Raw genomic sequence first — 108,564 nt, forward strand, 5'->3', positions numbered from 1 at the left:
TAACCAGGTTTTCAGCAAAAAACAGGTAATTAGAATGGGGATGTCGTGGCGGGCAGACAGGTGTACAACATTGGTTTCTGCCCAATAACTTACACTAGCGTTGATGGATAGTCAATATGCTGGTGTGTAGGTAGGTTATGTTAAGAGCTAGCTTGGAATTGCTTTAGAGGGCTTTGGGTCAAGGTCAAGTTCTCTGTTACTAAAAATAGAAAAATAGTTCCCGCCCAATAGATTAAGTAAGATTCGATGGATAGTGATGAAAGTTGGTGTGTAGGTAACTTATGTGAAGAGCTAGCTTGGGATGGCTTTTGAGGGGATGTCAAGGTCAAGGTCACTTATACAAAAAATATAAAATATGGTTCCCGCCCAATAACTTAGGGTAGAATTGATGGATAGTAATTATTTAGTTAATTAAATCAGATTTACACAAAAACGTTCCAGTGAACACGCCCGGTGTTTTTTAAGTCATATTGGAGTGACCATTAGATGGTGTAAGCTGTTCTGTAATGCACCATTCCCCATGTCCGGTGGTTTACCTGGGATAGCTGGGGAATGGGCCGTTTTTTACCTTCCAGGTGGCCCCGCAGTGCCGGGTGAATGCGGTGGTTTGGTCTTTGCGCCAAAAATACTTAGGGTACCTCGCGTGCGGGGGCATTTGGCGCGGAATTTACCAGCAGTTCATAGTTCATCCCCAGGCTTGGCTGGACCGAAAGTCAAAGTCCTCACTATTCCCCGGACCGGGGGGGGGGAAAGCACTGTGTTGCTGTTGAATATAATTTTAAACATTCTTTTTCAAATATTGCTCAACAATCATTGAATTTACATTGAAATTTGCTTTTTATAAAAGTAAGAGTAAATAATCTGCTTTGTAAAGAAATAAATATATTGGTATGCAGTGATGTGATGTCTGCTTGTATAAAGTTTAACCATTATGTGATACGCAAAAAATAAGGTGATAGATATTCACATGAGATTTAGTATGAATGTTGCAGTGAAACTACACACATGCGATACTAAACTATAGTCATTTTCAGTTACTTCTCTGTTTGATAAAAGTAAAGATAGATGCTGCTACTTTTTCATAACTCATACAAGAAATTCATTGGCTATATTTCTGACATTATTAAATAACCAGGTTTTGTTGCATTGCGACACTTCTAGTTTAAAAAGGCGTTGATTTTTTGTACCGGTTTCTTTTGGACAGGACCCTAGCCCTTTTTATTGCCATGTGAAATCTTTTTTTATCATTCAATAATATTTGGGGAGTTTCTGTTCAAAGTTAAAAATAAAGTGTTTTAAGCTTTTAACAATACCAATGATGCTGATAATGAGTGTATAAATGTTCATAAGCATATAGTTTATAGCTTTTCATTACAGAAACATCTTAACCCTTCGGCTGCTGATGGCGATTTTAAAGGCTTTGCAAACAGCTTGGAACCAGACCAGACACCGAGTAACTCGGCGTCTGGTTCGGTTCCAAGCTGTTTACCACTCAGTCAATATATCCCCAAAGTTTTAAGTAAATTAAAAGAAATTTAGAATAAACCAGACGACATTTTTGAGCAGACGACAATTTACCCAGCATGCAAAGGGTTAAAGTGACACTCTTATTGAAATTCAATTCAATACATACACATGTATAACAAACCTAAAATTTGAGTGATAAACCTTTAACTACTTACTAAATAATGCATTTATGGAAAATATAAATTGTAACCGTGTATTTAATAGCTGAAAACGCAAAATATTAAATGATTGGTGAATGCTAAAAGATTTACTATGATCTACTATAGTCTTATAAGGTAGAAAAAACTTGTTTTATGCACATTTCTTTCCAATTAAACTCGGTATCCTGCACAAGAACCACTGTTTTCGACATTTATTCATCCATTTTGGAATATTAAAACAATAGTACTAATTGTGGTAAATCTTATGAGGGAGTAAGAGAGCAAAAAAAACAATTTGCCTAATAAAACAAAATCTCAACCTACCTACTCGATTTCTTTTGAGCATAAAACCAGAAACAAACATTTTATTTTTCACACCTTTAAAATTTAAAATTTAAAAAATAACTCTTGTGATACTAAACATCTAGCCAAGTTGCACAACTTCCTATATATGACTAAATATCTATGATATTTTATGAACCTTTAAAGTCTCAAATACGTTTGCAGGTATGTGTGACACAATACTTTTCTGGTCTGGTCTTCATGTGTGTCTCCTAACCCTCCAAATGGGTCTTCATTTTTGTTTCCGAACCCTCCGAATTGGTCTTCATAAGTATTTCCAAACACTCAAAACGGGTCTGCATAAGTATCTCCGAACCCTCCAAATGGGACTTCATTTTTGTTTCCGAACCCTCTTAATTGGTCTCCATTTGTGTTTCCGAACCCTTCAAATGGCTTTTCATTTTTGTCTCTTAACCCTCCGAATCGGTCTTCATGTGTCTCCTAACCCTCCAAATGGGTCTTCATGTGTGTCTCCTAACCCTCCAAATGGGTCTTCATGTGTGTATCCTAACCCTCCAAATGGGTTTTCATTAGTTTTTCCGATCGCTCATAATGGGTCTGCAAAAGAATTTCCTACCATCCAAATGGGTTTTCATTTTTGTTTCCGAACCCTCCGAATTGGTCTCCATTTGTGTTTCCGAACCCTCCAAATGGCTTTTCATTTGTGTCTCCTAACCCTCGAAATGGGTCTTCATGTGTGTCTCCTAACCCTCCAAATGGGTCTTCATGTGTGTCTCCTAACCCTCGAAATGGGTCTTCGTGTGTGTCTCCTAACCTTCCAAATGGATCTTCATTTTTGTTTTCGAACCCTCCGAATGGGTCTTCATTTGTGTCTCCTTACCTTCTAAATGAGTGATTTCGAACCCTTTAAATATATATCCATTAGTGTTTCGGAATCCTCTAAATGACCCTCCAAATGGGTCTCCATTTGTTGTTCCAAAACCCTTCAAAAATTGTTTTCATAAATGTTTCCAAAACCCTTCAAATGATCCTCCATATGGGTCTTAATTTGTGTTTTTGAACCCTCCAAATGACCCTCAAGATGGGTATGCATAAGTGTTTCTGAACCCTTTAAATGGGTCTCCATTATTGTTTTCGAACCCTTTAAATGGGCATCCATTAGTGTTGCCTAATTCGCAAAATGGCCTCCAAATGGGTCTCCATTTGCTGTTCCGGAGTGTTTCAAAACCCTCCAAATGTCCCTCAAAATGAAGCTCTCCAACTGGGACTCCATTTGTGTTTCCTAACCCTCCCAATCGGTCTCCATTTGTGTTTCCAAAATCCTCCAAATGGGTGTCCATTACAATTTCCAAACTCTCCAAATAACCCTTCATAATTATGGCCCTCCAGATTGGTCTCCATAAGTGTTTCCGAACCCTCCAAATGTGTCTCCATTTGTGTGTCCGAACCCTCCAAATGGGTCTCCATTTGTGTGTCAGAACCCTTTTAACGGGTCTCCATTTGTGTGTCGGAACCTCAATATGGGTCTCCATTTGTGTTTCCGAACTCTCCAAATGGGTCTCCATTTGTGTGTCCAAACCCTCAATATGGGTCTCCATTTGTGTTTATGAACCTTCGAAATGGGTCTCCATTTGTGTGTCCAAACCCTCAATATGGGTCTCCATTTGTGTTTATGAACCTTCCAAATGCGTCTCCATTTGTGTGTCCAAACCCTCAATATGGGTCTCCATTTGTGTTTCCGAACCCTCCTAATGGGTCTCCATTTCTGTGTCCAAACACTCAATATGCGTCTCCATTTGTGTTTTTGAACTCACCAAATGGGTCTCCAATTGTTTTTTTTAACTCTCCAAAAGGCCCTCCATATGGGTCTCCCGTTGTGTTTTTGAACCCTCCAAAAGGCCCTCCAGATGGGTATCCATTTGTGTTTTTGAACCCTTTAAATGAGCCTCCAGATTTTTCTCCTAAACTGTTTCCAAACCCTCCAAATGGCCTTCCAGATAAGTCTCCATTTGTGTTTTTTATACAAATGGCCTTCCATATGAGTCTCCACTTGTGTTTTTGAACCCTCCGAATGACTCGCCAGATGGATTTCTATTTATGCTTTGAACCCGCCAAATGGCCATCCAGATAGGTCTCCATTTATGTTTTTGAACTCTCCGAATGACCCGCCAGATGAGTTTCCATTTATGTTTTGAACCCTCCAAATGGCAATCCAGATGGTCTCCATTTGTGCTTTTGAACTGTCCAAATGGCCCTCCAGGTGGGTCTTCATTTGTGTTTCTGAACCGTCCAAATGACCCTCCAGATTGGTCTCCATTTGTGCTTTTGAACCTTCCAAATGGCCCTCCAGATGGGTCTCTATTTGTGTCTTTGAACCCTCCAAATGACCCTCCAGTTGGGTCTCCATTTGTGTTTTTGAACCCTTTAAATGACCCCCCAGATGTGTCTCCTTAACTATTTCCAAACCCTCCAAATGGCCTTCCAGATAAATCTCCATTTGTGTTTTTGAACCCTCCAAATGACCCTCCATATGAGTCTCCATTTGTGCTTTTGAACCCTCCAAATGACGCGCCAGTGGGGTTTCCATTTATGTTTTGAACCATCCAAATGGCCATCCAGATAGGTCTCCATTTGTGCTTTTGAACCGTCCAAATGGCCCTCCAGGTGGGTCTCAATTTGTGTTTTTGAACCCTCCAAATGGCCTTCCAGATAAATCTCCATTTGTGTTTTTATAGCTTCCAAATGGCCCTCCAGATGGGTCTCTATTTGTGTTTTTGAATCCTCCAAATGTCACGCCAGATGGGTTTCCATTTATGTTTTGAACCGTCCAAATGGCAATCCAGATGGGTCTCCATGTGTGCTTTTGAACCTTCCAAATGGCCCTCCAGATGGGTCTCCATTTGTGCTTTTGAAGCGTCCAAATGGCCCTCCAGGAGGGTCTCAATTTGTGTTTTTGAACCCTTTAAATGACCCTCCAGATGTGTCTCCTTAACTATTTCCAAACCCTCCAAATGGCCTTCCAGAGAATTCAAAAGTTGTATGTCGTATGTCCACTGTGCAGATATGAGAACCTTTCTCATCCGTAACAACCATGTAGCCTGGTAGTAATATTGAATACATTGGATCCACACCTGCAACATAAATCGGCTTCACTCTTCATAGAAAACAATTTAAAGGATTTAGGATAAAGCGCTTTCGTTGAACTGTGTACAAATTCTGAACACTTATTAACAACTTATAACAGTTGGGCGATATAAAACCTATTGAATGCCCAATTAACAGCCCTACTGTATCGATTGTCTGGACTTTGTAAATCGCATAAAGGTATCGATATAAAGGCGATAACTATGATTTGTAACCGAAGAAGCCAACGGTGCATTTGAATAAGGTTAAATTCGGTTTCCTTCATTTTAATGACAAAATCAACGTTAAGTTGACATAACGTACAGAGACACTCATAGTCCATAGGCTGAAACTATGATATTGTTTGATAGATGCAATACCGCTAACGCTTCCTTTATTGCAATGATAAATCAACGCTGTAATGAATTATGAGCACTGCCAATCATATTTCATTAATTATTGAAACGATTTTAGGTGCAAGATACTTCGTTGTATTAATGTAAGGTGCAAAATTATTGGTTATAATGATATTAGGTTCAAGAATTAGATCCAATTTCTGTCTTTGTTTTCTTTAAATATACCTTATGAATAGCTCAGCCGCAGCAGGACAGCGATGCGCTGGTTTGCCCCCGGTACCGCAGACAGGAGCATTTCTCACACCTCTAAGGAAACATCTTCGGCTCCAACAAGTTTCAATGTGCTGTAGACTACAGCCAAAAACAATGGCTTTTCAAAGATATTGCAGTTGCTGGAAAAGAGAATTAACCAGAGCTTAAAAGCAAATTTGTAATAACAAGAAAAATCGTTACATTTATAATCATAAACTTATTTCTGAATTTGAGCAAACAATTGCATTTATTAGATTATGTTAAATGCCTTCATCAATCTTGTCATGGTAATTTTGCTAACCTTGTATTATTATGTTGATCGATGTGTAAAATTCTTTGAACAATTTATGTAAATAAACAACACTAGAATGTTAAACATTCTCGTACAACAGAGTGGTGATCAAACCTCTGATCAATGAGAATGATGTAAAATTGCCTTACTAATTAAGTGATTATAGTATTGTATTATGTTATTATCATATTTTTTTTATATTTAATAATAAGATTAAATTTTATGGCTATCTTGTAACTAAGAATAATGTTTTATGCTTTACGATGAATGTGAAATAATAAAAGGCCTAGTTTAATCCTTCTATAAGTAACCTCCCTAAAAAACACAAAAAAAAACACGAAACAACAACAAAAAAACACACACAAAAAACAACAACAACATTAAAAAAACACCCCGTGTATTGATCTTAATCTTATTGCCTAATTGTCTTATCAGGTGACCGATTTGAGTATCCTGCTGTGCAGTTGTAGAGATTTTATTATAGAAATGGACCCTAAATGGCCCTGAGCCAATAAACACATCAATAGGAAATTGGCCCCTACTGTGACATCAGTGCAATTAGCAGGAGATGCCAAACATTGTCATGCCAAACATTCCTTAAACTAGGCCTTTAAGATGCCAATTTTGAACGAACCACTGCATGATACTATGTACATCTCTGCACCGAGTCCACAAGATATAAAAGTAGATGGGAAAAAGCAATTTATGAAACTGATGATTAAAATAGTGTGATTGTTGTCACCCCATGTAAAATCGACACACAGAACGCAGTATTCTTGGTAATTAATCAGAAAACATAACACTTGGAGGGATATATTAAAATGATTTTTTAGGCAAAAGCTCAGAAGCCAAAATCTTTCGTCACGCCATTTAGTACACTCCGGCCATTTCCCATCGAAAACACCTTGGTTGTATGCCAGTGTATGGGTAGCAGTTGTTGTAATTTTTTAACCTGGTAATTGGTATTACGTAGTTTAATTTGATTGCCAGTTAAGTGTATTATTGCATAAATAATTAAGATGTTTATAATTGAGTTTACCTTCTAAATTGAAATAACTGCAAGCTCTACTTGCAGCCTAGTTAAATGTAAACATTTCTGACATTGTAAACCGTCCATAAACATCCGCGGTTGTTTTCGATGGAAAATGACCGAAGTGTTCCGAATGTCGATACGCCTAATTAGAAGCATAATGTTCAAGGTCTAACAGACACTTAACAACAGACACATAGTGTCACAATAAAACAAAGACAGATGACGGACACAAACATCTATATTTAAAGAAAACATATGTAAGGGTCACCGCCTTGGGACGGTCCGCGCAACAAGAGATCTCAACCTCACTTGTTTCAATAAGTACCTGTGAATATTAAGGAAAATATCCATAGCATGCAAAATTAACACACAGTAAACTGAAACTAACAACATTTTTAAGTGCAAAAGGCAACTGATAATTCAAAGCCATGCATTTAAAATTAACTTTCCTATGCTGAATCTAACATTCCTCCATTTGTAAATACACATGTAATGTTTAACCTTCATTATCTAGTAAACATTAAAATATTGAACCAGAAATTATCGAACAATGCATTTTGCAATGTTTTCCAATCTTTACAATAAAGAAAAAAACTCAAGAATCTCAGAAATTCTAAAATATTGCCAAATAAATGATAGCATTATTATTAAAGAGACCTTTGACTAACATCAATCCAGAGTTCAACTTTAACGCCTTAATACAAGTTATTACATGCTGTTATATTGATACACTCAATGTAATCGCGAGAACTTTAAGTATCTTCCATGGACGAGAGTGTAAAATAGGTTCATGCCAACCCGTGCGAAAGGTTGTTTTGCAGAAACGATGTTTACGGAGTTTCTGCAGAACACCCTGCGCGAGGTCTGGGATGGACCTATCTTACACTTTCGGCCATGGAAGATCTTACACGAGCGGCTATTGTAGATGTTTTTTCTCCCACCTTAGTTAAACAAAATAAAGATGATTTTTTTTGCTGTAACTCTTCTGTGCGTAGTGAAACTAATTTGCGTATAGATATGTGATAATTCGTTATTGTCATGGATATGCGCCCATTGATTCGGATAATGTGAATAGTCAATTCGTTCTTGAAATAGTTCAGAGAAGAGTGCAGCATTATCTCTTGAATGCAGCGTGAACACCGTTTTTGGTGCCATTTGAAGCGAGAAATAATTATTTTGGATTTTAAATATTGCCACAAGATAATGCTTCTATGATGCTGCGGACGATGGTCTTCAACAAGGGAGGTAATGGTGTAATGACAATAAAAAAGGAATTCCATACGGGTACTTTTTTATTTTTTAATCTTTTTTCGTGGGCAAGTTTATAAGTATCTTCCATGGCCGCTCGTGAAAGATAGGTTCATTCCGACCCGAGAGTAAGGTGTTTTGCGGAAACGAGGTTTAACGAGTTTCCGCAAATACCCTGCGCGAGGATCGGGGTGAACCTATCTTACACGAGCGGCTATGGTAGATGCTTTTTCTCCCACCTCAGTTAAACAAAATTAAGTAAAAATGTATTTTTTTGCTGGAACTCTTTTGTGCATAGTGAAAATAATTGCGTATGGATATGCAATAATTCGTGGTTGTCCTGGATATGCGCGCAGTGATTCATATTATGTTTATAGTCAAATCGGTATTCATATAGTTCTAAGGAGAGTGAAGCATTATTTCTTGAAAGGTGCGTGCAAACTGTTTTATGGTGACATTTGAAGCGAGAAATAATTAATTAGCATTCAAAATATTGCCACAAGACAATGATTCCATGATGCTACAGACGACATACTTCAACAAGGGAGATAAATACAATGTGGCGACCATTAAAAAGGAGTTCCATACGGATTTTTTTATCTCCGCCCGTGGGGAAGATAAGAATTTCTAGCATGGCCACATTGTTGGATCTACTTACCTGAGGTGGGAGAAAAACGTGTCCAAACCTGTGTGTATACACATTGCGTACGAAATAAATACTTCTAAAAATCTAAGCGCCTACCTTCAACTTGAACATTATATTAAAAAATGATTCAAAGTAGAAACATTGAAAAATAGTTAATCAATAAGAAATTATAAGCCTGAAAAAGATCAACAACTATGTAAGATTTAAGAACTCAAAATGCAAGACAAGCTTGTACAATAGATTTAGAAATTGTACCGTTTTTGAAGAATTTTATCCGTTAATTTACTCAATGTATAACAATATTTCCAAAAGGAAATATAATGCTGCGCAATTTTCGTAAAACCTTCTAGCTGATGGTCGCGCATGCGCAAAAATATAGATTGTTTAATAAGGCTACACTAAGTTACCTTTATGTTTAACTACCGCCACCTTAGGTATGAAACATTTCATTTGTGGTACCTGATTAAAGTGCAAAGCAGAATTTCATGAAGATTTAGTTCAAAGTCACTGCTTACATATTTAGGACACACAGGTTCAAATTAATTGTTAAACCAACCATACCTGGTTTGATGTATCGTACATTTCAAAAATACTTCACGGACATAAAATATACGAAAGAAAAACCCCACTCCAAATTTCGTAGCGAAAACTTATTTATTTTCTAACCTTATCCTGTGTTTCAAACAATATCAAACCATTTTGCAAATCTGTTAACCGAAACATGCCAAATGCGTACCGTAATCTTGAGTCCTTATTAGTCCTTATAATAAGCCCCTGTTTACCGCAAACCATAAGGGGAGTGATTCAGCCTTTTCTCATCACACTCCACAAGTATTCACCCCACATGATGATTTATAAAGTTTTCGCATTATGTTTTTTATGTTAAAGTAAAAATGACGATTTTTTAGTGAATGGCGATGCAAATAGTTCTGGCTTGGTAATTGTTCATTCCGTCATTTCGACTGCAACATATATGTATTTTACGTGTTTGTTCAGTAGGGTTTGTTTAAGGAGCTTCGTGCGACAGAATTTCAAAAAAGTTCCGTATTCTGGTTTAAATCATACACAATAGAAATGATACAAGAACTCTCTTTGTTGGAACTCCATAAGCCCTCTGTATACCACAGCAATATTCTTTACAATAAATTACAATTGTTAGTTTACTATAATTTTGTATTTCAGACCGAATAAGGATTCTGTTTCTGAATTAAATGCTACAATCCTTTCAGTTTAATGTAGATCAAGATTTGATAAATATGTTCGAATACCATTTTGAAAAAAATGGCAAATTAAGTATGGCGATTATTTAAAAGAAAGCTGATTTCTCAGAGAAACACCCACATACTGATATTGTATATACCAGGCATTACTTTATTTGACTTGGCCTTAACGGAAGCTGTTGGTGTTAACTTTGAATATATATGATGAAGTCAATAAGGACGATGCGCAGATTCATCGGCAATGAAACAGTCGAAGACAACTGCATTCACATATCTCAATTTCAGTATCCAAATCTCTCAGTAATCTTTTTGAGAAGATATGAAATCACAGTGATAGTTTGAGCATTGCATTATTACTAGTTATTGAATTATGCTTTTCATTTTAAGATTTTGCTTGGGGTTGCAGCTGGTTGCGCGGTCCACGGCAAGTATAAGGCACTATTTCATCGCTGCAGTGGAAGTGAACTGGGATTATGCTCCGTCAGGACGAAACCTTGTTGGACCTGATACTTTGTATGTAAATAACAAGTGCCGATCTTTATTGTTTGTTTGTTTGTTTGTTTGTTTACTGTTGTCTGTTTAATTCTTTTCAATTCGGTGATTTGTCCTAATATTGATTTCGTTTCGAAATGATGGATACACGATTTAGTAATTCTTTTTATGCATATTAGTATACATATTAAGCAAGTATTTGAAGAAGTCATTGAGTAAACATATTTCTAGACTTGTTCTTAAATTAAATTTATCATTTAGGTTATTGCAGACTATTAAGATTTTATGAAATAATTTCAATTTATAGTCACAGCTGTAAACAAATCAAAACCCATTTCGTATCTTGTTCCGCTTGTCGGAATAATCAAATGAAAATTATTGGATGAAGAGAAATAACAGAATAATGTTTGAGACAAGAAATGAAATCAACCCTTTGTTTTAAGTATATACGATTTAATATAACAGATAAATAGAGAATACTAGGTTAGTGCCGTGGATGGAGGAAGATTATCTGGCAAGGCGGAGGAATTTATCGGGTGAGCCGAAGGCGAACCCGATAAAATCCGCAGCCGAGCCAGATAAACTTTCTCCATCCACGGCACTAACCTAGTATTCTATTTATCCTGTTACTTTGTTTAATTAAACACTATAAAACCTTAAAATTAATAAGAATCTTTAAAAGTAAGGGGGACAACTGTTTTTCCCTGTTGACGTCATCACACTCGGTATCCATGTTTAAATCGCCCCCAAAATAGTTCGTAAAACTGTTCAACTTTTTTAGTACGTTTATATTCAAAGTCATTGCATTTTAATACGTCAATATCAATTCAAAACATAAAAATACTTTTAAACGTGCATAAGCATGGATCAGTCTCTGAACATTATCTGATGATGTAACAATTATTCCGCAAGTCAGAGTACAGTACACAGGTCAAAATTCAAGATCACGAGTGTTTACAAACAATCGCAACATATTAAATGGATTTAAATGATGTTGATAGTGTTGAATGATCATAACTGCACCGGCAAAGAGATCATTCATTTCTGTTGTAAGTGAGATTTTGTCATTCACCACAGAAATGGAATAAACTATCGACGAGTATCGTTGAATGCTGTTTCACAGTTTCCAGCATTTGCGGGTGGGGTAAGATTTTCACATCTCATGAAGATTTCAGGTCGATTGTTTTGCCAGTGTCATTATTTTGCATAATGATGGGACTTTATGGGCGAGTGATTGCTGAGGTCGGCTGTTAGTGGTCCATTGATAAGATACTGAAACGGCAGTTCTGCTTTTCTTCTGACATTGCAGAATATATAAAAGAAGTTCGTTTTCGCGGTCACATGACCACCTGACTGTAGATAAACATCACGTGGTCTACTATCCTAATAAACTAAAGTTTACACGGCACCTTGTTATTGGACCGATTTGTATGCAGGTGACAGGATAAATACGCTTTAGTCAGTTTAAGTGTCAATTCAATAGTTTGTCTCACTATAAGTTATTTGGTTAAATATAATTTTATGTTTTTATATAATAGCTTTGGTAAATAAATATTTAATAAGGCACAATTTCACAACAACACGTCGTCAAACGTGTTTTTTACTGATCTGTTGTTAAAGTTTCTGCTACGATAATCAAAGAGCTTATTTTGAATACGCACTGCTGTTACATGATAGTCGTTCAAATGGGATTGTCAGCTGTGGATTAACACGCCAGACATTTCATCAACTAGGACCTCACACAGTCCGCAACTGTCATTAGCACATACTTATTGCACAATGTTCAAACTTTCTTCAGTTTGTAATTTAAAATATATTTTTGATATAAAAGACCAGGTAAAAGCAGATTACTGTTTTCTAGAACCATGTGTGTCCTTATCACATTGGCAAAAACCGTCTATACTGCTTCATATTCAGAAGTTGATATGGATGTCAATTTTGTGGTATCTATAGTGTTCGATTTCGTGTCAATAATCTCAATTCAGGTGAATTTAATCCTAATACAAATTATATCAGTAAAGATAAAGAATAGATTATCGGTAACGCAATACTCTTAACTACCTAAATTTTAATATTCAAATGATAATAGTAAGAAATAGCAAATAGCTAATCGGATTGGTGAAATGTGATTTAATTGCTATGACTTGTGATTCGAAAATTGTATTGAGCGCAAGAAATACTTATTTTTATATCCATATAAAGTACTTGTTAATGCAATTTTAATGTGTTCGTTCATCAAATATATGTGTACGTAGTTTTGTTTTAAGTTCTTTATATTGTATAGCAGAATTAAAATTATAGAATGAATATGTATATCGCGGTCGGCCGAAGAGGGGGTCTTAACTTTAAGATATTTCTTAAATTCTTTGTAATTCATCTATTTTATCAAAATGATTTTTAGTTTAAGTGACTTCATTTTTTATAGATCATATTTGTTAGAAATATTGTAATAAGCTTGTATATCGCATTTTATAAGGTATGTTAGCAGTTTATAACATGTACATCATCATTTATTTATATTGTATCGTTACAGTTTATAGCATATATGCATCATCATTTTATATGATATCGTTACATGTTCTTCCAGCACATCCCGACGACTTATTGAGAACCGTGATGACCAAATAGGCAATGTCTACCACAAGGTGCTTTACCGCGAGTACACGGATGAGACCTTCACTCAGCAAGTGCATGTTCCAGACTGGATGGTATTTGTTGGACTTTTGTGAAAGCGGAGGAAGCTGATTCGGTCAAAATCTTGTTCAAGAACATGGCTTCCAAGGGAAACTTCTCCATTCATCCACACGGGGTTTTCTACGACAAACGAGGAGAAGGTAAAGCATTCATGTTTTTTCCATGAACTTATTCTCTTATGTCGTATCATTTACACACACATGCAAACATATGATGTGTGAGAATTTAAGCCGACTAAACACAGTACATTTCCTCTGACATCTTGGGTTTATCCTGTTATGCAATCAACCATCTTTGACAAAAACAATGAGTACGTATTAGCGCAGAGTTGCCATAAATAGTACAGTACACGTGAACTCGTGTATATGTTGGTAGTTTCATAGTTTTACCAGCTGTGTTAACACACATATATATATATATAACACTTGCTTTAATATTAAGATTGTAAATCAATATTTAGATAAAAAACTACAAGTCCAAATCAATGTTTTATCATACAAATGAACGCAATTTGTTAAAATGTAATCAAGAAACTGTTCGTGGAAAATAGAAATGAGTACGCATTATGTAAATATGTATTTTTAATGCGAAGCAGTGAAATAAATATTCAACTGTTACCGAATAGGTGGTCAGAATAAGATAAGTCGCTAAAATATAAAACATTCATATTACCTTATATCAAAATAGGGATTTGACTCGAATGCATTTCTGATGACAAACATGGCATAGTGGTAAAAACATCTAACATAAGTCGTCCATTGAAACAGGCCGAAAAGAGTAAGTTTTAGATAATACATCCATTTATTAGTATTTATTCATTCCATTCTACTTTATTCTTTACATTATCTGCTGTCCAAAACCAGGTGCCCGTTACGAAGATGGAACATCCGGAGCAGATAAGGCGGATGATGCAATCAGACCTGGCGGATCCTATCTCTATATCTGGAACGTAACAAAGAGACACGCCCCTACGGCCGACGACGACGCCTGTGTACCGTGGGGATACCATGGGCACACCAATCCAACTCGGGACATTGCTTCTGGATTGGCTGGGATCGGGCTTATCTGCAAGAAAGGTTTGTCGTTCATTTCCTCACAATACAAGAAATATGTATATTATTTGAATGAATACAAAATGCTAAGTTTCGAAAGAATCCAACCATTTTTTAATGCACGTGATTCCGTTCGCTGTTCATGGAAAACGTAAAGATGTCGACAAGGAGTTCGTTGTATACGCCGATATCGCCGACGAAAACAAGAGCTTTTTCTTTGAAGAAAGCATTCAAAAATGCGGACAACCAGATGTTTGTCAGGCAAGGGCTGTACATATAGGAATTGTCGTTCGTTTCTCGGTTATATACTATGTATATTTAAAATATTCAGATTATAATGAATGTGTTGCTAGCAGGGCTGTTTCTTAAAACCATAACGTGATCAGGTACTTTATTGTTGAAGTATTCATAACGCATCTGTTTTCACAACTTTGTAAACAAAGCCCATCTCACCTTAAAAAAGCTTTCGCTGTTAACATTCTGAGACCATTCAACATTTCATTGAACAACACCTCAAAAAGTGTTTGCTTTCTGTAAGGATGCTGGTGATGAAGATTTCGGAATATCAAACGAAATGCACCACATCAATGGCTATGTCTACGGCAACCAGCCCCCTTTCAAAATGAGTCATGGAGATCGAGCCGTGTTCTACGTTATATCACTGAATCTTGCGAGTCACATCATGAGAATAATTGGACATACCATGAGTATAAAGCACAAGCGGTCCGTTATATTTCTGAAAAAAACAACAACAACATTACTTGATACACAACTATTGGTTAACGACAAAAATGAATTCGGAATATTATTGAGTTAGTTAAATATATCGGTTATGATAAAACAGAGTCAGAAAATTGTTTTTTAGTATTTAAACTAAACTTTAACTTCGTTTATATGTGTTTGCAGAACAGAGAACGCATTGGTTAACTCCGCGAGTTTTCTAAGCGCGTACACTGTGGCCTGTCATCCTTGTCATTGGCTTCTTAACTGCCGAAACCTCGACCATGTAGTTGGTGGGTGATGTAATTGATGAAGCTATTTCTGTTTTTCTATGGTCTTTGTGCTGGCCATTTAGAGTGTAGATCTTTCAAAAGATTTGTACGTGTAACGACAGGCTAGTCTAAGGTAGTATTGCCGTGATTCAGAATCTTGTTTTCCATGGAAAACACACACTGTTTTGGAATTATTGTTTGTAATCTAAATAAAAGAGCTGTATTTTTTTAAATATAAAAGCAACTATGCTTTTCCTTTTCAGAGGATATGCTTGCTTTCGTGGACGTATCAAATAAACCAGTTCCTTCGGAAATCGCTGGTCCAGGTCGAAGACACGGAAGGATACGTAAATATTATCTTGCCATAGAAGAGATCATATGGGATTACGCGCCAGGACTCTCTCCTGACAAGTAAATTGGTCTAAGAAGTAGTTCGTTTTAATAATTTGTATTCCCTGGCGTTGTCTTTAAACGTTCGCCGCATAGGCCAGATTCATGTAAAAAAAGAAGCATCCGCCTCACGATATAAGACATATTCACGAAGAAAGAGTAACAGTATTATGCTTGTTAAGCGGTTAAATGATGTTAATGTTCTTCTAATATCATGTATCCATACCCTGTAAAATATACTTTCAAGTTAGGCTTTAGCTGCTGTACATGAGCACGGTGTCGGAAGAAATCAAATGGTTTTTACAGACGGAGAACAACTTGCAAACCGTGCATGAACTCAACCTCAGCAAATATACTTACATATAAATAGTGTTACATCTCGCAGTCTTGTTTTCTTTTGGGAAAATGCATAAGTATACACAAAGTTCTGGTAGGAAGTGACCATAAGCAAAACGTCATCGGTCAGTGCATTAAAACGACTTCAGAGAATGTTACTGTAACTTCAGATAGATGAATATGTGAGGTTATAAGAAAAACATGTACATAACAGTTACACTGCAAAAGCTAAAAGCAACGCAATAATTAACAATGGAAAAAGAGAGTTGATGAATGGAGTACATCATTTTAAATACATGATCTTGCAACTGTAGCATGACGCTAAGTTGCTATTTAAACATTTGCTGTGATAGTGAAGAAATAACTTATTCCTCCTATAACATATCAGCTTAATATTTTTTCTCTCTTCCTTTTCGATATTATGTTGAAAACTCTTTATAAAAACGCCACAAACATGAACAATTACACAATTATATTATAAAAGTTCCAGCTCCGTGTTTCTCCAACAAGGTTCAAATCGTATTGGTTCAAAGTACAAGAAAGCTGTTTACAAACTCTATACGGACACCGCATTTACCACGCCGGTAACAAGGGGAGATAAGGAAAATCACTCTAGTTTTACCGGTCCTCCTATTAAAGGCGAAGTTGGGGATACAATTTTGTACTTAATTATAAAGCGTCCTGAGAATACTCATTTTTGGCCGGAGGTGTGTCCATGTCAAAAGAAAACTAGAAGCGCCGCAATGCGACGAAACCAGATTTTTGTTATGGGCAATCAGAAATTATAGCCAATTAATTTGTTGTATGAGCAAGTTCAATCTGCAGCTTCATGTAAGCTATATTCACACTAAGATTCATCACTATCCATCAATTCTAACTAAGTTGTTGGGCAGAAAAACATTTTTCTATTTTTAGGAACAGTGACCTTGAACCCACCTCCCAAGCTAACTCTTTACATAAGCTACCTTCGCTCTAAGTTTCATCAATATCTATCAATGCTAACTAAAGTTATTGAGCAGAAACCATTTTTCAATTTTTAGTAACAGTGACTTTGACCCCACCCCCCTCAAAAGAAATTCCAAGCTTGCTCTTCACATAAGCTACTAGTACCTACACACAAAATTTCGTCAATATCTATCAATCCTAACTAAAGTTATTGGGCAGAAACCATTTTCCTATTTTTAGTAACAGTGACCTTGACCAGAGCTCCACCCCCCTCAAAAGCAATCCCAAGCTAGCTCTGTACATAAGATACCTACACACCAAGTTTTATCAATATCTATCAATGCTAACTAAAGTTATTGGGCGGACACCATTTTTAAATTGTTAGTAACCGTGACCTTGACCTTAGCCCCACCCCCTCAAAAGCAATCCCAAGCTAGCTCTTTACATAAGCTACCCACACACCGAGTTTCATCAATATCGGTCAATGCTAACTAAAGTTATTGGGCAGAAACCATTTTTCTATTTTTAGTAACAGTGACCTTGACCTTAGCCCCTCCCCCCCTCAAAAGCAATCCCAAGCTAGCTCTTCACATAGGCCACCTACACACCAACTTTCGTCAATATCTATCAATCCTAACTAAAGTTATTGGGCAGAAACCATTTTTCTATTTTTAGTAACAGGCGACCTTGACCTTAGCCCAACCCCCCTCAAAAGCAATCCCAAGCTAGCCTTCCACATAAGCTACCTACACACAAAGTTTCATCAATATCTGTCAATGCTAACAAAAGTTATTGGGCAGAAATCATTTTTCTATTTTAAGTAATAGTGACCTTGACCTTAGCCCCTCCCAACTCAAAAGCAATCCCAAGCTAGCTCTTCACATAAGCAACTTACACACCAAGTTTCGTCAATATCTATCAATGCTAACTTAAATTATTGGGCAGAAACCATTTTTTCTATTTTTAGTAACAGTGACCTTGACCTTAGCCCCACCCCCCTCAAAAGCAATTCCATGCTAGCTCTTACCATAAGCTACCTACACACCAAGTCTCATCAATATTTATCAATGCTAACTAAAGTTATTGAAGTTATTGAACAGAAATCAATGTTTGACGCCCGCCCGCCCGCCCGCCCGTCCAACGACAATCTAATAACCCGGTTTTCGTTGAAAACCTGGTTAATGAAGGGGCCGTTTACAAACAAAGTGTTGGAGGTGAGTCCATTACATGTATTTATTGTGTTTGTAAAAGAGATAGAACATGTACATTATCACAGAACAGTCATGTACATTTTTATGAATAAAACACAACTATCAATTAAAAATTACCTTGTATTAAACACCAAAATCACATACAACTGACATACACCTTGATTATGCTGCATTTTATAATATAGTAGATACATGCGTATATGTATATTGTTCACCTTTAAGCAACAACGTCAAGTGGAGCTAACGTTGCACCAGGAGCGACCTACAGGTATCAATTCTTTGTTTCTTCAATTGATGCTCCAACAAAGATCGACTCCAGCTGCATAACATACATCTATCGCTCCGCTGTAGACCTATAAAAAGATTTCTACAGTGGCCTTTTAGGCCCCATGCTTATATGTAAACGAGGAAAGCTGAACAGGGCTGGCAGACAGGTTCGTTCCTATATGCTCGCTTTAGAGCTTTAATTAATCTGTCTTTCATAACGCAGAAGTAGTTTTTCTCACAATAGTACATAAAACGTTTTGGCAAGTGTATATGCTCATCCCTTTGGATTTGATATTATATTATTAATCAAGTTAGTTTTTCAAATGATCTGTATACTTGTTTCCTCGAGGCTCCAGGTTACTTAAACATTAAGTTCTTTTAAACACTTATTTCTACCAATAGAACTGAAACTTAAGAGAATGGTGTCTTCAAATAGTCCTAGTTTATGTTAATCTAGCGTAATCGTCTCGCTGAAATAAAACTAAAACAAACGTGATTTAACTATTTGCTGTGTTCCATTGAATATAGAAGGCATATAAAGAGATATGTGCAATTTAATGTTTTTTTAACATTGATATTGACGTACTGAAGCCTCGCATCAGTTTCTGGAATAAATCTGAAGATACAGATAACTGGTATGTTTTCAGAGACGCGTTGACAGAGAGTTCTTCTTAAACTTTCTCGTAGTTAATGAAAACCTTTCTCATTATCTGACCGAGAGCATCAACATGTTTGCAACCTCCCCCGCAACTGTCGACCCTGAAGATGAAGGATTTCAACTTTCTAACAAAATTAGAGGTATTCTTACAATTTATATTTAACTTGTACGGATACAATACTTGTTCCTGTAGTTTTTATTATTGTACTAAAAACATACCTTTCGCAGGTGGATCAGCAATAAACAATGCGTTGCCTACAGATCCAGGAAAGGTAAGAATATATAGATATTCCATCCCATATCGCTCAGGACCGAAAAGAAAACAGCCAAAATGTATTGGAACTATATATACTCCACGGGTAGATCTTTAATATGTTGACTTGTATCCACAAGTAAAAGTTGAAATTATTAGTGTTATCTTATTGCAGAATGGTATTTAATGTACCTGATTCACAGTAACGAATTACAATGTACATGGCAAAATAGTTTTCGATAGAATATACGAATATATCATGTAAATGAATAGTAATGGAAATCTTTTAATATTTTGAAGACAAACATCCATCTTCCAATATTTGATCAGCAAAGTTTATAAATTTGACATTTTCATGAACTTGATAGAAAGAAGGTGGAATAACTCAACACCGGTGTCCAATTATCGTATTTATCGCTCCTTAAGTGCAATGTTCATCTGTATAATAAATACGATTGGTATTCAAACGCATTTGGCTGCGGCCCCCAAAACGCTGTCTCTTTTTATATATGGCATTTATTGATTTAAAGTTCAAAGTTTAATATTGTCTTTTTGTTCAGTTTTTTTTTACAAAATTGACACCTCACATTGTTTGGAAGTGGACCTATATTGACGTTTTTTCAATTATTACTCGTAAACAGAGCCAATGGCATCAGGCAAATGCTTAGTATGATAGTCATGATTTTATAGCACATTGATAAACAGATACGCATGAAACACGTGACAACTAAAACAAAGTACAAAACAAAAGATCATTTGATTTATTCGTTTTTAACTCGATAATGGAGACGGTTGTAACCAGATTTGAAACACTCTCGAGTCTTGGTTTCCTCGGAACTTTTCACTGGCGCTTTCAGTAGGAGGAGCGTACCCGGCGCTAAAAATAACCAAATTTACTTTTTATGTGAATATCGGAGGTAAAAAGTAAAACAGTACGCTAAAATTACACAATTTGGGACGAGGAATTGTTAAGATGTTCTTGGGGGAGTACCCACAACCTCGTGCCAATATTTAAACTATTTAAATTTCGGTTCTGAGGGGCGAATGTCAAAGGTTGTGCCCATAAGTTACGCACCCTCACACGTCAATTCGTGGATCCGCCCGCTAATATCAACTGTATAAGTAGCAATGATGGGACTCGACACTCTTTACTTTTTATAAGGAGGCGGACACATAAACTAATTAACCATTTTACCCTGTGTCATTCACGAACAAATATTGCCCCACTTAGATGAGTCGATGATCGCAGATGAAACCCTAATGAAAGTAAAGTGTAGGTTCCCTATCTGTCCTTTTAATAGAATATAACTCTGGGTTCATTATCAATGTAAGACAAAATAAAAATGGTCAGGTGACTTCGAAGTGTTCTTTATTATACAACAGAGGGGTCATTGTAATAAATAATTTAAAAAATGGCCAGAGGACTATTCGGCGAGCTTCAGAAAACTCTGTGTTCATTGTTAATATAATACATGAAACTGAAATGTCTGGTAAAATGATTATCCGAAGTGTTTTAGAGTGCATCTCAGTGGTCACTGTCAATGTTATACATAAAAACATTAAATGGCGAGGTAGCCTTTTGTCGTACTTTTTGATGCAGTTCTCTGGTCATTGTTAATGTATTGCATAATACCTCAATACGATATGGTGACAAATCCGCAATGCTTTAGAATGCATCTCAGTGATCAATGGCAATGACGATGGAATGTATTATATGATCAGGTGCGTATCTGGTGTGCTTTAGAATGAAACTCAGTGGTCATTGTAAAACATATACAAACTTTTGGGAAGATGACTATCCGACGTACTAAAGAATGCTACTGTGTGGTAATTGTGATTCGCAGAGATTTCGAATGCAACCCACTGGTCATTGCCAATGCTTTACATAATATGGTTAGGTGACTATCCGCACTGCTTTAAAATGCAACTCTGTGATCATTGATCATAAAGTACATGTACATTAAAAATGGTTTTGGTCCACTTTGTGGTATATATCAATGTAGAACTCAATAAAAAAGAAATAACGGTGACAAACCCGCAGTGCTTTATAATGAATTTTGCTGGCCATTAGCAATAGGATACAAATACGGGTAGGTGACTATACGCACTGCTTTAGATTTATATTTGGTCATTGTCTATTTAATACGTAATAGAAAATGGCCAGATGACAATCTGCAGTGTTTTAGTATGCAGCGCAGTGGTCGTTGTTAATGTAATAAGTCGGCGTCCAGGATATTTGATATCGTCCAGAATGTAGCTTTAACTAAGGGCCCTGTTCATAAATTGCAGAATAATGCTTTTTAAGTTTCAACGTTGCAAGGTAAAATATGAAGTAAAGTGTTTTAAAAAAATGTACACTTGAATTGATAAAAAACGAGGTCTTTAATTATAACGGCCCTGAATATTTTTGTTGTTTTTTGAAAAAAAAGATTGTTATACCAACTTTTCACCAGAAAAGTTGAAGGTTAGAAGGTACTATACCAATATACGATGTGTTTCTCAATCTCCTACGCATTAGTCTCCCTTGGCGAGCATAATTGTTTGTTTTGTAAATGTAATTCAAACGAATACATTTTAGATTATTCCCACATATTGTAAAGATTGATATTGTATATTCTTTTTATCCCTGTTCAATTCAATTTTAACAGTAAAGTGGGTTGAAACCAAATACAATTGTTACAGTATGCCGGGGCAATTTTACCCTACTTTGTCGTAACCAGTACACGCGGTGGAGCCTGATTTTCCCTAAATGAGCCTTTGAAATTCGCAATTTTCAGACAGAAGAAAACAATACATTATAAACAGACAAACAACAAAATCGAATAATTTCAATTCCGCTGCCTATATAAGTATCCTACGGTATTTAGTTTTATGTGAGTATTTCGTATATTTATACATAAAGGAAAAACCTTTGTTATAGTGCATAATTGGCATATGAATGTTATTGGGTGTATGGTAACATTATATTGTTCTGGTTTACCTAAAGTTAATTGAACTGATTACGTTTCAGTCCCAGTTTCATTTACGTGCGAAACGGATCTGACTTTGTTGGCACAATTTATACTAAGACCGTGTTTCGCGAATTTACTGACAACACATTCACACAGATGAAACCTCACCCCGAGAACCTCGGCGTAATCGGTCCATTCATACGTGGAAATGTCGGAGATACCATAGAAATACATCTGAAAAATATGGCAACTTTCCCATTGAATATAGTCCCTAAAAATCTACCTTTCGCAGATGGATCAGTAATAAACCGTGCGTTGCCTACAGATCCAGGCAAGGTAAGAATATATAGATATTCTATCCCATATCGCTCAGGTCCCAAAAGAAAACAGCAAAAATGTATTGGAACTATATATACTTCACGGGTAGATCCGCTTAAAGATGCACATAGCGGTCTGATTGGTCCAATGGTTATATGCAAGACAGGAACTCTTGATCAAGATGGTCAAACGACTGATAGCATTAAAGTAGAGTTTGCAACAGCTTTCTTCATTTTTGACGAAAATCTGAGCCACCACAGTACAGCCAATTTCGCAGCAAGGGCTCCGGCTAGAGTAGACGTTGCGGATCCTGATTTCATGCAAAGCAATCTGTATTATTCAATAAACGGATACATTTATGGAAACTTGAATGGCCTTGATATGGAGGTAGGACAGAGGAGCGCTTGGTATGTCTTGGAATGGGTATGGATGACGACATCCATACAGTGCATTTCCATGGACAGTTATACGGAGAACAAAAATAAAGATCCGCTGGGACGTCCTCGAGGTTTACGCGGGAACGTATGAGACGGTAGAAATGAAAGCGTACAATCCGGGCACTTGGTTTTTTCATTGTCACGTGAGCACACACGTGGAAGCTGGCATGGAAGGCGCATACAGAGTTATTCCTAGATTCACCAACCAGTGACTTGAATATTGTATATATGTATATAGGATTAGTTGATAGTGTTGTATTTTCGTTACTCTCAATAAACATTTCAATTAACCCCATATTTGTCGCTTTTAAATGGTGCTTCCATAGAATGTCAGTACCGGGATGGGTACATGGGATTTTTTTTTCAATAGAAGTACGAATATATCATATAATATCATATGAATGGTGATGGAAATATTTTAATATTTCGAAGACAAACATCAATCTTCCAATATTTGATCAACAAAGCTCATAAATTCAGCATGTTCATGAACTTGATAGAAAGAAGGTGGAATAACTCAACACCGGTGTCCAAGTATTTATCGCTCATTAAATGCTATGTACATCTGTATGATAAGTACGAATGGTATACAAACGCATTTGCCTGCGGCCCCTAAAACGCTGTCTCTTTTTATATATTGCATATATTGCTTTAAAGTTCAAATTTGAATATTGTCTTTTTGTACAGGTTTTTGTACAAAATTGACACATCACATTGTTTAAGAGGAGGCCCCATTCACGTAGTTTCAATTATGACTCGTAAACAGAGCCAATGACATCAGGCAAATGTTTAGTATGATAATCATTGTTTCATAGTACATTCATAAACAGACACGCATGAGACACACGTGACAACATAAACAAATTACAAATACATTGGAAGATCATTTTATTTATTCGTTTTTAACTCAATAATAAAGACGCTTGTAACAAGATTTGAATCACTCTCATGCCTTGGTTTTTAATGCGAATATCGAAGAGAGAAAAAGTAAAACAGAACGCTAAAAATACAATGATGTTTATTGTTAAGATGTTCTTGGCGGAGTACCAACAACCCCATCCAATATGTAAACTATTTAAAGTTCAGTTCCGAGGGGCGAATGTCAAGGTTGTGCCCATAAGTTACGCAACCTCACACCTCAATTCCTGGACCCACTCCTGCTAATATGAACTGCATAAGTAGCAATGATGGAACACTCTTTACCTTTTGCAAGTGGGCGGACACATAAACTATTTTACCATTTTACCCTGTGCCATTCACGAATAAATATCCCCCCCCCCCCCTTGAATGAGTTAGTGAACGCAGATCAAACCTTAATGAAAGTGAACAAAAGGTTGCTCATCCCTCTTTTAATAGAATGTAACTCTGTGGTCATTGTCAATGTAATATATAATAAGGAAAGGTAAGGTGACTACCAAGCGTTCTTTAAAATACAAAACAGGGGTCATTGAAATAAATAAATAAAAAATGGTCGGGGGATTATTCGGCGGGCTTTATATAATATACGAAACTGAACAGTCTGGTCAAATGATAATCCGAAATGATTGAGAATGCATCGAAGTGAACATTGCCAATGTTATACATACACAACAATACATGGCGAGGTGGATATTCATCGTGCGTTATGAAGCAGTTCTCTTATCATTGTTTATGTATTACGTAATACAACAGTATGATATGGTGACATATCCGCAATGCCGAATTCATCTCAGTGGTAAATGATAATAACAATGGAATGTAAATATGATCAGGTGGCTATCCTGCGTGATTAAAAATGCAACTTCTTGGTCATTGTGAATCTTGTTTATAATACAAGAAAGATAACTATGGCCACGTGATTATCCGCAGAGCTTTCGAATGCAACTCAATTGTCATGGTCAATGATTTACATATTATAGTCCGGTGACTATCCGCAATGCCTAAGAATGAAACTCTGTATATATATATTAAAAATGGTTTTGGTCCACCTTGTGGTATATATCAATGTAAAACTCAATAAAAAATAAATAATGGTGACATACCAGCAGTGCTTTATAGTTAAACTTGCTGGCCATTAGCAAAAGGATACAAATACGGGTAGGTGACTTTACGGAATGCTTTAGAAATTAAATATGTGGTCAGTGTCTATGTAATACGTAATAAAAATGGCCAGGTGACCATCCGCATTGTTTTGTATGCATCTGAGTTTCAACGTTGCAAGGTAAAATGTGAAGTAAAGTGTTTTTAAAAAATGTATACTTGAATTGATAAAAACGGGGTCTTTAATTATAACGGCCCTGAATATTGTTGTTGTTTTTTGAAAAAAAAAGATTGTTATACCAACTTTTCACCAGAATAGATGAAGGTTACAAGGTACTATAACAATATACGATGTGTTTCTCAATCTTCTACGCATTAATCTCCCTTGGCGAGCAGCGACAAAGGGAGGTTTGAAAAACTAACATTAAGCATAATTGTTTGTTTTGTAAATGTAATTCAAACGAATACATTTTAGATTATTCCCACATATTGTAGAGATTGATATTGTATATTCTTTTTATCCCCGTTCAATTCAATTTTAACAGTAAAGTGGGTTGAAACCAAATACAATTGTTACAGTATGCCGGGGCAATTTTACCCAACTTTGTCGTAACCAGTACGCGATGTGGAGCTTGATTTTCCCTAAATGAGCCTTTGAAATTCGCAATTCAGAAAGAAGAAAACAATACATTATAAACAGACAAACAACAAAATCGAATAATTTCAATTCCGCTGCCTATATATTTGTAAACAATGTGAAATTAGATGGATTCCTAGTCAAATAGCGTTTTGCGCCAACGGAGGGTCTTTTCGTAGGACAAGCAGTCTCGTTCTGAGATTGACCTGTAAATTGACTAAATATAACTATGGAAAACCCAAACCAACACGAGAACTAGTAAAATAATAGAACGAAAACATATCTGGATGTGGCTCATCTATTGTTCAACAATAGAGGAAATAGATCTTAAAACGGTATACTATACATTTACATTTCAAAGCACGAACATTGTATCGAAACATGGAAAACAGTTTAAAGCACATATATGTAACTACATTATTGTAGCACGTGGCATGCATATCATCACTGTGATTTGAGCTATGTTGCACAGCTTAATTTGCAGTCAAGACAAAACATTGGTGTTAAAGCCGATTCCTAGTCAGTTATTGTAAAAGTAGAGGGGACTTTTTTCAGTACCCGACGATATGTCCCTAAATGACGTATGACGCGTGTTTAGTGTATTGTCATCACATTCACACCTCTCGCATTAGGGGCCAGTCGTTGTAAAAAAAAATGAACTTTATAAACAACAACAGTGTTGTAGGCAAAAGGTTTTTTATTCTCTTTATTGAGAATTAGTATTGTTACTCTTTTTTTCCAATATTCGAATACCGATTTTAACATTCGAATACCAAACGTTTGATCAAATATTCGAATATTCGTTTGCATCCCTATTAAACAGTAATGTCTTTCAAACATGTGTATACTTAACATGTTATAATTGAGGTAATTAACAACTTCTTTCGGTGATCTACATGCATGTTTTTTTCTTCTATTTTATCGCTCGGACATGATGCTATGCATATTTTATTTCTTGTACATTGTATGGTCATGTATCTATATGCAGTGCTTAAGGAAGCAACCTCTGTTGTCCTTGTCAGTGATATTGTCAGGTGGTCATCAGCAGTGCTTAAAATTATGTGGTCAGTGTTACTTTTAAAACAGAATATATATTTATATATATATATATATATACAGGCCTCTTTATTTAAAGTCGGGTATATGATTACAAGAAATATTAACTGAAAGTGTTATTTTCCGACAACATTTGGACGGCTGATTACTCGCAGTGGTTATGAAAGCAAGATAGATACTATTCAATGTTATGCATACTATGGTCAGGAAGATATGAGAAGTGCTTTAGAATGCAAACCTTTGTTCATTGTTCACGATATACATATATAAAGCAACTTTGTGGTCAATGTCAATGCAATACATGCTAAGAAAAACTTATGGTCAGGTAACTAACCGGTGTGCTTAAGAATGTAATCAATTATCAATGTCAATATGGTCAGTGGATTATCTACAGTGCCATAGATTGAAACACTGTAGTTATTGCTTTAATCAGTGGTTATTGTCAATGTAATAAACGATATGGTCAGGCGAATATCTGCAGTGCAATACATGATATGGTCTGGCGAAAATCTGCAGTGCGTTAAAGTGCTTCTCAGTGTTTTTTGCCAATGAAATAAACGATATGGTCAGGCGAATATATGCAGGCATTAGAGTGCTTCCACTTGTCCTTGTCATTGTAAAACACGATAAGGTTAGGCGAATATCTGCAGTGCGTTAAAGTGCTACCCAGTGGTTATTGTCAACATAATACACGATATGATCAAGCGAATATCTACAGTGCGTTAGAGTGTTACCAAGTGGTCATTGCCAATGTAATAAACAGTAGGGTCAAGCGAATATTTGCAGTGCATTAGAGTGCTATCCAGTGGTCCTTGTCACTGTAATACACGATATGGTCAAGCGAATATCTGCAGTGCGTTAGTGTGCTACCAAGTGGTCATTGCCAATGTAATACACGATATGGTCAAGCGAATATCTGCATTGCGTTAGAGTGCTACCAAGTGGTCATTGCCAATGTAATAAACAGTAGGGTCAAGCGAATATTTGCAGTGCATTAGAGTGCTACCAAGTGGTCCTTGTCACTGTAATACACGATATGGTCAAGCGAATATCTGCAGTGCGTTAGAGTGCTACCAAGTGGTCATTGCCAATGTAATACGAGATATGGTCAAGCGAATATCTGCAGTGCGTTAGAGTGCTACCAAGTGGTCATTGCCAATGTAATAAACAGTAGGGTCAAGCGAATATTTGCAGTGCATTAGAGTGCTATCCAGTGGTCCTTGTCACTGTAATACATGATATGGTCAAGCGAATATTTGCAGTGCGTTAGAGTGCTACCAAGTGGTCATTGCCAATGTAATAAACAGTAGGGTCAAGCGAATATCTGCATTGCGTTAGAGAGCTACCCAGTGGTTATCGCCAATGTAATACACGATATGGTCAAGCGAATATCTGCAGTGCGTTAGAGTGCTACCGAGTGGTCATTGCCAATGTAATAAACAGTAGGGTCAAGCGAATATTTGCAGTGCATTAGATTGCTACCCAGTGGTCCTTGTCACTGTAATACACGATATGGTCAAGCGAATATCTGCAGTGCGTTAGAGTGCTACCCAGTGGTCATTGCCAATGTAATAAACAGTAGGGTCAAGCGAATATCTGCAGTGCATTAGAGTGCTACCCAGTGGTCCTTGTCACTGTAATACACGATATGGTCAAGCGCATATATGCAGTGCGTTAGAGTGCTACCAAGTGGTCATTGCCAATGTAATACGCGATATGGTCAAGCGAATATCTGCAGTGCGTTAGAGTGCTACCAAGTGGTCATTGCCAATGTAATAAACAGTAGGGTCAAGCGAATATTTGCAGTGCATTAGAGTGCTACCAAGTGGTCCTTGTCACTGTAATACACGATATGGTCAAGCGAATATCAGCAGTGCGTTAGACTGCTAACAAGTGGTCATTGCCAATGTAATACGCGATATGGTCAAGCGAATATCTGCAGTGCGTTAGAGTGCTACCAAGTGGTCATTGCCAATGTAATAAACAGTAGGGTCAAGCGAATATTTGCAGTGTATTAGAGTGCTATCCAGTGGTCCTTGTCACTGTAATACACGATATGATCAGGCGAATATCTGCAGTGCGTTAGAGTGCTACCCAGTGGTTATTGTCAATATAATACGCGATATGGTCATGCGAATATTTGCAGTGCGTTAGAGAGCTTCTCAGTGGTTACTGTCAATGTAATACACGATATGGTCAGGCGAATTTTGCAGTACGTTAGAGTGGTACCCAGTGGACACTGGCAATGTAATATATGATATAGTCAGGCGAATATCTGCAGTGCATTCGAGAGCTACTCAGTGGTACTGACAATGTAATACACGATATGGTCAGGCGAATATCTGCAGTGCAATATAGTGCTACCCAGTGGTCCTTGTCACTGTAATACACGATATGGTCAGGCGAACATCTACAGGCGTAAGAGTGCTTCCCAGTGGTTATTGTCAATGTAATACACGATATGGTCAGGCGAATATCTACAGTACGTAAGAGTGCTACCCAGTGTTCATTGCCAATGAAATACACGATATGGTCAGGCGAATATCTACAGTACGTAAGAGTGCTACCCAGTGGTCATTGCCAATGAAATACACGATATGGTCAGGCGAATATCTGCAGTGCGTTAGAGAGCTACCCAGTGGTCACTGTCAATGTAATACACGATATGGTCAGGCGAATATCTGCAGTGCGTTAGAGTGCTACCCAGTGGTTATCGTCCATGCAAATCACTTTATGGTCAGGCGAATATCTGCAGTGCGTTAGAGTGCTACCCAGTGGTCATTGCCAATGTAATACACGATATGGTCAGGCGAGTATCTGCAGTGCATTAAAGTGCTACCCCGTGGTTATCGTCCATGCAAATCACGATAATTTATGGTCTGGCGAATATCTGCAGTAAATTAGAGTGCTACCCAGTGGTAATTGTCAATGTAATACACGATAGGGTCAATCGAATATCTACAGTTGTTAGAGTGCTACCCAGTGGTAATTGTCAATGTAATACACGATAGGGTCAATCGAATATCTACAGTTGTTAGAGTGCTACCCAGTGTTCCTTCTCAATGTAAAACACGAAATGGTCAGGCAAATATCTGCAGTACGTTAGAGTGCTAGCCAGTGGTTATTGCCAATGAAATACACGATAAGGTCATGCGAATATCTGCAATGCATTAGAGTGCTACCCAGTGGTCATTGTCACTGTAATACACGATATGGTCAGACGAATATCTGCAGTGCGTTAGAGTGCTACCCAGTGGTCATTGTCACTGTAATACACGATATGGTCAGGCGAATATCTGCAGTGCGTTAGAGTGCTTCCTAGTGGTTATCGTCAATGTAATACACAATATGGTCCGGCGAATATCTACAGTATGTTAGAGTGCTACCCAGTGGCCATTGCCAATAAAATACACGATATGGTCAGACGAATATCTGCAGTGCGTTAGAGTGCTACCCAGTGGTCATTGTCACTGTAATACACGATATGGTCAGACGAATATCTGCAGTGCGTTAGAGTGCTACCCAGTGGTCATTGTCACTGTAATACACGATATGGTCAGGCGAATATCTGCAGTGCGTTAGAGTGCTACCCAATTGTCATTCTCAATGTAAAACACGATATGGTCAGGCAAATATCTGCAGTGCGTTAGAGTGCTACCCAATTGTCATTCTCAATGTAAAACACGATATGGTCAGGCAAATATCTGCAGTGCGTTAGAGTGCTGCCAGTGGTCCTTGCCAATGTAATACACGATATGGTCAGGCAAATATCTGCAGTGCGTTAGAGTGCTGCCAGTGGTCCTTGCCAATGTAATACACGATATGGTCTGGCGAATATCTGCAGTGCGTTAGAGTGCTACCCAATTGTCATTCTCAATGAAATACACGATATGATCAGGCGAATATCTGCAGTGCGTTAGAGTGCTACCCAATTGTCATTCTCAATGAAATACACGATATGATCAGGCGAATATCTGCAGTGCGTTAGAATGCTACCCAATTGTCATTCTCAATGTAAAACACGATATGGTCAGGCAAATATCTGCAGTGCGTTAGAGTGCTGCAAGTGGTCCTTGCCAATGTAATACACGATATGGTCAGGCGAATATCTGCAGGCATTAGAGTGCTACCCAATTGTCATTCTCAATGAAATACACGATATGATCAGGCGAATATCTGCAGTGCGTTAGAGTGCTACCCAATTGTCATTCTCAATGTAAAACACGATATGGTCAGGCAAATATCTGCAGTGCGTTAGAGTGCTGCCAGTGGTCCTTGCCAATGTAAAACACGATATGGTCAGGCGAATATCTACAGGCATTAGAGTGCTACCCAATTGTCATTCTCAATGCAATACACGATATGATCAGGCGAATATCTGCAGTGCGTTAGAGTGCTACCCAGTGGTCACTGTCACTGCAATACACGATAGGTTCAGACGAATATCTGCAGTGCGTTAGAGTGCTACCCAATTGTCATTCTCAATGTAAAACACAATATGGTCAGGCAAATATCTGCAGTGCGTTAGAGTGCTGCCAGTGGTCCTTGCCAATGTAATACACGATATGGTCAGGCAAATATCTGCAGTGCGTTAGAGTGCTGCCAGTGGTCCTTGCCAATGTAAAACCCGATATTGTCAGGCGAATATCTACAGGCATTAGAGTGCTACCCAATTGTCATTCTCAATGCAATACACGATATGATCAGGCGAATATCTGCAGTGCGTTAGAGTGCTACCCAGTGGTCATTGTCACTGCAATACACGATAGGTTCAGACGAATATCTGCAGTGCGTTAGAGTGCTACCCAATTGTCATTCTCAATGCAATACACGATAGGTTCAGACGAATATCTGCAGCGCGTTTGAGTGCTTCTCAGTAAATATTGTCAATGTAATACACGATATGGTCAGGCGACTATATACAAGCTTAAGAAACAACTGTATAGATTGCAATTATGTAGTCTGTGTCACTGTTATACATATTGGACCAATTATGGACTGGTATCTCTCACCAGAGTTTTAAAAACGCAAGTGTGTGTTTATTGGTATTGTAACGTTTAATGAACATTAATATGTTCTGATGGCTACCAGGTATGCTTTAGAAAGCAGCAGTATAGCCAGTGGGTATGAAATACATGTTGCCGATGTCAATGTCATGCAGAATGAAACAGTTAGGTATCTCTCCGGCGGGTTTAAGAGTTCAAATCATTGTGCCATTATGGATGTCATACATTTATATGGTCAGGTAATGATCCGGCTGGCGTTAGACTGAATCTGAGGGTGGCATAAACAATATCATACATAATATGGTCAGATGACAATCTGCAGTGTTTAGGAATGCACCTCAATTTTAATTGTCAGTTTTATACATAATAGAGTAAGCTGACTAGTCGTAATGATGGTAATAAATGCCATAAGTTATATGTTCCGGTGGCTATCTGCAATGCTTTAGAGTTGAGCTCATACGGAATGTAAATAATATCGTCAGATGACTTGCGCTGCGTGGAGTGAAACTCTGTGTAAGTAGTCAAATGTTCTATGTAACATGGTCAGGTGACTATATGCAGTCCTTTCGAACGTCTCTCCCGTGTGATTTGCAATGTAATACCAAACATCAACAACAAAATAACATGCATTTTATTATTAAGATTGCTTTAGAATGCAACTGAGTTGTCGCTTTCAGTATCATACAAACAATGGTCAATGTCATTATATGGTCAGATGACTACCTGCAGTGGTTTAGAATGCAACTGTTGGGCCATTGGCAATGTACGAGAGAATCAACCAAATGACGAGGTGACTAGGGTGTGGTTTAGAATGCAACTGTTGGGCCATTGGCAATGTTTTAAGAATAAACCAAATGACGAGGTGACTAGGGTGTGTTTGAGAATGCAACTCTAGGACCATTGGCAATGTACTAAAGAATCAACCAAGTGACGAGGTGACTAGGTTGTGGTTTAGAATGCAACTCAATTTATATTAATTTAAATGTGATACATTATATTTGCCAGGCCGCAAAGATAAAGAATTAAACGCTGTGCTATTTGTCGAGTTCCTCTTTTATTTGTCCAAGATGGTAAGCACGTAGGTTGATGACTGTGACCATTTTTATCTGAAAAAGAAAAAGTGTCTTGGTAATTTACATTAAACTAAAAAACGCGTAAATGAAATAATCAATCTAACATTTCATATTGAAAGACAAAACACACAAAGGCAACATGATGCAACTCGTTTAAATACATAATTGACAAGAGATTATTTGGAAGGACTGCTTGAATTTAAAATAGCATATTGTAATGTTCAACGACAGTAATGGAGTATAACACTGTTAAAGATAACTTTTTCAATATAACTGTAAGGTAGTACCTTCAAATTACGTTTTAAGATTGATGAATCAAGGCATAACTCTGTAGAAGGTTTCCATGCCAGCCATCACGTGGGGACCCACGTGACAATGAAAAAGCCATGTGCCCGGATTGTACGCTTGCATTTCTACCGTCTCATACGTTCCCGAGTTAACCTCAAGAACGTCCCCACGTACAGTTATTTTTGTTCTCCGTAAATAAAGTTGCCCGTGGAAATGCACTGTATGGATGCCGAAAACACTACCCATTCCAAAGACATACCAAGCACTCATATCCCCTACCTTCATATCAAGGCCATTCAAGTTTCCATAAATGCGTCCGTTTATTGCAAAGTACTCATTGCTTTGTACAAATTCAGGATCCGCAACGTTTACTCTACCCGGAGCCCTTGCTGCGAAATTTGCTGTACTGTGATGGCTCAGATTTTCATTAAAAGTGAAGTATGCTGTTGCAAATTCTACATTAATGTTATCAGTTCTTATACCATTTTGATTAAGAGTTCCTGCCTTGCATATAACCATTGGACCAATCAGTCCGCTATGTGCATCTTTCAATGGATCTACCCGCGAGGTATATATAGTTCCCACACAATTTGGCTGATTTTTCTTTGGTCCAGATCGATGTGGGATAGAATAACTATATATTCCGACGTTGCCTGGATCTGTAGGCAATGCACTGCTTATTACTGATCCATCTGCGAAAGGAAGATTTTTAGGGACTATATTCAATGGAAAAGTTGCCATATTTTTCAGATGTATTTCTATAGTGTCTCCGACATTCCCACGTATGAATGGACCGATTACACCGAGGTTCGCAGGGTGAGGTTTCATCTGTGTAAATGTGTTGTCAGTGAATTCTTGGAACACGGTCTTAGTATAGATTGTGCCAACAAAGTCAGATCCATTTCTCACGTAAATGAAACTGGGACTGAAAGATAAAGGTAAGCATGCTTTAGAAGGATCATTTAATTTTATCCCGAATTATTTTGACTATTACACATAACAGTGTATGTTGAAGGCTTTTACTAACACCTTGTTAAAAATGACATTTCATAGAACGCGTAGAAATTTGAGAATCTATACACAAAGCGAATACAAAGATGGTTTAATTAACACTTGGTCAAATTGGTATACTGCTTGGTTTAAGAACTTACCTTTATAAAGTAATCAATATATATCATAAGATACGTTTTGGTCTCGCTTTCACATGCAACTAAATAATGGAAAATTATGATAGTTACTTGTTTAATTGAGTGTAATTGAAGACCAACAACTCACCTGGTAGGTTCAAACAAACTTTCCCCAGTAATTGGGTGCACTTTGTTAGGTGCGTAGTCCCAGTCCACATTTACTGCTCTAATGTAATATTGACGTGTGATCCCAGACAGCGGACCAGGTTGGATACGTCTTCCACATGAATTGACGTTATACCAAGCAAACATCCCTTCTCGTTCAAGGCCAAGCTGACCGCAGCGCAACCGATTACGTCCTGTAATGTAAATATGTCAAACATTGAAAATTGGTTTAAACATATTTTATTGCATGACGATACATTTACACATTATATGATAATGATAACAACAAAGGAACAGAAACAGTGCAATGTAACAAAGCTTACGTACATATAAAAAGGACATGCAAAGGGATTGGGCCACGAGTTTTACCAACATCAGTTACGGTCCTTTCCCAAAAAACATTGAAAATTGAATGTAAACGTAAAATACAACCACAAAATTGAGGGACTGTATAGATTTTTTTAACTCTTAAACATGAAAAATCATAACATAATGATCTTGACGCAAAATTCAGTTAAATGAGATAAAGGATACTACGAGAAAGGCCATTACCAAGTTGGTCGGGGATCATGCGGACAGTTTGTCCCATTCCCGGGAAAACAGACACTGTGTCAATATTCATGCCGTCAAACATGAAGTTGTTGCCTTCAAAGGTCACATGGTGATTGTCAATATCAGGTCCTAACGAGGACACATGCCACGTGACTCGATCGCCAATGCACATGTCTAGTTTAGGTACTGTTCCAAATGTGAATCCATTGATGGCTGAAATAGATACACTGAAGTATGTAATCTCCTACTTGACATACACAAAAAAATGTAGTTGTAGTGTATGTTATGTACACGGATATTTGCATAAATAAGATATTATACAGATTCAAATATTGTTTGAAATAAGTAAGTAAACTGACGACTCTATACTTTATTTTATAAAAATGCATTGTTTTATGTTTTAAACATTTGAGATTGGTTTGATACATCAGATTTAAAACATGTAAGAATGGCGTTTTTGTTACTGTTAGTAATACAATGGAAACTATTGGAACAAACATATTATCCGTACTAGTAATATATCAGTTGTTAGAATACCTCTAATTTTATTAGAAAGCTGAAATCCCTCATCTTCAGGATCGACAGTTGCGGGGGAGGTCGCAAACATGTTGATGTTCTCGGTCAGATAATGGGACAGGTTTTCATCAACCACGAGAAAGTTTAGAAAAAATTCTCTATTAGCGCGTCGCTGAAAGCATAACATGTCCTTGTAATAGCATACATTCCAGCATAACAGGTCCTTGTTATAGCATACATTCCAGCATAACAGGTCCTTGTTATAGCATATTTTTCAGCATAACAGGTCCTTGTTATAGCATACATTCCAGCATAACAGGTTCCTGTTATAGCATGTATTTCAGCATAACAGGTCCTTGTTATAGCATGTATTTCAGCATAACAGGTCCTTGTTATAGCATACATTCCAGCATAACAGGTCCTTGTTATAGCATACATTCCAGCATAACAGGTCCTTGTTATAGCATACATTCCAGCATAACAGGTCCTTGTTATAGCATACATTTCAGCATAACAGGTCCCTGTTATAGCATGTATTTCAGCATAACAGGTCCTTGTTATAGCATGTATTTCAGCATAACAGGTCCTTGTTATAGCATACATTCCAGCATCACAGGTCCTTGTTATAGCATACATTCCAGCATAACAGGTCCTTCTTATAGCATGTATTTCAGCATAACAGGTCCTTGTTATAGCATGTATTTCAGCATAACAGGTCCTTGTTATAGCATGTATTCCAGCATAACAGGTCCTTGTTATAGCATACATTCCAGCATAACAGGTCCTTGTTATAGCATACATTCCAGCATAACAGGTCCTTGTTATAGCATACATTCCAGCATAACAGGTCCTTGTTATAGCATGTAGTCCAGCATAACAGGTCCTTGTTATAGCATACATTCCAGCTTAACATGAAATTGTTATAGCATACAATCCACAAACGCTCGTGCAAAGCTTCATCGAACCAAAACATATAAAGATAAACATATTTCTGTTTTCATCTCAATTTAAGTGTATTATCTTTGGGTTTCAAATGATGACGCATACACTAGCTAGTACAGTACTTGTTCTAGGACAACGATGTCAAACACTAAATAAGACTTTCAAATTGACTGGTAGGTACATTTCCTAAAACATTGTTTTGAATTATCACTTGTAAGAACGCGTTTTATTTGACAAAATAAATGAATTGCTAATGAAATTGAATCCTAGGATTAGCCTTGATTTCCAAAATAATGTATGTATAAGTGTAGGAAATACATATGATCCAGTATTTTAAGGATGAAATATAGCTGGATCAAATTCAAACAAATTAAGAGGAACGAACCTGTCTGTTATCACTGTCGAGCGTCCCTGGTTTACATATGAGCATGGGGCCTAAAAGGCCACTGTAAAAATCTTTTTCTAGGTCTACAGCGGAGCGATATATGTATGTGAGGCAGACTGGGTCGATCTTTGTTGGAGCGTCAATTGGAGAGACAAAGAATGAATACCTCGTGGTCGCTCCTGGCGCAACACTCACTCCAGATGCGGTCGTTGCTTTGAAGATAATAATAACCGATACAAATATTGCGGATAAAAATATGACTGGACCTGAGTACGTTCTTTTTACATGTAAATGTTAATTGTTATAACAAACACCGATTATTACGATTTTTCAGATACAGTGAATACTATTTCGAGTTCAATACTAAACAATAAGCAGTTGAGTTTTAGCTTAATATGATCGACGATATTTCTTAATACAGAAAAGGGAGGTTTAATGTCGAAAGAAAGCACTGGACTAAATTATAATCTAAAATTGCGCAGTTGGACATACCGCTCAAACAACATTAACAACGACTTGCTAGGATAATACCGAATGTTTTCATTCCTCTTGGGATATTCAGGCACTGTTCCTTATAAGGTTTAAAGCCATAAGAAGTAAATGTATCGATAAACCCATGCCAGTCTACATATCCTTTAAACAACTTTGGGGCTACTAAATGTTTAAATAATTCCTTCAAATTTCACTTCTGTGACATAGATTATGTTCAACTCTGGGACATATACAAATCTTACCCCTGTGACATCGATGAATTTCACTTAAGTGTGTTTTGTGCTTTATTCAAGTATAATGGTTCAGATAAAGTACTGACTGTTAAGTTCGGGCAATACATTTATTTACATTCTTATTTTCAGAATTTTAAGTTACTCTGTTTCGCAAATGTACATGCTCTGGCTCTGTCTTAGTAAAAGACTAACACAAACGTATTGGTGGACTCACCTTCAACACTTTGTTTGTACACGGCTCCTTCGTTTTCTTTTGACATGGACACACCTCCGGCCAAAAATGAATATTCTCTGGACGCTTTATTATTAAGCACAACCACAATTCTGTCGCCTACTTCGCCTTTAATAGGAGGACCTGTAAAACCAAAGTGGCTGTCCCCGTCTCCCCTTACTGGCGTGGTAAATGTGGCGTCCGTGTATCGTCGGTATACAGCCTTCTTGTACCGGGAACCAATCCGGTCTGGACCTTGTTGTAGGAACACGGAGCTGGAACTTATCCAAAACATAATACAGACCTTTTGTTCATGTGTGTGAAATTTCTAAAGTTAGTTTGTAGAATACTGTTTGAGAGAACTCTACACTTAATTAAACTGATATTTAATTGTATGTCTAAGCACTGGTTAAATAAAGTCAAAGTACTTAGTGACAGTTCGCAATGTTGCTGCTTGAATGTTATGAAAATACAATGGAAACTACAAGGAAAAATCCAAAAGCTTAATCATGTTCAAAGCCGGTAGGCGTATGATACGAAGCTTAAAAGTAAAGTTGGTGAACACGAATGAATGAGACGCCTTACGTCCAAAAACCACAGGTCCATACCTGTCATGAGTGAGACCTGGTGCGTAATCCCATATGATTTCTTCTATGGCAAGGTAATAGGTTCTGGTCCTCCCGGGCATTCGCCTTCGACCAACACGAGAGATGTTTGAAGGTACTGGTTTGTTTGATACATCCACGAAAGCAAGCATACCCTCTGAAGAAGAAACGCATATAGAGTCTATAATATTCAATCAACTTAGGACTTTCATTCAGATTACAAACAAGAAATCCAATACTTTGTCATTGAACATGATGTTTATGAGACACGTAAAATGTTATTGAACTAGTCTAACTTGTCAGTTCAGCAGACTGAGACGTTTACATCACTCACCAGTGACATGGTCCAGGTTTCTGCAGTAAAGAAGCCAATGGCCAGGATGAGCGGCTACCGTGTACGCGCTTAGAAAACTGGCTGAGTTAACCAATGCGTTCTCCGTGCTGCAAACACACAGAAACGACTCAAGCAATAGTAAATAAATATCGCATGTCTTCCAGCCTGACAGTTCATATTGTCAATATGAGGGAAATACTGTTATCCGAGGCATGCGATGTTTATTTTATTGTACAGAACACAATTTCATATAGTGATTTAGACAACTTTCAAGTTTAATCAATTTCACCTGTAATCATTTCTGTAACAATTGACAGAAGTCCAAAAATGCACCAAAGGCCGTATTGATGCACAAAAAATGCTATGGAAAATGTTTGGAAAAGTTGCACACACAGGAAGTTACAGATTTAAAACACATTTTGATAAGCGCTTTCCATCTAAAAAATGTCTATTTCTAGACGCGCGTTAGATATGTGACAGTATCATCTCAAAACCGTACTGTCAGTTTATGGCAGTATGAAATTGCCTATGACGGGTATATAAGAACTTTAAAATGGGCGGGCCACGTGAGGTTAAAAAACAGTTAAACATGCGCCATTTATGCAAACTATTTTCGAAATTCAAAACCTTAATTTCAACTTTCGTCTTTGTGATCATTTAAATGTTTTACTATCAATATAAAATTCCGCATTTTATTTTGTAAAAACATTAGTGGTTCAAAAGTCCATACTAATATCAAACGTTTCTTGATCGGAAATAGTACTTACCGCCTATGTTTTATAATCATGGTATGTCCAAGAATTTTCATGATGTGGCTGGCAAGATTCAATGACATAACGTAGAAGACCGCTCGTTCTCCAGGACACATTTGGAACGGGGGCTGGTTGCCGTAAACATAGCCATTGATGTGATGCATTTCGTTTGACAGTCCGAAGTCTTCGTCATCAGTATCCTTGAATAAAGCATTGCTTTTTGAAGTGCTATTCAGTGTAGTTCTGCTCTGTCTGAGCACATTGACCGCTTAAGTTTCTTCCAACGTTTAAAAAACCAAGACAGTTGTATACTTACCGCCCTGGCCTGACAAACATCAGGTTGTCCGCATTTTTGAATGCTATCGTCAAAGCAAAAGCTTATGCTTTCGTCAGCGATATCGGCGTATACAACGAACTCTTTGTCGACATCTTTACGTTTTCCATTGGCATCCAGAGTCCCTGTAGTATTCAAAACGTTACACTTATCTTTAATAGTACTTCATATCCGTACGAACAGCAAGCGCAGCTCTGTGCCTTAAAGTAATCATCGAAATATAATTAAGGATTTATCGCATTTTTTGGTTATTTCCTCGAACTTGAACTACTGTGCTCATAAAGCATAAACGCAGGAGAGGCGATCAATACTTATATTTACATTTTAAATCATCGTTCATTACGATTAAACATCAGCAGAAATGTTACCGATAACATACGTTTGTATAAAACAATAGCTTATATTTGTAACGACGTATATCATTGCTTAAATGACGTCGCACTTATCCAATCGAAGCGAATGTAAATATTGCTATGTATATATATTGCAAGTATATTTTGACCCTTGTGCTTTAATAAACTAAACCACAAACCTTTCTTGCAGATAAGCCCGAACCCGGCCAGACCAGTGGCAATGTCCCGGGCTGGGTCTCTGTGTCCATGGTACCCCCAAGCTACACAGGCATCGTCGTCGGCCGTAGGGGCGTGTCTCGCAGTGATGTTCCAGATATAGAGATGTGTTTCGCCAGGGCCGACGTTATCGTCCAGTTTATCTGCGCCGGACGTTCCATCTTCGTAAAGGGCACCTGAATTTGAAAAGAAAGTCGGAAATAAATTACCTCTATTAACGAAAGAATCATATGACAAATTGAGTTTTCTTGCGGAACAGATTTGACGGAAATGTCCTACTGCCGGCTAAATTTCTCAAAGAAAATGCTTTTGCTTGCGAAACAGTTTTTAATGTCAGCTCAAAAACAAAATGCGCTATAGTCGGCTTAAATGCTCGGACATATTGTGGTTGTTTACCAAACAGATTATACAGGAATTTATATCAGTTATTTTAAATTATTTGCGTGTCACAGTAATATTTTTTGTACCTGATATGGTAGATCAGAATAATAAGGACAACGAAATGAACAATGAATTACCCTCTCCTTGCTTGTTATAGAAGAATCCGTGTGGGTGCATTGCGAAGCTTTGCTTATTAGCCATGTTCTTGAACAAGATTCTGATCGAATCACCTTCCTCCCCCTTCACAATAGGCCCAACAATTCCCATCCAGGCCGGAACAGGTATTTGCTGAGTGAAGGTTTCATCCGTGTATCCGCGAAAGAGCACCTTGCGGTAGACACTGCCTATTTGATCATCACGGTTCTCAATAAGTCGTCGGGATGTGCTAACAGAAAATGACGTGCAGTTTAACATGAGACGGAAACATTCACAATGCGACGAATATAACTGCTCACCATTCGGAGCTCCGAAAACAATCTCGGATGTATGCCAGTACATCAGTTGAAGTAGTTCGTATTTTTTTAATAATATCATCAATTAAATGTAGTGTTTTAGAGTTGTATTTATTGATCTAAGTTTAAATTGATTGCCAATGAAGTGTATTATTGCAAATATAATTAAGATTCCCAAGAGTAAAGTCATAAAGTTTAACTGCTAAATTACTGCGCGATCTACTTGCAGCGGACTTAAACGTGCCGCTTTTTGAGTATGTAAACCGTCAAAATACACCCGAGATTGTTTTCGATAAAAATGGCCGAGGAGGTCCGAATAAACTGCTCACTTGACAGCCAAGTGAGAAGAAAACTACTCAGCATTAAGCATTCGGAACTCCTCGGCCATTTTATCGAAAACAACCTCGGATGTATGCCGGTACATCAGTTGGAGAAGTTCGTAAATTTTTTAATAATATCATTAATTAAATGTAGTGTTTAAGAGTTGTATTGCAAACATAATTAAGATTCCCAAGAGTTAAGTCATAAAGTTTAACTGCTAAATAAGATTACTACGCGATCTATTTGCAGCGGACTTAAACGTACCACTTTTTGAGTATGTAAACCGTCCAAATACATCCGAATGAGCATTAAGATACAACCTACATTTTCAGCGAATGAAATTGCAGATAGGTCATCATTAAGTACTAGGCTTAATCATTAGGAATTTCGCGTGTTTTAAGTTCCGTCTATTGCTAGTCCCTGCGTCAGATTTTGCGTTGATAATGTATCAGCCAAATGAGGTTGTATTCACAGGCATCTGAATCATTGTTTGTCACTAAAATGTTGTTTAAAACCATTTTGGGTCCATACAATGAAACTTTTTTGTATATCAAAGACACTAAATATCTTCAGATGTGTTGTTTATCTCATTGTATGGACCCAAAATGGTTTTAAACAACATTTTAGTGACAAACAATGATTCAGATGCCTGTGAGCGTACTTAGACTTTTCGCTGATAAATATTTAGATTGCTCCTTGATTACTAAATAGCTTTTTTACATTATAGTAATTCAAGGACATGAAAATAAATACTTTTCGCTGACAAATATATAGATTGCTCCTCAATTCATATATAACTTTTTATATTATAGCAATTCAATTACACGAATAATTATAATTTCATTTCGCTGATTAATATATAGATTGCTCCTTAATTAATATACGTTTTTTATATAATAACAATTCAATTACACGAAGATAATTACTATTCGCTGATAAATATAAAGATTGCTCCTTAATTAATATAGAACTTTTTTTTATATTATAGCTATTCAATGACATCAATTTTAGATAATTGTTTGTTTCATTCAGAGTAAGATCGAAAAATGTTTCCAAAAGTGAGGACCAAAAGTTACATTTGAAGAGACGCATTGCTAATGACGACTTAGAAATTGTGTCCCAACCGCGCGCTGATATTTAGTTTGGAAGTGAGAACGGACTATTACTTCAAAACAGTGAAAATTATCTTCTTTTTTTACTTTTTGAGACTGTTACATATCATTTTAATTCACAGATAAATCTCTATGAACCACCGGAACGGATATACTAAAAGATCAAAATACATTCAACATTATGCACCATTCAATTGTAACCACGCCCCCCCCCCAGGTCCGGAGAATAGAGGGGACCTTGACATTCGGTCCAGCCAACCCCGGCTAAAATCCCCGCCCTGCGCAGACAGACGAACAGATGGTAAAATCCCCGCCAAATGCCCCGCACCCCAGGGACCCTAGGTAAGGCCCATTCCCTGCTATATTTAAAGCGAAGACAAAACCACCGCATTCACCCGGCACTTCGGGGCCACCTGAAAGGTAAAAACACGACCCATTTCCCCGGCTATCCCCGGTATACCCCCGGACCTGGGGGGGGGGGCGTGGTTACAATTGACTGGTGCATTACATCTTTAATCGATCAAATTACCTTCAATTAAAAAAATATATATAAATCAAAATATCGGCACTTGCCGTTAACATACAAAGTGTCAGGTCCAACAAGGTTCCGTCTCATGGGAGCATAATCCCAGTCAATTTCCACTGCAGCGATATAATATTGTCTAATCATTGCCGAGGACCGCGCGACCAGCAGCGAAAACAAGCAAAACCTCAAAAGAAGAAGCATAGTTCAAATAATAATTATATGCTTAAACTATCACAGCCAGCTCATATCTACTCAAAACTCTTACTGATACTGGTATACATATTTATCTACAACATAAAATATATTGAAATTTTAAACAAAGAGTTTCCGGCAAGGCCAAGCCAAATAAAGGCGAACCCTTTCCGGTAAGGCCAAGTCATAAAAAGTCAAACCTGATTTTTAAAATATGAGTACAAATTAGACATACATTTTGATAAACTTATATAACATTTGTTGTAAAATCTAATCGATTACTTGAAAAATACCACAGAAGAACGCTGTTCCATCGCCTTTCACATTCCAAGTATACTTTTAACACGTGATTCGCATTCAAAGTTTTACATGTAACAAACAAAATTTCGTCGTTTGCCTAAACATATCGCTCTTAATATCAAGACCAAAGGCGAAAATAATAAATCATGCGGCCGATAATATTTGAACGATTGATCACAATTTTCCTGGAAATTGCTCGCGTGCCCTTCGGCGTCCATACCACAGGAATATACCAGGTCAGTCAGAACATACATTTTTTTCGACTTATACACACCGACGTAATACATATAGTTATATAATGAAACATGCCACGTGTCTAAACTTAAATACATAATATTATTTAATAGAATTTAATGAAGGAAAACGTTTGTGTAAATTGAATACAAGATAATTCATTGTAATGTTAACATAGGCTGTGAGGGAAATTTTCAAAAGTTTCACAGACGGCAGTTACGTTCACAGGACCCACCCTATTGTTCACGCCTGCTCCCCCCCCAAAAAAAAAAAAATAGAATAAAATATCAATAAATAAATAAATAAATAAAATAAAAATCAAAAAATCTTAATGATTAAAAATGGGCGGAGTGAGCGTAGCGAACGGCTCATTCTTAACCATTAAGATTTAATTCAGATCATCTAACTGACTTAGAATACAACCTCATTGGCTGACACATTGTCAACGCAAAATCTGACGCAGGGAATATGAATCGGATGAGTGACAATGGGCGGATCTTTAAACACCGGCGAAAGTTGAAATTCTTAATGATTACTAGTACATAATGATGCCTATCAACAATTTCGTTGGCTGTAAATGTAAGTTGTATTCTAAGAACTTTTAAAATGGAGCAATAAACTTCTATATGTACATCTTGTGTCTGTTGATAGGCTCTGATAATTGGGCTTTTAAACATTACCATGGTAATCCTAGCTTGAACTATTTAACAATAGAAGTTAATTCCACATGTGTATGTATGGTGGGTGGAAAAGGGCTTTCCGAGAAGTGTGCCCGAAGGTTGTTTTTTTTCAACCGCCTCGCATACATGTAAACGATATCCCGAAACAACCTATTTTCGACCACAACCTGTTTTCGGCCGGCCCCGGAAAATATGTAAAGTCATTGGTCTGCGATTTAAGGCAGGCTGTGGGAGTTTGGTTCATTTAAGTGGATACTAGGTACGTTCTAACATAATTTCAACAATGCATAGCAGTGTTACCTTAAAAATGAGAAAGGGGACCACTGTCACCTATACTATAGCGTAGCCTAGGCATTGCCCAAGGTAATGACATAGGTCATTCCTCTGCGAATTTAGGCAGGTTATTGGGTTTTGGTATATTGAGGCTAATACCCTAGGCATGTTCTATCATAATTTCAGCAATTTCAGCATGTAATACATGTACCTAAAGTTAACAATAAGAAAGGGGACCACTGCCACCTATACCACAGCGTAGCCTTGGCATTGCTCAAAGTCATGACATAGGTCAATTGTCTGCGATATTAGACTGGGTGTGGGGTTTGGGTACATTTAGGGGAATACTATAGGCCTGTTCTATCATGATTATCTATAGCGGCGACCCCTTAAAAATGAGAAAGGGGACCAATGCCACAGAATCACATCATAGTCTTGGCATTGCCCAAGGTCATGTCGTAGGTCATTGGTCTGCAATTTTAGGCAGGCTGTGGGATTTTAGTTCCTTCAAGTGGATACTTAGCACGTTCTAACATAATTTCAACATTATATATATATATATATATATATATGTAATAGCCCAGATATTGCCCAACGTCATGACATAGGTCATTTGTCTGAGGATTTTAGGCTGGTTGTGGATTTTTGGTGCATTTAGGCAAATACCCTAGGCCTTTTCTATCATATTTTCAACTATTGAAAAAGTAATCCCATAAAAAATGAGGAAGGGGACCACTGCCACATATAAGACATCGTTGCATATTCCTTCTTCTAGGTCGTCATAGGTCATCAGACTGTGGTTTTAGGCAGGTTGTGCGATTTTGCTCCATTTAGGCAGATACACTAGGCCTGTTTTTACATAATTTCAACAATGTGTTGCGTTGAATGATGCCTTAAAAAGAAGAAAGAAGACCAGAGCTGCCTATTTCATAGCGTAGCCTAGGTTTTGCCGTTGGCCATGGCAAAATCAATGGGTCTGCGTGGGATTGTAGGCAGGCTGAGGTGTTTTGGTAGATTTAAGTCAGTACCCTGGATATTTTCTTTCCCATTTTTGAAAATGTTTGGCTATGCTACCTTATAAATGAGAAAGGAGACCAGAATCACCTATATCACATCAAAGCCATGGCCTAGCCCTTAGTTATGGCATAGGTCATCGGACTGCGATTTTATGTAGGTTGTGAGATTTCGTTCCACTAAAGCAGATTCCCTAGGCCCATTCTAACATAATTTCATCTATGTATAGTGATGCCTTTAAAGCAACTATGACGACCAGAGTCACATATTCCAAAGCAGAGCCAATGCCTTGCCCTAAGTCATGGCATAGTTCATTGGTCTGCGATTTTAGGCAGGTTTGAGGGTTTTGGTACTTTTAGGGTTAGGCAAATATCCTAGGCCTGTTCATAATTTCAACCATCTATGGCCGTGATCCCTTGAAAATGAGAAAGGGGACCAATGCCACCTATACCACTTAGAATAACCGAAGGAAAATCCCTGCTCTAGGTCATGTCATAGGTCATTGGTCTGCGGCAGGTTTTGGTTCTTTAAGGCAAATATCATAGGGCTGTTCTATCATAATTGAACTAAATGAGATTTGTGTGAGTACCTAGTATCAACTTAAATGAGATTTGCGTGCCTAGTATCAACTGAAATGAGATTTGAGTGTCTAGTATCAACTTAAATGAGATTTGAGTGCCTAGTATCAACTTAAATGAGCTTTGAGTGTCTAGTATCAACTTAAATGAGATTTGCGTGCCTAGTATCAACTTAAATGAGATTTGCGTGCCTAGTATCAACTTAAATGAGATTTGAGTGCCTAGTATCAACTTAAATGAGATTTGCGTGCCTAGTATCAACTTAAATGAGATTTGCGTGCCTAGTATCAACTTAAATGAGATTTGCGTGCCTAGTATCAACTTAAATGAGATTTGCGTGCCTAGTATCAACTTAAATTAGATTTGAGTGTCTAGTATCAACTTAAATGAGATTTGTGTGCCTAGTATCAACTTAAATGAGATTTGAGTGTCTAGTATCAACTTAAATGAGATTTGCGTGCCTAGTATCAACTGAAATGAGATTTGAGTGTCTAGTATCAACTTAAATGAGATTTGCGTGCCTAGTATCAACTTAAATGAACTAAAATCTCAGTCTGATTAGGGCATCTCTCAATTATTGCCAAAGAGGGATTGGTCTTACTATACATATGCTTATTGTTTTTGAAAATATGTATAAAAAGTTTCCATTTAATATCTTGTACGGCTTTTGAGTTGTGGCCAAGGTTAATGGCTTTTCATTATGACAACACCAAGGCTCTGACACTTATTCAATAAGTTATCTTCGAAAAACAGATGAGCTAAAAGTGCTTCCCTCAATAGTAAATGGCTGCCCCAAAACAAGGCAGTTAAAAGTTGTTCTACCATTACTCAATGTAGCTCTTTTTTTACAAAATTATAAATTGTTGATGCTCGAACTATAAATTGTTGATGCCGGTTGACCAAATATCATTTTGGTGTCTTCTAACGGTAGGTTTATTTTATTGATTTAATATTGTAAAAATGTTCAGTGCTTAAGAAATTATAGAACAAGATTTAAACAGTTTTCATAAGTTGATCATGACATTTAACCTACTGATCTTAAAAACAATAGGGGTCATCTTCTTCTCAATGGCAGCCACCACTGAAGTTTCATGGTCCTATGTCAAACCATTCTCAAGTGATTGTGCAAAGCTTTCAAAAAAATGGTTGACTGTGATCTTGACCTTTGACCTTTTCACCTTAAAAACCATAGGGGTCATCTACTAGTCAAGGGCAACCTTCTTATGAAGTTTCATGGTCCCAGGTCAAATGGGTGTCAAATTAAGTACAAAGTATTTCCAAAATGTTTTAACGAATACCTTGACCTCAAAAACATCAGGGGTCATCTACCGGTCAAGGGCAACCTACTACTGAAATTTGATGGCCCTAGGTCAAACCAATGCTGAATTATTGTGCAAACAAGACCTTGTATATCAACTGACCAACTTCCAAACATTTGCAAAACTGCATGCCCCTTTTTTCAGGAGAGCATAGAACAACCACATGGGTTAATCATGTATATAAACAAGAGCTGTCACAGTATGTGACGAATGCCCCCGAATGTGACATTGACCTATGAACAAGGTCAGTACATGAAAAGTTGATCTTGCCTTTACGTGTCAAATACATATGGCAAGTTATTTTAAATTGCCTTTTAATATAAAAAATACCACCCATACTTGACAACCTACACTGTTATGTCCTTATAAGCAGCATTCCATTGTGAATAAACACTTAGTGTGACCTTGAACTTAGAGGTAGGGACATGGGTCTTGCACGCGACACGTCGTCTTGGTATGTCTGACACTAGTGGCAAGTCATTTTTAAATCTGTCCATACAAGAGAAAGTTATAGCCCGGACACGACAACCTATACTCTATGTCCTAATATATGCAGCATTCCATTGTGAATAAACACCTAAGTGTGACCTTGACCCTAGAGGTAGGGACACGGGTCTTGCATGCAACACGTCGTCTTGGTATGTGGAACACATGTGGCAAGTTATTTTAAAATCTGTCCATACAAGGAAAAGTTACAGCCCGGACACGACAACTTATACTCTATGTCCTTATATGCAGCACTCCATTGTGAATAAACACCTAAGTGTGACCTTGACCTTAGAGGTAGGGACACAGGTCTTGCACGCGACACGTCGTCTTGGTATGTGGAACACATGTGGCAAGTTATTTTAAAATCTGTCCATACAAGGGAAAGTTACAGCCCGGACACGACAACCTATCCTCTATGTCTTTATATGCAGCACTCCATTGTGAATAAACACCTTAGTGTGACTTTGACCTTAGAGGTAGGGACACGGGTCTTGCACGCGACACATCGTCTTGGTATGTGAGTTACAGCCCGGACACGACAACCTATACTCTATGTCCTTATATGCAGCACTCCATTGTGAATAAACACTAAGTGTGACCTTGACCTTAGAGGTAAGGACACGGGTCTTGCAGGCGAAAAGTCGTCTTGGTATGTGGAACACATGTGGAAGTTATTTTTAAATTATGTCCTTACAAGAGAAAGTTACAGCCCGGACACGACAACCTATACTCTATGTCCTAATATGCAACACTCCATTGTGAATAAACATTAAGTGTGACCTTGACCTTAAAGTAAAGGACATGGGTCTTGCACGCAACACGTCGTCTTGGTATGTTGAACACATGTGGCAAGTTTTTTTAAAATCTGTCCATACAAGGGAAAGTTACAGCCCGGACACGACAACCTATACTCTATGTCCTATATGCAGCACTCCATTGTGAATAAACACGAAGTGTGACCTTGACCTTAGAGGTAGGGACACGGGTCTTGCACGCGACACGTTGTCTTGGTATGTGGAACACATGTGGCAAGTTTTTTTTTAAAATCTGTCCATACAAGGGAAAGTTACAGCCCGGACACGACAACCTATACTCTATGTCCTTATATGCAGCACTCCATTGTGAATAAACACTAAGTGTGACCTTGACCTTTGAGGTAGGGACACGGGTCTTGCACACAACACGTCGTCTTGGTATGTGGAACACATGTGGCAAGTTATTTTAAAATCTGTCCATACAAGGAAAAGTTACAGCCCGGACACGACAACTTATACTTTATGTCCTTATATGCAGCACTCCATTGTGAATAAACACCCAAGTGTGACCTTGACCTTAGAGGTAGGGACACGGGTCTTGCACGCGACACGTCGTCTTGGTATGTGGAACACATGTGGCAAGTTATTTTAAAATCTGTCCATACAAGGAAAAGTTACAGCCAGGACACGACAACCTATACTCTATGTCTTTATATACAGCACTCCATTGTGAATAAACACCTTAGTGTGACTTTGACCTTAGAGGTAGGGACACGGGTCTTGCACGCGACACGTCGTCTTGGTATGTGGAACACATGTGGCAAGTTATTTTAAAATCTGTCCATACAAGGGAAAGTTACAGCCAGGACACGACAACCTATCCTCTATGTCTTTATATACAGCACTCCATTGTGAATAAACACCTTAGTGTGACTTTGACCTTAGAGGTAGGGACACGGGTCTTGCACACGACACATCGTCTTGGTATGTGGAACACATGTTGCAAGTTATTTTAAAATCTGTCTATACAATGGAAAGTTACAGCCCGGACACTACAACCTATACTCTTTGTCCTTATATGCAGCACTCCATTGTGAATAAACACTAAGTGTGACCTTGACCTTAGAGGTAAGGACACGGGTCTTGCAGGCGACAAGTCGTCTTGGTATGTGGAACACATGTGGAGGTTATTTTTAAATTATGTCCTTACAAGGGAAAGTTACAGCCCGGACACGACAACCTATACTTTATGTCCTAATATGCAACACTCCATTGTGAATAAACATTAAGTGTGACCTTGACCTTTGAGGTAAAGGACATGGGTCTTGCACGCAACACGTCGTCTTGGTATGTTGAACACATGTGGCAAGTTTTTTTAAAATCTGTCCATACAAGGGAAAGTTACAGCCCGGACACGACAACCTATACTCTATGTCCTTATATGCAGCATTCCATTGTGAATAAACACTAAGTGTGACCTTGACCTTTGAGGTAGGGACACGGGTCTTGCACACAACACGTCGTCTTGGTATGTGGAACACATGTGGCAAGTTATTTTAAAATCTGTCCATACAAGGAAAAGTTACAGCCCGGACACGACAACTTATACTCTTATGTCCTTATATGCAGCACTCCATTGTGAATAAACACCTAAGTGTGACCTTGACCTTAGAGGTAGGGACACGGGTCTTGCACGCGACACGTCGTCTTGGTATGTGGAACACATGTGGCAAGTTATTTTAAAATCTGTCCATACAAGGGAAAGTTACAGCCAGGACACGACAACCTATCCTCTATGTCTTTATATACAGCACTCCATTGTGAATAAACACCTTAGTGTGACTTTGACCTTAGAGGTAGGGACACGGGTCTTGCACGCGACACATCGTCTTGGTATGTGGAACACATGTGGCAAGTTATTTTAAAATCTGTCTATACAATGGAAAGTTACAGCCCGGACACTACAACCTATACTCTATGTCCTTATATGCAGCACTCCATTGTGAATAAACACTAAGTGTGACCTTGACCTTAGAGGTAAGGACACGGGTCTTGCAGGCGACAAGTCGTCTTGGTATGTGGAACACATGTGGAGGTTATTTTTAAATTATGTCCTTACAAGGGAAAGTTACAGCCCGGACACGACAACCTATACTTTATGTCCTAATATGCAACACTCCATTGTGAATAAACATTAAGTGTGACCTTGACCTTAGAGGTAAGGACATGGGTCTTGCACGCAACACGTCGTCTTGGTATGTTGAACACATGTGGCAAGTTTTTTTTTAAAATCTGTCCATACAAGGGAAAGTTACAGCCCGGACACGACAACCTATACTCTATGTCCTATATGCAGCACTCCATTGTGAATAAACACGAAGTGTGACCTTGACCTTAGAGGTAGGGACACGGGTCTTGCACGCGACACGTTGTCTTGGTATGTGGAACACATGTGGCAAGTTTTTTTTTAAAATCTGTCCATACAAGGGAAAGTTACAGCCCGGACACGACAACCTATACTCTATGTCCTTATATGCAGCACTCCATTGTGAATAAACACTAAGTGTTACCTTGACCTTTGAGGTAGGGACACGGGTCTTGCACGCAACACGTCGTCTTGGTATGTGGAACACATGTGGCAAGTTATTTTAAAATCTGTCCATACAAGGGAAAGTTACAGAGCCAGACGGACGGACTCCCACGTATCCCCTTTGTTAGGTACTTTTCCATTACTCCCATTATAAAAATATACCCACTAAAGCCCTACTATCCCTTACTAACCCTACCCAACAAGGGCTACCCAACAAATTTGATCTTCTATAAGTAATGAAGGAATTAGTACCCAATATATACCCATTCGTGTGTGCGGACGGACGGACGGAAGGTGCGATTTTAATATGCCCACCTTCGGGGGCATACAAAGAGAAAATTCTAGCAGTTTTCCAAACTATCGAGATCTGTTCTATTGTGAGTTATCTTATATGACTGAATTGAAAGCATTGATGACGAAATCATCTGATTCTGAGACAGAAAATGAAAAAGTTGTCAGTTGGCAATCTGTGAGAGTGCAGCTTTAACTAGGCTTAACACTATCATGGAACAAATAATTTATTAGCAACTATATATTCATAATACAGATTTATTTTCCTTCACTAGTAGTCTAAAGGACCTCTTTCATACATCTCTATATCAAAATCATATCTAGTAGGGTTTTTATTATTAACAAGAGCAATATAGTCTATCTCTAGTTGGAAGGGTCCAGGATTTCCGTCAGCGAGAGTGATTCCGAGGTCACTTATGGAATGAAGCTGAATCATCTCTTGAGAGTCCTGTATACGACCCGCAGCTGTGAGGAAAAACTTGGACAGCGGTATCTGGAACAAAAAATCATTATTTGTTTTAGAACATTTATATTTGTTTTAGTGTAAGAGATTTTTATCATTTGGGTTCACATGGCGAAATATATTGCAATATTACACTAAATCAAACAGTTTTTCTTTTTATTTCATGATTTTAATTCATTAAAATTAACAAATATTTGATTTATAGTTGATCGGGAAATCAAGCCAAATTTTAACCAAGTGATATTAAACTGGCAATGGGGTCATTGACTTCCCAGCACTTAGTGAAATTATGTTTGTTTTTCACAGTTAATATATATGATATGTCATCACTCACAGAAAATACATGTGTATTTAATGCCATTAACTGCAGGGCTTTTTTCAAATATTGAGTAAAGGCATAGCCTTCCAATACTGGGATATTTCAGTGATTTATATCGTACCGTGTAATTGGTGGGATATTTCAGTGATTTATATCGTACCGTGTAATTGGTGGGATATTTCAGTGATTTATATCGTACCGTGTAATTGGTGGGATATTTCAGTGATTTATATCGTACCGTGTAATTGGTGGGATATTTCAGTGATTTATATCGTACCGTGTAATTGGTGGGATATTTCAGTGATTTATATCGTACCGTGTAATTGGTGGGATATTTCAGTGATTTATATCGTACCGTGTAATTGGTGGGATATTTCAGTGATTTATAGAGTACCGTGTAATTGGTGGGATATTTCAGTGATTTATATCGTACCGTGTAATTGGTGGGATATTTCAGTGATTTATAGAGTACCGTGTAATTGGGATTTTGCAACAGTCAAATCAAACAACAAGAGCTGTCACAGAGACAGCGCGCTCAACTATTCCACCGCTTTTCGGTGTATGGATTGAAAAATTTTGACGAAACATGCATGGATCACTGTTAAGATTAGATTTCAATGCAATACATGATGTGCTGAGATATTTACATAAATTGAATTGGAAAATATTTGAGGTGGTACGCAAATTTTAACGTAAATTCTAAGTCGAAAAAGGGGCATGATTCTGTCAAAATGCTTGATACAGTGACCTCCTCCTGAGTGCAGGTTGGGGGCATGATGATGAACAAGTGTGCGAAGTTTCAAAGCCATATGTCAATGGACTTTGAAAATATTTGAGGTGGTAGGCAAACTTTAACGTAAGTGGTTACGCCGACACTCAGGTGACTAGGATAGCTCTTCTTATTCTTCGAATAGTCAAGCTAAAAACAATGATCATTGAGGGAATAAGGTCTTTCTTGATCTTTCCACTGGAAAATTTATCTTTAGAACTTTTCTCATTTGGCCACCTTACATAAAATATAATCCTATTTTTCTTGGAACAAAATTTGCTCAATTTCGGATAATTTATGTGAAAATTTGGAAATGCTGTAATGTTTGCCAATAAGGAAGTTTCCCTAGTCTAATTTCCTTGTCTTATTTCAGCACCTATTAAAGAAGATAAAAAAAGCCCTGTTCAGAACACTTACATTGACTTCCTGCCAGTAGGGCCCGCCCCTTGTGTACAGTGGGTAGTTATACATGTCTGACTGATGAACATTCCATTTACGATCCATCTGAAATTTTACACAAATGGGATAAATATTGTATGCACACACAGTCGAAGACAGACAATTCAAGATGTACTAAGTAATTTTGGCTTAAAAAACCCAAAACCATCAAATAACAAGAGCACCATGGAGCAAGCACCAACGATTTTGTTTTGTTTATTTAGTCGAAAACAGGCATAGCTCAAATTTTATTGAAGGCAGAATTATTGACATGTCAGCATCGTCGGATTGCTTTATTGTGTACCGTGGGCAATTTGGCTAGGAAAATGTTGTAATCATGAATAATTTATGAGGCATTTTAATTGGTTCCGCAAAGTACTAGATACTTTACAGTTGAAAAATATTCTGGCGAATGCCAGAGTTGAGCTGGATTCGCCTTCTCAGTACAAATATATTTGGCAGTAGTCAAGACCACAAGGCCACGGAGGCTACTGACATTGTAGAGTCATTGAACAATATTTGAGTGTAACATGCAAATTCATTGGAAGAAGAGTTGTCTCTCCTGCCTCATGCATATTCATTAAAGCGTGATTTTGTCAGTCAAATGTCCCAAGGTACATGTATGTATGAAGTGTAACAGAAGAAAGTACTGTGGCTGCCGACGATGCATGTCAGAGGCGCCGGACGGTATTTTGTATTGGGGAGGCAGGGTTAGGTCTGGGAAGGGATGACCCCCTTCCGTTCGTGCAGATTTTTTTTTTTTTTAAATCACCTTGCTTAAAACGCGTGTTCAGGACTCACATGAATCGTTTGAAACAAGTATTTTTATGCGTAAATATATTTACACCTCATCATAGTGCAGCCAAGAATATAGTTTGAACCATTAAGCATTGAATGACCTTAACTCAGGGTTCTTTTTTCCAAAAGATAGCTTTGAAAAACTAAAAATTCAAGGTTGATTTGGCTCTGACATGTTTATTAAGAGGAATATGAAAAAGACATGATAAATAACAATTACTGCTTCTGTGTCAACTTATTTTTGAGAAACAAACTGTTCTTTTGATCTTTTTTGACAAATGTGATAAAATCTTTATTAGTCGTCTGCAGTTTGCATGTACTGTCATTGTTATACTTTACTCCACTAATCTTCGATGACCGCTGATGGCTTCGATACCGATGAAGCTGTAGTTAATTGCCCAATACCGAGTCACAGTCGTTCCCATTAGCACAGAAGATAGCACCCTTCAGACATTGGCAATAAATGACCAGGCTGTAGCTAAATTATATTTTCTCAAAAAAATATTTTTTTTCAATTGATCAGCCGAAATATTGGGGAGGCGACCGCCTCTCATATATTGCGGCTGATCATGTGAGTAACATGTGCATCATGTTTCATGTCAATATTTGAAGACATTTGGGTTATGGATAAGGTTGAAGTTTGTTTATGATGATGATGACAACTAAACCCAAGAATAAAATTAATATGGCTCAACATTTTTTTCTTCAATAAATAGACTAGCTGATAAAAAATACCACACCGGTATTCAATAATTGTAAGTTCTGGGTGTTACTTAGTATAGCTCAGAACATATGTCTAAACATGAACATCACAAAAGTAAAGCTTGTGCATGTTATCGAAGCGTTTATGTCACGTGATGTAGGTCAGTCGAGGGGAAAGCCGGAAATATGCATGGGTTTTTTATTGCATTGGTCCGTTTTACGCTAGACTTCGAGCGTATTTAATTCAAATTTGAGTCGTTTAATGTTGGTTATTGTAGCAGTCGGAAATTGACATGTTCATTGAGAATGTTTATAAATATAAACAAGTCAATTGTTGGTTAGAAAATCAAAGGTCACGAAATTGAAATTGAAATATTTAAAAAAGTATTGACGAATAATGAATGAAATACGGAAACATTTTGATCTCATAGAAAATATGAATGAAAATTGAAGCATTATGGTATTCAGGTACAGTTTTCCCGAGTTATTTTACAAACAGTTGAAGTTTCGATCTCTGGTTTTTACCCTGGCTTGGAATAGGCCTAAAAAAAAAATACATTTGGTTCGGGTTACCCGACCCTACCTACGGAATAGGCGCCGACCCTAACGTTTTTATAGTCAGTTTGAAAAAAAAAATGAAAAACTAAAAAAAAAAAAAAATAATAATTTTTTTTTTGCTTTTCAATATGTAGTTTAAAACCTTAATTGCTTATATAGAAGATAACTTTAACACCATTCTCCAATGATGAAAATGACATTCTTATATAAAGCCTAATAAAAAAAATAAATATAAAAAAATAAAAAGCCTACCTACCCTACCTATGTTTGAAAAGGATGTACATGTAACCCTAACCAAACAATTTTTTTTTTTAGGCCATATCATAATTTGTACAACGCTTTAATATTCGAACATTGTATATAGATGTTGTATAGATGTTGTATAGATGTTGTATATATAGATGTTGTATGGTAACAGTTTTTGATACATATATATATATTTGTAATTTGTTTCAAGTCTTCCCCAGAAAAATAAATTGATCACAAGTATTGCTCAAAGCAACAAAAGTGTTTGTGTTTTGTGTTTATTTGTGTTAAGATCTAAGTTTTGTAATTCATCCAATGACCTTTAATCATAATACATGTACATACATTTACTATCAAATAAATTCTTCACATCAGTTCATAAATGTAGGCCACAAAGGTTTATCTATACTGGTATTCATAAAACATCTTAAATCCTTTTCTCACTGATCAAATAATATAAAAACACTTACTGTTAAGTAAAAAACACTAATACTTAATAATTTGACGGAAATTGATGTAAATTATTTTAGACTTAAAAAATATTGCCCAAGATCATCTTTTGATCAATAGTGATTTCATACTTGAAATCTTAATCAAGTTATGCTGTGCGGTTGCTCATAACTTGCCTTCAAATCATTAGAAGCAATTGTGGTCCTCACTTCAGCTCAAGCCTCCAAGCTCTGTTTTCCCCTAATTTCATCTTAGCTGGGCTTGTTACATTTTGCTATGCCAAATACTTATATAAGACCTAAGCCTTGTACATGTACATCTAAAAGTCTGGTTTCGTTAACTAACAAATATTTGGGTTTTACAAAAATAACATATTTTACTAAGAGTTATTCATTTTTTTCTTGTGGGGACATCATATTACAGCTGCAATCTCACAGATGGACTTTTATGACAACTTTTTTATTTTTTTTAGAATGAGCCAATTTTTGCATAAAAAAAGTTAAAAAGTTTGATCTGATATTTTGACACCAGTATTATATTACTGTTTTCCAGATATTTAAATGCAAAAAAGGGTCCATTAAGACAAAAAAAGTTGTCAAAATGGTCAATCTGTGAGAGTACAGCTTTAATATGCTATTCCCACAAGAATTTTTTTTAATAGCTCTTATAGTAAAATATGTTATACTTGTAAAACCTAAATATTTTGAATAACTCTTATAATAAAATATGTTATTTCTGTAAAACCTAAATATTTGTCAGTTGATAGTTTTAACATTAAACATTATAAGTATGCATTCATCAAAACAAATGGGCTTGTATACCATTTATGATTTTATAAGCTTAGTGTTTGAGATTATATTTTGTCTACAGGCCCAGCCTCTGTTCAATTCTACTGAATCAACTAATTAAAATAAACAAGAGTGACACTCACAAAATACGCCCATCAATAATTTCTTGGATTCTAAGACAACTTAATGTAGCACCTTCAGACGTATGGCATCAAAATAAGGTGGAAGCAAAAAGTATCCCTTGTAAACTGTGTATCCAAATTCCGAAATTCCGTGATGCGAAATTCAGTACCTTAATTTGTCAAAGTCAGAAAAGGCTCCTGAAAATCGTGTCTATAGATATAGACGATTAATCCCAAATCATGCAGGGGTGTAGAAATTAATTCAAGTAGCAGGGAATATCCTAAAAGTAGGCGGGGGGTCTGGGTGTCCTCCCCCTGTTAGGGTCAAGGGGGCAATGCCCCTTGTGGGATGAATTTAAGCCTTTTTAACCAAACATTCTAGTCTTCTGGTGCATGTTTATTTTGTAACAGGGAACCTTAACATAAATGTACTATAATATGATACTGAAACTGAGTACTATCCCCCCCCCCCACCACCCACCAGTGAGGGCTAACTAATGAACCAAACTACTGTCAAATTCAGATTCAGGATAATATTATAACATTCCAGTCCACATGCCTTGACATTTGCTAGCTATTCCCTCCTAATAATATATGTAATTTCTTCTCTACCAATTATATACTTTCAGCCACTAAATCACTATTAACCTCTGAAAATTAAACATCTAACTTCATTTTCTGTGGTTCTAGATATTTCACCTGCAGCTAACTTATTCCATTTTAATAACCAAAAGAAATGTCTGGACACTTTGTGACATTTAAAGCTACTAAATTTCACCCAACGTACATGTAAAATTCATCAAAATAATGGATTATTTTAGCAGTGATATCACTGCAAGCTTGTTCATTTTGTTTACACCTATTTAACACGCGTATATAAAATTTACTGTTGCGTAAATGGTAATAGGACTAACAGAAGGCCAGACACGCTCATGTTGCATACTTACTACGCTTTTTTGTGTCTGGAAAAAAATATTTATTTCACCCTCCATTGCTTCGCAAATCATTAATTTCAAAACATCCGCAGAGGGGATGCGACTAATAAGGTCATGTATCCAGCCAATGTTATTGTATTCGGAACACTGGGAAACCCAAACCTCATTCGGAGCTCCTCGGCCATTTTATCGAAAACAACCTCGGATGTATATGGATGGTTTACACACTCAAAAAGTGGTACGTTTAAGTCCGCTGCAAGTAGATCGCGTAGTAATTTTATTTAGCAGTTAAACTTTGTGACTTAACTCTTGGGATTCTTCATTATGTTTGCACTAATACAATTCAATGACAATAAATTTAAACTTAGATCAATAAATACAACTCTAAAACACTACACTTAACTAATGATATAATTCAAAATTTTACGAACTACTTCAACAGATGTACCGGCATACATCCGAGGTTGTTTTCGATAAAATGGCTGAGGAGTTCCGAATGACCCAAACCTAATACTTGAAAAACATCCCAGAGGGGGATGCGACTAATGACGTCACGTATCGAGCTATTGCTGTATTGTAGTCAGAACGCGCGGAAAGCAAAATAAACAGTTCCAACAATCAAGGTTTTAAACGGATGTAAACAGAACAGACATGACAAAAAATAACTAGATAGAATAAATAGATTTTATTTTTGTTGATGCGGGGAAATTAGCCGGGTGGAGATGCTAAAGTAACCGGGTTATTTTATTTTACCGGCTCCCGGCCCATTTCTACACCCCTGATCATGCCCAAAGACGATCAACGTGTTCGGGATTTGAAAAACAACATTCATGTAAAAATTGTCTCCAAGAGATGATTCATCCTTAATCGTACCCAAGAGACAATCAGTGTGTACTTGGCAAAGCATTTATACCGGCAAACATTCTTGGTAAAAATTTTATAGTAGCAAGTTTGGTGAAATTCGGATAAAAACTGTTCAAGTTAGAGAGCGGACAAAGCTAAAATGGACAATTTTGACAAATTCAGGGGGCCATAACTCTGGAGTGCCTAAAGCAATTTGGCTGGTTATTGAACTTGGCCTAGATATTTCACCAACAAACACTTTCATGAAGTTTGGTGGAAATTGGATGAGAAATGTTCAAGTTAAGAGAGCGGACAAAGCTAAAATGGACAATTTTGACAAATTCAGGGGGCCATAACTCTGGCGTGCCTAAAGCGATTTGGCTGGTTATTGAACTTGACCGAGATATTTCACCAACAAACACTTTCATGACGTTTGGTGGAAATTGGATGAGAAATGATCAAGTTAGAGAGCGGACAAAGCTAAAATGGCCAATTTTGACAAATTCAGGGGGCCATAACTCTGGAGTGCCTAGAGCGATTTGGCTGGTTATCGAACTTGACCTAGATATTTCACCAACAAACACTTTCATGAAGATTGGTGGAAATTGGATGAGAAATGTTCAAGTTAGAGAGCGGACAAAGCTAAAATGGCCAATTTTGACAAATTCAGGGGGCCATAACTCTGGAGTGCCTAAAGCGATTTGGCTGGTTATTGAACTTGACCTAGATATTTCACCAACAAACACTTTCATGAAGTTTGGTGGAAATTGGATGAGAAATGTTCAAGTTAGAGAGCGAACAAAGCTAAAATGGACAATTTTGACAAATTCAGGGGGCCATAACTCTGGGAGTGCCTAAAGCGATTTGGCTGGTTATTGAACTTGACCGAGATATTTCACCAACAAACACTTTCATGACGTTTGGTGGAAATTGGATGAGAAATGATCAAGTTAGAGAGCGGACAAAGCTAAAATGGACAATTTTGACAAATTCAGGGGGCCATAACTCTGGAGTGCCTAGAGCGATTTGGCTGGTTATCGAACTTGACCTAGATATTTCACCAACAAACACTTTCATGAAGTTTGGTGGAAATTGGATGAGAAATGTTCAAGTTAGAGAGCGGACAACATTGTGGAGCCGCCCGCTCGCCCGCCATGGGTGTTCCCATAATACGGCCATCGTAAGATGGGCGTATAAAAATAGCTGATTGCTGATAAACCAAAAAAAATGTTCAGTACATTTAAAAAAAAATTGCCATCCCATTAAACGCAATATAATTTTAAACACTAAATGCACATAACATACCTGTATGACAATCATGTAGTTCCTGCCATCACCTCTCACTCGCAGGGTCATGTCTGTATAACCAGTCCAATCATATGGAATCACCTGCTCAAATGATTTCTGAAAAATTTAGATGATTTTTTTTAATTAAAAACATCCAAACAAAAGCTAACATTCATTCTTGGGGAAACATTGTAGGGCCGCCATTTTTCACAGACATAAACTGTTTTTATAATATTTGAAATGTTTAATTGCTGGTTGGTCTCAGCATACGGTAAATATACAGAGCTTTAGATCAATGATGGTCATAAAAAAAGTGACACAAAGGGTAGTCTATGCTGTTTAAAGAGCCCCGCCTCCATTTTATTGCCGGAGTGTGATTAGGTAATTATTTACTTCCAACATTTCAATAAACCTGTTTCCAAAAAAAAGTTTTATTGGTAGTGCTCCTTCAGACAGCGGTTTTGTGAAAAGGTTTGTCAAAGTGTTTTAAGAAACTAAACTCACAATCAAACTCTGGTAAAAGAAATAAGGCGGGTCTCTGTAAGTAGTGTATATTGAGCTGTGTTTCATTTAAAATGATGAAGAAATAGTAAAGTTATCTTTGTTTAAAGTCTTAATTCAAAGCAAAATATTGCCAGACGTAGCATTAATGGCACAATTCATCAATTGGTATACACACACTGAAGGTTAAACAAAGTGGAAAGAGTGTCAGCATGGTATTACATCATCATAATTAAATTAATATGGTTGCGGGAATCCACCTCCCGAAAAAATATGTACGGAATTTTGTAATTTCCGAATACATATCAAAGAGTATAAAGGTACAAGATGATATCGGCACCTTACGTGTATTTTCGGTTTTTACAGCAACATATGCAAAACAGGGTTTACAAATTTTAGTAGTGATACACGTATTAATAAGCTAAATTATCATGACATAATAGTTAAAAATAACACTGAACATCTATTATTAGAGACTGTAAGTTAAATTTCCAAAAATTAAACAGTGCTGACTTATTTATCACCGGACATTGTGACGAACCAAAACAGAAATCATGAAACAGTTATGTACGAAAAAAAAAACATTCAATGTTTTTTTAACTTTTTGTTGAAGAATTTCAGTGCTCACTATACCAGTATGATGGCAAAGTAAGGTTCATGTATGGATATGTACACAGGTGGTAGCTACGTTGACAGGACTCAGCCTGGTTGATGTTTAGGTTTTGTGATAATAATTTATGATTCAATCATTTTTTTTTGGGGGGGGGGGGCAGGGGGGGCAAATAGGGTGGGTCCTGTCAACATATCCGCCATCTGTGGTTATGTCAGGTAACTTACTTTATTCGAGGGTGAGCTCAGGTTGCAAAATCCTGACCTTTTTGTTACTCCATCTTGTGGAACTTCCGTAATTAAATTACCACAAAATAAAGCCTTTTTATTTGGGCTGACAATCAATTCTGCTCTACTCTTTCCATCCCCGGAGTCACTATCAGCCGACACAAACCATGAATTGATTATTTTCTCATCAAACTTCACGAAATATTCAAAGTCACCATGATCACGCCTACCATCAAAGTCAAAATTGATCTTATCCCTCATTTCCTTTTTAAACTTGGGTATCCCAACTCGGATAATGTCAAGTCCATCAGTTAAAACTTTAAACAATGATCTGTCGTCTTTTCCTCTGAGCTGTGATCTTTTGGGTCCCTGCATGGACGTAATCAAGTTTGACTTTGGCATTTTAGCACTATAGTGCCGTGCTTGGCAGTATGTTATTCCGCTATTTTTTGAACGGGCGGCTGATTTCACACTGATGGGAAAACAGATCTGGCAAGAAATTATCAGTCTATGAAGACCTGGGATAGTTTTTAAATGGTTGTAGCACAAATGCTTGTACACTTGGCTTGCCATTGTTGACATGTTGTGATGTTACTGAAAACAGAAAATGCAGACAAATGAAACAATCTAAAAACAACAACAACGTATATTAGTTTAATGTTTAAACAGGTATGCAGTTGCTTTATTTAAAAATATTCAACTCTGAGCTTGTATCCATACCAACTTCTCAATCCAAAATCTGCAATTCTTCATAATTATATTATAAACTTGTAAATGATGAAAATTGTATGAATATTAAAAAATCTCTGAAATGTTAAATCGGATAGCTTGACTGGCTAAAAAAGAGGTTCCAAATACCAAAGTGCCAGGTAACTGGGTCGGATTATGCACCAGTCAATTGTTACCACACCCCCCCCCCAAGTCCGGGGACAAACCGGGGATAGCCGGGGAAATGGGCCGTGTTTTTACCTTTCAGGTGACCCCGCAGTGCCGGGTTGTTTTGTTTTCGCGCAAAATAAAAATATAGCGGGAAATTTGCCTTACCTTTTGGGCATTTGGTGGGGATTTGACCATCAGTTAGTCCCCGCGGGGCAGAGATTTTACCCGGGGTTGGCTGGACCGAAAGTCAAAGTCCCCGCTATCCCCCAGACCTGGGGGGCCATAGTTACAATTGACTGGTACATTACCAAAATGGTTGGGGAAATAAACACTGGACGGATTGGTCTCAGGTTTGTTGCAGGCACCTGACAATCAATTTTTTTACAATAAAAAAAAGGTTTGTTGCAGGCACTTGACAATCAATTTTTTACAATCAAAAAATATGTATGCAATTTGTCAAACAATAAATTTAGCATTGTTAACTTTTTATATAATAGTCCGATTATTAAAAATAACAGCTCTCAGTGAAAACCAACGAACTCATATTTCCATATAAATAGTTGTATGTAACCTTGCGATTGTCAACTATTCTACTTGACTCGAAATATCACAAACTATCGTAAAACTGGAATAAGTAAGAAATGCTCATTAATAAAAAAATACGAAAGGAAACAGTACTGTACCTAGGATCAAATGACAGAACCTGTTAAAAGTCTTATGGTCTAAATAGTCTGCATGATCTTTTACGAGTTACACCTCCATGATTTTTAATGCACAGAATACTCTTCGGCGAAAAAATTATAAATGCAATAAAAATGATACTGGATGTAAAATAGGTTTTTAATATAATAATATTTTACAAATTATAAGGTAGATTTACAGATTGTGTTTATATTTTTTATTCAATTAAAATATTGTGCATCGGTTGAAGATATATTCGACCTTCACCTTTTAAGCCTACTTCCGGGTTCTGTCACAAGATTTTGTTTTGTGTCTGTTTTTACTAATAAAATTCTTAGAACTGTGATAAAACATTTAGCCAGTATGGGGAATAAATCTTCTATGCAGCTTCAACAAGAAGAAATTGATGAAATTCAAAAGGAAACAGGATGTAAGTTTGTCAAATAATGCGAAAATTTGTAAAATATGGTTATTTCAATTTCTTAAGCCTGATTCACACAGGGACTCACTCATGCTTTGTTAAACTTAAATACCAAAAGCTGGAAACCTTAAGAAAATGTTGATATTTACTCAAATAGCGTTTTTGAAGACCACTATTGACAATACTGTTACTAACGGTTTCAGCGATTTCACAGCGGTTGATTGACATTATCATGTGATGTCACGGCTTTCAACAGCGTCTAAAACCAAAGAGTCAATGACTCTTGAGATCTGATTTTCAAGAGTCTAAATCATATCTTCAAGAGTCATTATCGTTTTTTTTCTAAATTCTTGGTCTTTCTTCATAAAAAAAAAAGTTCCCATCAGTCATAAGATGGCATTCCAAGGTACATAATACTTTGTTTAATAGTTTCCAAACTTGAATAAAAAAAAAATCCAGTGTTTTATAAAGATCAGATGTATTTATCCACTTCTCATTCTAGAAAAATCTCAAGTAAGAAGAAAATTGATTAATATAACTTCATAGAATACCTTGTTGTCTTATTTCCTGTCAGGCCAAATAAAAAATAAGTGCATTTCCGGTAACCTGACTGACTGTATTTTTTCCTCGCCTTTTTTCCTCGCCGACCCTAATCTTTTTTTAGGCATAAAATTTAAAATCAAATATTAAATAATTTTTTTAGTTGCTTCTTTGTCTCTGTTCCGGGAGAATAAATGTTCATTCCTGATATGTATTACCGAGATGCTTTGTCAACAGGAAAACAAAATGACGGAGTTCGGCGAAGCCTCTCCGATATCTTATAATTGGCAAACGCTTCTTAAAGGGACTGTCTCACAGATGAAAAAATAGCAAAAAAAAAAATTGTCGAAAAATGACATAAACTTGGCATCGATGTGTTCAATGCATTGAAACTTAATTATTGAAGTACCACATAGTTTACAATTTATTTAAGTTTAGCAGTTATTTCCTATTTTTCCATTAAAAAAAGTTACTGGGTATGTCTACCGGGTAGAATTCATAAGTCATTTCTTATGCGTGATTGGCTAGTCGGCGTTATCACCGAGGTAGGTTTATAGCTTAATTATGTCACCCTTATTGTGTAAGCCTTGATAGCTCAGTAGGGAAGACACCAGACTTCAATTTTGGCGACGCGGGTTCGAACCCAGGCTCCGACACAATTTTATCTAACATTTTGGTACTTTTTTTTTACAATTTTGACATCAAAGCGTAACACATTCTATTAGATAATTGTCCTGAGATTCGTTACAAAAAAAAAACTTTTTTTGGTGCCAATCTGTGTGACAGTCCCTTTAATGGTACAAACACATATTTGATCACAGGAGACACATTTTGCTGTCTTCATAATGAAAATATTTCGGATATAGTTTGTGGTGTTATTTATCTATGTCCAAAATAAAACTTACTTTTTTCTTACAATAAGGCTTTGCGTACATCATACAGGCTTCTTGGCTTTGCGAATTGTCTAGGCTGGTTAGAAAATGTCATATGATCGACAATAAGGACTAGTTATATGGACAATATGGCCATGAATGAATATTGTTACTGCCCAGATCAATTGGCAGACTATACAAGCCAAAATGAAAATCTTTATAGCCCACATTGAAAGACAAAAACCCAGGGCAAATGATCTATTAATCTGCCTATAGATGTAAAATATACTGATCGGGAATATGTCATTTAGGTTTTCGTAGGTATTTTTATCATTAAAATGGTTGTTTGGGGGAAATTTTAACAATTTCTAGTCTGAAATGGTGCATTTTGAGCACATTTTATTACTTTTTAGCTCGACTATTCGAAGAATATGGAGAGCTATACTACTCTCGCCCAAGCGTCGGCGTCTGCGTCGGCGTCACCCCTTGGTTAAGGTTTTGCGTGCAAGCACACATAGGTTAATATCTCAGCAACTACTTGAGGTATTGCAATGAGACTTGATACAATGGTACTCAACAATCCAACCTACTCAATTAACCAAGTTAGATAACTATAGTTTGCATTTAATGCAAATAATAGGCCTTTATTATTTGACTTAGAAATTCTGGTTAAGGTTTTGCTTGCAAGCACACATAGGTTAATATCTCAGCAACTACTTGAGGTATTGCATTGAGACTTGATACAATGGTACTCAACCATCCAACCTACTTATTTAACCAAGTAAGATAACTCTAGTTTGCATTTAATGCAAATAATAGACCTTTATTATTTGACTTAGAAATTCTGGTTAAGGTTTTGCGTGCAAGCACACATAGGTTAATATCTCAGCAACTGCTTGAGGTATTGCATTGAGACTTGATACAATGGTACTCAACCATCCAATCTACTTAATTTTCCAAGTTGGATAACTCTAGTTTGCATTTAATGCAAATAATTGCCTTTATTATTTCACTCAGAAATTCTGGTTAAGGTTTTGCATGTAAGCACACATAGGTTAATATCTCAGCAACTACTGGATGAATTGCATTGAGACTTCATACAACCACCCAACCTAATGGAATAATCAAGTTAGATAACTGTGTATTGCAAATAATGGCCCTTTATTATTACACTTAAAAATTCTGGTTAAAATTTTGCATGTAACCACATTTATGTTAATATCTCCGCACATCATGTATTGCATTGAAATCTAATCTAACAGTGATCCATGCATGTTTCACCAAAAATTTTCAATCCTTACACTGAAAAGCGGCGGAATAGTCAAGCGCGCTGTCTCTGTGACAGCTCTTGTTATCTCTGATTTTAATCTAAAAAGAAAAATGGGAAGATTTTAGATGGGCACGATTAGGTTGCAGCCCACCTGGATCTGCTAGTATTATGGTATTTATTTAAGTACTAATGTATTAATGTTTTATTCTTTTTTCATCTACCAGGTACATTTTAATTACAAATAGACAAATACCGGTATGACCAGTAAATGACTTTTAGAAACCTCTTGACAGTCTTTATTTAATAGCAAAGTAAAATGGTTGTACATCAAAAGTCATCAATTACTGTTTCATGATACACAAGTTCAATAATGTACTGAGATAGGAAATGCTTTTATCAGTGATACCAAATCAATACAGTAAGGCCAATCTGATTGGACCAGAAATATCAATACTTGCTTATCTTATTAATATTATATAAACTACCGGTACATTAGTTTATCCATAGGGCACAATTAGTTCACTCGGAGTGCACACAGGTGGCAAGTTTGGTTTTAACAGTTCTGTAGTATTTTTCAAACAAAACAAAGCCATCTTTAAAGCTGCACTCTCATTCTCACAAATTGACAATTTTGACAACTTTATTTTATTTTTTGTCTAGGAATGAAATTTTCGAATGTAAATATAAAGAACTGTGAACTTATCTTTTGCCAGCTGTCTTATAATATATCCCTGGTTGTCAGACATTTACGCAATCATAAGCTCATTATAAAACGAAAAATTAAAAAAAAGTTGCCAAAACAGTCAATCAGTGAGAGTGAGAGTGCGGCTTTAAAATCAAGAGTTTTAAGAATTTTAAGAAAATTTGACTGCATAAATTTAAAAAAAATATGTTCCAGTTAACCTGGTTAGAGTTGGATATAAAAAAAATTTGATTGTGAATTTTGAGTCCATTTCTTGTATATTATGTGTACTTTAAGCGATTGTGGCTGGAGCAGAATTTTGGCCCCGTTTTGATTGTCAATCAAAAGAAACATTGCATTATGCCCCAGCAATTTGCAACCACGCACCCCCCCCCCCCCCCCCCCCCCCCCCAGGTCCGGGGTATACCGGGGATAGCCGGGGAAATGGGCCGTGTTTTTACCTTCCAGGTGGCCCCACAGTGCCGGAAAAATACAGTGGTTTTGTCTTCCCGAAAAATATAGCGGGGGAATGGGTCTTACCTAGAGTGCAATGCGGGGACTTTGCCCGGGCTTGTCTGGACCAAAAGTCAAAGTCCCCGCTATTCCTCAAACCTGGAGGGTCCGTGGTTACAAATGACTAGTGCATTAGTTTCACCAGCCAGAGCCTAAATGTCCTTAGTATGGGCTGTATGAATTTAAAATCTGGGCATTTGGTTTTTCAGTCTGGGCTATGTCATCTGCCGAACTGGGCTGCTACATCTTGAATATTGGTCATATTATATGCAGCAATCAATGTACATATGAGTTTAGAGTTTATCACTTTTTGTGTGTGTATACCACATAATAGATTATGTCATATTTGCTACGTTGGAAGGCAACATTTTGCTTAAAATGAAGACTTAAATCAAAGGTAACTTTTCTTTTACTTCACCATTTTAAATGAATAAAAGGGCAATTTATGCTGCTTAAAGAGCCCCGCCTTCATTTTATTACCGAAGTTTGATTAGGTGATTAGTTTCATCAAGCACCTCGACAAACCTGTTTCCAAAATAATATTTGACAGTGCACCGTCAGACGGCCGTATTGTAAAAAGGTTTGTCGAAATGTTTTAAGAAACTAAACCCTTAATGAAACCCTAGTAAAAGACCGAAGGTGGTGCTCTATTAGTGGCATAGACTGCCCTTTGTTTCATTTAAATGGTGAAGAATTAGTGAATTGTTATCTTTGTTTAAAGTCTTCATTCGAAGCAAAATATTGCCTTCCGACGTAGCATTTTACCATTTATGACGCAATGATATACATTTAAGTGATTTAACACTATTATGATACAGGGCTTCCATTAAGAATTTGAAACTGGAAGTATGAACTTCCTGTTCATCAATTTTGGAAGTTTTTCACTGAAATGTGGAAGTTTAGGTCTCCCAAAAACGACATCTTTTTCCACTATTTTTCATCTAGTATGTTAAAAACCTTTTAATTGCAACTTTAACCAAATTCAAAGACTTATATTTTAATAATTCATTTTACTTAAACACTGATTGAAAGTGTGACTATAAAAGTAATATTGACACATTGTTTTGATATTTTGAATTTCCAATCTTTCTACTTTGGAAGTTTTCTTCAAAATTATGGAAGTTTTTGTACTTTCAAGGAATCGGTTTTGGAAGTTTTAACCCATTTCTAGGGAGTTATATACTTCCAAACTTCCTTTAATGGAAGCCCTGATGATAGTGTAAAATTATATAAGGAAATGACATTAAATCTACAAATTAAACAAAATTTTACATAAACCAAAGGTATTCCGATGCAATTTGTTCAACAATATCAAATATAAAAACACTTTGTTGATGCATGCACAAACAAAGGTTCTTTACAAGTTGTTAAACAGCTTGAGCATGTCAACAAGATCAAAGCATTTGATTAAATTAGTGTGGTAATGCTGTGATATTTGTGTTTTACTTTCTGAGCCGAGTAGACTAAGTTTTGAAACAATCTCCTGATACTTTTCAGTTTCCCACAACCAGATTGTTCGCCTCTTCAGCAGATTCACAAGTCTAGACAAGAATAACAACGGCTTCCTCAGGTATGTCCTCTTAACTTCTTGCTGTGTTGAATTATTCATTCTTGAATGTTGTCTTTTTTTTCAACAGTCGTATTTTTTGGTGATAAGTAAAAATTTACCAATTTGAATATACCGGTGATGTCAAGTTTGTTGTCCAATCAATAATTTGAGAAGCATTTTCCCAATTATCACCAAATTTGATGAGAATGGGTATGGGCATGCTATCTCAGACAAGTTTGATGACCAGCCATATTGATCAAGAGTTATTGCCCTTTCATCATAGAAATTACCTAAAATTGATCTTGTCTAATAACTTGAAGAGCCTTTGTCCAATCTTCAATATATTTTTTCAAAATGTATTTAGGCATCATGAATATCTTGTACAAGTTCATTAACAAGCCATTTTTCTCAAGTCATTCATCAATTATTGCCCTTTAATTATTGAAATTACCTAAGATTGTTTTTGTCAAATCAATACCTTTAAAAGCTCTTTGTCCGATCATCACCAAATTTTGACAATACGTTTGAAGACAAAATATATTGGTCAAGTTTGACATCAGTTCCCTTGTTTTAGTTATTCCAGAGTTTTGACCCTCGAATTGGTAAAAAGCAGTGTCCGCTCACTAAATTTGGCTTATGTAAAACCAATTATCACCAAACTTGGTGTCCTAAAACAGGACGGCTTATTTTGTGACAGCTAGTGCCAATGATTTTAGATGACTTGACAATCCTTAATTTGCAAAAGAGCTCTTCTACAAATATGTTTGTATAATATCACAATGATGAAATTTTAAACAACATGATTATTAGGACCTACCAGAATAATTGCAGGTGCCCTATACTAATCAACATGTTTGTCCAATAATTTGTTTAAAACATTTTATTTATGATCAAAGGAGGACTAAACAACTTAGGTTAGAACAATATTATACTGAAAAAAGCAACAGCTAGAGTTATAATGGTCTCAAATTCAATTCACTCATTGTTTAACACAAAATGTATTGTTTCGAATTTCCATTTCAGTCGAGAAGACTTCCTGAGAATTCCTGAGCTCGCTATTAATCCTCTGGGTGACAGAATCGTGCACTCTTTCTTCTTAGAGAGGTAATAAGTTAAATTTGTTCTCTGTTCCATACTTAAAGCTGCACTCTCACAGATTTACTGTTTTGGCAACTTTTTTTTTTTTTGTCTTGGAATGAGCCAATTTTTGCGTAAATATCTGCAAACCAGTGATGTAAGACTACTGATAAAAGATCAGAACGCATAATTTCATATTTCTGTTAGAAAATAAATGTTTTATGGCTAAAAGCGTTACTAACAGTTTAAGAAAATGCATATAACATGAATTTTTGAACTTAAATATGAAAATCTGCGATATGATCTTTTGTCAGCAGCCATATATCACTGGTTTCCATGCATGGTTGCATAAATTGGCTCGTTCCAAGACAAAAAAATAAAAAATGTTCAATCTCTGAGAATGTAGCTTTAAAACAATATTTCAATAATTCAATAGATGTATAAAAAAGTCAAAGCAAAGTATTCTTGAAATGATTTGTGTTTAAATTACATCATATAAATAAAAAAGTACAGCTGAGACAGACTCTATAATCTTGATAGAAATATTTTACCGCAGATCGCAAGTATATTCATAAAACTTCCAGTGCATTATAGATTTGACGATTTCAACGTCGACATTAAAAACGTTGTTGACTTTAACAAAGTTCTGAACGTTTTGGCCGAATGTACATGTATCTAAAGAAGTTCTAGCATTGAAGAATCAAAAGCGATTTTTGTACATGTATGATCAAATCTTAGTTAGTTCAGTCAAGCGTGTTTAATTTAACTTCATGTACAAGCCAACCACGCGTTTTTTGCACATTTTGCTCATCGCCGCGATTTATCCTTACTGCGGCTGTTATCTTTTGAATCTAATTTTCACTATACGCCGTGATAAAAGCAAAATGCCCACAGCGTTCATTTCTATAACTTTCCCCACGTTCCACTGGGTGGTGTCAACGCGAACGAGGCGTTGCGAAGTGTTAAATAACAGTAATTAAGGTAGCTGTCAATTTTTTTAAGGCTTATTCTTTGTTCCCGTCTTATAAATATAATTCTAGTCAGTTTTAGTAAACAAACTTGAACCGTTATCTACAAACCTTGGTTCATTATCAAAAAGTAGTTTGATCCCTGAAAATAATGCTTTGCAACAGTAACTGTAAATGTATTCAGATGCCATTTTCACCTTATTCGCAAAAATCTAAATTTCAAATTCCCTCGTTAAACTTGTGAGATTGTGAAAAAATAACAATGATTACTTTTTAAATGAAAAATGAATTCAATTTTGTTTAAGTAATTTTGACACTTACAAGAATGTACAATAATCTTGTACAAACTCTTCCTAAAGGCGTGAAAACCTTTTCGCAGGAATAGTTTGGGTTCAATTAACTTTTACTAACACTCAAAATATTCCAGCGATATAATTATCAAGTTTGGGCGATGAGTTCGCTTACCCTTCACTCGAGTGAAATCCGTTCTGCGAGCATTGGTTCAAATTACCTGTACCAAGTTCTATTTGTACCAACGGAACCTGTAAAGATACCTGCATATTGCGCTACGCCACATCGCAGTGATATGCCAAGTTGATATTTTTGGAAGTCATATACGGTAGCAGAAGACGCGCACCACCGTGTTAGCTAGCGGAATATATTGCTGCGCTTTTCCGCGATGACACAATCTCGCCCGCGGTGGCAACGCGTTGTTGGTAGTGTGCGTGGTACCTACACAAAGTCAGAATGATGGAGTCCCATGTTACAAAATTTGATAAGTCATAATAGCGTTTTAGTCAGGTTTGGGTCATAACAGCGTTTGAGTCAGGTTTGGGTCATAAAAGCGTTTGAGTCAGGTTTGGGTCATAAAAGCGTTTGAGTCAGGTTTGGGTCATAATAGCGTTTGAGTCAGGTTTGGGTCATAAAAGCGTTTGAGTCAGGTTTGGGTCATAACAGCGTTTGAGTCAGGTTTGGGTCATAATAGCGTTTGAGTCAGGTTTGGGTCATAATAGCGTTTGAGTCAGGTTTGGGTCATAATAGTGTTTGAGTCAGGTTTGGGTCATAATAGCGTTTGAGTCAGGTTTGGGTCATAATAGCGTTTGAGTCAGGTTTGGGTCATAATAGCGTTTGAGTCAGGTTTGGGTCATAATAGCGTTTGAGTCAGGTTTGGGTCATAACAGCGTTTGAGTCTGGTTTGGGTCATAATAGCGTTTGAGTCAGGTTTGGGTCATAATAGCATTTGAGTCAGGTTTGGGTCATAATAGCGTTTTAGTCAGGTTTGGGTCATAATAGCGTTTGAGTCAGGTTTGGGTCATAATAGCGTCTGAGTCAGGTTTGGGTCATAACAGCGTTTGAGTCAGGTTTGGGTCATAATAGCGTTTTAGTCAGGTTTGGGTCATAATAGCATTTGAGTCGGGTTTGGGTCATAATAGCATTTGAGTCAGGTTTGGGTCATAATAGCATTTGAGTCAGGTTTGGGTCATAATAGCATTTGAGTCGGGTTTGGGTCATAATAGCGTTTGAGTCAGGTTTGGGTCATAATAGCGTTTGAGTCAGGTTTGGGTCATAATAGCGTTTGAGTCAGGTTTGGGTCATAATAGCGTTTGAGTCAGGTTTGGGTCATAATAGCGTTTGAGTCAGGTTTGGGTCATAACAGCGTTTGAGTCAGGTTTGGGTCATAATAGCGTTTGAGTCAGGTTTGGGTCATAATAGCGTTTGAGTCAGGTTTGGGTCATAATAGCGTTTGAGTCAGGTTTGGGTCATAATAGCGTTTGAGTCAGGTTTGGGTCATAATAGCGTTTGAGTCAGGTTTGGGTCATAATAGCGTTTGAGTCAGGTTTGGGTCATAACAGCGTTTGAGTCAGGTTTGGGTCATAATAGCGTTTGAGTCAGGTTTGGGTCATAATAGCGTTTGAGTCAGGTTTGGGTCATAATAGCGTTTGAGTCAGGTCTGGGTCATAACAGCGTTTGAGTCAGGTCTGGGTCATAACAGCGTTTGAGTCTGGTTTGGGTCATAATAGCGTTTGAGTCCGGTTTGGGTCAAAACAGCGTTTGAGTCAGGTTTGGGTCATAACAGCGTTTGAGTCAGGTTTGGGTCATAACAGCGTTTGAGTCAGGTTTGGGTCATAACAGCGTTTGAGTCAGGTTTGGGTCATAACAGGGTTTGAGTCAGGTTTGGGTCATAATAGCGTTTGAGTCAGGTTTGGGTCATAACAGCGTTTGAGACAGGTTTGGGTCATAGTAGCGTTTGAGTCAGGTTTGGGTCATAACAGCGTTTGAGTCAGGTTTGGGTCATAACAGCGTTTGAGTCAGGTTTGGGTCATAACAGCGTTTGAGTCAGGTTTGGGTCATAATAGCGTTTGAGTCAGGTTTGGGTCATAATAGCGTTTGAGTCAGGTTTGGGTCATAGTAGCGTTTGAGTCAGGTTTGGTGTCATAATAGCGTTTTAGTCAGGTTTGGGTCATAATAGCGTTTGAGTCAGGTTTGGGTCATAATAGCGTTTGAGTCAGGTTTGGGTCATAATAGCGTTTGAGTCAGGTTTGGGTCATAACAGCGTTTGAGTCAGGTTTGGGTCATAACAGCGTTTGAGTCAGGTTTGGGTCATAACAGCGTTTGAGTCAGGTTTGGGTCATAACAGCGTTTGAGTCAGGTTTGGGTCATAACAGCGTTTGAGTCAGGTTTGGGTCATAACAGCGTTTGAGTCAGGTTTGGGTCATAACAGCGTTTGAGTCAGGTTTGGGTCATAACAGCGTTTGAGTCAGGTTTGGGTCATAGTAGCGTTTGAGTCAGGTTTGGTGTCATAATAGCGTTTTAGTCAGGTTTGGGTCATAATAGCGTTTGAGTCAGGTTTGGGACATAATAGCGTTTGAGTCAGGTTTGGGTCATAATAGCGTTTGAGTCAGGTTTGGGTCATAATAGCGTTTGAGTCCGGTTTGGGTCATAATAGCGTTTGAGTCAGGTTTGGGTCATAATAGCGTTTGAGTCCGGTTTGGGTCATAATAGCGTTTGAGTCCGGTTTGGGTCATAATAGCGTTTGAGTCAGGTTTGGGTCATAATAGCGTTTGAGTCAGGTTTGGGTCATAATAGCGTTTGAGTCAGGTTTGGGTCATAATAGCGTTTGAGTCAGGTTTGGGTCATAATAGCGTTTGAGTCAGGTTTGGGTCATAATAGCGTTTGAGTCAGGTTTGGGTCATAATAGCGTTTGAGTCAGGTTTGGGTCATAATAGCGTTTGAGTCAGGTTTGGTGTCATAATAGCGTTTGAGTCAGGTTTGGGTCATAATAGCGTTTGAGTCAGGTTTGGGTCATAATAGCGTTTGAGTTAGGTTCGGGTCATAATAGCGTTTGAGTCAGGTTCGGGTCATAATAGCGTTTGAGTCAGGTTTGGGTCATAATAGCGTTTGAGTCAGGTTTGGGTCATAATAGCGTTTGAGTCAGGTTTGGGACATAATAGCGTTTGAGTCAGGTTTGGGTCATAATAGCGTTTGAGTCAGGTTTGGGTCATAATAGCGTTTGAGTCAGGTTTGGGTCATAATAGCGTTTGAGTCAGGTTTGGGTCATAACAGCGTTTGAGTCAGGTTCGGGTCATAATAGCGTTTGAGTCAGGTTCGGGTCATAAAAGCGTTTGAGTCAGGTTTGGGTCATAATAGCGTTTGAGTCAGGTTTGGGTCATAATAGCGTTTGAGTCAGGTTTGGGTCATAATAGCGTTTGAGTCAGTTTCGGGTCATAAAAGCGTTTGAGTCAGGTTTGGGTCATAATAGCGTTTGAGTCAGGTTTGGTGTCATAACAGCGTTTGAGTCAGGTTTGGGTCATAATAGCGTTTGAGTCAGGTTTGGGTCATAAAAGCGTTTGAGTCAGATTCGGGTCATAAAAGCGTTTGAGTCAGGTTTGGGTCATAATAGCGTTTGAGTCAGGTTCGGGTCATAATAGCGTTTGAGTCAGGTTCGGGTCATAAAAGCGTTTGAGTCAGGTTTGGGTCATAAAAGCGTTTGAGTCAGGTTCGGGTCATAATAGCGTTTGAGTCAGGTTTGGGTCATAATAGCGTTTGAGTCAGGTTTGGGTCATAATAGCGTTTGAGTCAGGTTTGGGTCATAATAGCGTTTGAGTCAGGTTTGGGTCATAATAGCGTTTGAGTCGGGTTTGGGTCATAATAGCGTTTGAGTCAGGTTTGGGTCATAATAGCGTTTGAGTCGGGTTCGGGTCATAATAGCGTTTGAGTCAGGTTTGGGTCATAATAGCGTTTGAGTCAGGTTTGAGTCATAATAGCGTTTGAGTCAGGTTTGGTGTCATAATAGCGTTTGAGTCAGGTTTGGGTCATAATAGCGTTTGAGTCAGGTTTGGTGTCATAATAGCGTTTGAGTCAGGTTTGGGTCATAATAGCTTTTGAGTCAGGTTTGGGTCATAATAGCGTTTGAGTCAGGTTCGGGTCATAATAGCGTTTGAGTCAGGTTTGGGTCATAATAGCGTTTGAGTCAGGTTTGGGTCATAACAGCGTTTGAGTCAGGTTCGGGTCATAATAGCGTTTGAGTCAGGTTTGGGTCATAATAGCGTTCGAGTCAGGTTTGGGTCATAATAGCGTTTGAGTCAGGAGTCAGGTTCGGGTCATAATAGCGTTTGAGTCAGGTTTGGGTCATAACAGCGTTTGAGTCAGGTTTGGGTCATAATAGCGTTTGAGTCAGGTTTGGTGTCATAATAGCGTTTGAGTCAGGTTTGGGTCATAATAGCGTTTGAGTCAGGTTCGGGTCATAATAGCGTTTGAGTCAGGTTTGGGTCATAATAGCGTTTGAGTCAGGTTTGGGTCATAATAGCGTTTGAGTCAGGTTTGGGTCATAATAGCGTTTGAGTCAGGTTTGGGTCATAATAGCGTTTGAGTCAGGTTTGGGTCATAACAGCGTTTGAGTCCGGTTTGGGTCATAATAGCGTTTGAGTCAGGTTTGGGTCATAACAGCGTTTGAGTCAGGTTTGGGTCATAACAGCGTTTGAGACAGGTTTGGGTCATAAAAGCGTTTGAGTCAGGTTTGGGTCATAATAGCGTTTGAGTCAGGTTTGGGTCATAATAGCTTTTGAGTCAGGTTTGGGTCATAATAGCGATTGAGTCAGGTTTGGGTCATTATAGCGTTTGAGTCAGGTTTGGGTCATAATAGCGTTTGAGTCAGGTTTGGGTCATAACAGCGTTTGAGTCAGGTTTGGGTCATAACAGCGTTTGAGTCAGGTTTGGGTCATAATAGCGTTTGAGTCAGGTTTGGGTCATAACAGCGTTTGAGTCAGGTTTGGGTCATAACAAAGTTTGAGTCAGGTTTGGGTCATAACAGCGTTTGAGTCAGGTTTGGGTCATAACAGCGTTCGAGTCAGGTTTGGGTCATCAAAATAGCGTTTGAGTCAGGTTTGGGTCATAATAGCGTTCGAGTCAGGAGTCAGGTTTGAGTCATAATAGCGTTTGAGTCAGGTTCGGGTCATAACAGCGTTTAAGTCAGGTTTGGGTCATAACAGCGTTTGAGTCAGGTTTGGGTCATAACAGCGTTTGAGTCAGGTTTGGGTCATAATAGCGTTTGAGTCAGGTTTGAGTCATAATAGCGTTTGAGTCAGGTTTGGTGTCATAAAAGCGTTTGAGTCAGGTTTGGGTCATAATAGCGTTTGAGTCAGGTTTGGGTCATAATAGCGTTTGAGTCAGGTTTGGGTCATAATAGCGTTTGAGTCAGGTTTGGGTCATACCAGCGTTTGAGTCAGGTTTGGGTCATAATAGCGTTTGAGTCAGGTTTGGGTTATAATAGCGTTTGAGTCAGGTTTGGTGTCATAATAGCGTTTGAGTCAGGTTTGGGTCATAACAGCGTTTGAGTCAGGTTTGGGTCATAATAGCGTTTGACTCAGGTTTGAGTCATAATAGCGTTTGAGTCAGGTTTGGGTCATAATAGCGTTTGAGTCAGGTTTGGGTCATAATAGCGTTTGAGTCAGGTTTGGGTCATAATAGCGTTTGAGTCAGGTTTGGGTCATAATAGCGTTTGAGTCAGGTTTGGTGTCATAATAGCGTTTGAGTCAGGTTTGGGTCATAATAGCGTTTGAGTCAGGTTTGGGTCATAATAGCGTTTGAGTCAGGTTTGGTGTCATAATAGCGTTTGAGTCAGGTTTGGGTCATAATAGCGTTTGAGTCAGGTTCGGGTCATAATAGCGTTTGAGTCAGGTTTGGGTCATAATAGCGTTTGAGTCAGGTTTGGGTCATAATAGCGTTTGAGTCAGGTTTGGTGTCATATTAGCGTTTGAGTCAGGTTTGGGTCATAACAGCGTTTGAGTCAGGTTTGGTGTCATAATAGCGTTTGAGTCAGGTTTGAGTCATAATAGCGTTTGAGTCAGGTTTGGGTCATAATAGCGTTTGAGTCAGGTTTGGGTCATAACAGCGTTTGAGTCAGGTTTGGGTCATAATAGCGTTTGAGTCAGGTTTGGGTCATAATAGCGTTTGAGTCAGGTTTGGTGTCATAATAGCGTTTGAGTCAGGTTTGGGTCATAATAGCGTTTGAGTCAGGTTTGGGTCATAATAGCGTTTGAGTCAGGTTTGAGTCATAATAGCGTTTGAGTCAGGTTTGGGTCATAATAGCGTTTGAGTCAGGTTTGGGACATAATAGCGTTTGAGTCAGGTTTGGTGTCATAATAGCGTTTGAGTCAGGTTTGGTGTCATAATAGCGTTTGAGTCAGGTTTGGGTCATAATAGTGTTTGAGTCAGGTTTGGTGTCATAATAGCGTTTGAGTCAGGTTTGGTGTCATAATAGCGTTTGAGTCAGGTTTGGTGTCATAATAGCATTTGAGTCAGGTTTGGTGTCATAACAGCGTTTGAGTCAGGTTTGGTGTCATAATAGTGTTTGAGTCAGGTTTGGTGTCATAATAGCGTTTGAGTCAGGTTTGAGTCATAATAGCGTTTGAGTCAGGTTTGAGTCATAATAGCGTTTGAGTCAGGTTTGGGTCATAATAGCGTTTGAGTCAGGTTTGGGTCATAATAGCGTTTGAGTCAGGTTTTGGTCATAATAGCGTTTGAGTCAGGTTTGGGTCATAATAGCGTTTGAGTCAAGTTCGGGTCATAATAGCGTTTGAGTCAGGTTTGGGTTATAATAGCGTTTGAGTCAGGTTTGGGTCATAAAAGCGTTTGAGTCAGGTTTGGTGTCATAATAGCGTTTGAGTCAGGTTTGGGTCATAATAGCGTTTGAGTCAGGTTTGGTGTCATAATAGCGTTTGAGTCAGGTTTGGGTCATAATAGCGTTTGACTCAGGTTTGGGTCATAATAGCGTTTGAGTTAGGTTTGGGTCATAATAGCGTTTGAGTCAGGTTTGGGTCATAATGGCGTTTGACTCAGGTTTGGGTCATAACAGCGTTTGAGTCAGGTTTGGGTCATAATAGCGTTTGAGTCAGGTTTGAGTCATAATAGCGTTTGAGTCAGGTTTGGGTCATAATAGCTTTTGAGTCAGGTTTGGTGTCATAATAGCGTTTGAGTCAGGTTTGGGTCATAACAGCGTTTGAGACAGGTTTGGGTCATAAAAGCGTTTGAATCAGGTTTGGGTCATAATAGCGTTTGAGTCAGGTTTGGGTCATAATAGCTTTTGAGTCAGGTTTGGGTCATAATAGCGATTGAGTCAGGTTTGGGTCATAATAGCGTTTGAGTCAGGTTTGGGTCATAATAGCGTTTGAGTCAGGTTTGGGACATAATAGCGATTGAGTCAGGTTTGGTGTCATAATAGCGTTTGAGTCAGGTTTGGTGTCATAATAGCGTTTGAGTCAGGTTTGGGTCATAATAGCGTTTGAGTCAGGTTTGGTGTCATAATAGCGTTTGAGTCAGGTTCGGGTCATAATAGCGTTTGAGTCAGGTTCGGGTCATAATAGCGTTTGAGTCAGGTTTGGGTCATAATAGCGTTTGAGTCAGGTTTGGTGTCATAATAGCGTTTGAGTCAGGTTTGGGTCATAATAGCGTTTGAGTCAGGTTTGGTGTCATATTAGCGTTTGAGTCAGGTTTGGGTCATAACAGTGTTTGAGTCAGGTTTGGTGTCATAATAGCGTTTGAGTCAGGTTTGAGTCATAATAGCGTTTGAGTCAGGTTTGGGTCATAATAGCGTTTGAGTCAGGTTTGGGTCATAACAGCGTTTGAGTCAGGTTCGGGTCATAATAGCGTTTGAGTCAGGTTTGGGTCATAATAGCGTTTGAGTCAGGTTTGGTGTCATAATAGCGTTTGAGTCAGGTTTGGGTCATAATAGCGTTTGAGTCAGGTTTGGGTCATAATAGCGTTTGAGTCAGGTTTGAGTCATTATAGCGTTTGAGTCAGGTTTGGGTCATAATAGCGTTTGAGTCAGGTTTGGGACATAATAGCGTTTGAGTCAGGTTTGGTGTCATAATAGCGTTTGAGTCAGGTTTGGTGTCATAATAGCGTTTGAGTCAGGTTTGGGTCATAATAGTGTTTGAGTCAGGTTTGGTGTCATAATAGCGTTTGAGTCAGGTTTGGTGTCATAATAGCGTTTGAGTCAGGTTTGGTGTCATAATAGCGTTTGAGTCAGGTTTGGGTCATAATAGCGTTTGAGTCAGGTTTGGGTCATAATAGCGTTTGAGTCAGGTTTGGGTCATAATAGCGTTTGAGTCAGGTTTGGGTCATAATAGCGTTTGAGTCAGGTTCGGGTCATAATAGCGTTTGAGTCAGGTTTGGGCTATAATAGCGTTTGAGTCAGGTTTGGGTCATAAAAGCGTTTGAGTCAGGTTTGGTGTCATAATAGCGTTTGAGTCAGGTTTGGGTCATAATAGCGTTTGAGTCAGGTTTGGTGTCATAATAGCGTTTGGGTCAGGTTTGGGTCATAATAGCGTTTGACTCAGGTTTGGGTCATAATGGCGTTTGAGTTAGGTTTGGGTCATAATAGCGTTTGAGTCAGGTTTGGGTCATAATGGCGTTTGACTCAGGTTTGGGTCATAACAGCGTTTGAGTCAGGTTTGGGTCATAATAGCGTTTGAGTCAGGTTTGAGACATAATAGCGTTTGAGTCAGGTTTGGGTCATAATAGCTTTTGAGTCAGGTTTGGTGTCATAATAGCGTTTGAGTCAGGTTTGGGACATAATAGCGTTTGAGTCAGGTTTGGTGTCATAATAGCGTTTGAGTCAGGTTTGGGTCATAACAGCGTTTGAGTCAGGTTTGGGACATAATAGCGTTTGACTCAGGTTTGGGTCATAACAGCGTTTGAGTCAGGTTTGGTGTCATAATAGCGTTTGAGTCAGGTTTGGGACATAATAGCGTTTGAGTCAGGTTTGGTGTCATAATAGCGTTTGAGTCAGGTTTGGGTCATAACAGCGTTTGAGTCAGGTTTGGGTCATAATAGCGTTTGAGTCAGGTTTGGGTCATAACAGCGTTAGAGTCAGGTTTGGGTCATAATAGCGTTTGACTCAGGTTTGGGTCATAATAGCGTTTGAGTCAGGTTTGGGTCATAACAGCGTTTGAGTCGGGTTTGGGTCATAACAGCGTTTGAGTCAGGTTTGGGTCATAACAGCGTTTGAGTCGGGTTTGGGTCATAATAGGGTTTGAGTCAGGTTTTGGTCATAATAGCGTTTGAGTCAGGTTTGGGTCATAACAGCGTTTGATTCAGGTTTGGGTCATAACAGCGTTTGAGTCAGGTTTGGTGTCATAATAGCGTTTGAGTCAGGTTTGGGTCATAATAGCATTTGAGTCAGGTTTGGTGTCATAATAGCGTTTGAGTCAGGTTTGGTGTCATAATAGCGTTTGAGTCAGGTCTGGGTCATAATAGCGTTTGAGTCAGGTCTGGGTCATAATAGCGTTTGAGTCAGGTTTGGTGTCATAATAGCGTTTGAGTCAGGTTTGGTGTCATAATAGCGTTTGAGTCAGGTTTGGGTTTGAGTTAGGTTTGGGTCATAATAGCGTTTGAGTAAGGTTTGGGTCATAACAGCGTTTGAGTCAGGTTTGGGTCATAATAGCGTTTGAGTCAGGTTTGGGTCATAACAGCGTTTGAGTCAGGTTTGGGTCATAACAGCGTTTGAGTCAGGTTTGGGTCATAATAGCGTTTGAGTCAGGTTTGGTGTCATAATAGCGTTTGAGTCAGGTTTGGGTCATAATAGCGTTTGAGTCAGGTTTGGTGTCATAATAGCGTTTGAGTCAGGTTTGGTGTCATAATAGCGTTTGAGTCAGGTTTGGGTCATAATAGCGTTTGAGTCAGGTTTGGGTCATAATAGCGTTTGAGTCAGGTTTGGGTCATAATAGCGTTTGAGTCAGGTTTGGGTCATAATAGCGTTTGAGTCAGGTTTGGGTCATAATAGCGTTTGAGTCAGGTTTGAGTCATAATAGCGTTTGAGTCAGGTTTGGTGTCATAATAGCGTTTGAGTCAGGTTTGGGTCATAATAGCGTTTGAGTCAGGTTTGGGTCATAATAGCGTTTGAGTCAGGTTTGGGTCATAATAGCGTTTGAGTCAGGTTTGGGTCATAATAGCGTTTGAGTCAGGTTTGGTGTCATAACAGCGTTTGAGTCAGGTTTGGGTCATAATAGCGTTTGAGTCAGGTTTGGGTCATAATAGCATTTGAGTCAGGTTTGGTGTCATAATAGCGTTTGAGTCAGGTTTGGTGTCATAATAGCATTTGAGTCAGGTTTGGGTCATAATAGCGTTTGAGTCAGGTTTGGGTCATAACAGCGTTTGAGTCAGGTTTGGGTCATAACAGCGTTTGAGTCAGGTTTGGGTCATAATAGCGTTTGAGTCAGGTTTGGGTCATAACAGCGTTTGAGTCAGGTTTGGGTCATAACAGCGTTTGAGTCAGGTTTGGGTCATAATAGCGTTTGAGTCAGGTTTGGGTCATAACAGCGTTTGAGTCAGGTTTGGGACATAATAGCGTTTGAGTCAGGTTTGGGTCATAACAGCGTTTGAGTCAGGTTTGGGTCATAATAGCGTTTGAGTCAGGTTTGGGTCATAATAGCGTTTGAGTTAGGTTTGGTGTCATAATAGCGTTTGAGTCAGGTTTGGGTCATAATAGCGTTTGAGTCAGGTTTGGGTCATAATAGCTTTTGAGTCAGGTTTGGGTCATAATAGCGTTTGAGTCAGGTTCGGGTCATAATAGCGTTTGAGTCAGGTTCGGGTCATAATAGCGTTTGAGTCAGGTTTGGGTCATAATAGCGTTTGAGTCAGGTTTGGGTCATAATAGCGTTTGAGTCAGGTTTGGGTCATAACAGCGTTTGAGTCAGGTTTGGTGTCATAATAGCGTTTGAGTCAGGTTTGGGTCATAACAGCGTTTGAGTCAGGTTTGGGTCATAATAGCGTTTGAGTCAGGTTTGGGTCATAATAGCGTTTGAGTCAGGTTTGGGTCATAATAGCGTTTGAGTCAGGTTTGGGTCATAATAGCGTTTGAGTCAGGTTTGGGTCATAATAGCGTTTGAGTCAGGTTTGGGTCATAACAGCGTTTGAGTCAGGTTTGGGTCATAACAGCGTTTGAGTCAGGTTTGGGTCATAATAGCGTTTGAGTCAGGTTTGGGTCATAACAGCGTTTGAGTCAGTTTGGTGTCATAATAGCGTTTGAGTCAGGTTCGGGTCATAATAGCGTTTGAGTCAGGTTTGGGTCATAATAGCGTTTGAGTCAGGTTCGGGTCATAATAGCGTTTGAGTCAGGTTTGGTGTCATAATAGCGTTTGAGTCAGGTTTCGGTCATAATAGCGTTTGAGTCAGGTTTGGGTCATAATAGCGTTTGAGTCAGGTTTGGGTCATAATAGCTTTTGAGTCAGGTTTGGGTCATAATAGCGTTTGAGTCAGGTTTGGGTCATAACAGCGTTTGAGTCAGGTTTGGGTCATAACAGCGTTTGAGTCAGGTTTGGGTCATAACAGCGTTTGAGTCAGGTTTGGGTCATAATAGCATTTGAGTCAGGTTTGGAAAAGACAGGGCGCTGAAGAAGAGGATCAGGGTGCAATGTAGCTGTGAAATACTTAAACATTATGAAATTCACCAAAAATGTTAGAAATTGTGTTTAATTGAAGCAATTCTAGGTTTAAACCACAAAATATGTAAAGTTTGTATGCATTTATAATCTTATTATAGGTTCTAATTAAATATGAATTTAATTAATTAAATTAAATATTTATTCTTAAGCATTTAATTCTATGAAGGCAGAAGGGGGCCATGCCGGTCTCCATTATGGCAGAAGGGTGCTTCCAAAAAAGGACAGCACCTTCCTTACTCTTCAGCTAAAACCTTAGTAATAAAGATGTTACATAATATGTTTTAACTCCCTAAGATTATTCTCTGCAGGTGGGTAACCAAATTTTGACGCAATGTCTGTTAACTTGTAAAATTTCAATTCCTAACAATTAAGTGTGAACATAATTTGGTAATATTGAAATAATTTTATGTAGTAAAATCGCCATAAGGTAAAATTGATTTATCTTGATTTGTCACCAGTCATTTGAGGACTAAACGGTAAACATTCTTACGTAAATTGTCATTATGCTTTAGGGTGTGTGAACAGGATATATTTTGCCTTTGATTAAGGTAATAAGGAAACAATTAGCTCGATATTAACACTGATGATGAGGAAAGTTTCAAGTTTCAAGTAATGAACAGACACTTTCAAATGATTAATAACGTTATTGGTCCTGTACCCAAAGCTAATCATATGACCTGGGTCAACCATACCAAACGTTAAGGTGAATGTTCTCATTTCAACGTCAAACAACGGCTTCCTCAGGATATCCGCTAAATTCTTGCTGTGTTGACATATTTATTCTTTAATGTTGTCTTATTTTTTCAACAGTGTATCTAAACTGCTCCTTGATTTTTGACACTTTTTTTTGGTGATAGTACTTACTAAAAAATTACCAACGGTTGAACACCGTTAATCTGAAATCGTAAGGACCCAACAAATTACTTCGAAATAGCGATGTTTCGGATTAGCAATTTTCTGCAAATGAGAGTTTGCGAATTATAGATGACGTGAAGATTTCAATGTCGGTTACACGTTAGCAATACGATATACTCAGTTTGAATTTTCTTTCCTATACAAAAATATTTGTTGATTTAGTGTTTGATAATTGACAAATAATTCGTTATTATGCTTCTTTATTAAAACAACATAAAACATTTAAAACAAAATGACAGCACATTTATGCAATGCGGCGATTGAATCAGATGAGGTAGACATTTTCGAATAAAATTGTGTTAACCAGCAATTATATACGCACTACATCAACTAAATGAATCGCTCATTTTGTAACATACGCGTGCTCAATGTCATTCTTTAACAAGCGCTCATTGTGCTCCACTGTCACCTCAAGCCGATGCCTGAGTGCATTCACAGAATGGTGTGAAAAACTATGACACGATCGAGTTCGAAATAAGAATTTATAAATAGGTGTGAAAAACCAAATCGGGACCGTAATTTTTCTGAAATAGCGATTATTTTGGAATAGCGATTTTGGATTTAAGACCAAAAATTTAGTTAAACAAAGAAGGAGTAAAATCAAGACCGAAAAATAATTTTGAAAATAGCAATAATTTTGGATAAACCGTGTTTGAAATAGCGGTGTTCAACTGTATTTTAAAAAATGTATCCGACTCTTACTTTTTATACGTCTGTTCATAGAACTGAAAGTATACTATTTTTATCTGTGGCATACTGGCGGCTGGGCAGTGTCAAGTATTATGTCCAATTAATAACTTTAAAAGCATTTTTCCAATCATCACCAAATTTGATGAGAATGGGTATGTGCATGATATCTCAGACAAAATCGATAACCAGCCATATCGATCAAGAGTTATTGCCCATTAACTTTGGAAATGATCTTAAATCAATGAAAATAATGTCTGATAACTTTAAAAGCCTTTGTTCAATCTTCAACAAATTTTTTTTCAGAATGTGTATGGGCAAACTTTCTTGGTTCATTAACGAGCTTTTTCCTTCAAGTCACTCATGAGTTGTTGCCCTTTAATTATATAAATCACCTTGTCAAATCAATACCTTTAAAAGCCAAGGCTAGTTCAATGACCAGCCATATAGCTTGAGAGTAATTACCCTATATTTGTAGGAATTACATAAAATTGATCTTGTCTGATTAAAACTTAAAGCTGCACTCTTATAGATTTACCGTTTTTCCACTTTTTTTATTTTTTGTCTTAGAATGAGAAAAAAATTGCGTAAATATATGCAAACTAGTGATTAAGGATTGCTGCCAAAAATTCAGATCACAGACTTTCATATTTCTGTTTAATGAAAATTAATGTTTTATGGCTAAAACTGAACAGCGGTTTAAGAAAAATACAAAAAACATCAATTATTGAACTTTAATATAAAAATCTGCAATCTAATGTTTTGTCAGCAGTCTTAAATGACTTGTTTACATGCATTTTGGCATAAATTGGCTCGTTCCAGGACAAAAAAAGTTGTCAAAACGTTCAATCTGTGAGAGTGCAGCTTTAAGATGCCTGTGTCAAATCATCACCCAAGGCTACAGATATGACCCGGCTCATACTGGGATTGCTAAAACATGAATCATAACCATGTGTTGGTGTGAATGTTCGCTTATCTGAATGTCAAAAGAGCCATAAAATTATATACTAAAAATGAAATGACAATTTTGGGGCCTTAATGTCTGCCCTGTCCCAAGCTAAAACATATACTTTTTTTCCCACGTGTGAAATGTGGTGTATTTAGGAAGAAACTAACTCATTTTATTAACTTTTCAGTCTTTTTATAGGCTTTCTTTTTCATTTTAAGGTAAATTTGAAGTTCCCACTATCAGTCCAATTGACCGATTTTTCATAAACATAAAAGGCATGGGTCTGATTCACAAAATGTTGAAAGAAAAACAAAAAACATATTGGAATTAAACATACTCCTAGGTACCTTGCATCTCAAATACATTTAAACACAGTTTATCAGAACACTTTTTAAACAAATTATTGCTATTTCGAATTTATTTTTTGTTTTCTTATTTTTTGGTCCCGAATTTTTTCATCTTTTCATCAATAATTAGAAATGGCTATTTCGGAATTATCACTATTTCAAAGTTAAAATTACGGTCCGAAATCAGTATTTTTGCTCTTATTTATCAATCATTGTTTCGAACTCGGTCATCTCATAGTTTTCACGTCATACGGCGATAGTTCGGTTTGAGGTGAAAATGATGCACATTTAGTGCTTGTTAAAGAATGACTTTCAAGACGCGTATGTAACAAACATCATTGTCAGATAATATGAGATTTATTTTGGGTAGTGTAGATTGTATAATGGCTGATTTACACGCTGTGAACATCATTTGAACTGTCTAACTAAACTGCTGCCAAACAATCTGTAGATTGGCCCTGTAACCAACGTGGGAGGATAACTGAATTAGAAGTGAAAGGGAAGGGTGTTTTAAGTGGTGTCAACGCTGTCATTTTCTAATAAATTTCTTATAATTTTAATTCGAAATATCTTTTATCCAGAGTTTTTTTCTTGGTCCAGACGACTTTGGATTAACGATATTTAAATGTATTATACCGCGCAAATGATATTTTATGATGCCAAAAGAATTTAAATTATCAAAATTAAGAAAATTTAAGTGTGTATTTTATTCCAGCAATGAAGAGACCGTCAACTTCAAGCAGTTTATGAGCGTACTGGCCAGATTCAGACCCACTAAGTCTAATGAAAGCAAGAATAAACTCAACACAAGGGAGGAAAAACTCAAATGTAAGTTTTCATTGTCCTCGTTTGTACTGTCAGTTTCATAATGTAGATGAGTGAATCGAGGGCTTAGCACAAGACATGTGTGTGCAGTCAGTTATGTAGATGAGTGAATAGAGGGCATAGCACAAGACTTGTGTGTGCAGTCAGTTATGTAGATGAGTGAATCGATGGCTTAGCACAAGACATGTGTGTGCAGTCAGATATGTAGATGAGTGAATAGAGGGCTTAGCACAAGACATGTGTGTGCAGTCAGTTATGTAGATGAGTGAATCGAGGGCTTAGCACAAGACATGTGTGTGCAGTCAGTTATGTAGATGAGTGAATAGAGGGCTTAGCACAAGACTTGTGTGTGCAGTCAGTTATGTAGATGAGTGAATAGAGGGCTTAGCACAAGACTTGTGTGTGCTGTCAGTTATGTAGGTGAGTGAATCGAGGGCTTAGCACAAGACATGTGTGTGCAGTAAGTTATGTAGATGAGTGGATCGAGGGCTTAGCACAAGACTTGTGTGTGCAGTCAGTTATGTAGATGAGTGAATCGAGGGCTTAGCACAAGACATGTGTGTGCAGTCAGTTATGTAGATGAGTGAATCGAGGGCTTAGCACAAGACATGTGTGTGCAGTCAGTTATGTAGATGAGTGAATCGAGGGCTTAGCACAAGACTTGTGTGTGCGGTCAGTTATGTAGATGAGTGAATCGAGGGCTTACCACAAGACTTGTGTGTGCAGTCAGTTATGTAGATGAGTGAATAGAGGGCTTAGCACAAGACATGTGTGTGCAGTCAGTTATGTAGATGAGTGAATAGAGGGCTTAGCACAAGACATGTGTGTGCAGTCAGTTATGTAGATGAGTGAATAGAGGGCTTAGCACAAGACTTGTGTGTGCATTCAGTTATGTAGATGAGTGAATAGAGGGCTTAGCACAAGACTTGTGTGTGCGGTCAGTTATGTAGATGAGTGAATCGAGGGCTTAGCACAAGACTTGTGTGTGCAGTCAGTTATGTAGATGAGTGAATCGAGGGCTTAGCACAAGACTTGTGAGTGCGGTCAGTTAGGTAGATGAGTGAATAGAGGGCTTAGCACACGACTTGTGTATGGGTCAGTTATGTAGATGAGTGAATCGAGGGCTTAGCACAAGACTTGTGTGTGCGGTCAGTTATGTAGATGAGTGAATCGAGGGCTTAGCACAAGACTTGTGTGTGCAGTCAGTTATGTAGATGAGTGAATAGAGGGCTTAGCACAAGACTTGTGTGTGCGGTCAGTTATGTAGATGAGTGAATCGATGGCTTAGCACAAGACTTGTGTGTGCAGTCAGTTATGTAGATGAGTGAATCGAGGGCTTAGCACAAGACTTGTGTGGGCAGTCAGTTATGTAGATGAGTGAATCGAGGGCTTAGCACAAGACTTGTGTGTGCAGTCAGTTATGTAGATGAGTGAATAGAGGGCTTAGCACAAGACTTGTGTGTGCAGTCAGTTATGTAGATGAGTGAATTAAGGGCTTAGCACAAGACTTGTGTGTGCAGTCAGTTATGTAGATGAGTGAATAGAGGGCTTAGCACAAGACTTGTGTGTGCAGTCAGTTATGTAGATGAGTGAATCGATGGCTTAGCACAAGACTTGTGTGTGCGGTCAGTTATGTAGATGAGTGAATCGAGGGCTTAGCCCTTGACTTGTGTGTGCGGTCAGTTATGTAGATGAGTGAATCGATGGCTTAGCCCTAGACTTGTGTGTGCAGTCAGTTATGTAGATGAGTGAATCAAGGGCTTAGCACAAGACTTGTGTGTGCAGTCAGTTATGTAGATGAGTGAATCGAGGGCATAGCACAAGACTTGTGTGTGCAGTCAGTTATGTAGATGAGTGAATCGAGGGCTTAGCCCTAGACTTGTGTGTGCAGTCAGTTATGTAGATGAGTGAATCAAGGGCTTAGCACAAGACTTGTGTGTGCAGTCAGTTATGTAGATGAGTGAATCGAGGGCTTAGCACAAGACTTGTGTGTGTGGTCAGTTATGTAGATGAGTGAATCGAGGGCTTAGCATAAGACTTGTGTGTAGTCAGTTATGTAGATGAGTGAATCGAGGGCTTAGCACAAGACATGTGTGTGCAGTCAGTTATGTAGATGAGTGAATAGTGTGCATAGCACAAGACTTGTGTGTGCAGTCAGTTATGTAGATGAGTGAATCGAGGGCTTAGCACAAGACTTGTGTGTGCAGTCAGTTATGTAGATGAGTGAATCGAGGGCTTAGCACAAGACTTGTGTGTGCAGTCAGTTATGTAGATGAGTGAATAGAGGGCTTAGCACAAGACATGTGTGTGCAGTCAGTTATGTAGATGAGTGAATCAAGGGCTTAGCACAAGACATGTGTGTGCAGTCAGTTATGTAGATGAGTGAATCGAGTGCTTAGCACAAGACTTGTGTGTGCAGTCAGTTATGTAGATGAGTGAATCGAGGGCTTAGCACAAGACTTGTGTGTGCGGTCAGTTATGTAGATGAGTGAATCGAGGGCTTAGCACAAGACATGTGTGTGCAGTCAGTTATGTAGATGAATGAATTGAGGGCTTAGCACAAGACTTGTGTGTGCAGTCAGTTATGTAGATGAGTGAATAGAGGGCTTAGCACAAGACTTGTGTGTGCGGTCAGTTATGTAGATGAGTGAATAGAGGGCTTAGCACAAGACTTGTGTGTGCGGTCAGTTATGTAGATGAGTGAATCGATGGCTTAGCCCTAGACTTGTGTGTGCGGTCAGTTATGTAGATGAGTGAATCGATGGCTTAGCCCTAGACTTGTGTGTGCAGTCAGTTATGTAGATGAGTGAATCAAGGGCTTAGCACAAGACTTGTGTGTGCAGTCAGTTATGTAGATGAGTGAATCGAGGGCTTAGCACAAGACTTGTGTGTGCAGTCAGTTATGTAGATGAGTGAATCGAGGGCTTAGCCCTAGACTTGTGTGTGCAGTCAGTTATGTAGATGAGTGAATCAAGGGCTTAGCACAAGACATGTGTGTGCAGTAAGTTATGTAGATGATTGAATCGAGGGCTTAGCACAAGACTTGTGTGTGTGGTCAGTTATGTAGATGAGTGAATCGAGGGCTTAGCACAAGACTTGTGTGTAGTCAGTTATGTAGATGAGTGAATCGAGGGCTTAGCACAAGACATGTGTGTGCAGTCAGTTATGTAGATGAGTGAATAGTGTGCATAGCACAAGACTTGTGTGTGCAGTCAGTTATGTAGATGAGTGAATCGAGGGCTTAGCCCTAGACTTGTGTGTGCGGTCAGTTATGTAGATGAGTGAATCAAGGGCTTAGCACAAGACATGTGTGTGCAGTAAGATATGTAGATGAGTGAATAGAGGGCTTAGCACAAGACATGTGTGTGCAGTCAGTTATGTAGATGAGTGAATAGAGGGCTTAGCACAAGACATGTGTGTGCAGTCAGTTATGTAGATGAGTGAATAGAGGGCTTAGCACAAGACTTGTGTGTGCAGTCAGTTATGTAGATGAGTGAATCGAGGGCTTAGCACAAGACTTGTGTGTGCAGTCAGTTATGTAGATGAGTGAATCGAGGGCTTAGCACAAGACTTGTGTGTGCAGTCAGTTATGTAGATGAATGAATCGAGGGCTTAGCACAAGACTTGTGTGTGCAGTCAGTTATGTAGATGAGTGAATAGAGGGCTTAGCACAAGACTTGTGTGTGCAGTCAGTTATGTAGATGATTGAATCGATGGCTTAGCACAAGACTTGTGTGTGCGGTCAGTTATGTAGATGAGTGAATTGATGGCTTAGCCCTAGACTTGTGTGTGCAGTCAGTTATGTAGATGAGTGAATCGATGGCTTAGCCCTAGACTTGTGTGTGCGGTCAGTTATGTAGATGAGTGAATCAAGGGCTTAGCACAAGACATGTGTGTGCAGTAAGTTATGTAGATGAGTGAATCGAGGGCATAGCACAAGACTTGTGTGTGCAGTCAGTTATGTAGATGAGTGAATCGAGGGCTTAGCCCTAGACTTGTGTGTGCAGTCAGTTATGTAGATGAGTGAATCAAGGGCTTAGCACAAGACATGTGTGTGCAGTAAGTTATGTAGATGATTGAATCGAGGGCTTAGCACAAGACTTGTGTGTGTGGTCAGTTATGTAGATGAGTGAATCGAGGGCTTAGCACAAGACTTGTGTGTGCGGTCAGTTATGTAGATGAGTGAATAGAGGGCTTAGCACAAGACATGTGTGTGCAGTCAGTTATGTAGATGAGTGAATAGAGGGCTTAGCACAAGACTTGTGTGTGCAGTCAGTTATGTAGATGAGTGAATCGAGGGCTTAGCACAAGACTTGTGCGTGCAGTCAGTTATGTAGATGAGTGAATCGAGGGCTTAGCACAAGACTTGTGCGTGCAGTCAGTTATGTAGATGAGTGAATCGAGGGCTTAGCACAAGACTTGTGTGTGCAGTCAGTTATGTAGATGAGTGAATCGAGGGCTTAGCACAAGACTTGTGTGTGCAGTCAGTTATGTAGATGAGTGAATAGAGGGCTTAGCACAAGACTTGTGTGTGCAGTCAGTTATGTAGATGAGTGAATAGAGGGCTTAGCACAAGACTTGTGTGTGCAGTCAGTTATGTAGATGAGTGAATAGAGGGCTTAGCACAAGACATGTGTGTGCAGTCAGTTATGTAGATGAGTGAATAGAGGGCTTAGCACAAGACTTGTGTGTGCAGTCAGTTATGTAGATGAGTGAATAGAGGGCTTAGCACAAGACTTGTGTGTGCAGTCAGTTATGTAGATGAGTGAATAGAGGGCTTAGCACAAGACATGTGTGTGCAGTCAGTTAAGTAGATGAGTGAATAGAGGGCTTAGCACAAGACTTGTGTGTGCAGTCAGTTATGTAGATGAGTGAATAGAGGGCTTAGCACAAGACTTGTGTGTGCAGTCAGTTATGTAGATGAGTGAATAGAGGGCTTAGCACAAGACTTGTGCGTGCAGTCAGTTATGTAGATGAATGAATCGAGGGCTTAGCACAAGACATGTGTGTGCAGTCAGTTATGTAGATGAGTGAATCGAGAGCTTTTCACAAGATTTGTGTGCAGTCAGTTATGTAAAGATTGTTAGTGGAACTTACTTTTTTCTTAGTTGTGTTGAAAGATCATTTACAATGTTTGTACACAATGGTATAAATATAACCAAAACAGTTCTAAATGAATAAACAAATATGAAAAACTGAGATGAAAATTTGAGGGTATTTAAAATAATAATAATCATAAATGAGGTAATTTCAACTTGAAATTATTCACACCTGTTTTATGAATATCGTCCCATAGCATATCACATTGAAATATATTGGATTTTGCATTAAAGTCCTTATTTGGCGTGTGTATCGGTGAGTCAGATGTAAGGCAATTAAATTTAGAATAGTGGAGCTGAGCAATATTAATTATAATCATGGATTACTTCCCTTTGCAATACTAAACCTTTTCAATTTTAAGCGGAGGTGAATGCGTAAAAAAGTTTGTTGTTTTTTCCAAACTGGTTTAACTACCTAAGAAATGATAAATAAGCAAACCTTCATTTCTTGGATTCTCAAGGATAAAGTTTTTTAATTTGTAAATACTCTTGGTATTTGAATATAAACTTTCTAAAATGAAATATGTCTAAGCCTCAGAAAATTGTGTTACGGATGCCTTTGCAAAATAGCTTTATAAAGCATATATTATGCTGATTTTTCTGTGTTTTCAGTTGCTTTCAAGATGTATGACTTGGACAGTGATGAGAAGATCTCCCGAGACGAATTGTTGGCCGTGTTACACATGATGGTCGGAGACAATATCTCAGAAGACCAGGTTAGTACTTTCCAGGCATTGTATAGTAATCTATATTATGAAATATCAGGTGCTTTACTCACTTGAGTTATAGTTATCCCCCGCCTATGAAATAGGGAGGGGGATATTGAAATAGCGTTGTCCGTCCGTCCTTCCGTCCGTCTTTCCTTCCGTCCGTCCTTCCTTCCGTCCGTCCGTCCGTCACCTGCGTATTCTCAGTAACTAGCTGGTAGAATTTCATGAAACTTAAAATAAATATGAACCACTATACTGGAATTATGCCTGCCAAAAAAAATTTGATTGGTCAATTGTCCTTGGAGTTATTGCCCTTGATTTTTTGAAAAATGCACATTCACAGCCATTTCTCAGTCACTAGCTGGCAGAATTTCATGAAACTTAAAATAAATATGAATTACTATACTGGGATGATGCCTATTCATTTTTTTTTGGATTGGTCAATTGTACTTGGAGTTATTGCCCTTGATTTTTTGAAAAACTCTCATTTACAGCCATTTCTCAGTAACTAGTTGGTAGAAATTCGTGTTAAAATATAAGGTCATTGGTTACATGTTTGTCTAGCTTGTCTTCATCGTCGGATATACCCCCGAAACACTACTACGCTATGCTTTGTTGTGTACTGTCGAAGATTTGGCTGGGAAAATCTCGTAATCATGAATAATTAATGAATCAGTTTTATTGGTTCTGCAAGGTACTAGATGCTTTCCCATAGAAAAATATTCTGGCGAAAGCTGGAATTGAACCGGGTCTGTCTTTTCATTATAATAATATTTGTCAGCAGTGAAGAACACTGCAATGGAGGCTACTGACACTACGGCGTTATTGAAAAATGTTAAATTGTAAAATTCAAAATCATTGGAAGAAGAGTTGTCTCCCCTGCCTCATGCATATTCATTAAAACAAGATTTTATCAGTTAATTGTCATACAGTATTTATGTAGTATAACGAGTTAAATACAGTGGTTGCAGACAATGGTATAACTTCAAATTTTATTTGGAAACTTGGCAAGTATGTTCCTCCATAAAGTTTATGCTAAAATAAGAGATAAGATGATGATTAACAGTTGACACTCCAGACAGAACTGTATTGAATATGCTGTATATGTTCCAGCTGAACAGCATGGTAGGCAGAACTGTATTGAATATGCTGTATATTTTCCAGCTGAACAGCATGTCAGGCAGAACTGTATTGAATATGCTGTATATTTTCCAGCTGAACAGCATGGTAGGCAGAACTGCATTGAATATGCTGTATATTTTCCAGCTGAACAGCATTGCAGACAGATCTGTATTGAATATTCCGTATATTTTACAGCTGAACAGCATTGCAGACAGAACTCTATTGAATATGCTGTATATTTTCCAGCTTAACAGCATTGCAGACAGATCTGTATTGAATATTCCCTATATTTTACAGCTGAACAGCATTGCTGACAGAACTATCACGGAGGCTGATGAAGATGGAGACAGCATGATCTCATTTGTGGAGTTTAAAAAGGTTTGTAAACAATTTTATTTTTTTTAATTTTTAAGATAAAGAGGTTTTGTTTTATTTCCGTGTAAGATAAAATTTTCTGTCACCAGGTGGACACAGAAAGTTATGTTGTTCATTCAGTGGGCAGTCAAGAGTGAATTTATAATTTCTATGATTGAGTGGAATCAATACATGTAGCCCGGAATTAACATAACTGGGTTTTCCCATGCCGGTACTAATAAAAGGTGAATTTCGAGCTATTGAAATTCATGTAACAGTTCAATGACTCTATTGTTTCCGAAATAACGTGTGTATATTACAACGGCTTAATTTTGTTTGTACCGGAGGATTAGGTTGGGAAAACCAGAATAGCTATAATTCCGGGCTACAACTATTGGATCTTACTCTGAAATTCCACAATTAGTTGTCTGGTTAGCGCAGTGGTTTGCGCACTCCCTTCTCACAAAGGCGTCCCGGGTTAAATCCCCAGCCTGGGCCCATGTGAGTGAGTGGTCAACAAGCCTGACAAGTGTCGTTATTCTGGATACTCCAGCACAAGATCTCACTCACAAGCAAAGTTGTGCAAATAAATGACTTAGACTAAGTCATTTATTTGCACAACTTTGCTCGATTCGGAAGAAAGTAATTATAACTTATACTAAGTCTTAGTATAAGTTATAATTACTTTCTTTCCAATCGTTTAAATCTAAAATATATAATGTTTAATTATATTCAATAAGTTTTCTCTTTCATAAAGCTAAAATAATAGAAAATGTAAAATTATTTTGTGTTATACGGAAATATGAGAGTTCAAAGCATTGTGACGTCATCTTGATGAAGTCATTTTAAAACTGTTTAATCCAGCATAATGAATGCAGTGTTACTTTAAAAGAGCAACATGGGTACCCAAAACTATCAGAGCACTGAAAATATTAATTTAAAAAATAAACAATATTCACTATAAAGCATAAAAGAATCATACCTTTTCAGTGAATTAATGACATGTTTTTGAAATACAGTGAACAAAATTTGATTATGATTAATCTCAAATTGCAATGATTTTAGATTGTCAAATGCAAACCTTTACAATTGCTAAACTAAATTGCAACCCTCCATGCCCTGTCCCTTTACTCTTTCGCCGTCAATTTATCTTAAATACCTAGTCCAAATAATTGAGACAGGATATTTTTTTAACAGTTTTCCATTTGGCAAAATCCTTAAGATTGTAGAAAACCTAAAACAGAGTCTGATAATCTAGACTGTACCTAAATACCATGTTCAGTATGGGTTTCCCGCTGAGTGCAAGCGGTATTGTTTGTTCACATTTGAAGCTACCATGGTTTAGCACAATTTTAATAAAGACTGAAAAAGAAAAAGCACTTAACGAAAATCACATTCAAGATATTGAAATGAAACTTGGAACATACATTGCCTGAGACAATACACATATGTATAGCAAGCAAGATGTTGAAATGTAACTTGGTACATATGTTGCCTGAGGCAATACCCATATGTGTAGCAAGCAAGATGTTGAAATGAAACTTGGTACATACATTGCCTGAGACAATACACATATGTGTAGCAAGCAAGATGTTGAAATGAAACTTGGTACATATGTTGTCTGGGACAATACACATATGTGTAGCAAGCAAGATGTTGAAATGAAACTTGGTACATACATTGCCTGAGACAATACACATATGTGTAGCAAGCAAGATGTTGAAATGAAACTTGGTACATATGTTGTCTGGGACAATACACATATGTGTAGCAAGCAAGATGTTGAAATGAAACTTGGAACATATGTTGCCTGAGGCAATACACATATGTGTAGCAAGCAAGATGTTGAAATGAAACTTGGTACATATGTTGCCTGAGGCAATACACATATGTGTAGCAAGCAAGATGTTGAAATGAAAATTGGAACATATGTTGTCTGGGACAATACACATATGTGTAGCAAGCAAGATGTTGAAATGAAACTTGGTACATATGTTGTCTGGGACAATACACATATGTGTAGCAAGCAAGATGTTGAAATGAAACTTGGTACATATGTTGTCTGGGACCATACACATATGTGTAGCAAGCAAGATGTTGAAATGAAACTTGGAACATATGTTGCCTGAGGCAATACACATATGTGTAGCAAGCAAGATGTTGAAATGAAACTTGGTACATATGTTGCCTGAGGCAATACACATATGTGTAGCAAGCAAGATGTTGAAATGAAAATTGGAACATATCTTGTCTGGGACAATACACACATGTGTAGCAAGCAAGATGTTGAAATGAAACTTGGTACATATGTTGTCTGGGACAATACACATATGTGTAGCAAGCAAGATGTTGAAATGAAACTTTGGACATACTGTGCCTTAGACAATGCGCATATGTATAGCAAGCAAGATGTTGAAATGAAACTTTGTTATGTTATTGTCAAGTCATTTTACTTTTTTGAATTGAAAAACAGACAATTATTTGGGTTTGCTACATGTCGCTTTTATTAAGCCCAATTCTCAATTAACTGATTTTAATCTGCTGTGTGTTCATGCTTCAGGTTATGGAGAGAGTGGACGTTGAGCAGAAGATGAGTATTCGATTCCTGAACTAGACACCACAAAACACTGCAGCATCAATCCAGTTCCTGAACAAGACACTTCAAAACACTGCAGCATGAATCCATTTTCTCAACAAGAGACCACAAAACACTGCAACATGCTAAACATTCTTGGAGTGACTCTGTTTGAACGTGTAATCATCTAGTTTGTATAAACAGAATTCATGGCTAACTACATGTACATAAAAGTTTCAGTAAAGCTTATGTCGAATGCATTTAACTATCCTGTCACAAAACTTAATATGTGTTATTTTTGTTAAGGTACTAATTATTCATTCACTCAGCACTAACTATTTATTATTATATTTAAACAGGAATTAGGCTATTTATATATTATGATGTATTATATTTATGAAGCACACACTTCTACTTGTAATGCTTTTAGCATGCCATGACTTGACCTGTGTCATAATACTAACAGCAGCTGGTTTGCTTTAATCTGATGGTTATCTTTTAACTTTTATTGGGGTGTTTTGGGTATGTGTGAATGACAAACCAATTTTGTAAATTACAATTTTTATTGACTGAGTGGTTTTGGATTGAAAATATAAGAAAATGAACAAATTTCAGACCAAATTTTTTAACCGTTTTTCTGTTACTGAAATTAGTCCGACGTAGTCAAAATTGGTCCAGACCAGCAAATTGTCAGTTTTTAGAAGCCCTGCATATTAGTATACAATCTAATATCATAAAGGATTTTCATTTGATTGCTTGTGCTGTAAATAAAGTATGTATATTTTTCACTAAAAATTAATCTTTTTTTAAGAATTTTGAGTGGGAAAAAAGCAATAAAAGCTGTAACCTTACAGTTTTATTAAATGTTGTTGCTTTTTTGAAAATTAAAAAAGTTACCTGTTGTTTCAAAATAGTCTGTTTCAAAAGAAACAGCGTGATTTAAGAAATAAATTGGAGTTTATGTTTAATAACTCCAAGACATGGCACTTCCAAACAGATACATGTAGAACTGGTAGTTTTCTTTACTTTAAATATGGGCAAAGGTTTAAGAATCCACTTATCTTGATAGCAATTATATTGGATAGGAAATAACATGCCCTACTTGCATATACAATATATTAGCAATATATACAGCAAATATGACATACGTTATCATTACAATACATACGTGCATTTAAATATAAGTACATGTTTGTTTATTTCTTTTGATGTACTTTTGAAAATATGTTTCCTTGATTAAACGGGTATAGTTAGTTTTGTTGTATGTTATGTGTAAAAGATATTTTTGTCATGTTTATAATGGGCCGATTGCTCCGAACTTTGATAGAGTTAACAATGCGATTAACAACATCGTTGTTAACTTTTAAAGGAAAATATTTACGATGTGCTAAAATATTTAAATATAAACAACTACGGCTGAAACAGATGTCTGAAATCTTGTTAAAAATACAGTAGATCACAAATGGATCCATTAAATTTTCAGAGCAGGAATTATTTGAAAGTTAACAAAAATGGGGTTAACAATGTTGTGAACTTTAAGAAAGATCTGAACTATCGGCCAAATGTGTATTATATTAGGAGGTACATGTACTCCTTAAAGTTTTACTTGTATTTGAAACTTCATTCGGAACTTCTCCACCATTTTAATCGAAAACAACCTCGGACGTATTCTGGTACATTAGTAGAAGTAGTTTGTAAAATTTTGAATTATGTCATTAACTAAATGTGGTGTTTTAACATGCATTTGTATTATCTAAGTTTAAATTGATTGCCAGTGAAATGTATTATTGCAAACATAATTAAGATTTCCAAGAGTCAAGTCATTAAGTTTAACTGCTAAATTAAATTACTACACAATCTACTTGCAGGTGACTTAAAAAGATCTAATTTCTGACATTGTAAACCGTCCATATTCATCCAAGGTTGTTTTTTATAAAAATTGCCGAGGAGTTACAAATGTTTGAAACTTGATTCAAATACGGCCATATTGCAGGATCTCTGAAACAAAAACAAATATTTAGAAATTTATTGTTATGAATAGGTTAATTAAAATAAAGAAAATGGTTTAAAACACTTGGTTATGAAAAATATACAGATGAAAGTTTTTATTTCATCAAGGGTAATATATAGGTCAAATAGAAGGTTTTTATTTCATCAAGGGTAATATATAGGTCAAATAGAAGGTTTTTATTTCATCAAGGGTAATATATAGGTCAAATAGAAGGTTTTTATTTCATCAAGGGTAATATATAGGTCAAAGTTTTTATTTCATCAAGGGTAATATATAGGTCAAATAGAAGGTTTTGATTTCATCAAGGGTAATATATAGGTCAAAAAAATTATACAAGTTCTTACACTCATAATGCATATTGATGTCAGCAAGTAATATTATATGAAATCCAACTGTCACTGATTTACTCAGAATTTATTATTTACATGTGTTTGTGATGGAAACCGTCTGCCATTTTTTGGCATACATGTAACATTAACAGGCTTTATATTTTGCGAAAAAAATCATATTCTTTTTAGATCTCAATTTTTCTTGACAAAATGAGGTTGGCTTTATTTTGTTTAAAAAAAGGTGCTTTTTATCATTTATAATTTATATGCTAAACCAGTAAACGTTAACCCAGTTTTGATAAGCTTTTTTTATTCATGACACATTTAATTCTGTCACCAGAAAAGCATGGCAGACACTTAAGGTTAAGTTTGTCCATTGTTGTCATTGTAGCAGGGATTCTAAAGTTCTGGATTAATCCTGAAATCCATCGTTGGATACCACGCAATGCTTCGTTGTGTACCATTGGCAATTTGGCTAGGAAAATCTCATAATCGTGAATAATTAATGAGGCAGTTTCATTGGTTCCACAAAGTACCAGATGCTTTACGATTGAAAAATATTCTGGCGAATGCCTGAGTTGAACCGGGTCCGCCTTCTCAGTACAATAATACTTGGCAGCAGTCATGACCAGACGGCCACGGAGACTACTGACACTGTAAAGTTATTGAACAATATTTGAGTGTAACATGCAAATTCATTTGAAGAAGAGTTGTCTCTCCTGCCTCATGCATATTCATTAAAACGAGATTATTAGTCAATTGTCCCACGGTATGTATGAAGTGTAATGGAAGAAAGTAACCATGGTTGCCAACAATGCCTGAAATCAGGATTAAGAACTTCTGATAATTGTACAGTTGTAAAAATTGTTGTCCAACATTTGCATTAAAAGCAGTATGTAATACCTTGAAATGAATATAGATGACTTTGGAAACAATTTCTAAAAGGGGTCTAAGCCCCTTTACCCTCAGTTGGGCATGACTCCCTTTATACTCAAAACAGACCCCAGGCTGTAGACCACATTGTCAGTGTCACACTTTATATACGCAGTACTTTTTGAACAACTTGGTATAGAGCCTTCAATCTTGCGTTGTACTGTGGTCATTATGTCATTTGTTCACCCCTATTGTTTTTTGGGGTCAAAGGTCATTGTTGCCTTAAAAAAAAATGAGCACTTATGTTTCCTATGAATATTTTTGAACAACTTGGTTTAAAAATTTCAAACTTGGTATTGCCCATTTGCTATGGTCAGTAGGTGACCCCTATTTATTTAAAGGTCAAAGGTCAAGGACATGGTCTTTATAGAAATATTATTGGTTTTCCCGACAGCAACATATCTGATGCACGGAAATCAAGTTTATTTTTGTGATAGCAATTGATGAACTCTTTTAAATTGTAAATGAGCACTTTATCAATTGTCTTGTTTGCAAAATAAAATTTGGTGAAGTGAAATGGTATTTGTATTTTTATCAATGCCCAATTTATATATTCATTAATTCTGATGAAAAAGAATAAAAAAACAACAACCTGAGCTTGATAATCCGCTGACATTTTTCACAAAAGCCTAGAAATGAGTTTCATACTCTTGAACCAACATGTGAAATATGCATTCAGTTTAAAATTTGTTAATTTAGTACGAAAACCTCCGACGCCGTATTGGTAAAGCAACTTAGTTTTCAACTTTAGTTAAGTACATCAATTTTTTATGCCCCCACAAAGTGGCGGCATATAGGGTTGCCCTTGTCCGTACGTACGTACGTACGTCCCGAAGATTGTTTCCGATCTAATTCTTGAAAACCGTTTATCCAATCCTCACCAAACTTTAAACACATGTTTGTGACCATAATATCTTGATCAAGTTCGATAGTCATGGAAATCGCTTTAGTCATTTAGGAGTTACGGCCCTTTTTTGCCAAAAATTCCCGAAGATTGTTTCCGATCTAATTCTTGAAAACCGTTTGTCCAATCCTCACCAAACTTTAAACACATGTTTGTGACCATAATATCTTGATCAAGTTCGATAGTCATGGAAATCGCTTTAGTCATTTAGGAGTTACGGCCCTTTTTTGCCAAAAATACTTCAAAAATATATGTTTCCAATCTAATTCTTGAAAAGTATGTGTCCAATCCTCACCAAACTTTACATACATGATTGTGACCATAATATCTTGATCAAGTTCGATAGCCATGGAAATCGCTTTTGTCATTTAGGAGTTACGGCCCTTTATTTGCAAAAAAAGACTTGAAAAATACGTCCCGAAGATTGTTTCCGATCTAATTCTTGAAAACTGTTTGTCCAATCCTCACCAAACTTTTAACACATGTTTGTGACCATAATATCTTGATCAAGTTCGATAGCCATGGAAATCGCTTTAATCATTTATTTTTTTCTGAAGCTGATTTTAAAGATCTGCATTAGTTTAGTTTAAACTTATTTAATTTTACAACGATTGTGAAACAAGCTATTGGAACTTATATCAATCACTCTCGTTGGCACGATGTTGCTCGAAAGTGTGGTCTTGTGTTGTGGGGGAAACCGGAGTACCCGGAGAAAATCCACTTGTCCGGCTTGGTGACCACTAACCAAACTCACATGGGTCCAGGCCGGAAATTGAATCCGGGTCGCCTTGGTGAGAAGCAAGTGCGCTAGCCTCTGCGCTAACGGGACAACCTACATTGTGAATTCATATGATTTTTTTTAAGAAAAGTAGAATGGATTTGAAATAAACACTGAAAAAAATGTAGGATTTTGTTTACTAAGCTTCTTTATGAATAAGGTCACTATTGCTTAATTGTTCATGCTGAACAATAATAAAGTTTTATGAGTGTAGATCAAATAATTTTGGAGATGCATTTCACACAACTTTTTTAACCAGGTTTTCAACAAAAAACAGGTTATTAGAATGGGGATGTCGTGGCGGGCAGACAGGCGTACAACATTGGTTTTTTGCCCAATAACTTACACTAGCGTTGATGGATAGTAAATATGTTGGTGTGTAGGTAGGTTATGTTAAGAGCTAGCTTGGAATTGCTTTAGAGGGCTTTGGGTCAAGGTCAAGTTCTCTGTTACTAAAAATAGAAAAATAGTTCCCGCCCAATAGATTCAGTAAGAATCGATGGATAGTGATGAAAGTTGGTGTGTAGGTAACTTATGTGAAGAGCTAGCTTGGGATGGCTTTTGACGGAATGTCAAGGTCAAGGTCACTTATACAAAAAATATAAAATATGGTTCCCGCCCAATAACTTAGGGTAGAATTGATGGATAGTAATTATTTAGTTAATTAAATCAGATTTACACAAAAACGTTCCAGTGAACACGTCCGGTGTTTTTTAGTCAACTGTCATATTGGAGTGACCATTAGATGGTGTAAGCTGTTCTGTAATGCACCAGTCCCCATGTCCGGTGGTTTACCTGGGATAGCTGGGGAATGGGCCGTTTTTTACCTTCCAGGTGGCCCCGCAGTGCCGGGTGAATGTGGTGGTTTGGTCTTTGCGCCAAAAATACTTAGGGTACCTCGCGTGCGGGGGCATTTGGCGCGGAATTTACCAGCAGTTCATAGTTCATCCCCAGGCTTGGCTGGACCGAAAGTCAAAGTCCTCACTATTCCCCGGACCGGGGGGGGGGGGGGGTACAGCACTGTGTTGCTGTTGAATATAATTTTAAACATTCTTTTTCAAATATTGCTCAACAATCATTGAATTTACATTGAAATTTGCTTTTTATAAAAGTAAGAGTAAATATTCTGCTTTGTAAAGAAATAAATATATTGGTATGCAGTGATGTGATGTCTGCTTGTATAAAGTTTAACCATTATGTGATACGCAAAAAATAAGGTGATAGATATTCATATGAGACTTAGTATGAATGTTGCAGTAAAACTACACACATACGATACTAAACTAGAGTCATTTTCAGTTACTTCTCTGTTTGATAAAAGTAAAAATAGATGCTGCTACCTTTTCACAACTCATACAAGAAATTCATTGGCTATATTTCTGACATTATTAAATAACCAGGTTTTGTTGCATTGCGACACTTCTAGTTTAAAAAGGCATTGATTTGTTTGTACCGGTTTCTTTTGGACAGGACCCTAGCCCTTTTATTGCCATGTGAAATCTTTTTTTATCATTCAATAATATTTGTGGAATTTCTGTTCAAAGTTAAAAATAAAGTGTTTTAGGCTTTTAACAATACCAGTGATGCTGGTACTGAGTGTATAAATGTTCATAAGCATATAGTTTATAGCTTTTCGTTACAGAAACATCTTAAAGTGACACTCTTATTGAAATTCAATTCAATACATACACATGTATAACAAACCTAAAATTTGAGTGATAAACCTTTAACTACTTACTAAATAATGCATTTATGGAAAATATAAATTGTAACCGTGTATTTAATAGCTGAAAACGCAAAATATTAAATGATTGGTGAATGCTAAAAGATTTACTGTGATCTACTATAGTCTTATAAGGTAGAAAAAACTTGTTTTATGCACATTTCTTTCCAATTAAACTCGGTATCCTTCACAAGAACCACTGTTTTCGACATTTATTCATCCATTTTGGAATATTAAAACAATAGTATTAATTGTGGTAAATCTTATGAGGGAGTAAGAGAGCAAAAAAAAAAACAATTTGCCTAATAAAACAAAATCCCAACCTACCTACCCGATTTCTTTTGAGCATAAAACCAGAAACAAACATTTTATTTTTCACACCTAATCAAACATTTTAGTCAATTTAAAAAATAACTCTTGTGATACTAAACATCTAGCCAAGTTGCACAACTTCCTATATATGACTAAATATCTATGATATTTTATGAACCTTTAAAGTCTCAAATACGTTTGCAGGTATGTTTGACACAATACTTTTCTGGTCTGGTCTTCATGTGTGTCTCCTAACCCTCCAAATGGGTCTTCATTTTTGTTTCCGAACCCTCCGAATTGGTCTGCATAAGTATTTCCAAACACTCAAAACGGGTCTGCATAAGTATTTCCGAACACTCAAAACGGGTCTGCATAAGTATTTCCGAACACTCAAAACGGGTCTGCATAAGTATTTCCAAACCCTCCAAATGGGACTTAATTTGTGTTTCCGAACCCTCTTAATTGGTCTCCATTTGTGTTTCCGAACCCTCTTAATTGGTCTCCATTTGTGTTTCCGAACCCTCTTAATTGGTCTCCATTTGTGTTTCCGAACCCTCTTAATTGGTCTCCATTTGTGTTTCCGAACCCTCCAAATGGCTTTTCATTTGTGTCTCCTAACCCTCCAAATGGGTCTTCATGTGTCTCCTAACCCTCCAAATGGGTCTTCATGTGTCTCCTAACCCTCCGAATCGGTCTTCATGTGTCTCCTAACCCTCCAAATGGGTCTTCATGTGTCTCCTAACCCTCCGAATCGGTCTTCATGTGTCTCCTAACCCTCCAAATGGGTCTTCATTTGTGTTTTTGAATCCTCCAAATGTCACGCCAGATGGGTTTCCATTTATGTTTTGAACCGTCCAAATGGCAATCCAGATGGGTCTCCATGTGTGCTTTTGAACCTTCCAAATGGCCCTCCAGATGGGTCTCCATTTGTGCTTTTGAACCGTCCAAATGGCCCTCCAGGAGGGTCTCAATTTGTGTTTTTGAACCCTTTAAATGACCCTCCAGATGTGTCTCCTTAACTATTTCCAAACCCTCCAAATGGCCTTCCAGATAAAAGCCCATTTGTGTTTTTGAACCCTCCAAATGACCCTCCATATGAGTCTCCATTTGTGCTTTTGAATCCTCCGAATGACGCGCCAGATGGGTTTCCATTTATGTTTTGAACCCTCCAAATGGCCATCCAGATAGGTCTCCATTTGTGTTTTTGAACCGTCAAAATGACCCTCCAGATGGGTCTCCATTTGTGTTTTGAACCGTCCAAATGGCCCTCCAGATGGGTCTCCATTTGTATTTTTGAACCGTCCAAATAGCCCTCCAGGTGGGTCTCCATTTGTATTTTTGAACCGTGTAAATGGCCCTCCAGGTGGGTCTCCATTTGTGTTTTGAACCGTCTAAATGACCCTCCAGGTAGGTCTCCATTTGTGCCTTTGAAGCCTCCAAATGGCCCTCCAGATGGGACCGCATTTGTGTTTTGAACCGTCCAAATGACCCTCCAGGTTGGTCTCCATTAGTTCTTTTGAACCCCCCAAAATTTGGCCCTCCAGATGGGTCCCATTTGTGTTTTGAACCGTCCAAATGGCCCTCCAGGTGGGTCTACATTTATCTTTTTGAACCCTCAAAATGACCCTCCAGATGGGTCTCTATTTGTGTTTTTGAACCCTCTAAACGGCCCTCCAGATTCGTCTCCTTAACTGTTTCCAAACCCTCCAAATGGCCTTCCAATTAAATCTCCATTTGTGTTTTTGAACCCTCCAAATGGCCCTCTATACGAGTCTCCATTTCTGTTTTTGAGCCCTCCGATTGACCCGACAGATGGGTTTCCATTTGTGTTTTGAACCATCCAAATGGCCATCCAAATAGGTCTCCATTTGTGTTTTCGAACCCTCCAAATGACTCTCCAGATAGGTCTCATTTTGTTTTTGAACCCTCCAAATGGCCATCTGATTTCGGAATATTTCCAACATTGGCGCTTAAGGAACTGCCCATGTCAGGAACAAATATTTCAATATCAGTAAAGGAGACATACCATTTCGATTATTATCGTTGATCATTCTTAGTTTGGTAATTCAGATAGCATTATTTTGATATTTTTTAATAATATGGAGTGTGTTTGCTGTGTGATGTGTCTCATGCTGTGACGTTGAAACTTGTTTAATATGTATGCTTGTTACGTAGGTTTGTCCCCGTATTTTCCATTCTGTTTTTTAGAGTCTTAGATGACGGTTCAGCCTAATCCTCCGGCTAGTAATACAAATCATGTTACTGACCCATTTGGGTCTATGTTTGAGGAAGGTCTCACGTTTGACTAAGAGACTCAGATTAAAACTGCAAATTTGAAATGTTCTAATTGCTAATAAATGATGATGAAAAGAGTTTAAACATAACAACACGTAATTATTATTGTAATATACACACATCAAAAGTATGTAATATTATAATTGATTTTTTAACATCTCAAAACCTTGCTTGTCTGAAGTTGTGGGCATGGGCCCATAGCTCAGTTGTTCCTATGTTAGTTTAAACTTATTTATTTTACAACAATTGTGAAACAAGTTATTACATCATATAACTCTCGTTGAGAAGATTTTACGCGAGAGTGTGGTCTTGTGTTGTGGGGTACACCGGAGTACCCGGAGGAAACCCACTTGTCCGGCTTGGGGCCACAAACTAAACTCACATGCGCCCTGAGGCTGCCTAGACTTTTATAAACAGAAATTGATATTTAAGGGTATCGAACTCTTTCTCTCGTCTAAAACTATGCTTCTTCTATATCAGGATTTATTATATACCCATCATAAATCCTCACGCAATACATATCGCAAAATACGGTAGTCCGTATTCCACTCCAGTGCAATACGGCCGTATTCCACTCTTGTGACGTCACTTCATAACAAGTATCGTTGCGCGATGTTAAAATGACGTCATAAAAAACAGTGCGTCGTCAAAATGACATTTATTACGAAAACATATGTCTTTAAGTGATTTAACGAGTAATGTATATAATAAAAAGGTTATTAGTACTGCGTTTTGATCCGGAATGTCGTATTCGACTCTCGTGGATTTTTGCAGATTTTGATTTAACTCGGCTAGCGCCTCGTGAAATCCGAATGTGCAAAAATTCACTCGAGTCAAATATCACCTCCCGGATCAAAACGCAGTACTAATAACCCTATTTTATTTCCCCAATATAAAAAATCGACACAAGAACAGGTAACAATTTGCCCATTTATTAAAAATCCAGATCATATCAGGAAAACAAATCTGTATTTTCTTCTGAGATTTGTGTTTTATGTCACTGTCTGAGTGTCCGCAAAGAAATCCACTGCTTATGCATTCCAAGTCACGGGGAGACAAGAAAGTGTCAGATGTTTTATCTAAGCCTTTTCCAGTGCTGTCATCGAGTTCACCCTCATCTATTGGAGCTCCATAAACAGAAGTTGACAAAAGCAAATAGTGCAATATCTGAAATATCAATGTAGAGTAAATAGTTAAACCCCGTTGGCTCGAACTCCAAGGGACCGGCGAAAATACCTCGAGCCTCAGAAAATTCGAGCAAAGCCGGAATGAATACCTTTAGTATAAAGAAATCGGTCCCTTATATCCAGTTCGAGCCAACTAGGAATTCGAGCCAACGAGGAATTCGAGCCAAGCGAGTTCACGCCTGTATTAATATTTCATCACCTGTTCCGCATTACTGTTGGTTATTCCTTTTTGTACTGATCAATAAGATCATACAAGTGTTACAAGTTCAGGCATTGAACAAAAAATCGTGTTTAGTGGTCAACATTATATTTTGTCCGATAAGAAGGCAATATTTCTGAAGTTTTCCAATAAATCTATTTCAATCAATCCAATCAATCAGTTGAAGAGGTAGATATAAACAGTGGCTGGCCCAGGTAGTGGGTAGTTTACACAATATAATGTAGACCACGAAATAACTTAAAGCATGTTAGTATGTGCACGTTTACAAAAAAATAAATTGTCATGTATCACATCGCATTATTTCTTTTTGCAAGTGCATGCTATCTGTCTTAAAGCATTTGAAAAGTTAATAAAATAGAGCTATATTGTTTTATTAAATCAAATTAGGTGGTATAAAATGTCCTTTTCTGCTGGAAAGTGTTCGTAATGCTATTGAAAATGAACAGTTTTAGGCTAAAATTTTCGTTTATATTTTTAATGAGTATCTGCCAGTTGCTGTTAATTGTTTATCTAGCCACAATAATGCGCGTTTAGGGGAACAGAAAACGTCAAAGACTCTGAAGCGGCTGTTTATATGGACTAATTGTTCATCAATATAAGGTACAAGGTACCCGTAAAATAAATTTTTAGCATAGTTTAAAAAATTAATGATGCCGTCATAAAATCCATGAAAGAGTACCTTTAACAGAAAATAAAACACTAGAATGCTTCTAAAATATTTATATAAATATTTAAACAGCTGTGGAAAAAAATGTTTGTCATTGTACATACAACTTACCAGAAAACAAACGATAATCGCTGACATTTTGTTTCTTGGATGATTGAAGTACTGTAAAACCAAGCAACGAGTCTCTTGTTAGCGCAAACAATAATTCCAATGTGGTGATTGCAATTAAAACA

The 108,564-nt window shown here is 37.5% G+C and overlaps 3 protein-coding genes across 4 annotated transcripts; 1 reads left to right on the top strand and 2 right to left on the bottom strand.

The window, feature by feature from the left end:
- Positions 1-34,486: 34,486 nt before the first annotated feature.
- LOC128208646 (ferroxidase HEPHL1-like) lies at positions 34,487-41,227 on the bottom strand. Its single transcript, XM_052912193.1, has 11 exons — positions 40,951-41,227; positions 40,396-40,608; positions 39,846-39,988; positions 39,545-39,729; positions 38,778-38,884; positions 38,447-38,600; positions 37,842-38,113; positions 36,903-37,114; positions 35,597-35,747; positions 35,060-35,272; positions 34,487-34,701 (listed from the first exon to the last, which is right to left on the bottom strand). The coding sequence occupies exons 1-11, from the start codon at positions 41,225-41,227 to the stop codon at positions 34,487-34,489; spliced, it is 2,142 nt and encodes a 713-aa protein (XP_052768153.1).
- A 10,925-nt stretch (positions 41,228-52,152) lies between these two features.
- LOC128208175 (complex I intermediate-associated protein 30, mitochondrial-like) lies at positions 52,153-63,643 on the bottom strand. Of its 2 annotated transcripts, none has more exons than XM_052911607.1 (5): positions 63,558-63,643; positions 61,996-62,589; positions 60,676-60,774; positions 53,908-53,994; positions 52,153-52,432 (listed from the first exon to the last, which is right to left on the bottom strand). In XM_052911607.1, the coding sequence occupies exons 2-5, from the start codon at positions 62,575-62,577 to the stop codon at positions 52,211-52,213; spliced, it is 990 nt and encodes a 329-aa protein (XP_052767567.1). In that variant the 5' UTR covers positions 62,578-62,589; positions 63,558-63,643; the 3' UTR covers positions 52,153-52,210. The 2 variants fall into 2 exon arrangements, with proteins under 2 accessions (XP_052767567.1, XP_052767568.1); XM_052911608.1 differs by having other exon boundaries at positions 63,578-63,622.
- Positions 63,644-63,818: 175 nt separating this feature from the next.
- LOC128208177 (calcineurin B homologous protein 1-like) lies at positions 63,819-98,226 on the top strand. The gene is made up of 7 exons (XM_052911610.1): positions 63,819-63,985; positions 69,351-69,423; positions 70,426-70,506; positions 87,003-87,115; positions 92,824-92,927; positions 94,341-94,421; positions 96,958-98,226. The coding sequence occupies exons 1-7, from the start codon at positions 63,919-63,921 to the stop codon at positions 97,009-97,011; spliced, it is 573 nt and encodes a 190-aa protein (XP_052767570.1). The 5' UTR covers positions 63,819-63,918; the 3' UTR covers positions 97,012-98,226.
- Positions 98,227-108,564: the final 10,338 nt, after the last annotated feature.

The sequence above is a fragment of the Mya arenaria genome, chromosome 11 (assembly GCF_026914265.1).
Source record: "Mya arenaria isolate MELC-2E11 chromosome 11, ASM2691426v1".
NCBI lineage: Eukaryota > Metazoa > Mollusca > Bivalvia > Myida > Myidae > Mya > Mya arenaria.

What these genes read in the sequence shown, in the direction of transcription:
- LOC128208177 (XM_052911610.1), top strand. Translation starts at nt 63,919, where the DNA reads ATGGGGAATAAATCTTCTATGCAGCTTCAACAAGAAGAAATTGATGAA. An exon ending in AAGGGAGGAAAAACTCAAAT is followed by an intron (nt 87,116 to 92,823) that starts GTAAGTTTTCAT and finishes CTGTGTTTTCAG; the next exon opens with TTGCTTTCAAGATGTATGAC. An exon ending in ACAATATCTCAGAAGACCAG is followed by an intron (nt 92,928 to 94,340) that starts GTTAGTACTTTC and finishes TATATTTTACAG; the next exon opens with CTGAACAGCATTGCTGACAG.
- LOC128208646 (XM_052912193.1), bottom strand. Translation starts at nt 41,227, where the DNA reads ATGTTAAACTGCACGTCATTTTCTGTTAGCACATCCCGACGACTTATT. An exon ending in CGGGCTTATCTGCAAGAAAG is followed by an intron (nt 39,989 to 40,395) that starts GTTTGTGGTTTA and finishes TGAATACTACAG; the next exon opens with GGACTCTGGATGCCAATGGA. An exon ending in CCAGGTCTCACTCATGACAG is followed by an intron (nt 38,114 to 38,446) that starts GTATGGACCTGT and finishes GATAAGTTCCAG; the next exon opens with CTCCGTGTTCCTACAACAAG.
- LOC128208175 (XM_052911607.1), bottom strand. Translation starts at nt 62,577, where the DNA reads ATGTCAACAATGGCAAGCCAAGTGTACAAGCATTTGTGCTACAACCAT. An exon ending in TGAGCTCACCCTCGAATAAA is followed by an intron (nt 60,775 to 61,995) that starts GTAAGTTACCTG and finishes TAAATTTTTCAG; the next exon opens with AAATCATTTGAGCAGGTGAT. An exon ending in CCTACTGGCAGGAAGTCAAT is followed by an intron (nt 52,433 to 53,907) that starts GTAAGTGTTCTG and finishes TTTTTGTTCCAG; the next exon opens with ATACCGCTGTCCAAGTTTTT.